The sequence below is a fragment of the Rhinolophus ferrumequinum genome, chromosome 4 (assembly GCF_004115265.2).
Source record: "Rhinolophus ferrumequinum isolate MPI-CBG mRhiFer1 chromosome 4, mRhiFer1_v1.p, whole genome shotgun sequence".
Taxonomy (NCBI): Eukaryota; Metazoa; Chordata; class Mammalia; order Chiroptera; family Rhinolophidae; genus Rhinolophus; species Rhinolophus ferrumequinum.
In genome coordinates, this window is record NC_046287.1 from 72,431,046 (window position 1) to 72,552,962 (window position 121,917).

Here is a 121,917-nt window from a genome sequence, read left to right on the forward strand (position 1 = left end):
CTTAGTGTTAAGAAAATTCAATGGGAAATTGCCTGTAAAGCACTGAGCTCAGCAAACACTTAGTAAGTTTTAGTTATTATTATTCCTAAAATAATATCCCTGTTCATTTCGAGTCAGTTTATTTGTAAACATGTTCATACACGTGACCTTGAAGATTAACACAAAGGTAAAAAATCATGGGCTATTGGAAAATATAGAGTGGCACTCATTATTAAAGTGGATTGAAAATAGGAAAAAGAAAATATTTTTAAAAACTTCTTTTGGTAAATATTACCAAATACTATAAGCCTATTCTGTATATATTTCCTATTTTAATTGTCACCATCTTTATCTACTGAGTTCTCTTGGTTTTCAGGCACCTACTTAACTCTGAATATTTTATTGAATATTTTATGCTGTGCATGTGAAATATATAGTGCATGTATCTAGAACTATTTCTGTCTACTAGTTTTCCCTGTTCCTTAAAAATGAACAGAGGAATGCCTACAGAAAAAAAAAATCCCACTTTCCTCTTAGCTCCTTCGGCTGATATTTCAAGGACTCCTAATTATATAGTCACATAATTAGCATTTTCCCACTTAGTTAAAAAAAATCAAGTAAAGTTGAAAGCTAAAATACATTCATTTTGTAGCAGAAAATTGTTTCTATTGCTCAAAGTTAATTTAAAATAAAATCCAGTCATCCTGAAATATACTGGGGGTGCCAAAAAAATGTATACAATGGACAGTTTGGTACATGTGGTTCAAGCAGTAGTTCGCCATAATCAGAAGTGTCTGGACATTGATGGTAACCACTTTGAGCACCTCTTGTAATTGCAGAAGTCAAACGTGACTTGTATTCATTCATCTTTTGTTATTGGTATATGTTAAGTATTACAATTTTAATACAGTTTTTTCCTTTCTTAAAATATGTATACATTTTTGGCCATTTTATATATATATCTCGTGTTTCCCCCAAAATAAGACCTAGCCGGACAATCAGCTCTAATGCGTCTTTTGGAACAAAAATTAATATAAGACCCGGTCTTATTTTACTATAAGACTGGGTATAATATAATATAATAAAATATCAGGTGTTATATAATACAATATAAGACCGGGACACATAATAATATAATATAATATAATATAATATAATATAATATAATATAATATAATATAATATAATAAATATAATATTAATACCAGGTATAATACCGGGTCTTATATTAATTTTTGCTCCAAAAGACACATTAGAGCTGATTGATTGGCTAGGTCTTATTTTCAGGGAAACAGGGTATATGTTTTTTATATGCTTCAGATCCCGACTCACTCATATTCCCACACAACACCTCTTTTATTTCTTAAGTGTACTATCTTTCTTGAAGAAGTGGGAATAAAGGTTTATTCTTATTGAAAAGCATTGCTCCATCCTGTCATTAGCAGAGTGCCTCGTATCTAGTAAATGAATGTATGAATACATGAATGAATAAACAAAGTATGGCATATCGAGCCTGAAGAGCAAGCATAGTCGTTGCCTGGTTTTTACTTTATTCTTAACACATTTCCTAAACTATGTCTCTGCCTTCCAATATTAAAACTAATGAATACAATTAATCACATACTTGAGAGTTTCCCAGTAAAATCCACGTCCCAACAGCTAAAATCCTTCAGCCTCAATGAGGTGACTTTGCCTTCTGTGATAGTAAATGCTGATAGTAGTTAACATACATTCATCAGATATATTATGTATGTCTCTCACTGACTCTTTCCTCTTACCTTGAGTGGCAATAATTTGCCATGATTGCCGGGGAATTGGGGTGCTCACTGAGGCCCTCATATTCAAAATTATTTAGAATAATGCTACAATACAGTATTTCCTTTGCTGCTGTATCATTTATCTATTGCATACCAAATTAGACCAAAATGCAGTGGCCTAAGAAAACATTTATTATCTCACATAGTTTCTGAGAGTCAGGAATCAGGAGCAGCTTAGCTAAGTCATCCACCATCAGTTCTATTTTGTTCTATTTATTAGCAGTAAGTCATTTAGTCCAGTCCTCACTCAACGAAAGGAGAATTAGCCTCCACTTCTTGAAAGAAATCATATCAAAGAATTTGTGGACATATTGAAACTCACTACGGCTGCATAACTTTTTCAAATTTTGACTCTTTGATTTAATTTCATCTCTGGGACTTTATCCAAGGAAAACAAAATCTGAGGTAAATATGTTATACTAGTGAAAAATTAAAAAACACACCAAAATACCTAGCAGTAGAATAATAGTTTAATGAATTCCAGTACTTCTACAGAATAGAATATTGTGCAATATTTAAAATTATTCTGAAGCCAGTATAGTAACATGAAAAAAAATTGTGATGAAATATTTATGAGAGAACACAAAATTATATGTTGAAAAAATATGCACAAAAAGACCAGATGGGAACATACTAAAACAATGGTTGTGTTAATTGGTGAAATCATAGGTTTTTATTTTTCTCTGTTTCCAAAATTTCTGTTATGTAGCTGCTTCTAAAATTTCTGTTATGAATTGTTCTGTAATGTATAATTATGTTATGATTTTTTATTTTAAAAGAGATAATTGAAGATAATACTGACTTTCTAAATAAAGATTCAGTAGGCATTTGTGGGTTTTTTTTCTTCTATGCTATGTAGCAAAAAATAGACTGTACTCAGATTTGTTAGGGGTTACATTAGTGATGGAGAAGGTAGGGAAGAGATGACACACCCAGAAGTGGTAATTGAGAAGAATTTAATTAAAGGAAACCAACAGGGTATGGTTGAGCAGCCTCGAGAATTAGGTGCTCTCCAAGCTCCACCCTTAAAGAGGCAAAGGGAGAGAGTAGCTGTAGCTCAGAGAAGATGTGATCGTCACTGATGAGTCTGGGGGAGGTGAAACAAACTCCCCCTGGTTATTCTCTGGTCCTCTAGGTCACCTGCTCTCCTTCCATTAATTGAACCAACCAGAATCCAGAGTGTAAGGCAGTCCTTTGATGTAGATCTTAAAAGGTGAGCCTCCTATAACAAAGAAGGGTAAAGAATGGATCTGGAAAAACAAATGGAAATTTTCAACAGAGTGGATTATTTCAAATGTTGTGGGGATGCTCTGCTTTGGTGAGGAGATTCAAGGCTCTTGCAAACAATTTATACCTTTTATACTAAAAAATGGCATCAGCAATGTATGAGGAATACACATTTCAGCATTGAATTGTTCATACAAACATGTCCAGATATCACACTAGTTATGGACATAGCTTTCAAACACAGGCTGCCTGCACTTCAGATCATGGCAATTCAAGCTGAATACTGCATCTGGATGTACATGTCTCGTACCAGGTTTTATGTAAGTATAGACAGTACACAAACCAGGAGGATATTTTTGATGACTACCACACCAGTGAACCTCCTAATAAACTTATCCCAATTCAAATAAAAGATGTAAAAGTGGACTTTTTTTTTTTTTTAACTATACAGTCAACTTCACTAAGGCATGCTCCTCCTGTTTGGTTTGGTTTTTTGCTTACTATGTATCATCCATCATAATACCTCAAACACAGGAAGTCATTAAAATGTGTTGAATGTATGGATGAATGGATATATTAAAGGACTTTCATATGTTGCTTTCCCAGCTTATCTGTTGAGGAAACAAGAAATATCCTCAAGAAATGCCAGAAAATTTAAGTAACTTGCTTAAGATCAAAGAGCTAGAAAGTGGCAGAACTGAAATCCACACCCAAGTTTTTCAGTTGCAACCCTCTGAGGAAGACCAAACTTTAACACTGGTACTTCAGTTATTTCTAAAAATCTAACCCTATATATGACCATGCTCTTGCAATGCAAATGTGATTCAATTTCATCTTCTCTTCAGTGTCCCCGGGATAAATTTAATGTTCTTTTAAATGAGAATGTTTCACTATCTAGTTTGACATAAATGTACTCTTTTTCTATATGAGTGAATATTATGGAAAAATAATCCCACATTCCATTGTTTATTTAAGATGGAAGCTTCTGTACTATTCTTTGGTCTAACAGTGGTTGCCTTGAAGGTGGTACCTCTATTCATATGGATTCTGAACCCTCAAGCACTATATTGAGTTTTGAAAAATAAAACCCATGTTGTCTCAGATATAAAGGTTACCGATATTCCACTACCAACATAGCATTTAATAGCATCAAAGAGACTTAAATATAAGTAAATGGAGAAAAGTTAAAAAAGAAAAAAAGAAATTCACAAGTAAGTATCACTTGAAAATAATTATAGACTCAAAGACTCTGAGATATATGACATAATTCACACTCGATAAATTCTAGCTGATGGAAGAATCCCTGATGATCAAAAATTTTTCTACTATAAATCTGAAGCCAATATGCCTTTTCTGTTAAATGTCATCATTAAATATTTATTTGTTTCATTTTTGGCCTGCTCTTTTTGAAGGCCTGAGAAAACTTTAGTTAGACTTTTTCCCTTTCACAATTATAAATTGCAGCGTGAGCTTGATCTCCAAGTTACATTTAAATTTTTTGACAACACTTGGAACTACTTATGACTATTAAGCATTAAATTTTTGTATAGTTTTTTTCAGGAGAAGCAAGTGTCTTGAGCCAGAGCCAATGTGGGTTTATACAGACCATTGGTCAAGACACATTAATTCCATCTCCTCCCGCATATGCCATACAGAAATCCCAGCATGACTAATCTAGCCTACAGCTAGAGAGAGACAGAGCTGAATATAACCAATTAGTGCTTGGGTGCCCCAGTGAGTATCTGATGAAGCAACAGAACAGGAAGAGTTCTGATGGCCACTGGATGAAGACTAAAGTTATCCAGGAATAAGGCTCTATCTCTAAGCACGGTGGTTGGAAAGCTAAATCCAAGATGTAGCTTTCTGTATACGAATTTGAGTACAGCATGCTGCTTGGTTTCTCCCTGCATACCCTTTGAAAACAATCATTTGTACACCAGCCTCAGGTTGAAGAATCTATAGTGTTACCTCGTATTCCTCTATTTTCACCCAACGGGCTCCTTCCTCTTTAGACTCCTGTCTTCAAAGGAAGAAAGCTTCTACTACTGTGAACCTAAAGGTGTCTTCAATTTTCTATTACCTCTCATTTTTTTGTTTCTGCAAAACAGTACAGATACAATCAGAAAGAGTACTTTTTATTTCTCGCGTTTATAAATCTAAAGAATATTCAGATGAGATAAAACATCTAGTCAGTTCTGTCCAGCGGAACTTTCTGTGATGATAGAAATGTTCTAAGTCTTCACTGTTCAGTACAGTCACCACTAGCCACATGTGGCTCTGAGCACTTGAAATGTGGCTATCGCAACTAAGGAAACCGAATTATTTAATGTAATTTTTTTTTGCAATAAATTGTAATTAAATTTGAATAGCCTCATGTGGCTAGCAGCGACTTATTGGACAGTACATGTCTAGAGAATGTGACCTGAAGGGCAACAAGGAGGATCTTCCATCACTAATTCCTGTGTCCTATTTCTCATGATGCCTCAGTCTCCATGAGCTGAAACTGACTATTTAAGAAATGGAGAATGAAATTAAAGCTACGTTCTAGTCAACGTTCTTGGTGGCAAACAGAATCAATCCTAGTTGATTTACACACCAAAAAATTTTTTGGAGGTATAGAGACCCCCACAGAATCAGTAGGAAATCTGGAGAGTCAAGCTAGAGCTGGCACAGATGAATCTGATCCACGGCCAAGATCTTGCATCAGGACCGTCTGCCCACGATGCCATGGCTGGCCTTGACACCACTGGACACTTGCCACCACATTCAGGATTCTAGTGCCCTTGGCCACTCTCTGCTGGCCATTGACTCCTCAATTCCACACCAGCCACTTCTAATAATCTCTAATGTAACATGTGCAATTGTGTCACCCTGTAAAGATCCTGCCAGTCCATGGAGAAGAACTACCGTGTTTCCTTGAAAATAAGACCTAACCGTAAAGTAAGCCCTAGCATGATTTTTCAGGAGGACATCCCCTGAACATAAGCCTTAATGTGTCTTTTGGAGCATAAGTTAATATAAGACCCGGTCATATTTTTGGGTAAACACGGTATCTGCTTACCTTGTGGGTTCATAGGCACGGCCTTCGCTTCATTTGGGGGCAAAGGAGGGGGTTGGTATAGGGCAAAGCATTCATTTAAATGAAAAAGTTCCACTTTTATTTCTAAAAAGATTAACCTTAGTGTAAAGAAGTGGAAGCAGAATCAGAGTGATTTGCTACATTAGAAAAATGGTCGCTTAATTCTTTTCAATTTTCTGAATATGGTTTTTATTAATTAATCATTAGCCACTGAATTATAACATAAAATTGTACAATTATTTTTAGTTATAAGTATATATAATTTTCCATGAAGTTATAATTCATGATTTATAATTGGTGTGGTAAAACTGATGGTGATGCTATTGAAATCTCTATGAAAAGATGTCAGGAGAGCTGTGCTGTTTGGTGTGCGCCTGCCATCTAGTGACAAGATACATGAATGCTGTCATAGAGATCCTAGAGTGCCTGAATGACAAGATTTGCCAGTTTTTCCCACTTTAGCAAGTTTCCCAATGTTTTGACCCAATTAACCATACATTGCTTAGGCCTTTGAAATTATACTGCATTATATTCCATCCGTCCTAGGTTAATTGCAAACTATAAATCTCTGAGAGCCAAAGAGTATCTTAGCACATTCCCTAAACCACTTTCCCTTTCTAAGACTAATTTTATTTTACATGTGTCCATAAACAACATGTGGTTTAAGTATGCTATTATTCTCCTATAGAGAACATCTTGGTCACTATTATAAAAGTGCAATTAACACTGGACTGATTTCCAAAGGGATTCTGCCCCCCCCCAAAAAAAAACAGAGTAATAAGCTTAGTTTAAGTAAACAATAAAAGAGGATCTATCACTATTTTCACAGCCCACTCTGATAAGGATGAGAGATTTGTAAGTAAAAGAGCAGACCTAGACCTCAGCTTCATTCCTTTCAGTTTTTATAAAATTGAGAAGGCAGCATTTGTCAAGTACCACACCCTGACAGCAAAATCAACACAATTTATCACATATCTGAGATACTAAAATTGACGTTATATTCAAAGAGACAATGTTTCCCTCTGACAACACTTTCAAAAGGAAGGAATAAATACCAGGCAAGTGACCTAATAAGGTTTCTGGTAGGTGATTTGACTGAAAAGATGAGATGAGGTTGGAATAGGCAGCAGGAAGAGAGGACCCTGCTCCCCAGTGACAAGGTGGGTCAGTGGGCCTGGTAGGTGTGCTCTTCTTGATTCATACAATGGAAGGGAGTAAGTGAAAATTTTAATCTGGATATGGAAGTAGAAGGGAAATTTGCAATATTAACCATGATGGCAAGATAGACTTGAAGTTTGGGGACTGAAGAATCTGGGGTACTGGTTCAAAATTGATTTTGGCTAGAGGGAGAAGAACAAGATTGAGAGACTGAGTTTCCTTCATGGGAGCGGGATCTGATAACGGGTTTTGAAATTAATTTGATAAATTAATGAGTAGGTGGAACATCTAAGCGGAGGCCTGCAAGGATGGAATTATGGTTTTTAGGGGTTGGATGGGTCAGGTAAGGGGGCCTTTCTCCTCTTCTAGGATGCTCCCCTTGCCCTCCCCCCTGCCTGGCCATCCCCTTCCTCTTTTTCTCCTTAGTGTTGCTCTCTCCCTCCCTTGCTGTGGCTGACTCTCTTTTTCATAAATGACTGTAGCAGTTTTATCTGCAAAATTATTGCATGAAATTAACAATTTGTTGTAATTATTGAATATCTAAAATTGGTGAGTTGAATCATCTGTACTTTTCTCTAAAGCGTACCATGTTTCCCCGAAAATAAGATCTAGGCAGACCATCAGCTCTAATGCGTCTTTTGGAGCAAAAATTAATATAAGACCCGGTCTTATTTTACTATAAGACCGGGTCTTATATAATAATAAAATAAGACCGGGTCTTATATAATAGTAAAATAAGACCGGGTCTTATGTTAATTTTTGCTCCAAAAAACGCATTACAGCTGATGGTCCGGCTAGGTCTTATTTTCAGGGAAACACGGTAAGTCTCTAGTGAAGTTTTTTCTTAACTGTCTATGACCTTCAAATTGTTTCCCTGTTGATACAGCCCTAAATCATGGGAGGAAAAATCAAAGGCTCTCTATTTCTAAAAATTAAAGTTATCTTTCCACTCTCATCAAAGCCTACTATCTAGAGATTGGCTACTTACCAAAGAGCTCACATATGTGTATACATGTGTTTATGCCTGTCTAATTAGTGACCGCAGAGATAAACCTTATCATCGCGTGGCTTTTGAGAGAGAAGCTTCTTCCTGAGCTTGACTTTTTTGTAAAGATAAGAATGATACCCTTGGAGAACTCAGTAACAGTATTACTCTTAAAATGGTCAAGAATAGATTGCAATTATTTCACAAAGATGTATTATAAATGTGAACAATTAAATAACATTTTAGATAAACAATAAAAATGTAGCCTCCTGCAAAGATGGCATACCTGCATATTCTTCCAAAAGGATAAAAGATGTGGAAACTATGTAGAATTCTATTACATTTTTCACCTCAAGACTCTGTAAGACTGTTAGAAGAAAAGCAGCAGAGTGCATTGTACTATCTACTATCTAAAGAAGCACAATTTGTACTTTCTTTCATTGAAGGAAATTGGATCCCTTTTCATTCCTTAGTGTCTTGAGTGACCTTCAATTACATATTTGCTCATCTCTGTGAGGGTATTTCAGTCTTGGTAGGGACTTTTATTTCTTGTTTTAGTCTCTACTGATTGGGAGCAAAAGGTTGACATCCATGGGAAAAATTAAGATTTCCAGGGAAGTTATCTGTTTATACTAATCTACCCGACAGTGTATCCAATAGAGGACAAAATGTACTACCAAAATAAAGTGATTCAATGGGGCAGAACTTTCCTCATTTCAATTATTTAAAGTCCACAGAAACTTGACTGGCATTTTCTATGCATTTTTAAATGTAAGTGCAAAGAGATTTGGGATGTGTGTGTGACATAGTAACTATTTAGGAGAGAAGATTAGCTTGTTGTTTAATCCAGCCACAGAAAAATAATCGCAAATACATAAGAGCTTAGATTTGACTAAATTTATGCAAATCAGTGCTTTTTTTGAACTTCTACTTTATCTTTTCATTTTTCACATGAATATTGTCATTCAATATGGTGGCTGTGTGGTGTAAATATATACGTATCCATTAATGTTAAGTAAAATCGTGCCCATTATACATAGTAATTATGTATATAATTCAGATACACTACCTTTACTGAGGTGTTTCCGTGCAGAATCAGGTGTGTTCATAATCAGATGGGGGGAGGGGAATCTCAGAAGCATTTGTATTTTTTCCATTTCATCCATCATAAAACCAGGCCTTTGGTGTAACTACCTTTAGGATGCCTTCCAGGATTTTCAGCAACCCCTTCAGATCCAGCTCTGCACTAAGTTTAGCACTGCCACCACACAAGAAAACACTCATGCAAAATGGGCTAAAAAAAGACACGGAAGGGACCGCTCCTCTTTGGAGGGGGCTGTGGGAATGATAACTCTCACAATTAGGAAACACCGTTCAAATTCTCTGAGCAGATAATTTGTGTTTCTAACTCCGGTGGTCTCTGGGTTCACAACCAAAAGTGCGTCTTCCCCACTCCCACGCCAGAAGATCGCTCCGCATTCCCCTTAGGGGCGCATTCCAGCTTCCTCCCCAAAGCCGGGAAGGGAAGAAGCTTCCCCGCCCTAAGCCCACAGTTCTTGCAGGGCGGAAAGGCAGCCTGGCGCTTGCCGCCCTCCGCCTGTGTACCAGGAGCCACAAGTGGAAGCGAGGCTTTTCCAAGCAAGAGGCAGGAAAATCGGCGCCTAGAGACTTTCCGGTGGCGCATTTACCCGGGTGTGCGACTTGCTCCCTACTTGCCTCGGGCAGGTGAGGGGTCCCGGGCAGGTGAGGGGTCCCGTCCGCGTGCGGCAATCTCCGGGGTCTACTCTGTCAACTCCTCTGCCCCGAGGGCCTCTCTGCTCAAAGTGTGTCCGCTCAGGCTCCCTGAGCTGCGGGCGCCGCGGAGGGGTCGCCCTCGCCCCCAACCCGATCCCGAGCGGCGCCGCGGACCTGCCCCGCGACACCGCCTCCTCCGGTTCACCCCGAATCCAGGGCCCAACCGGAAGGCGAAGGGCCAAGGTGGGTGCCTGCACTCCCACCCGGGGCCCCTGAGCTGCCCGGCGGCCAGGGGCGCGGGGTCGGGAACCAGATCGCCCCGAGAGCCCGGGGAGCCGCCGAGCGCGCGGCGGCCGCGCCGGGGGAGGCGGGGGGGGGACGGGGGGGGGGCGGGGGGGCGGGGCGCCGGCTCCCGCCGCCTCCACGCCGTCCTCCTCCTCCCCCTTCCCGTCCCTCCTCTGGCAGCCACAGCCTCCGCCGGGCTGAGGAGTCGGGAGTCCGCGGCGCTGCCTTGGGGCTGCGGGATGGGGACTTAGCGCCACGGCGGCGGCAGTGGCCGCAGCGCAGCCGGCCGCCGCCCCCGGGCCTGTCCCGCCGGGGACGCCGGGCGCGGCCAGCCCACCCCGGAGCCAGTCCCGCGGGCGGCGGCGGCGGCGGAGCTGGGCAGGTGGATGCGGCTGGAAGATGGCGCCCTCGGGCCCGGGCAGCGTCAGGCGGCGGTGCCGACGGGTGCTGTACTGGATCCCGGTGGTGTTCATCAGTCTCCTGCTCGGTTGGTCCTACTACGCCTACGCCATCCAGCTGTGCATCGGTGAGTGTGCCCCGCGCCCGCCCGCACCTGGGCCCACCCGGCGCCCCGGGAGCGCGGGCACCCACCTGCCAGCAGCCTCCCCGCCCGCCCTCGCCCCCTGCGCAGCCCACCCCGACTGTCCCCCACGCGGGGACCCCGGGCGCCCACAGCCGCGCGTCCGCTTCCCACCCCAGGGACCCCCTTGCGCCTGGGCGCTGCCAACCAGCCGCATCTCCGCTGGCACCGCGGCCGGAAGCCTCGGGGCAGCCTCCTTCCACTCGCGCTCCCCTCGCCTTCCCCTCACAACTCTCGGGTTACGGTGTCACCTCCACCCCAACGCACACGCAGCCCAGATGCCCCCTCCGCCTTCCGCTAACCACTGCCACCGCAGCCACACCCCCTACCTGGGCAGGACGGTCCCCGGGAGAACTGAGGTCCCCGCCGCTAGCAGAGTCCCCCGGGGCTGAAGGGTTCCAAGCTGGGCCCAGGATCCGAGCGGCCAGACCCGCGCGGGGGATGGTGTCCTCGGCCTCCGAGGTCAGACCTATCCCTCTCTGGTTGTCCTTAATCCACTTTTTAAAAATTTGCTACAGCACTCAAGGGCAGTTTCTGCTGCCTTTATGGTTTAAGGATTGCCAATTGGACACTTTCTAGTTAAAAGGAGGTGAAGAGGGGGTGAGCTACTAGAAAGTATTTTGGAAGACATATTGCACAGTTTAGATTTTAGAAAAATAGCAGACGAAGAAAAAGAAAAGGTGGCCCTCTGAGGTTTTTTCATCCAGAAAGCCAAATGGCTCAAGTCCAAATTTAGATCCAGATATTGTTGGGTAAGCTCCTGATGAAGGTACTGTCAATGATGAAAATTTAAAAAAAAAAAAAAGTTGATTATGCACAATTCAGGAATACAGTTATGTCCCTTAATGTAAGCAGGTTTGTTTCTACCTTCAGTAGTTTTGTGGAAGCTGATCTGTGTTGTCAGAAAAGGTACCTGCCAGTGACTTGTGAATACTGTTGTCTTTGGTGTTCCAACTAAGGCAATGTCTATGGTTTTGCCGTATGGAGCACTAAGTAGCTAGTCTTAGGTGGGACAGGGGAAAGGTTAAATATTATTGGCCTGTTTTGTTGAACCTTCTCAACTTAAGTCTTTTCAAAGTTCCAAGATTCAGGCAGAATCTTGTGTAACGCCATCTCAGCTCAAAAAGTTGCCCCTTGTGAGAAATAATAGGTGTCAGAATAATACATGAAAATAATTACTGGCATAACTTTTAACAATTGAGAGTAACTTCCCATTTCATGTAGTTTTTAAAGCTGACATTATCCTTTACTGAATTTAGAAACAATGTTTCAGTACAAAAAAAACAGTGAATCTTTGTTTTAAATAGGATTAGGCTGCACTGAAATCAAGACAGTGCATCTAAATATGTGATGATTACAGTCATCTAAAATGTATAGGAAGAAAGTTTTCTGAAACATAATTTTTGTATTAACTGTTAAACTAGTTTGCCTTGCTGAGGTATACTGTATGTGTAACATAACAATTAGAAACATTTGTGGTATTTCATTCCTTCCTAAAAGCAGTGAACAGTTTCAATTAATGTAACTGGTACAAAAGAGGGGAGCACCAGCAGGCCTTGATCACATTAAGCTAAGAAGCTTAGCCTGATACACTGTCTCAGGTCCATCAGGAGGAAGCATGTGAAAGCAGGGAGACCTTTTCCTCCCTTACAGTTACCCCTTCCCCTGGCTAAGGTTCTACATGGGAGGTCTTACTGGATTGAATAGACAGGTGATGGGAGAGGAGCCAACTGGAAAATTGCTGCTGTATCTGGATCATATTTTTATATATACTTTCTGTAAGTTTGATAAATCTAAACTATTTATGAAATCCGCATTACTGTTTCAGTGAGTGAAAAATTGACTCAGAGGAAGAATGCCTCTTTTTAAATCACCTAAGTGACATTGCCTGTTACTGATACCTTACCTACTGAAGTGAAAAGTGAAGTCTCGTATCACTTTTCATCACTGCCTACCTAGTCTATTACCATGCCTGTCACGTTGCAAGCGATCAATCAATAGTCTTGAATAAACCAATAAATGATTCAGAGCAATATCTCTGAGGTTGTCAGAAAGTAGTTTTTATATTTTTATCGCTATAGAAACAAACAGTAAGTAATTGTATGCAAGGTCTAGATCCAAGAGTCTAGAAGACAGAACGAGTTGAAAATGAATTTGATTCTAGAGACTATGGCAGTTTAAGAATGGTAAGCCCTAAAAGCCTAGGTTGGGAAGGAAGTAGATAACTGTATAATTCCTTTATAGGCACTGGGGAAGATGGCGACGAGTGTGACAGACACACAAAACCAGCCTCCTCTCCTTTTCACAAACAAAGCAAATGGGAATGCCAACCTTCCCTACCCACCCACCGCCAACCCCCAGGATGAATCACATCTAGACTGCCCTGCCCTTTGTAGATTCTTTTTCTCTGGAAGTTGCTGTTTATAATCAGATTTTCCATACTTCACCTATAAAACATCAACTAGGGTTGAGACTGGAGAGTGGGGGTCGGGGGCTGGGAACTGAACTAGGTAACAAACAGTAGAACAATCAGGGTGATTTACCCTGGTCCTCCTTCTACATCTGCTGTCAGCTGGGGATGACCCTGAATATAAATTACTCAGTGCCCTTCGCTGAATGAACTGCAATTTAGGAGTAGTGCTTATCCTGGTATCCTTGGAAACCGGAGATAATGATTCTCATTACAGTTAGTTTCTATATTTAACAAAGTGGATGTGTGTGGCTCTCTAGGCACTTTTTCAGTTAGCATAATGTTTGCTTAGTATTTGTATTTTATAAAAATAAACTCATCTCTCTTCTTGGAATATGTGTATATAAAAATTGTGGGATATATATATATATACACACAGAGAGAGAGAGAGAGAGAGAGAGAGAGAGAGAGAGAGAGAGGAAGAGAGAGAGAGGGAGAAGGAGAGAGAGGGAGGGGAGAGAGAGAGAGAGAGAGAGAGAAGTATTTGAGGTAGGTTTCCTTTCTATTCTACCAAAGAGAAGCTAAAATAGGATTGCTAACACTTGTCATTCAGAACACATTTGCCTGGTTTGTTGATTAACCAGGCTGTTTTATTCATATTATTTCCTCACCTCCTTCCTTCCCTCTCCCTACTACTGCTCTCTCAACCCCAGCTTCATTTGTGTTTTATCTATCTTTTGATTCCTTTAATTATTATTTAGCTTGTTTTCCATAAAGTAACACATTCAAAGGGTAAAATTTGTAAGCTGGTACTTTAGGCTGTAGAATCAGAGGGCGTAAAGGTAGCCCGCAGCCTCAGGCATGCTTGGGTCAATGGACGTACTAGACCTGTTTATATGTTTTACAAATCCATTATGGCAGTTAATGCATTAACTTTGCGTGTTGAAGAAGGTAACTGACTTTTTCTCTTTTAAATGCTAACACTAAAACTTGTTTTAACTATTTTTATGTCTTTGTATTTTGTTATAGTTTCAAATTTACCAAAAAGTTTCAAGAGTAGTGCAAGAAACCTCCACATACCCTTGCTTAACAATGCATATTTTCTCTTCTGCTTGATATAGCCTCATGCGTTTTGCACAGTAACCTGCTGTACAGGCTTGTAGCCTAGGAGCAGTAGTCTAGACCATATAGCCTAGGTGAGTGTAGGCTACAGCATCTAGGTGTGTGTAGGTACACTCTTACCATGTTTGCACAATGACAAAGTCACCTAACAGTGCATTTCTCAGAATGTATCCCCTTCATTAAGGGTCACGTGACTACTTAACTGTGCTATTAAGTTAAGAAAAGCAGCCTTAGGCATACTTTAACAAATGTTTGTGGTTGTGTTCAAATAAAACTTTACTTACAAAAATAATTGTCAGGACAGACTTGGCCCTTGAGCAATAGATTGCTGTAGAAGCTCATTAGAATATTGTGGTTTTACTCACAGTTTTGCAGTCCTTATTAATAAACATCTTTCAGAAATGATTGCAGCATCCTATATTCCACAGTGATTATTGAAGATGTTCAAGAATTAAAAGAACTAGTCTACATACTTGGGGATCGATTTGGGAGATACACAATCATGTTTTCCTTCTTTTAAAACAAATAGACATCCTTAAGGATAAAATATATGCAACCTCATACTTGGATACTGTTAAGCGATGATCTAATCTACCATTAATTCAAGGCCATCCAAGCTCAAGGATGGAGACTGAATGGCACTCTCAGTTGCCTTCCATCACGAAATGAATTTGAACCAAACAGAGAAAGCACTGTGCTCTTGGTCTTGGTAAACTATTATTTGAAAACTGATGCAGGACATTAAAGCCTCTTAAAGAAAAAACAGGCAGATGATATTAGGAATATAAATTGCTATCTATATTAAATTAGTTTTAAATGTGAACATATCTTCAAATCGAAAATTCAAATGTGTAAACTACGATACGTTCCAAATTCTTGATCTATACTGCCATTTGACTTTAATATAAATGGTCCATGGGACAGTAGAAGACCGCTTAAGGCTTTCTTGGTCCAATTTAGGGTGTCAGAAAATTATTTTTCGTTTGACACATTGGATAATGCAGCATTACTGTTTGCTATTACATCCTATTAGAGATAACATATAAAACTATTATTATGGTACTTAGTAGGTAGAGGTGCTTAGTACATGTTGAATGAATTGATCTCTTTGGTTTTCTAGTAAGTATTATTCAACCCATTTTTAATATGAAAATATTCCATTGTATAATGTAAATAGATGACAAAATAGGATCCAGCAGTCAAAACTCGATTTAAACTAAGGCTTGTTGTAAAAACGTTTGTTTTCAAATGCTTACTGAGATGTCATTGTGCCATTAAATGAAATACTTGCTCAAGTATTTCCATTAATTCAACGGAAGATGAAGCGATGGTTTCTTACATCAAGATAACAGATTGTCTCTAGAGAAGGTACGTTGCCGCAAGGTTAGAGAGGTTAGCTTCAGAAGGGCTTGAGTAGGGTTCATTTAAAAGCATTTATTGGACCCTTGTTATATGCCAGGCACTTTCACCCACAGAGATAATTTACAGGAGAACTGAATGGAGATCTTTCCATAATGGCCAAGAAAAAATTGCCTCTAGGTTAAAATAACAAACCCTGAAGTCTCCTGTCCAGGTGGAGTATGAGGACAGAGGTTGTTACCCGTCAGAATGCCACTCCCACGGCCCAGTAGGAGGAAAGCAGAAATGGAAAACAAAACACCCACGCCTAGGAGCCTGTGAATTGGTTGCTGGACCAATGTAAACAAATAATCAATAAAGCTGAAAGAGCTGATGGTGAGCACTGCAGTAGTCATGAATTTCTAATCATATTGTAAACCTTACCCCATGTAAATAGCACAGAGTAAGGTTATAACCGGCAGTTATTGCCCTTGCTACGAACTAGGTGGCTGTTTCCACTGTTTCACTTCTTACCTGATGCTGGGGCAACTTTTACTCTGTTCCCTGCTCAGGGCCTGTGACTTGGTGGGTCAAACTGAGCAGAGTGCAGAGAACTTCCTGATACAACCCATTGTATCCACAGGAAGACTGGAGAACCTAGCTTAGAAAATGGGCAGAAGCCAAGAGAAGGTGGACGAAGCGAAGCTGACATTATACAGAAGAAATAGTCATTTGAAGGAGCTGCTGCTCTGGTGACCAGCCATCACTGAGCTGTGAAGCCACCACTGCTCCCTATGGCTTTGTAAAGATGGTTCCAGGTGCAGGTGCATCAGCTACCTGAGCTGGGGTTGTGCCCACCTCCCAGGCAACAGGGTTCAACAAAATCAGGTATTCAGTCTCTTCGGCTTCCATGGTAGAAAGCAGTGAGAGGAAGACCAAAGGAAAAAAAAATACAAATATATTCCAGAGATTACTATGGATGAGTTCTCGACGAAAAGATCCTCACAGATTTTTTTTATTTCGTTTGTTGTTATGTTTCATCTGGACAGAAAACTTGTGGTTTTTCTTAGGAAAATGGGACCATGACTTATATTTTATAATTTATACTGCTGATTTCATGTATTTTGATGGTTCCATCACATCTCTTAGCCTTTTTTTCTCTAGGAAGTGATGAGTTCATGGGTCCCCCGAGACTCCAGCACTGTTTGTGATGACTGTAGAAATACTATCTTTTGCAAAATGATAGATTACAACATAGTATAGACCAGGGGTGTCCAAACTTTTTTCAACGTTTGTCACCAAGGGCCATATGCGGTAAAATACACAAACAGCCGGGCCACTCACTCGAGGTGAAGTACGTATTGCCTCACCTGGTTTATTTAAGTAAACTAAATATATTTTTGGAATTTGCTGCGGGCCAATTAACAATGGATCGTGGGCCGCAGTTGGCCCGCGGGCCGCAGTTTGGACACCCCTGGTAGGGACCCTTAATGTCTTTGTTGGGAAACCAGTTTTCCAAAGATCATTTAGAAATACAGTTTTAATATTATGTGGAATCCTATTATTTTATATGGGCATTTAGATATACCACAAAGAATAATAAAAGTATAACATGATAGAATTAATTTCCATAATAGTCCATTAGAAAATTGTTGAAATTTTTTTCTAATTCTTTTAATAGTAATTTTATTATAATATCGTAATTGTTATCTCAGTCAAATGCTAAAAGTGGAAAGGGGTGGAATTAACAGGGCAGGGGTGGGGTGAGGACAGCCGGGAGGATGTAGTGACCTGATTTCTTAAGAAGCATATGGTACAAATAAAGTAACAGGCTATGAATGCTTGAAATGGTTCCTTTCAATCAAAATTATATCACACTTTGAAACATTTGTGTAGCATTTTTCCTAATTTGACTTTTTAATCTAACGGTGCCTTTGAGATTCAATCATAAATATTAGTGCCTGAAATCCATTTTTTTATTTGGGAGGTACTTTGGAACAAAAATATAGCTGCTAGCACTTCTGTTCACTCTCAAATGCATACTCGATGGAAGATCATTTTAGGTGTGTTGTTGACTACATTTTAAAAATGCACATGAAGGAGACTGTTTATAGATGACTGAATTTTGTTTCTTCTCCATTATTTCTCCCTGGTATCCTGAAATTTCAACTCATGTGCAGTGTAAATTAAGCATTCCTGCTATACGAAAATTAATGTGACCTCATTGTATTTATTCACAAGCATTGCCACCATGAGCAGATGGTCCAGAGGAGTGCAACAAAATCAACACCAAGCAAAAAACCTTTTTCTCTATGTTTTTTTTAAAACCAAATACCCAAAGGACACAATAGTTTCAAGGTAGTTTGTTTATCTTCACAATCATCTCATCATAGAAAAAAAATCCTTATGAAAAGCAGTTCATGTATTTCCAAGAACTTTATAGATTTGATTATAATTCAGTGAAATTTGGCAACCCAGAATGCTTTGTCATGCTAATCTATTTACACAGACACGCACACGCACACACACACAGATAGATAAGATTTCTATTTCTGTGTTTATTGTATTATGTAAAAAGTGAGTTTTAACCATATTTGAAGGCTATGTTTAGAATGAGGTGTTTAAAACTCAGATGGGATTGTGTCCCTGATCCTTGAGGGACCCCAGGGTCATCTTGAAGAGGTAGGTGAATCCAAAGTGTGTCTCTTCACCACATTTGTAGAGATGTCAGAGATGGTGTGACCTGCGACCTAGTCTGTGTGATGCATGTCTAGTTCACAGTGGGAGTACTTCAGTGGGAAAAGTAGCCTGCTCCAAAGCTGCTCTTGTTGAGCTCCAATGAGACGCGCCTGATACCGTTTATGAGAAAGTTAAAGATTTCAATTATGAGCCTCAAACTGAAATTGCAGGGACTAATTTGTGATCAAGTTTCTTACTAGGTGGGCAACAACATGGGACATGTTTTAGGAAGAAAGTCAGGAAGGGCTTTATCTACTTAACTGTGACTAGTGATTATCTCGGGAGGTCAGATGAAGGGAAGAGGTCAGTTTGACTTAATCAAGGTTTTAAACATAGCATATTTTGAATGAAATGCAGCATATTCTAGAACTTTCTAGAACTAGGGCATACTAAAAACTAAGATATACAGAACTCGGGGCAATATGTCAGTTGGAGGGGAGTAGAGAGTAGTGATTCATGATAGGTCCCCATAAACTTGCATTTTACAAATAATTTCAAAATCTAAGAATTGAATGCCTTTCAACCATTTATAATTTATTGAATACTCCTTTAATGTATGCATTCATTCAAAAATATTAATTACTGTTGGAGTTTACATTTTAGTTAGGGGCAGGGAGAATGAATAAGAAACATGAGTAAGTAGCTTATATGATTAGTCAGAGGGTCATATGTTTCGTGACAAAAAGCAAAAAGCAAGACAAGAAGGATTGGAAATGCCAGCAGGAGGTTTAAATTTTAAATGTGGTGGTCAGGGTGGGGGGCACAGTGATCATGAAATTTAAGCAATGACCTGAAGATGCCGGAGGATTTATCCATGCTGGTATCAGGAAGAAGTGCATCTCAGGCATAGAGAACAGTCAGCATAAAAGCCCTGAGGCAGGAGTCTTTCGGCAGTTAGAACAGGAAGAGATCATTATTAGCTGGACTGGAGTGAGCACAGAGAGGGAAAGTAGGCGACAAGGTCAGAGATTGCAGAAAAGGTACAGATTATGTAGGCCATTGTGAAGATTTTGGCTTTACTTGGAGTGAAATGAGGAACGATTGGAGGGCGTTGAGTAGTGTAGTGACATACTGTGACTTATGTTTAAAAAGATCATTCTGGCTGCTGTGTAATCTAGGCTACTTCATCTATTCAGGTGAGAACCGGTAGTGTGTCAAACCATGGGGGAGGAGGGATAATTGAAATGGTAAGAGGTGGTCAGATTCTGGATGTATTTTTAAAGTAAAGAGAACAGAATTTCCTGAGAGACATATGTGAGTTGTGAAAGGAAGGAGTCAAAATAATGCCAATGTTTTGGCCTGACCAAACATTGATGGATGAGAGATCAGCTGAGATGCAGAGGTCGTCAGAAGAACCTAGCTGGAGGGGGCGCGTGGTGACCTTAGATCAGTGATAGGTATGTTGACACTGAACTAGAGATGCTGAGTTAGCAATTTCATTTATGAGTTTGGCATTTGGGTAAGAGTCTGAACTGGAGGAATAAACTTTGGAGTCTTCAGCATATAAATGGCTTTAAAGAGTTAACACTGGATACACTCATTCCACCAAGGGAGTGAATGTAAATTGAGCACAGACAGGGGCAAATATGATCCACGTTGAGAGTTCAGGAGATGAGTAGGAACCGGCAAAGAAGCCTGAGAAGAGGCGACTAGTGGAGTAGAGGGAAACTAAGACAGTATGGTCCTGAAGCCTGGGGAGGAAAGGGTATCAAGGAGGAGGGAGGAATCAGTTATTTATTTTAGCTTTCTATTATTTGGTCGTTCAGATGTTCATAAACAAGTTTGTAATATTCTTATGATTTCAGATTATTTGGGGCTGAATGGTGCTCCACCCATTCACATGTTGAAGCCCTAACCACCAGCACCTCAGAATGTGACTATATTTGGAAATAGACCCTTTTATAAGGTAATTAAGTTAAAATTAGGTCATTAGGATGGACCCGAATCCCTCATGATTAGAGGAAATTTAGATACAGACATGTACAGAGAGAAGACAGTGTAAAGACACAGGGAGAAGATGGCCCTTTACAAGCCAAGGAGAGAGGCCTCCAAGGAAACCAACCCGCTAACATACTGATCTTGGATTTCTGGCTTCCAGAACAGAGAGGAAATATATTTCTGTTGTTTAAGCCACCCAGTCTGTAGTATATTGTTACATCAGCCTGAGCAAACTAATACAGAAATACAGCAATCAAATGCCTTTTTCCTTTCTGGACATTGAAATGCAATCATCTGTAATAAGGATTTAGGTGACAAAATTGATTGTGGAAACCACTGGAAAGTTTAAAAGAATAATTTAGATATGTTAAATATTTGCCCTAATATAAAATAATCAGTAAAAAAAACAAAAAAAGTAAGTGAAATGCATTTTTAGGAAGCACTCAGACTTGACCAGATACTGTACTCCGTTCCAGTAGTTTTCAGGTAACTAAAATCTCCATTTAAGGTGCTGAAATTTTTACCCTAAAGTATAGATTTTAAAAAGAAAGACTTTCTAAAATGTTTCAACTGCCCCTTGCTTGCCCCAGCCCTCTTAAATACAGTATGTTGAACATAATTTAACTTGGGTCAAATTATGTTCAGGCTGTGGATCTGAAACAGATACCTGTATGAATATCCAAGGATATCCAACGCCCCTGAGGTCCTTGGATTTTATACTGACAGTTTCATCTATTTCCTATTGACTGAAAAAGGTCAAAGAAGGCAGAATTTGAACCTCAGACATTCTGGGAATCTGGGAACACTCAAGAATGAGCCACTTCAGTGTAAATGCCTAGCTAGAAGTCTACAGTTGAAATGCCTAGCTACATCTCAACAAAGCTTTGCTTCTCTCCATTTACCCCTTCTGGAGGTTACTATCTTGAAAAGGCTAAAGAGCAAAACCCTTCATTGTAGAAATAACCAGAGGTGAGAAAGAAAACTTTAGCTAACGTGAAATATTACCTTAATTTGTGGTTTGAGAATAGACTCTGGAGCAGGTGATTTTTTTATTTTGTGGTTTACTGTGGTAAAGTATACATACCATAAAAACTTACCATTTACCATTTTAAGTGTACAGTTCAGTGGCATTAAGTGCATTCACATTGTTGTACAACTATCACCACTACCCATACCCAGAACTTTTTCAACTTCCCGGACTGAAACTCTGTATCCATCAAGTGATAATTCTCCACCCTTTCCTTCCCTCAACCCCTGGAAACCACCCTTCTTTCTGCCTCTGAGAATTTGACTATTCTAGGTACTTCACATAAGTTGAATCATATGTTTGTCCTTTTGTGTCTCTTTATTTTACTTAAACATGGTTTCCTGAGGTCCATTCGTCTTGTAGCATCCGACAGAATTTCATTCCTCTTTAAGGATCAGTAGTATCCCATGGTATGTATATACCACACTCTGTTTATCTGTTCATTGGTTGATGAATGTTTGGGTTGTGTCCACCTTTTGGCTGTTGTAAATAATGCTGCTATGAACATTGGCGTGCAAATACCTGTTCAAGTCCGTTTTTAATTCTTTTGGGTATATAACCAGAAGTGGAATAGTTGGATTATATGGTAATTCAATTTAATTTTTGGAGATCTGGCTGGCATACTAGTTTTCTTGGAGGAGGTGATTTTGGTTGAAGTGTGATTCCAAGGAGGCCTCTATACGCCCTTGGAAACATATCCAAATTTGAAGGTCTCCCGAGGGTTCTACGAAGTCCATGTCAATGTCACTGCAGCAGTTTTTAACTACCTGCCCTTTCAGGGAGCAGCAGGAAAGTTGGTGGTCAGGGAATTGAGGATAATCCCACTTTGCACATGCAGCAGCCTGCCTTCCCAGGGAATGTGTGGCTCCTGAGAATGCTCGCCCTCAGGTCTGGCAGAAAAGTAGAGAGCCACTGGCTGGCTGTACGTAGCCCAAAATGCAACACGTTTTTGAGTAACAAGAGCACTAAAGCTAACTGGTAGACAGTTCATCTTTTTAAAGAGCACCATGTGTATGTGGTACCCACACTGGGTAAACGCGAGCTGGTGGGAGAAGTGAGAGAAAATCCCTGTTGCTGTGGATGTATTAGTAAGCTATGGTATTAACCAGGGACTAGATCCTTCTCCACAGCACAAGGACTGAAAATTCATGAATGAATCTCAAGGTATTTGTATCTGCCTGCAGATCTAGGGTAAGTGAAAATGGTTTCAGGAACAGAAAGCCAAGATCAGTGCATTTAATTGGGGGAGAGACCCAGACAGGAAACATGAGATGCAGCTCTCTCTTGGAGCAGAGGAAGAGACTCAGTCCAAATACATATTGATGACTGTCTTATTCAATTGTGTACGCAAGTTATTTTACACTTTTCACTTACATTAATGACTACATGTAGTATATAATGAGGTGGTGTTTGTATAATGTTGCACTATTGCAACATACTGTGTCTTACAGCAGTGGGAGTGAAAATCTTTCATCTGCGGTGTGGGCTACCAGTTTATGATGATATCGAATTTGCTTTGGCTGCAACTGAATGTACACACAATTACTGTCAAGTAGTCTGTGCTAATGCCGTAGGTAAATGCAGTACAGGGCAAGGGGATGATTTGTGGCAAGGAAGAAGGAAAAAACACACTGTAATTCAAGGTGAGATCAAAGAAAGACTGTGCGGGGGAGGTGGTTACACCAGGAATATATGACCGTGAGGTTACAAAAAGAAAACAGTGCTTCTCCGTGACCCACTACTGAAGGGTGAGCCAGTGAATGGCGCGAAACCCGTCCGTGTGTTAATGGATATCGCACCCCAGTGCTATACTGCACTCATTATTGCTGGTGATAACGTTTTAAACCTTTTCATTCATCTCTTCACGTGTGACACTGTAACTTCTATTTTGATGAGCATCATAAACACAAAGGTGGGAATTACAGCTTTATACAGTAGTTTCTCCAGAGTACTACATAAGTGTCAAATGATTTACATGAACCTAAAAATATTGGTTTAATTTTTAATGTGTTAAATGTGCTGTATATAGATAGGTACTCTGGCCATAAAGTACTCAACATGTACCGTGTTTCCCCAAAAGTAAGACTGGGTCTCATATTGAGTTTTGCTCCAAAAGACGCATCAGGGCTTATGTTCAGGGGATGTCATGCTGAAAAATCATGCTAGGGCTTAGTTTCCAGTTAGGTCTTATTTTCAGGGAAACACAGTCACTGCTTACCCTGGGAGGTAGTATTAGGAGATCATCTGTTTCTTTGGAGAAGCAAACAAGAAGCATTCGTTTTCCTATTTAATAAATTGGACAGCTAATATTCAGTAGTGAAAGTACTCTCAGTATTGCCCTCTGTGATATGTCTGAGTACTCCAGAAATAAGAGATTGATCTGATGATGATTAGAAAATACACTACAAAATTTGTTTCCATCTGATCTTACCTATTTTTGAAATGCTGAAATAACCAAAATACAAGTGGGATTTTTCCTCGCTACCAATAAACAAATACAAGAAAGATGCATTGGGCAAGATAATCATTAAGGCCCTTCCAATTCTAAAATTTTGATTCTGCCTAATGAGGGGAATGCTTTCAGGACCTCACATCCCTATTTGACCCTCCCCTGACAGTAGACAACCGTTCTGCGAGGGCCAGGTAGACCTTCACTGAGGGTGTGGAATCCACCACAGCTTGCATGGTTCAGAGCAGTCTTGCCTCTTAGGCCAAACCAAAGACGAGCCCCTGGAATTGGAAAGCCCTGGGGTTGGAGGTGATAAGATCCAAGCATTGTGGAAACTTGATTAGAGTTGTAGCCATGTGTGAAAGAGGGAGGACCCACACATCTCTATCTCACAGGATAAGCAAACTCACCTGCACTGAAATCTGCACAACTTGCTGGCGCTGGGAATCTGTTCTAGTTTAATTTGAGGCGAAGGGATTATAGGATTCCATGAGTAAGCTCTGAAATGAGGACACTAAGAGCGAGGACCAGCCCTGAGATCAGATTTCCTTATTTAACTGCACTGCTGGGTACAGTCAGTGATTCAGGAATTGTCTTTCCCTTTGCCAAGGGGAAAGTGGCAGTGAGTTTATCAGGGAGACAAGGTCTTCATTCCCCTTTCAAAGCGGATGAATTGAAAGACCTACCTATCTCTATTGATTAAGTATAAACGCTCAGTGTGTTCCCAGCCTTCAGTTGGATAAGTTAGATTTTACACTGTTTCTGTACAGCAGAGCTTCTTAGATATTTAGGACAATGCTGAAGAAATGTTGTTGAGAGAGAGAGAAACACTTCTAACTAGGAAGGTTTCAATAACTAAGAATTACAGTCACCGTTCCAGGACAGACGTGTGTTCTGTCTTTCTTCATGGCCAGTTTCTGCAAGTGGGGGGGTGTGCCTCAGGAGTGTGTCTGGGCAGTACCAACTTCAGGAATGCCTTTTCTTTCCCTCCAGTGCTGAGGAGGGAGGTCAGGTAACCCCTTTCCATCTCCTAGTCTTCCTCCCTGTATCACCATCTCACACTTGTCCCAGGAACGTGGAGCTCTATTCCTTCCTCAGTTTTTGAATTGAGAGCTCAAGAAATCTCAGCTCCAAGTACCACCCTGAAATATGAAGAAACCTTTGAATTGTTTGTGTCCAAAGTTTGTAAAATGGTCTATTTCCAGGTTAATTTTGAGTTGGTTGGTGGAGGAGGACATTTTAAACCGTGCTCTCTAGAACATCCCTAATCAAAAGTAACAGGTAGTGGCATGGATATTAAACACAGACAGGCCAGGATGTAAGAGAAACCAAAGAAGGAACAGACAGTGGGAGGCCATGTGGAAACCTGGGAAGGGTTTTGGAGTCACACTTACATTTAGATTTTAGCACCATATGTTATGACTTGAATGATGTTTAAAAAATTGTTTTACCTCTGTGAGACTATCTTCCCACCTTTTAAAATTATGATACTAATACCTAGCTCCCAGATTGTTGTAAGGTTTAAATGAAATAAACATTTTTTAAAAATTAGCACAATCCCCGGCATACAGTAAGCATTCAACAAGTGCTCCCTTCCTTTACTTCATTCTCTGACTCGTACCCCTCACCAGCCCACTGATCCCCTCTCACCTCCATCCAGCCCCCACCTTGCTCAAGCTGTAGTCTTTGTATCAGAGAGTGTTATGGGCTGAATTGTGTCTCCCCAAAATTCATAGGTTGAAATCCTAACCTGCAGGACTTCAAAATGTTACTGTATTTGTAGAGAACGCCTTTAAGGAGGATAATTAAGGTAAAATTTAGTCATTAGGGTGGGCCCTGATCCAATATGGTTGGTGTCCTTATTAGAAGAGGAGATTAGGACACAGACACAGAGGAAAGACCATGTGAAGATACAGGGAGAAGATGGCCACCTATAAGCCAAGGAGAGAGGCCTCAAAAGAAACCAATCCTTCCGACACCTTGATCTTGGCCTTCTAGCATCCAAAACTGTGAGGAAATCACTGTCTGATGTTTAAGCCACTCGGTCTCTGGTACTTTCCGAAGCAGACTGGGGTCCTCACTGAAGACTTGGGGTGGGATAAATGCCTGCTCTCACAGCTCAGCTGGTAGGGGAAGAGAGTAAGGGCAACCTTTTGTCCACTGTGGTGAAAGGGAAATGAACTTGGATGTTGCAAATGCAAAAGGTACTTTTAACACAAAGTAGCGAATTTTTATACTGTTGTTAATTTATAATTTTGTAGTATTGTTTCAGATGCTTTAGGCATTAGAAAGGTCTTCGATGTCTAATATGGAGGCCTAACCACCCAAATAACAAAAGACTCGCATCACCTTTGGGACCACAACCTATTCTAAAGTAAGAGACTTCCTGTATCTTGGCTTATATTGTCTGATTTACTGCAGTTCATTTTTGTTTTGATATCATATTTTGCCATTCTTCAGGAAAAGGTCTCCAGTAATTCCTCAACCATATTCCATGGTGGTTTGATAATTTCTAGCACATAGTTTAGATCAGTATAGTTTGTTACATGTAAATTGTAGGGTAGAGGCAGGGGGAATGCATCAAACCACTGGAAAGTCCTGCTTCTCTGCATATTACACAGCTCCTCCTCTCCTCATATTGAGATTCTGATGCATCTCAGGCCCTACCAGGTCATAGTGGGGTACGGGAGGGTGTGGGGTGGAGAGGAAAGGAGCTCTGGGAGGAGTAGGGAAATAAAATGCAGTTCAAAAATTCACTGGCTTATTGTTTTCTCATTATGTTAATTTGTCCACAGTAATTCACCTGCATTGTTCTGCTTATTCACACTCAAAAGGTCTTCCAGCAAATTTATTCCCATCAACTTGACATTTCACTCTCCGGAAAACTGTATCACTACTACAAGCTAAAAATGCACGGTGTACTTCTTTCTCCAGATTGTTTATAAAACTGTTAACACTAAACTCTGGGGAACTCCTACTCTTAACATTTCACTGTTTAGTGATGTATTTATGCTCCATATTCAACTACCATTTATTGAGGCTCTAATATGTGCCACGTTCTACTCTAGGTGCTTTTACTTACATTACCTGGTCTGATTCTCAAAACAGCCCAGTGAGGTAAATGCTGAGATAAGACTCAGAGAGGCTAAATGACTTGGCCAAGCTAAAACATAAAACAAGGGGCAGAACCAGGATTCAAACCTCGGGGGGGGGGGGGATATGGAAAAGGAACAAATGAAAATAATTACAGATTGTGCTAAGTACTAAGGAGGAAATAGTGTATTATGATAATGGTGGCCGGAGGGGCTCGACAGGAGTGCCTCTGTGAGAAAGTGACATGTAAGTTGCAACCTGAAGAACGATCAAGAGTGAGCCAAAAGTGGAGCCTGGTGAAGAGCTTTTCAGAGAGGATAAAGGCACTAAGGTTTAGTGTGTTCCAGAAACAGAAGGTCAACCTGTTTTCAGCTTAGTGAGCACGAGAACCAGCAATGAGAAGTGAGTGATCTTGGAGAGGCAGGTAGGCTCACGTTAACCGCTGAGGCTTAAGTAAGGAGCTTGGGCTTTATTGTAAATCCAGTGCAAAGCCATGGAAGGCTTTTTAGTGAGGTGACATCATCGATATACATTTTAAATTGATCATGCTTTTCTTATTGCAAAATGCGTTTTTAAAGAACTGTGTGGGGATCCAATGGGAAATGTAGATTGCCTGGCACAGTATTTGTGGTTAAGACTGTTAGAGGGGTATAAATGTCTATTACATTGTTCTGTACCCCTGATATTTTGAAAAAAAAAAAAAAAGAAAGAAAGAGAGACTGTTAGAAATGTCAGGTGTAGCTTTTATGGTAACCGAGAGAGCCCAAATTGGAAAACTGTGTTTGGGGTTCAAGTTCTGTGTTATGAAGCCTTATCCTTACTCTTTGCTCTGAAGCTTCTTATCTGTCCTTGACTAAACAGTTCCTACGAACCCACTGATAAATGTATTTGTAGAATGACTTTTGCCCTAGATTTTTAAGTCAGTAGTTTTTTCGGAATACATGAGAGTGGGACTGATGATAATTTTAGAGCCAGAGGAACCTTCAAGGTAAAGTGCAAATTTTTGTTTAAACAATAAAATCCAAGTACAGATCAGCTGAGTATCATGATCAAGGTCACACATATTGGAAGGATTGGACTAGAGTCCAGGTTGCCTACCACCCAGTTGAATGCAAGTGCAGAGGATCCAGGGAGGGGACATGTCGCATGTTTAAGAAGCAGGAAAGCCCAGATGTCTGAAGCGTCATGCGCAAGACGAGTGTGTGAGGTGAGGTTAGCGAGGAAGCCCCGAACGGCAGTTGTCAAAATTACAATGACACATGACTATTACAAAGGAAAACACAGTCTGATAAAGACTTAAAAATGGAAGCAGATCTGTTGTAAAGGGAATAAAAGTATTTATTGGGAAGAAAAGGATACAATTAGAATTCAACTGGACATATCAATGGGAATAATATATTTTTCTTAGGTCTGTCATTTAAAATGGTCTGGCAGCGACGTCACCAGTATTCCTGGGAATGATTTCTAGTGTACTCTCCTACTGCCAAAGTTCTGATGTTAATACATTAAAAAGCGAATTAGAGCTTCTTAGAAAGTAGCTGAAAGGACAAAGGATTGTGCTCCAAGGAGTTCCACTGGCCCACTGAGTTAATGAATCCACTGTCAATTCCACAAAATCTTTCAAAATGAGCCTAATTGATTCTGTCAGCATAAGTTAAGTAATGGAAATCAGCAGTCACAAAGGTATTGGTGACTTTGTCAGGATGGTCCGCAGTGACTGGAATGTTTGGGATGAAAAACCCATTAGAGTTGGTTGAAGAAAGAGTAGGAAGTTAGAGGGGATAGAGACAGTATATTTAAATGATTGTTAAAATGAGATTTCCTGTGAAAGGGCCAGAAAAACGGGATGACAGCTAGAGACATGAGGTCAAAGGAGAGATTTTGTTAACACGGGAGCTATTCCAATATACTTGTACTACTGCTATTATCTTTGTCTTAACCCTCGGACCTGCTTCTGTGATTAATTGAAAATGTGTTATGAACTGTGTCCTTGTTTTTTTCAGTTAGTTTTAACTTCTAGCTGAGATGATCTCATGAACTTGAAGCTTTTTGAGCACAGGGACAGTCTTACGTACCATTTTATCCTCAGGGTAAGTGAGTCAGTGAATGTTTTTCAATAAATAAAGAGAAACAGGAAAAATACATAGAGCTTGGTTATAAAGTTATCCTTACGATTCATTCCTTAGAACTACATCTTTATTTTTGGCATTCTTCTTTATCAGATTGCATATATGCAGCTGAGATATATCTGTGTCAGACTGAAATTGGAAATAGCGTAGTGGTTTTATATAGAGGAGTTGCTGTGTAGTCACACTGTAGGTGAATTATTCTTCTAAAAGATAGAGTTTGAATTTGAAGGCAAGAAAAAAAATTCAGATTAAGAGAAGAAAGAAAAAGATCACAGCAATATACATTTGCAGTAAAAGTACCAAATTGTTCTAGGAACAATTATGTAAATATTCTTTGCTAATTTAAGGGGGGAAAGTATATTTTTTTAATCTCGTATGAAGGCATATCGTAGTACTGAAGTTTTCCATTTTGGGTGACTAAAATGTTGAACTGGATTTGTTGCCAACTGTTTATTAGGCTTCTTCTTATCAATAAATACATTTTTTGACAAACTCTTAATATATAATTACCAAAGCCAAATTTTAAAACATTAGTTGGTAAAAATATAGAACTGGAATAATCTTTGAGATGATCCCCAGCTTTTAATCAAGACTGAATTTAAATCAAGCTAGACCAAACCAGCTCTAATATTTTTAGAGCTCTTTAGAGACTAGGGTTTGATAGCATCTTTAGCAATTATATGGGTGTATAAATAAAGTTAATTTGGATAGGATTATTTATATAGTCAGGTTTTTAGAGTATGACAAAGGATAGCACATACATAAAAATATGCTGTAGTTAATTTGCTAGATATAATTTCAATTTATAATAAACAACTTGTCTTAAGAACTGATACAAAAGATCAATACTTATCTTCTTAGTAGAAGATTTCCACAATAAAACTAAAATATAGATCAAGTAATGATTAACGTTTTGTGTCAACTTGGCTAGGCTACAGTGGTCAGTTGTTTCATTAAACACCAGTGTAGATGTTACTGTGAAGATATTTGTTTACATGTGATTAACATTTAAATCAATAGTTTGAGTAAAGCATGTTACCTTCCAAATGTTGGTGGGCCTCATACAATCAGTTGAAGGCCTTAATTAAGAGAAAAGATTGAGCTCTCCTAAAAAAGAAGGAATTCTGTCTCTCAAGCCTGTCTTTGGACATCCCAGGACTGCAACATTAACTCCCCTGGCTCTGCCCAACTCTGTCACTGTAGCACAAAAATAGCCATGTATACAAATGGGTGTATTTGTGTGCCAATAAAATTTCATTTATAGAAACAGGTGGCCGGCTGTATTTGGACCAATGTCTATAGTTTACTGACCAACCCCTGGATGAAATGATAGCTTGATAATTCATGCAAAAGATAAAGGGTAGGGGTATGTAGATGATCACCAGATGTACAAATAGTAAATATTGTAGTGTAATCAGTGCTCTTATTCCCAAGAGTAAAATGCAACCTTTTCTTAAACAATTATTTAAGAATAAAAATATTTGTATTTGAAAATGCCATTGTATCCTATGTTTTTTTATGAGAAAGGTGATGTTGAAATTGACAACTCTTTCTTTCGCTAAACTGAAAATTACAAGGTGAATCACTGACCTACCTCTTAGGCAGACATGGTTGAGAGAGCATGAATGCCCTCAGTGTCATAAAGCAAACCTAATATAGACCATATATCTATTAGTAAAATAAATCAATTTGCAAATTTTGATAGTGTTATTTAATCAGTGATAAACCATAGGATTTTTCCAGTATTTATTAAATCATTTGAGAATAGTTATACACAACTTTACTTGCAACAAATATACATATATAACAGACATGGGATTACTGTCCAGAATATATAAAAGGCTCTCATTAAGTAAAAGAACGTAGACTAATGGGAAAGTGGTAATTCACTTAGAAGAGACAGGAAAAACCAATCATCATATTTTTTAAATAATGCAAAATTTCAACAGTAATCAGAGAAATCAATACTAAAACAGTGATTTTTATTTTGGCCTAAGATATTGACAAAGTTAAAGATTTATTTTACATTTATAGGAAATTGGATAGGCTCAGAATCTTTGTGGGAGTGTAATTGATACACCCTTTTTGAATTTCATATTTTACTCTATACATGTTATTGGAATTATTTATCGTAAGCATGCATCCAGACTGCCTGGGTTACTAAATTCAGTTTCTTGTCCCAACTTGTTTTAGCTCTGTGGTCCCTGTACTAATCTACCTGCCATCTTGAAATATTTACAACAGACCCTAAGGGATGGTGGGTTTTCAGGCACTTGCCTGGGCCCCTCATTGGACACAGCAGGGAACCATTAGTCATTGGGCATAAGAATTTGTACTTAAGAGAAATTTGAAGAGTGTGTGCTTTGGACACAACATTTTTTATTTTTTTCTTTTTGGAGCATTAACTAGGTGGTTCCCAGTTTATAAACAGCAATATAAGTCTGTGCAAATGGAATGGACCTGGAGAACACTGCTTTTCTCTGAACTCTGTAGATGGAAGGAAAACTGAGAAACCAATCAATACTACAGCAGTAAGATCCAGGATTTGCACGCTGGACAGGTTGTGTTTTCTGTGTGGGACCCAGGGCTAAAATGCCAGTAGAGGCATGGCTGAACGTAGCCACTAGGCTCCCTCTCCACTCTCTCTGCCACAGTGCTCACCTCTCCTCTAGATACAGAATGTTGGTTTGAAGCGGAGTCAAGTTATTAACCTACTCTCGTGCCTTATGACTCTATCAGAACCCTATGTTTGCTGTAAGCATCATGTAACCTATTTCCTATCTCTTTTTTTCTATTTATTGCTGTAGTGTCCATGGAAAACATTGGAGAACAAGGTAAAATATATTATTGTTTTAGATATAGAGATCTGGAACATAGTTTGCAAAAACAAGTGGAATTAGATTTGGTTGGGATTAATAAAGTATTCTTTGAGAATGTAGAGATAAGATGGGGTTAAAGACATCTCATTCTCTTAGTCCTCAGACTGAATTCTGTCAGATACTTGGCACAGAATTGTACCCTGAAATGGCAGTAATTGTGCCAAAGGTTCTTGTGGCTTCAAGATACGGAAATATCAACAATTTCCTGTTTTCAATTCAGAGTATTATCCCATATCTGTGTCACTTCTATAATTCATAGAATTGTTATATATTAATGTGTATTCCATAATTAATCATTATGACTGTATACAAAATTAATGTTTTATAGTCACATAGTAACTTCAAGAATAAAACACCACACAAAATGTGTTCAGATACATGTCCTGAAAAAAGTATCAGAATGCTTTTCTTAACAGTTGTCCCATGTGATAAATAAGATACTTGAACTTTTATTGGAAGAAATCTTTCTTTGTCCAGATTGTCTGTTTAAATATGTTTTCATTAAAACAGCGGAAGCCACCACATTTGACTAAAGCTAAGAAAGTTAAGCAAACAGCTTCTCAAATAGGAACTGCTTTTGCTATTCTTTGTCCAGGAAGCAAAGTTCTTAAAACCTAAATGTTTTGACATTTGTTTAGTACTATGTCAAATTTGTTTAGTACGTTTATTCAGAGTTGTGGCATAACTCCCTACTTTTACAGTTTAGGGAAAGGTCCCTGTGAGCCATTGGGCCTGTCTACAGATGGGAGTATTCTAACCGTGGGCGTAGATCTAATTATGCATCACTAGGGGTTTTTTTTTAAAACTCTTGGCTTTAGATTTAAAAATGTATTCATTGAGTTGTGCTTATTCCAGTATGACATAAATGAACTTAGTTACAATAAAACTTAATAAATAATAAAAAATCAAAATGAGTATTGTAATTGGTAATTTTGTTATTTTAAGAACAAGCAGATCTTTTGTGAATACCATGATTTTATTATGTATTTGCATATTACAGTGATAATTATGTTTCTCTCACTTTAGTTGTGTGCCTGATTGCTTATCATCTACTTTTTGCAATGTTTGTCTGGTCGTATTGGAAAACTATCTTTACATTACCAATGAATCCTTCAAAAGAAGTAAGTTAAAATACTAGTAAAGTTATCTTAAAGATGGAAGTCAGTAATACTGATATCTGAAGAATGAATTGTGTGTCTTTTTATTAATGTTGTAAACTTACTGAGTGTAGTGATTTTTTTTATATTTTCACTTGATAAATATTATTTTTGTACTGGATGAGTATTATATTTCTAATATTAAATCTGTTACGTGTTCCATTTCTACTTTAGAATTAGACATCAGGATGGATGGTTGGATAGATAGATAGATACATAACAGATAACATACAGACCTGAAGGTAGACATGCTTCTACTATAATTATCATACTAATGGTATATTAGTTGGCTGTTAGACACCAAACAACAACAACAACAACAACAACTGATCCCTTCCTTCTACATTCAGAGTCTGTAGCTAGTCCACAGCCGCCAGTACCCCGGATTCTTCTATTTTGTTGCTCTGACATGTGTAGTCTCCATTCCCCGAGGTAACCTCTTGGCCAAAGATGTCTGCTCTGGTTCCAGCTATCATGTCTACATTTTAGCCTACTGGCCAGAAAAAGCAGTACGAGTGGGAAGGAAGAGTAGAAGTAAATGTTCTTCCCTTTAAGAACACTTGGGAAGTTGCTGATGCCATTTCCACCTACATTTAGAACTTACTTCTATGGCCACTTCTATTTGCACAGAAGGCTGGGAGTGGACTCTTTATTCTTGATGATCCTGTTAACCCTGGTAGAAGAAGGCAAGAGTGTACGTTGGGGGTCAAACAGCAGTGTCAGCCACAGAAGCTTTTAAGTAAAGTGATATGATCAGCTATGCATTTTGAAAAGATCAATCTGGCTATTTGTTTCTGAGTCTTTAATCCTGGTTAAATATTCTTGGATCAAAGGACTGTGTCTGACTCACTTTTATTCTTTGGTATTTAGTCCAGTACATGTTTGTCGAATAGACATAAACTTTGTTCCAGTAATAGCAGTGTAGTTTTAGTAGGCTAACCTTAAATTAAAAAAAAAAAAAAAATTTTGAAAAAGAAAGAGAGTCTAGGCATCACTGAGAACTGTTTCCTGAAATAATCTGTTTGAAATGCAGCCATGGTCAAAAAGGCCAATAAATATGCTGTATAACCTGGGAGGGGATGTTGAAAACAAAACCACAGATATTTGCACAGAATTAATGGTATGCTTAGCCTAGAATGAGTTAGATACAGCCTTTTTTGCTTCTACTATCTACTTGTTTTTCTGTTCCTACCTCTTTTTCTTCCCTCTACCCTATTTATTTCTTTTCTATCATCTCTCTTACCCCCATCCTGGCTTTAGTTGTAGGTTTGAAGGAAAATGCTGACTTCTGTCACAGGTGATGTCACCCACTCCGGTGGCTAACCTGTGACCTCTGTGTTCAAAATTTCCAAACGTTTTTCCAGCTCCGACCTCTCCCGTGAATTTCAGTATCTCCCTGCCAAACATAACTTCTTGATCATTCCACTGACACCTCAAATACAACACATCAAAAACTCACCACCCTCTCCTCCCCCAAACCGTGATTCATCCATTTCGCATACTGTAAATGCGACTGACATTCACTCACCTCACCATTCCAGCCAGAAGGTAGGCAGCCATGCTGAATCCTTCGCTTTCTCATGCCTCCACCGCTGTTCTGCCATGTTTTCACTTCCTACTATTTTTGTATTTCTTCCAACCCCTTCTTTTCTTTCTTCCTTCTTTCCTCCTTCCCTCCCTTTCTTTTTATCATTGACTTAATTCAGGATCTCAGTCGTCTCTTTTGTCTGAGACATTGCAGTCTTCTCCTAAACGGTTTCACAGTTTTCAGTCTTGCCTACATTCCCTTCCCAGAACCCTGCAAAAATTCATCATCCACCCTGAAACTGGAGTGATCCATCTAAACACAAATTTAATACTTTCACTCTACCACTTGTATCTACCCCGTGACTCTACGTATCCCACGGGGTGAAGGCCAGTCTCCCTAGTCTGGCAAAAATGACACTTGTCTGACTTTTTGACTTCCCACTTTATACTCTGGTAGTTCTTAATTATGTGTAGTTTCCCGTATGCACCATGCTATTATTTCTTTTTAGGTTCTTCTCCTTTCTCATCCAAATAATTCTATTTTTATTCATAGTGCCAACTACTTCTTGGTCTCCTTTGCTGGTTCCTTATTATCTCCTAAGCCTCTAAAGTAGGGGTGTCCAAACTTTTTTCAACATTTTTCACCAAGGGCCATATGCAGTAAAATACACAAACAGCCGGCCACTCACTCGAGGTGAAGTACGTATTGCCTCACCTGGTTTATTTAAGTAAACTAAATATATTTTTGGAATTTGCTGCGGGCCAATTAACAATGGATTGCGGACCGCAGTTGGCCCGCAGGCCGCAGTTTGGACACCCCTGCTCTAAAGCATTGGATTATCCTCGAGCTCAGTCTCTGGACCTCTCTCTTATTTGTCTACATTATGACTTTATTGTCTTATTGCTACAGCTTTCAAATTAATATCATTAGCTTGGTCATCTCTTCTAAACTCCAGACATATTTACAGCTACCTAGTTGCCTAATAGGCAACATATATGAAGACAAACGTCTGATTTCCCACCCACTCCCCCAATTCTCCTATTCCTAAAGTTTTCCTGTCTCAATAATGGCCATTTCATTTTTCCAGTTATCCAGGTCAAAAACCTGGGAGTCATCCTTGGCTACTCTTTTTCTCTCAGACCCCGTATTTAATCAATTAGCAAATTCTGTAATCCATACCTTTAGAATACCCAGTGTAAGCTCACGCCCCCTCCACTGCTTCCACCCTGGTCCAAGCCACCATCATCTCTTGCTTGAATATTTGCAGTACCTTTTCAACAGTATTCCTTGCTTTCTTACGTGTCCTCTTCTCTATATTTTCAACATAGTAGCCAGAGAGGTCCTTTCAAAAACAAGACAGATCATATTATTTTTCTCTTCAGAATTTTCCTATGATACCTGAATCCATTCAGAATAAAAACCTAGTTCCCTACTCTAGCCTAAAAGGCTACACATGGTGTGACCCGACACCCCCTCGCTGACCCGCTCTTCTCTTTAATGCAGTGTTGGCTTCCTTGCTGTTCCATCAACATGCTAAGCATGTTTCTGCTTAACACGCTGTGAAACCTGCTGTTTCCCCTTGACCTGGAACACTTTTCTCCTGCGCGACTGAGTCCCTCACATTTTTCCAATCTCTATGTCTCTGTTGAAGTACCACTTTATCTTAGAGGTTTTCTATGACCACTCTGTATAAGATGCAAAGCCCCACCCCAGCCTTACCTTTAACCTGTACCTTGCTGTATTTTCGTCCGTATATCATTCTGTAACACATTCCATATTCATTTTTTCTGCCATCCCTAGAATATGCGCTCTAAAATGGCATGAACTTCATCTGTTTTATTCACTAATCCATTGCCAGTACCTAGAGCAGTGTCTCATCCATAAAAGGTACTCAATAAATATTTGCTAAATGATTGAAAGTAGGAAAGAAGTTATGTGTACAGTTGCAACTTTGTGTTTATAGCTTTGGCAGGAAGTTGAAGTGACTTCTAGTTGCTTCCCATAGTTATGTGTGAGATGATGGGCTAAGAGTGATGAGGGAATTAGGTTGACTGAGGTTTGAGAGAGCAGAAAAGTTTTGAAATAGTTGTTGGATAGAGTGGAAAAATGAAATGATGCAGAACACAGAAGAAATAACACAGTATTAAGGGAGCAGTCGGGATTGATGACTGTGAATTTAGAGTTGTACCAGGCTTTTGGGGATGATTTTTCCACAAAAGATATTTACCGTATTTGATTCATATAACTGTATGAGACAGATACTGTTTATTACCATTTTACAGATGTAGCAATAGGCTGTGAACATTAGCTAATTATCCTAAAGCATTGAGCGCTAGTGTGTGGCACACCAAGTGCTAACATTTAAACCAAAGCCCTTTTGACCATCAATGCAGCACTCTTGTCGCTATACCATGCTCTAGCATGGAGTGTGGACACCAAAATAGGTGGGAGTGACCAGGACACCAACTGGAGCATGGAGGAAAAAATAGCAAAACTTCTATTTTATACATTATTCTTTGAATGTTTCTCTCTTTTTAAAGTTTCATGTATAAGGTACATAATATATTAGCAAATAGAACATATGTAAAGAGATAAGTATGCAAATATTGGCATTGTGGTCTTAAATGATTTTTAACTGATGAGACTACATGATCAAAAGATCTTGGGAGGCCATTGTTATGCAAAAAAGAGCCCTTGCTTGCTGGTTGAGAATGTTAGATTGTTTCATTAATAATATACAAGATCTTGGGCTAATTTTCTAATTGATGAGCAGTCAAAAACGCCTCACTTGTAAAATGAGGGTCCTGGACTTAAAGTGACAATAAAATGCTCACATGTGCTAAACATCTTTTCAAAAATAGGACTTAAAAAGTAGGAGAAGAGATAATATGAGAAAACAATGTTAATCTTGTCTCACACTATTGAGAGAATATAAAATGATCTGGAATACATGAATTAAAATTTACTGTTTTGATAGCAATATTGTTAAATTGATAGTAGTTTTTCAATTTGTAAGATTTTCTCCAGGTATAAAGGAACATAACCATACTAAATTATATTTAGAAAATGGAGACTAAGCAAAAAGAAAAAGGAAAAAAAACATCTCACCACACTAATTCAGACAGTTTACATTCTGAATTTCTTTCTAGTTAATTTTTTTCACATAATAGTCCATCATTGGCTTATTTTCATTTTTAATAACACCATAATATTCTCACTGAAATGTGTAAAAATTTACTCAGTCACATCCCAACTTGGATTTTTAGACTGCTCTCCAATTTTCATATTATAATAATGCTGTTAACATGTTTATACATAGAGCTTTACCCATAGTTTGGATTATTTCCTTAATATAAATTCCCAGAGGTAGAACTACTAGATCAAGAAAATGTAAGTCACTATCCAGGTTGTTTTCCAAAAGGATGGTAGCAATTTACATACAATGCTTCCAGTTTTATCAGACCCTTGTTATTATTAAGAAAACTGTTAACTGTTTCTTGCCAACTTTATAGGCAAGAAAATATTGTTTTCATTTGTGCATTGTAGATACTTTTGACGTTATATGTTTATTTTCGTCCTAAGTAAAAAACAACTAGCAAAAAGGAAATGCAGTTCTGTGAGTTTTCTGTTTGTTGTCAGATTCAGGTTTTTTCTTAATTTGTATATCCTTTTAAAATTATACTTTCCTTTGATCTGAAAACTGTATCGGAGCCCATATCTTGGTTCCTAATACCATTCTCCAGTAAAAAGAAGTAGGACTCCTTAGAGAACATGCTGATTTTAGAATTAGAGCAGGAAATATTCAAGATGAGCCAGGAGCATCTTATGGTGCCACAATGTGAGGAAGTTCAAACAGACTTTTAAAACTGTTTTTGTGATTATCATATTGGAATCTAAACAAATTTTCATTTTTCTCAAATAATTTTTTAATGGGGCCAAATTGGCAGTATAATAAGTAAAATTAATGATTAGTCTTTTGAGTACTAGAGAATTCAGAATTCTCTAGTAATAATCATCCCTAAGTTAAAACTCACTTAGATGTGAAAACATGCTTGATAGATTTGTTTCTATTTTTGTTACTAATAATACCCAATTGAAAAATTCATTCATTGAGCTAAATTTGTTTATTTTGCTATTCTATCTATCTATGTAACTCATATTTGGATAGAACTCTACAGTTTACAAAGCACTTTATATACTCAATTCCTCTTGAGTTTCACAAATATTTGAGGAAGTGAGTATTTTTAGTATTATTCCTTTTTCTAGATGCATAAACTAATAACCTGTGAGGTTACTAGACTTGCCCAGATTTCAAACTCTATTACCTCTCTGAATATATATACAGGGTATACTGTATACCGTTGATATTTTATTAATGCCTTTTTCTGGGAATAGTCGATCGTATGCTATCATTTCTTTGAAAATACTGATTAAAATTTAAATCTGTTCCACAGTTCCATCTCTCTTATGCAGAGAAAGAATTGCTGGAGAGAGAGCCAAGGGGAGAAGCCCATCAGGAAGTTCTTAGGCGAGCAGCCAAAGATCTTCCCATCTATACCAGGACCATGTCTGGAGGTAGACGTCGATAATGAGTGCTTTGGCATGATATCTTGTGGTGACTGTTAAGCATATATATGCTTAAGTATATATATATATATACTTGAAACTGTCACACACTCATTGAAAAATATTGTTATATCTTGGATTGCTACTAAATCTTTACTGCACAATTGCATAGACAGAATAGAAACATGAATAACACTGTGCCACAGAGATCTCAACCAAATCCCCTGTAACTTTACTTCTATTCTGCCTATTTAGTTGTGACTCAGTGAAGATCTTAGAACTGCAGAAATCTTGATTTGTATTTGTTAGCGTTCATTTTTAAAATTTAATTTATGGATCTTCCTGTTCGAATTTAAGGGAATAATATCTATAATGAACATAACTGATAACTTTACATACATTTGAAACAACAATTATACAAATTATGTAAAGCTTAATTTAGGTATCAGTACAATTCATCTTTAAAATTTATGGTAATTTTTTTAAACAAATACAACTCAAATAACAAATCTCTTTTACTTGGGTCAGGTTTTTAACAGCTGTTAATTTGACAGCTGTCTAAATAAACAGTTGTCTTAAAAACTAGCACTCATAGACTTTAGATCTCTGCTGTCCGTTTCAGTAGCCACTACCTATATGGCTGTTGAGCACTTAAAATGTGGCTAGGCCAAATTGAGATGTGCTTTAAGTATAAAATACACAGCTGATTTCAAAGACTTAGTATGAAAAAAAGAATGTAAAATATCTCATTACTATTTTCATATTATTTATGTTTGCTTCTAACTCACTTGAGAATCATAATTGAATCTAACTCAAAGTCTCACGCACAATTTTTTCCTGTTTGTTTCCACTATTTCTCAATGAGCGAGTGGTGATTTTCTGATTTAATATCATGCCACGGGTTCTATCCCACGAAGACAGAGAAGTGCTTATGTATAAGTTTGTGTATATCTGCCTTACATAAACCTTAACAGACATTGAGGAAATTTAAGCCCCTAAAAATAAATTACTGCACGAGTTGCCAAAACTAGTTAATGACAGTGACAGCACCAAATGCCAAACCCTAGTCTCCTCATTTCTAGTGCAGTACTTTTCTAGTATACCACTTGACACACAGAATTAAGAGAGCGGAGGAAGCCTAAGTCATACCAAAACAAATACGAATTTTTATTAGTAATAACTACACTTTGAATTTAACAGTCAGCTGCGTGTGCAGTTCATATAACGTTAAGACTGTCTCTTATTCCTTTCAGGTATTGTACACCTATCTCCTGAGATTAATTGATGATTCCCAATATTTGTGACAGTCTGGAATAGAGTCTGAATTTCCTAATATAATCTTTATTTTTATTTTCAGTGCAAAAATTCTGGATGCCTGCTAAAATCAGTATTAAGTGATTTGGAGGCATTGACTAAATTAAATTGCACAAAATATAATAAATAGATAATAATGCTGGTGTGATTGATCCCCTTCTGGAATATGTAGAATGGAAAGGTAGGCATGATTCAGAAGGGACATTCAGTGGAGCAGCCACAGTGGCACCAAGGCAGGAATGTAAGAGGGTCTTTCTTTCCCTCCCCACCCAGCCACATCCTTCTGTGAACCTTGTGTTCAACCGATAACTTCCTTCTTCCCCCAGGGAAAGTCTGTAGACTGAAGCAACTGAAAGGTTCTGTTGTTGTTCAACTACTTTATACTTTATAGAGTGTGGGTGGTAATATAATTTAGGATTTTACCATTCATTTTAAATCCACAATACTTCCTCCAAACCCTGGAGAAAAATACCAGCTGCCTGGGTTAAACTGACTGCTGTACACAGAGTACAAATTCAACCATATACAGAGTTGGCTGGTGGGGGTAGTGAGGCAGGGGTGTTAAGACTCTTATCTCACTTCTGTTTGTCCTGTGCTTTCTCCTAATCCACCTATCTTCTGCTTTCTTACAGGGCTCTCCAAACTTTATTATATTATTATTTATTTTTATTAATGAGGACTGTTGATGCTCTCTTGCCCTTGATATTTGCCTACAAAAAAATTTTGTAGTTTTTGACTAGGACAATTGTGTTTCCCCGAAAATAAGACCTAGCCGGACAATCAGCTCTAATGCATCTTTTGGAGCAAAAATTAATTTAAGACCTGGTATTATATTACACCAGTCTTATAGTAAAATAAGACCGAGTATTATACTATGTAAATGTATTTTATTTTACATTATATTATATTCTGTATTATATTATACCCAGTCTTATTATACTTATATTAATTTTTGCTCCAAAAGACGCATTAGAGCTGATTGTCCGGCTAAGTCTTATTTTCAGGGAAACACAGAATTAGAGGTGATATAATTAGTTTATCATTGTATGCAGATGTTGATAACATTCTCTTTTCAACATTTACCAAAACAGTTTTATATTATCTAAGTAATATATGAATAAATTCTCAAAAAATTCAAGCAAGACAGTTGAAATAAAATTCCTCTTGACTGTTAGGAGTTTTTAAATGATAATGAGATGGTTCATTTTTAATTACACTGGGATGACTTTAATTGAATGAAATATGGCATACAGAGTGTTTTTTTTTAATTAAAAGACTACATTTCTGTTTCTAAAAGATGATAAAAGCTTATTTCTACATTGTTTTGATTTCCTGTGAGTTACTGCCTACTTTGATTTGAAAGATTTGGGGATCAAATATATAGTGATGGAAGGAGAACTGACTTTGGGTGGTGAACACACAATGTGATATGTGATGGGTCGGCCGGTAAAGGAACGCATATGGTCAGGCAAGTTAAGAAAGTTTTTATTGTTAAGAGACAGGTTTATCAGGCTGAGCAAAAGATGGCTACAGCCCAGGCTGCATGTCTAAAGGAGACTTACAGCCCCAAAGGAAGGCCTGAGGAGGGTTTTATAGCGGCTGTGCTGACAGGGTTGCATTGTTTGAACAGAAAATGTTGACTGCCTGCAAACCAGTAACTGTTTTGTGGCATTTTCTGTTATTGCAAGTTTGGCTCTGTCTGCAGGTGCAGGCCAACAGATATTTTGTTGTTTTCTTGCAGACATGGCTTTATCTGTAAATCAAGGTCTCTGAGACCTAACATTCAGAGACCTAATATTAAGTCAAGGTCTCTAACATTCAGAGACCTAACAATATGTAGATGATTTGAAAGATGTTTTTCCCCAGTGTACTCTAAAGTAGAGATAATCACTCTAATGATATCTAATGAGATATCTGATGAGAATCTAGCACTGCCTACCAAACATCACCAGGAAATGTAACTTTAGTCAGTGCTATCCATTATATTACAGAGCTGCTAATCCCTTGTGGCTACTGAGCACTTAAAATGTGGCTGTAAGTGTAAAATACATAGCTGGTGTCAAAGGCCTGGTATGAAAAAAATATATAAAATATGTTGTTAATATTTTTATATTGATCATATCTTAAAATAATATTTTGGCTATATTAGATAAAATAATTATTAAAATTAATTCCCCCCCCCTTTTCTTTTTCAGTGTAGCTCCTAGAGAATTTAAAAGTTCACATGTGACTCACATTCGATTTCTCTGGCCAACACTGCCCTACACTTGAATACTTTGCATGAGCCAGTGAGACCTTATAGCATCAATGAAACTGCACCTGTGGGACTTTGTCCCTCAGGAGATGAGCAGCAAGGCTGTGCCATTCGTCTCTGCAATTCCTGGAAAGGAGAGTTGGGAGGGGATGATTAAGAACTTTTTTTCAGTATTGAAAACAACTCCATCTAGGCCTTGCTGTCTAAGAAAAAGCTCATGTTATTCTGAGTTTATAGCAAGTGCTTCCTTTTTCAGAGATTATAACATTAGCCAACATAACCTTGGTAATTATTTATTGCAAGTATTTTTTTCCAAATTTTAAATTCATTAGTTTGGTCATACTGATCCTACTGGGCTGCCCACTTAATAACTGCTTTCTTATAATTTTAGTAGCCTGCCTGCATCCTCTAAGATGCCTGTGGACTGAAATAGCCTTTTGAAACCAGTCATCCATAACTGTCTTTGGTTTAAGTATTAGAGAAGAAAGGATCAGGACTTCAATTACGATAATTAAAATGATCTATTGGAAGTACTTCTTCTAATACTCACTTCAAACCTTATATTTCCAACAGAGACAGTGTGAGATTGTTCCCAATTTAAGCAACGTATAGAGTTCATTCACAAATTTCTAAAATGTGGTTATAGCCTCACCTAGTCATCCTGGCAGGGTACAGGAAATAATTGATTTACTTGAGGGAGACATTGTGTTTAGTTCGGTAGAAATGGACATGTTTACACCCATCGTGAGCCTTACTATAACAACTGACAATTGAGGATGCCTTAGAAAAATTTCCCCAAAAGATCCTCTATTCTTGGGAAACCTTTCCAGGGAACTGAGGCTGTAGGCAAGTCATTCCATTTTGGTATTTAAACAGAGTCGAATATCTCAATTTTACCAAATTTAAATTCGGTATGCTTTTTAGAATTTAGATTTGGTTTGATGGTAAAAGCCATTTAAGTGCATGTTCAATTCACTGTTAAATCCAAAGCTAAGTGGAGCTTTCTGTTCCTAGCAATCCGTTATTGTGACAGATGCCAACTTATAAAACCAGACCGCTGCCATCACTGTTCCGTCTGCGATAAGTAAGAAAATTTTTTACTTCCAAAATGTCTACATGCTCGTGGTCTTTTTACTTAATTGGTTTCTTTTCTCACTGTTTTCTAGATTACTTTCTTTTCTCCTTATTCATGCTTCACAGATCTTTATTTAGGAAATATAAGTGGAACAATCACTTCCATTAATACGAGTGTTGCTTAGGGTCACAATCAGTTGTCCCTTCCCCCGCCCCATTCTTGCTGACACGAAGGAAGTGCGTGATATTTAGCAGCTCAGACTTGCCTAGTTCGATTTACTAAGTACTTCTTCTGTGACGCTTTCCCATTTTTATAAAGATAATTCAACTGACTTCATGAAAGTCAGATGTTATCATATACTTAGTATAACCACTTGGCTTAAGGATTGACATTAAAGGAAAAGTTTTATCCAGACTTTCAGTAAATCTGTTCACATTTCACATTTTGTACTTTCTTTAGCATAAAATAGTTCTGTATTAACATATCACATTGTTTTTAGAAAATGAATTATTTGATTTGCATGTTAAAGCAGTGTAGGTTGAATTTAAAGTTCTATTATTGTATCATAACTGGAATTGGTTATAGTGTTTATTTTTAGATGAGGACTTTTGCTTTTATTCAATTTTCAGATAAGTAAATAATTTTGCAGTATTTTACTTGCCACAACTCTTTTGAAATAAAATTCATATTTCTTTTTTTATAATTTAATGTGATTACATTTTTATGAGGTGTTTTGAATTTCGTGTGTGTATGTTTTCTTTTTAGATGTATTTTGAAGATGGATCATCATTGCCCATGGTGAGTATGCCTCTGTACTTAGACAAGTTTTTGTCCCTTACACCTGAAAAAAATGGATTTATCTCTTTAAATCTTTTTATAAATGAAATCTTGCCTTAGCTGATCTAGGAGGTACTTTCAGATTTAATTGCTGGTATTTGCTTATGTAGCTCAAAAGAACCTAAAGGATAATTTCTATGAAATAATTATAAAACCAGTAGCTTAACAACTAAAAGTTAATTTATCATATTTGCTTAGAACAAATGGTGTTCTTTATATGCACATGCAGAAATATAGAGATTCTAAAATAAACTCCAGAAATTATACCAAAATGTACATATAAATCATACATAATACCTCACTGAAGTTCGTAATAATTGATTCATCTAAAGTTTTAACAATTTGTTTTACATAAAACTTGGCATTAAGGAGTAGAATAGCAAATATGCAAATACACACATATGTTTAAACAAGAGTTTCCAGTTAAAATTTACTACTATTTAAAAAAATATATTTCTAAGTCATGAAATTAGGGGAGTTAATAGATGATTATTTATAAAATCTAATTAACTAATGAAGATTGATTTTTTTCTACTATTCCCTATAATTTTTTATCCCAGTGTGGACATACCTTTGTCAATCATACTGAGGTTGCCAGCTAGGTTGGATTTGGATATTAAGCATGATTATTCCACAAGCTTTATCTTCTTTCACAGGTGGCATTTGAGAAAGGTTGACGTGCCCACAAATCTACACTAGGTATAAGTTGAAACCTATACATAGAAGGAATGGTTATCTTAGCTGCAGGAAACAATAGGGGAATGTCAGGTTTACAATATTCTATATCCTTCTCTAAGATACCCCTTCCTTCTCTCCGCCTAGATTTTCTTCTTTAGCAAGTTATGGCTCTTTAACTCCTATGAGAACAATGTTCTTTTCAAACAAAGATCTCAATAAAGATCTCAAAGATCTCCCTTTGTATTAATTTTCATTGTATTCATTCTTTTGCTTTCCTTATTCTTTCATTCATTTTGTTTTCATTCTCAGCAAGTAATTGTCCCCCCATATCTTCCATTATAAATCATCTTAATCCCCCTTAATTCCTCTGTTGACCTTCCAGCTGCAGATGCTGTCAGTGCCCCATCCATATCCCCTTGACCTACCTGTGAGTTCACTGCACCTGCAGTAGATGGTTCCCTTGCCTGTTGACAGCTCCCCACCTGTTTCTTTGCTTCTCTATCTGAGAGTGTTCTTTCCCTGGGGAGGTTTGTTCAGCTCCTAAGCCTGGCAGTTCAGAAGGGCCAGCGTATTAATGCTTCAAGAAGCCACCCTCAACCAGTGAGGGACTCGTTAAGAACACAAGCTTTTTTGGATTTTCTCCCCTCCTTGTTTTGAATAAACTATATATAAGTTCTTTTCTCAGGGTCTGCTTTGGGGGAGCCCATACTAAGACACCCTTCTTTCTGGATAATGGTGTATTCTAGATACAATTTAGCAGAATGGTAAAGAAATCAGGTTACTAGAGTTGACCTGATTTTTCTAACTTAAAGTTATCAGGGATTGTGATGATAAGGAATGGAAAAGTGGAAACAATCAAGATTAATCCCAAACTAGTACACACCTATAAAGCTTGCCATCCATCGCCTTTGCTATACTCACAGGATTACAAAAGTAGAAAATAATAATTTACTATGCTAGCATTCTTTCTAAACCTGCAATTAATTTGGCTTTGTAAGAAACTTACAGCACAATTTGACAATCTTTCAAATTTTGACAGACCTTATCAAATAAGTGAAGGGGAACAGCTCTAAGACTCGAGCGTTTTTAAAAGTGGGTTCAGATTGCATACCTGTATACTTACCTGTCATCACTCTCACCCTTAAGTGGCGATGTGGAAGAAGTTGAATGACCTGACTAATACCTTTCAACTTCTCTGAAATTGTTCCTCTCCAGTGTTGCCTCCCCTGCTGCCGCCACTCTCCCAGCCACCATCTCAGCTCCCGACGCTCCCTTACAGGAAGCAGTAGTCGGGTCAATGTGTGAAGGGTTTGCTTGCGAGGGCCTAATATTCACCTGCTGCCAGATGAATGGAGCAGCCATCTTATTTATTTTGAAATTTCAAATTAAAATTTGAGATAAAGTTTGTAGATTACACACAGTGTGGTTCTAAATTCAAAAGTGAAAAAAGAAAAGGTACCAGTATTATTTCTAGTCCACAATAAAAATAAATATTAATATTAAATTTAAATATTAAATGAATATTATTATATTTACTTACGTGTGAAATACATATCAAACTCTAAAATACCTGGTCTTTATTTACTGACTTTCTCCTGTGTTTCCTGGCTCTGATGTGGCAAATTACATCATGCTCTTAAGTAGAAGTTAAAGTAACCTAAATTAGATGTTAGAAAATCTATGATTAATATCATTTTACTTTCTATAAAAATGCTACTTATCATTTAATATAAAAGCTGCTGCTTGCATTTCGGTAGGAAGAGAAACAGTCTTTCCTACGCCTTCTCATTTTCCCCTCGTCCATAAAAGAGTCATTGTACTCATTCACTTTGTCCAGCCTCACAGTACCCCAGCCTTTGTCTACCCATCCTCCCCTCTTGAAACCAACACTAGTTAGCTAAGGGAATATCCTGTGTCCTTTGAGAAAAAAAAAAAACAAACAAAAAAAACAGCTAGAGTAGGCTTTACGGGACTTTTGCAATATTATTTCTTGACATTATTTCATTCAGATGTCATAAAAGACAATCTCAGTAATTGGTTTGCACTCACCCTGGAATCTCTGACAAATACATTTGTTTTCATACAATGTGCACCCACAATTTTGGGCTTCTTTATGAATTTACTTGTTATATACTATTTAAGTTCTAAAATTATTAAATCTAATACTATTATTCCCTTTGCCTTATTTGACTATTATTTGAGGTAGAAAATACAAATATTTATCTTTCTTTTTCCTCCTAAATTTCCAGTTTATTCATAAAGCAAGTAAATGTTTGCCTTTAAAACTTTTTAAATTTTTAAACTTTTCTATTATGGTAAAAACATATAAATGAGATCTACCCTCTTAACAACATTTTAAGTGTACAAAATAGTATTTGTCGAATCCACAGATATGAAACTCAGGAAAACAGATGGCTGACCGTATGTTTATTGAAAACAATCCAAGTATACATATTAAAAAAAAAATGAAATCTTACCACTTGTGACAACATAGATTGACTTAGATACAGCAGGGGTGTCCAAACTTTTTTCAACGTTTTTCACCAAGGGCCAAATACGGTAAAATACACAAACAGCCGGGCCACTCACTCGAGGTGAAGTACGTATTGCCTCACCTGGTTTATTTAAGTAAACTAAATATATTTTTGGAATTTGCTGCAGGCCAATAAAAAACGGATTGCAGGCCGCAGTTGGCCCGCGGGCCGTAGTTTGGACACCCCTGACCTAGAAGGTATTATGCTAAGTCAGAAAAAGACAAATACCATGATCTCACTCGTATGTGGAATCTGAAGGACAGAATAAATGAACACACAAACAGAAACAAACTCATAGATACAGAGAACAAACTGATGGTTGCCAGATGGGAGGGAGGTTGGGGAGGGCTGGATGAGAAAAGGTGAAGGGGTTAAGAAGTACAAATTGGTAGTTACAGAATAGTCACAGGGATGTAAAGTACAGCATAGGGAATATAGTCAATAATATTGTAATATCTATGTATAGTGGCAGATGGGTACTAGACTAGTAACTTCATAAATTATATAAATGTCTAACCACTATGCTGTACACCTGAGACTAATATAAAATAATATTGAATGTTAACTGTAATTAAAAATAAAATACTAAAAAAAGTAATATAACAAAGAAATATAATTTTCCTCCAGGAAATTGGCAAATAAAGACAAAAGAGGCAGAGACAGAGCTTAGAACTGGCTTATCCAATCAGCAAATCAAGAATTAGAAATAGATTCTCACTGGTTTGCATTAACATAATTTAAACATGATCTGACTGATATTAACTCGAATCATTATGGCCAAGAAGTCCTGAATTCTACTAAATGTATGTGGTGGGGTGATCTAGTATTTTTAAAGAAATTTATTCTCTAAAAGATTCAGAAAGAAAAATAAATAAGAAGAGGAGAAAGGTTACAAGCAAAAAACAAACAAACAAACAAAAAAACAAACGTAAGTGGACCTGTGCAGTTCAAACCTGTGTCGACTGCACAGTTATATAAGTTCATGATTGAGTAAAGCAATATTATATAACATATTTTAAAAATCTTAACACAGAAATTCCTTTTTAGTAAAATTGGTTTTTGATGTTTGTATATGTAAAGAAATCTTATGAATTACAGTGAAGGAAATGCCAATACATATCAAATGATAGGAAACAAAACACTGGGTTAAGGTTGAGCTTATGTATACCTGGGTTGAAAATGTAAAACTAATGGAAATGTTGTTTTTGTTTTGTTAACAGGGTGAACAACTGTGTCGGATTTTCAAATTATAAATTTTTCCTCCTTTTCTTGGCTTATTCTCTGCTGTACTGCCTTTTTATTGCTGCTACAGACTTACAGTATTTTATCAAATTTTGGACAGTAAGTCATTACCTTGGTGAACTATTTTAGTATACAAAAATATATAACATAGATTTTCTTTTGTGAACTATTTCAGTCACTAATTTTATAGAATAGAGCTCATTTAGATATAGTCAGTCCTCATTATTTGCAGATTCTGTATCTGTGAATTCACCAACTTGTTAAAATTTATCTGTCACCCCCCAAATCAGTACTCTCAGAGCTTTCGTGGTCATTTGCAGAACATGCACAGACTGGCTAAAAGTTTGAGTTGCCCCATGTGCACACTCCCAGTTGAGATCAAACAAGGCTACGCTTTGCCTTTTGTTTCAACTCTTTGTACTGTTAAACAAGTGTGCTTTTCAGTCTATTTAATGCCATGTTTTTTTGCATTTCTGTGCTTTTCATTGGTGATTTCACTGTTTAGTACGGTCTTCAAGCATAGTGCTGAAGTACTGTCTGGTGTTTCTGAGCAAAAGAAGACTGTGATGTGCTTTATGGAGAATACATGTGTTAGATAAGCTTCCTGCAGGCATGTTGTAGCGATGTTGGGCACGAGTTCTCTGTTAGTGAATCAACAATACATATTAAATAAGGTGTCTTTAAGCAGAAACACACAGAACACAAGGTTACATATTGATCATTTGACAAAAATGCTGTGACCAGAAGCTCACAGGAACCTAACCCTGTATTTTCCCTAGCAGAAATGGTTCAGTATTCACAAATTCAGTGTTCAGTGGCAACTTTACAGAACACAACCACTGCCAATAACAAGAATGAACTGTATAAGAATTTATTTTTAGTATTTAAAAATAGAAGTGTTTTCTTGATGTGTAAAAAGATTATTTTTTAAACTATTATGTCTATTTAATGTCCCAAATTTTTATTAAGCATGGCTTGATTAGGCTTTAGATAGCTTTTTAGATAGCTCATTTTTTTCTGCACTATTTATTTTAAACGCGAGCAAAACAAATTGAGTATTTTAAATATCCAAAGATACTCCTATGAATACCAAATGATAGTAAAAAACAGTTACTATCTGCTAGGATTGCTTTATTATTTTCATACAATTATTCATTACTATGGTAAGACTTTCTGAATTGCTAGATCGTTTATGTGAGATTTGAACCACATTCAAAACTAAAGATTTATTGAATGCCTACCCTGTGCCAGGTACATTGTAAGCACTAGGAATACACAGGTACATGGATATGCTCCTAGCATTCACGTGTACTTCCGTTGTCCAGCTTGAAGAATGATCCCTAATGAATGTCTGAGAGGATGGCACCCCACTGTTCCTCATTCCTGTGGATGGTTTTAGTTCCAATCAGAAATATGTTTGTAAAGGAATGACCAGAGTTTTCACTGTGAGGACTCTGCTGTCAAAAGCTATCAGTGAAATCTTGTGACCTGTGTCAATCTGATAGGTATGACAGGGTACTGAAACAGTATGCTCGTCTATCAGAAGGGGAAGCCTCTTAACCACTCTGGTCCTTCCTTAAGTGTCCATAGCCCTAAGCCTGCATTCTAGAGCAAGTCCAGGTCTCTTCGGACAATACATATAATGAGAGTCAAACTAGTTTTGCTTTTAGTTGGCCTATTTTATCTCATGGATATTGTAAGATTTATTTTAGACAGATGTTATGCTCCAGCGTTGATCTTTTTTGTGTTGCTATTATTTAAAATAGCTTGAATCATTATTGTGGATGTGTTGTTTTATGTGTTCTTGTACTTGTGCTGGTGTTTGTAGTAATGTAAAACATCAATAAGTATAGTAGCTAAATTGTGCCAATTAACATTTATTTTCTGGCATTGTAATAAAACTATTTAAATATTTATAAATCTGTATTATGTTAAAACATATTCAGGTAGTAACTTCAGAAGTATATTTTATACTTTCTTTAATCTTGCTTTCTACTGGTATAGTTTACACACATACTACCATACTGCCATAATTTTTCTATCATTTGGTTATGCAAAACAAAATAAATATCCCAAATTTAAATATTTTTTCCATATATATTCATACTCCAGTAAACATATATTTTAATATGATGCTATATGTTTTTTCTCAAAGTTTTTACATAAAGCCATGTACCTTTCTCCATATCTAAATTTAAGAAACATTTTAAGCAAAAAAAGAAATCTTAGTAGGGGAATACTTAATCCCTTTGACAAAACATGTTATTTTTTTCCTTTCTTTATAGAATGGTCTACCTGATACTCAAGCCAAGTTCCATATTATGTTTTTATTCTTTGCTGCAGCTATGTTTTCTGTCAGCTTGTCTTCTCTGTTTGGCTATCATTGTTGGCTAGTCAGCAAAAATAAATCTACATTAGGTGAGTATCCAATTGTTGTAGTTAACAGAACTTTAAATACATAAATAGTTACTCATCAAAAATTGCCATATTATTAAATGACAATCTGTCCTGAAGTGGTAAAAAGCATTCTTATTTCCCATGTTGTTTTGTGGTATGTGACTTAGACATAAATAAATTCACTCATTCCATATATTTATTGACTGTCCATTGTATGTGAAGCATTTTGTATATTCAGTGGTGATTAAAGGACAAAACAGCCTAGTGAGGGGCACAGAAAATCAGGGATCAAATGTAACAGTAATTACAAAACACAATTTAAAAGAGCTTTAACAGAAACAAACAGGATGCTGAGGTATGAATCAAAGGCTGGAGATGGTAGAAGGGAACTTACTTAGATAGAGTGATCAGGGAATAGCTCACCAAAATAAAACATATTTAACCTAAGATGTCAGTCATAGAAAGAGCCAGAACATCTCAGGCAGATGATCTTACATATAGAAAACCTTAAAGAATCCACAATAAAAGCAATTAGAGCTAATAAATAACATCTACAAAGTTTCGTGACACAAGATCAATATGCAAAAAATCAGTTGTATTTCTATTCACCAGCAAGGAACCCTCCAAGAAGAAAATTAAGAAAACAATTCCAATTACAAAAGTATCCAGAATAGTAAAATACCTAACAATAAATTTAACCAAGGCAGAGCAACACTAGTATAGTGAAGCTATAAAACATTGCTGAAAGACATTAAAGAAGAACTGAGTAAATGGTGAGACTTCCCATGTTCATGGATTAAAAACTTAATATTGTTAAGATAGCAATACTAATACCCAAAGTGATTTTTAGATTCAATACAACTCCTATTATAATTTCAATGGCCTTGTTTTGCAGAAATAGATAAGCTGATCCTCAAATTCATATGGAATTCCAAGGGCCCCAAATAGCAAAAACAATATCCATTAAAAAAATTTTTTTAATTCTTACTCTTTTCAAAACTTACTACAAATCTATAGTGATCAAAACAGTGTCGTACTGGCATAAGAATAAAGATATGGACCAATTGAGAGTCCAGAACTAAACTTAAACATCTTTGGCCATTTTATTTTCGATAAGAGTACTAAGACCATTCAACGGGGAAAGAATAGCATCTTTAACAAGTGGTATTGGGACAACTGGATATATACATGTAAAAGAATGAGATTGAACTCCTACCTCATATAATATACAAAAATGAACTCAAAATGGTTCAATGACCTAAATGGAAGAGCTAAAATTATAACAGTCTTAGAAGAAAACATAAGGATAAATCTTCAGGATCTCAGAAAAGGCAATTAATTCTTAGATACAACACCAAAAGCATGAGCAACAAAAGACAATAAATTGGGCACTATCAAAATTTAAAAATTTGTGTGTCAAAGGACATTATCGAAAAAGTAAAAAGATAGCCTACAGAATGAGAGTAATATTTGTAAATCACATACCTGATAAGGGCCTAGTATCCATATATATAAGTAACTCTTACAACTCAACGACAAAAAGACAAACAGTCCAATTTAAAACTTGGCAAAGGATTTGACTAGACATTTAAATAAACATTTCTCTAAAGAAAATATACAAATGGCCAACAAGCACATAAAAACATGCTCAATAGCATTGTCATTAGGGAAATACAAATCAAAACCATGGTGAGGTACCACTTCATACCCACTAGGATGGCTGTAAAAAAAAAAAGCAAAAAACAGAAAACAAATGTTGAGGATGTGGAGAAATTGAAACCTTCACACATTGCTGGTGGGAATATAAAATGGTGCAGCCACTGTGAAAACAGTTTGGCAGTTCTTCAAAAAGTTAAATATAGAATTCCCATATGACCCAGCAATTCTGCTCTTAAGTACGTACCCAAAAGAATTGAAAGCAGTAACTCAACAGATGTACATCAACGTTCACAGCAGTACTATTCTTAATAGTCAAAAGTTGAAAACAACCCAAATGCCCATCAAAGGATGAACGGATAGAGAAAATGTGGTATATCTATACAATAGAATATTATTTAGCCATAAAAAGGAATGAAGTAACGAAACATGTTATATCATGTGACTGTTTAATGAGTTTATAGGGTTTCTTTGGGGGTCATGAAAATATTTTGGAACTTGATATAGGTGGTAGTTGCACAAAATTGTGAATGTGCTAAATGCCACTGAATTGTTCATTTTAAAGTGGCTAATTTTGTGTTCTGTGAATTTCACCTCATATTTTTAAAAAACCCTATAAGAGCTAGAAATGTTTGAGACACTATCCACATGGCTGGAGCACAGAAAGCTAAAGAACAAAAAATACACCATGAAGTTTAACAAGTAAGCGGGACTCACTCTGTTAAGTAGAGTCTTCTAGACTAAAGTTAAGAGTTTGGGAATATAACCAGAACTTATAAATCCTTATGCTCTCAAAGGATACTTCAAACTGTGAGATTCCATTATTGTCAGTGAAGATTAATAATAGTATATAGTCAGTGAATGTTAATTTTTAATATTCAGCTAAAATCTTATTACAGCAGATACTATTAGGGTGAAAATTGGTATAATAAAGGAATTTCTAAATAAAGTGTCTTATTTCAAATTATATGTTGGACAATTAAATTATAATTCATCAAAAATAAATGAAGTGTTTCTAGAAACTTTTAAATTCTAGAACTTCTAGATTGCACATGTAATACTCTGGACAATATGGTCCTCTAATTATAAATATGTTTTATATAAAGTTATGTAACCTAGGGTGACAAATGCTGAGGATCTTGCAAATTGCCACATTTTTCATAGTACCTTTAATGGACTAGTTAGAGTTGTTTGTTTTTGTTTTTATAATGGACAAAACTCATTATACTTCTATGTTTATTCATATTCCACATATAAAATTTTAGATTTTTGCATCTCAGCATGGTGTAAGAGGAAAATGCAGCATTCTGAAGGAACTTCCATTCTGACATGTATTTGTTGGGTGATGTTGGGCACGTCCCACAGCCTCTCTGAACCTCGGCTTCCTCACGCAGAGTGGGCATAACATACAGTGTGCGGGGCTGCAGCACTGCATCCTGGTTTGGACACACCAGCTGTAAAGTCCATTTATTGGTTAGCTTGGAAAAAGTATGATTGATGAGATAAAATTTTAATGAAATTGGAAAATGGGACTTATTGACTGTAAAAAGCAGGTTGTAGAATGTATGTATAGTCTCATTGTGGTTAAAAAACTATATAGATTTGTATATATCTATATCCATCATCCATCAATCCATCCACCCATCTATCAAAAGCTAGAAGATGTAAAGTTTTTGCCTGTTTATAGTTTCTAACTTTTTACAATGCACATGTGCTGCTATTATAATTAAAAAGCTACTTAAAAATTAAAATAAATGTAATTGTATTTTATGATTATTTTAAAACAAAATAAACAATCTATATTGCAGAGCTGTTGGTAGGCACATAAGTACTCACAGGGGGCTAGCCACTGATTTTCAAGTTCCTTTGTTTAATTCAATCACTGCTAAATATAGGGGTTACTAGCTGATACATACTTTACTCATGTGATTGCTCTATTATCTTTTATAGAGGCATTTAGAAGTCCAGTATTTCGACACGGAACAGATAAGAATGGATTCAGCTTGGGTTTCAGTAAAAACATGCGACAAGTTTTTGGTGATGAGAAGAAGTACTGGTTGCTACCCATTTTTTCAAGGTACTTTGTTGTGAAAATTTTCAGGTTTTAAAGGAATGAAAGTAATCCAATAAAAGAACTCTATAATTCTGCATAGGAACTCCTCTTTTTAAAAGTATGATTTTACGACTCATGATTACATCAATGTGGAAATCCATTATCTCATCTCCCTAAACATATTGTATTGAAACCAGTGTGTGAGTCACATGTTTTGTCCATAGTATAATTATGTCCTGCTCGCAGACATCAGCACTCTAACAGAGTGTCACTCTGTTGTCTTTTTTAATCGCTCAATTGTACGTTTTGATTTTAATTATAGTCTAGGTGATGGCTGCTCCTTTCCAACTTGCCTTGTTAACCAGGATCCTGAACAACCATCTACTCCTGCAGGACTGAATTCAACATCTAAAAAGTAATTCCATTTTTTTCCTTCTGTTTTACTTTCGAATAACATATTTTATCCTCATGTATCCTTTGGTTATATGTTTCTTTGAAAAAAAAATTTCAAGAACGTAAGATAATTTACTGCAATGGTTCCCACTTAGAATGAGGAAAGAAGGAAAGTATAACTGGGGATGGGTCCATAGGGAGCTTCAATTATACTTGTAGAATTCCGTTATTAATCTGGGTGATAGGTAAACAGGTGTTAATTCACTATACATTTTGGTTGATTGAAATATATTATGGTTTCTTAAAATGTAGTGCTTCAAAGAAAAAATATATATGAGTCCATGTTAGCTCTCCTCGTGATCAGATGAGCAAACAATGTCAGCTTTCCCTTTGACTCTCTAGGTCCTTCCTCTCTGTGGTAACTGTTACAGAGATGAGAAAACTTCCCTAGATAAGGCCTTTGGGGATCAGATGGAGCCCCGAGACACCCACTTGACAGTTCCATTAGTAGTGTGCACCATATTCTTGGTGCTCTATAAAGACCTCTAAGCATTATCTGAATCATTTCCTTGGAAAGAGAAGGGAGGGTTCTTAGAAATTTATGGTCTAGAGACTTTTGCCCCTGCTTTAAGTTTGTTTCTTTCCTGCCTATCAAGAATTTGAGGAAGACGAGAAATTTGCTACTAACTGGCAAAAGGCAAACCTACTTAAACTTTTAAAATGCTATACATATATGAATGTTCAAGTTTGAAACACTAATCTTTTTATCTTTAAAACACAGTTATTTGAACATGACCACACTTTTACTTTTGAGTGAAAGCCAATAGCAAAAACATAACCATAATAGCATTCTTGCTAAATGTTAGGGAGTTTCTTATTTGCCAGAAAGACATGTATACAGCACCTCTGGCTACATTCCTTCCATCTAGTGCGTATGTCTTATTGATCACAGTACTATCTTCCCCTGTGGGTCCTGGCGTGACCCCAGAATGTTTCTCAAGGCAGTGACACCCTGGCAGCCATTTCAAATTGTTTTAAATTGTCAGAAATGAAACTTATTTGCCACCCCATCCCAGAGTGAGCGATGTACAGACCAGACTCTTATCAATTGATGAGCAAGCCATTTGATGTGTTTCACAGGGATATTCAAAGGCACCAGAGTCTTACTGGGTCATGCCCTGTGAGTTTTGGCTTGAAAATTCCACAGAGCTAAATGTTAATGGTTTTTCTTACACCTTGGTGCAGAAAAATCTAGTTTTAATAAGTTATTTAGAACATGTTTTCAAGCTTATATGAAATTTAAGTTTTCAAGTAATGTTTTTGTACCTTTGTTTCAATGTTTTTTTGTAGTTTAAGACTATTTGGGATTTAGAGATAGTATCTCTCCTAAGTGTACCATGGGCATTGAGAGAAATCCTAGTTCTGGCACTGTTACCGAGCAAGGTGATCTTGAAAAGGTCAAGAAACCAGGCTTCTCCTGTTAAGATTGGATTTTGACAGCTAAAGTCTCTTCTACAGAATTTTATAATTTCCCCTGATTAGGGCATGTAAAATTTCTATGGTTTATGCTGGTGTCGCCTCTGTGCTCCAGAGTTTTATATCTGATTGTCTGCTCAACATTCCCACTCAAATGTCTAAAAGTCATCTGCAACTGAACAGATACAAAGCAGAACTCTTGATTCCATCCATCTACACCCTCATGCCCACTCTAAACCTGATATTCTCCATTCTTCCATATACATATCAGTATCCATGACCTCCATTCCCCCAGGTGCTCAGACCAGAAACTTTGAAGTCATCCTAGATTCCTCTCTTTCAGTTACCTTGTATTTACTCCATTTGCAAATTTTGAGATGTGTCCTCAAAATATATCTGTATCATTTCTCACATAAATTGTTTTAATTCCTCCTAACTAACCTTCCTGATTCCATTTTTGCCCTACTCCAGTTTCTTCTCAATTAAAATGTCACAGTGATCCTTTTAAAACATAAATCAGGTTTTGTCACTCTTCTGCTCAAAACCATACATTGATTTCCCATCTTAGAATAAAGACTAATGAGTGTCCTAGCCTTGGCCTATCTAATCTTGCCCCCAACACCTCTCTGATGTCATCCCTTATCATTTTCCCATCACTCATAATCCTCGGACACACAGGTCTTGCTGTTTCTCAGATATGCCAAGCATGTCCCATATTTAGTGCCTTTGTACTTGCTAATTCCTATTCCTAAGTGTTCTTCCTCCAGAATTCTGAATGGTCTGTGCCTTCTTTTCATTCACTTTCTATTTAGGTGTAACTTCACAATAGAGGACATCTTTGAAAACCCTTTGTAAGATAGTAACCTGTTTCTCCAATTCCCCATACATTTTTTTTGGTCATAGCTTGTATTATCACCTGACTTACTATATATTTCTCTCTTTATGATTATTCTTCCTCAATTACCATGAAACTTCCATGAGATCAAAGACTTTATTCATTGATGTAATAGGTACTCAACGAATATCGTTGAATAAATGGATCCTTGCCAGTTGTTTTAAATTAATCCTATTAGCAGTAATCAATCTATAAGGAGTCCCCAAACCAGGACCTAATTAGTATGTTGGAATATGGTCTCTTTCCTGAAGAATAATAAGAATTAGAGTAAAAGAGATTTTTTTTTTCATATGAATGGGAGACAAGCTTTTTTTTTAAAAAAAAGATTTACCTTCAACATTTTAATAAGGGTATGTTAAAGCTGCACAAAATTGAAATATTCTCAAATTTTAGCTATGAGGTAATTACTAAGGAGCAAAAGTATGTCCTTTAAAAATATAATATAGAAAACTGAAATATGTTAAATTATTCTTGGAAGAATTTTAAGTAGTTTTTTTTTCTTTTGAACATTGTTATAATTACTATTTCAGGGTATTCTAAAATAATAGTTTCTATGCCAATAATTTGTTCTAAGTGAAATGTTATTTTAATTTATGTGTATTTTTTCATACCATCCAATATGTTGATTGATATGTGGCATGTCTACTTAAATTTTAAAACTTAAATTCTTCATTTAAGACTCTTCATTTCCTCAAATTAAGCGTCAGGTTTGTAAGATTTGATAGTGTCAGATGTTTTCAACATTCCTGCATGATAATACTCAAATTTGTTGTTTTGGTCTTATCAAAGAAGATAGAGACTTCTTGGTTCAAGACCAGTTAGGGCACTTTAGAAACACTAGTTTTTCCTCAAACTTGAAAAAGTCAATCACCTTTATATATTTTTTCCATATCTACTTACAAAAATTAGTATTTTTTCTTTAATGTATTTATTCAAATTGGCACTGACATTTGTTTTTAAACCAAACTTTGAATCACTGTCATAAATGAGGAGCTAGTATAATTTGTTGTAAATAGAATATAACTTTAAAAAATAAAATTGATAATAAAATACTATTAGGTTCTAACTAGATTCCCTCACCTGCTAAAGTGTAAAGCTGAGGCCTACTCTATATATTAAAAATGGAAATTTGCCAGAGTTAAAAATTGTCATCTTATTGTAATCAGAGGAATGAAAAGAACTGAAAAGAGAACACTTTTCTTATTGTGAGTCAGTATGATTTAATTGTTCCTGTATCCCCCAAATTCTCTTGGGTAACTCCTACAATATCTTGCACTGCGGGTGGTTTGCGTTCCATACTTTGAGAAACACTTACCTTAATGCTGTCAAGGGTTAATCTGATGATTGTGATAATTATTATTATTCAGTCCTGAAAACCATCAATTTCCTGCAAAGCCATTGAGAGAGTCCCAGAGCCACCTTCTTACTGATTCTCAATCTTGGACAGAGAGCAGCACAAACCTGGGCAAAGGCAAAGCTGGTAAGAGTGTGCTTGTTTGGCTTTTCTGATATATTTTATTTTTGAAAGGTGAAAGTAGTGAAAAAATTTTATTATATTACCTATAGGATTTTTCTTGCTTTGGAGTCAGACTCCCAGTGTAAATTGAGAATTATTTTCAGGAACATCTATTTGTGAAGTAGTTGGTCTGTTAGCTGTAGAAAATCATTTTGTGAAAGATAAATCTACATTACATTTTTTTCCAGTTTAAAGAACCAATCTTTATTACTGCATATTAAATGATAGAAATAAACTCAACATACTATTTGTTTTTAAATGGAAAAATGTGATCAATTTAGACAAAAGGTTGAAAAAATATCTGCTGAAAAAGATCTTAAATTATGCAGTTCTTTTACTCTAAGATTTCTGTCCAATTTCAAAAGGTCGAAGTGATTGCATAATTACCTAACTTTAGCTACCTGTTATTTCTCCATATTTCTCATTATTGTTATCGATTTTAATCTTTTGATTACCTCTTTATTGGCAAAGAACAAGCAAGGCTTTGAAGTCAGACAGACCTAATTTCAAATCCCAACTTAGGCACCTAATCAGTGTGTGATATTTAAGTTACCTAATCTCTTTTAGACTTTGCTTCCTTATCTTTAAGATACTTATTTCTCGGGGTTAGGAAGGATTAAACAAGACAATGTGATCATATATGTAGGTGTGAGTACATATGTGTTGTGTCCCTAAAAATGAGTACAAAACCATACATCCACGATCAAGACACTGTTAGCCAGAAAATTACAAGGCCGACTAATTGAATTCTTCAAAATTTTCTTCATTTCTAGTCTTTTCTTCAAACTCTCTCCTAGTGCTGCATAACTTTGACTCATGGCACTTTAAAGTATTTACTGGTTTATTTGAAACCTCTTTGGGATTTAGTAGTGGTGAAAAAAAATTGCTAGTCCTAAGTAAATATTCTAAGGTCAATATTTAATATATAATCAGTCATCCTAAAATACAGGCTTGCTAACCCCATCCTTTGAATATTCATAATTTGGTCTCTCTTCACCTTCAAACCTACCATTCCATTTTGCAATATATGGGAAGGACTAGGAATTACCTAAACAAAAATTGATGACACTTATTTGCCTTTTGAATCCATCAGTTTCCTTAGAGGCAAAGAAGTGATGTATAGTTGGCGGTCAGTTTTTGGGGGTGGAGAGACAAAGAGCTCTTTCTTTCAGAAGGGATTTGTGTCTCATAGTCCTACATTAACATGGAAAGGATTTCTTGGTTTTTATGTGCTGTTATTTGGCATGTTAGATTAATTTTTCTGTTACTTTGCTAGATGAGTAAGAAACTAAAGTTAAAAGGATGATGTAAAAGAAGGAAGAGAAACACGAGAAATATGAGATCAGAAAGGGCTCAAAGATTTAGTTTGACTAGAATGAGGTAGGTCAATGAAGAATTAGGAAATAATTTAAGGTGATATGAGAAGTGCGAGTGTGTGTGTGTGTGTCTATATGACCATATTATAAACACTCATACTAGAAACAAGGCATCTTTGGAAGTATACTGGGGAGGGGGGGGATTCACGGATGAATAAACAGATCTTCAAAAGCAACCAAAAACTGCTAATTTATGTTCTTTCTTGAAGGTATGAGCAATCCTGCATTAAGCATGGAGAATGACGCTTAACTCTTCAAACAAAATAAATTTGTACTTTATGAAAGTAAGATAAGTTTTTTCTTTATTCCGTTTTATATTTTTAACACTTTTCCAGTTCTTTTAGGGTACATAGTTTCCATAAATATTGTTTATTTTTGAGTGATTCATATTAAAAGATGTCTTAATTGACCCTTGGGATTGTATTACTCATACTGGAGACCTCTGGACATGGAAGCTCGTGTTTAGGTTAATATGATAATAGAAATAAGTTGATGAACAAAATTTGTTTCTATAGTAATGCATTAAATGGCAAGAATTGATCCTAAAGTATTGAACTTTACATGACAATTATCTTGTCATTTCATAGGATTGTGCAATTTTTTATTTTTATTTTTTTCTGTCTTTCTGGATATACAGTGGTCATGTCCTTGACCATCCATTAGCAGAATTTCACTGGATCTAAGTACAAGATAATTATATCTTATTAGTGTAAACTGGTCATCCCTATTTTTGGTCCTAGTAGGACCCCATAGTATGAGCCATCCTTAAAATAATAGGTCTTCCAAATAATTTTCTTTAAACCTCGATTTTCTTAAACCTGTAGTTCCAAATCAGTTTAATACATAATCTATTTATAAGCCTACAGTCAATAAAAAGCTACAATAAAGAGTCCCTTTGGAACAAAGCCATAAACATCTAAACAAAATAAACAACTACACATACCATTATAATAAACACAATATAATGACTTAAACATGAACATTATCAATACAACTGTGTATTTACAAAACCACAATCTAGAGCCCTGAAGTCTAAGGGAAGCAAGAGAGTAGTATCGAAAACAAAGTCATCTGTGTCAAAGTACTTCATGGATATCTGAGTTTCCTTTTTTTTTTTAATTGTGTGTTTGTTTTTAACCCATTTGAATCCTCAAAATCTTTTCTTAATCTGTTTTTTAAAATTTGTTTCATTTTCATTTTGGTGAGTAGCTCTTTAAAAGCTGCAAAATACTGATCTGGCAAGTTGCTAGTTGACTCTTGGTTTTGGGTGACTGTAGATAATGGTATAGTCACCATCATGGTAACCATAGTTAGATTAATCCTAACTATGGTTAGGGGAGTGAAAATGTAATCTTAATTTGATTAAATATCAAGGAGACATTAAATTTATGGAAATCTTAAAATATAACTATAAATACACAAATATGAATCACTATAGTACCACTAATAAAATATATATTTTATAGAACACAGTTCTGTAAAGCATATAGTTTCACAGAGTTTTTGGAGTATTTTGAATTATTAGTTATAATTACCATTGTTTTTGAGGTCACGTGTTACATAGTCATACCCTGTCATGTAGACATCCCAGTATTTTGACACAAGACCTGTGTTGCGTTTGATTCATCGTTATTCTCAACATTGCACACAGTACCAGATGCATAACGGGTTCTTAATAAATATTTTATAAATAAGTGATAAAATAACATCATTAAAATTAAAAATCTCACAGAAACTTGATTTTATTACATTTGAATATGACATTAGTGGTCATAATAACCAAATGCCAGCATGAATCATCTGCATTGACATAAAAAAATGGTTTTCTGTTGTAGTATTTTTCATTCTATTGACATAACCAGTGACAGTAAAATATTTCTTTAAAAAATTGAGTTTTCCTAAGGTACCTAATATCCCAAATAGTTTTTAAAATAGTTTTTTCTGCTTTACATCTCAGACTTGCATTTCATTCATGTTGAACAATATTACCTGATATTTATATGCTTAATTATATTACTAAATGTTACCCTCATATTCTTTTTGAACTACATTAGTAAATGATCTGTGGCCTTTTAATAAAATATTTCAGAATATTTCCCAAATAGTTATAATGTGCCTAGAGCCAAATTAGTGCTAAATTTAGCCTATCGAACCTTCTCTCTTATAGAATATAAACAAAAAATGCTGTTTTTATGCACATGAAATTTCAAAATTATTTAAGTCCTCCTTTGAACTCAGTTGTCACTCCTAAATGCCTACCAGCCTCAGACAAATGCAGAATAACCTAGAACCCTGTCACTCAGTTTGGGACCCCAAACCAGTACCATTATCTTCACCTGAGAGAGGTTAATAGAAATGCAGGATTTTGGACCTCACCCTAGACTGACTGAATTAAAATCTGAATCTTCTGAATTTTAACAGTATCCCCATAGTCTTGTATATATGCACATCATAGTTTGAGAAGCATTGTTGTCGAGGTCTATATTCAAGAACTCATCTCCTGAGATAACTAGTACAGAAGACATTTAATTTTGAATAGGGATGTTATTGAAACAAACAATGAGTTGTTTGTTGAATGAAAGAGTTGGTTAGTTTTTTTGTTGTTGTTGTTGTTTATAGCTAACAGAATCGTTTCATGTTTTCTGTTTCATTTCAAGGTTTCAATGCTGTATATGGATGGAAAAGGCTTCTCACAGGAAGGCACCATTGGCCAGTGGTTCCATTTACCTTTGGCTGGATATGCAGAATATGAATTGATTAGTTCTCTGCAAGCCGTTGCTTAAAATATCACATTTTTATTCAATATACAGACTGTTTCAACTAATACAAATTCCTGTGAAAGATTAAAATTATGGTTTATGATAACGGTGAAAATACCTTCTATCATAAAAACTTGAAATAAATTCATGGGCCAGTTTTCACCCAAATATTTGGGTAGCACAATTTATCACATAAAATGCCCATTACTCATCTAACTTTCTAATCAAAACTATAAGACTAAGATATTGAGATTTAAAATATTTCAAATCACATTATAATGATAAGCCTTATTTGTAAAACCTATTAGTTACCTATGAGGTGGAGGTAGCAAATCAGTCGTCTTTTCTCTCTGATGTGAATCCAGCCTCAAACTGAGTGAACTTAGTAACTGTGAATCCATTACAAATTGAAGATCACCATCCATTTTTTGCTAGACTTTAATCTAATTCTAGCTTTGTTCCCTGCTGGAAAAGAAGAATGATCATTGAAGCTTGAGCTCACTGGTAAGCGATTGGTTAGAAAATTTTTCAGAATGAATACATTTCTATGACATTGAAATATATTTTTCATCTTTTAATCTTTTTAAATTGGGGAAAAATCTATTAACACCAATAATGAAGATTGGTTTATGATATTCTTTGCCAGGTTGGCTTTAAAAAAAATTTTTTTTTCGTTTTTTTCTTTGAACATGGCAAAAATACTGAATTTCTGTTAAGAATTCTGTTGGGTCAATACATTAATCTTTCATTTATATCTGTTATTTCTGTGTCCTCTCATCAAAAGTATGAGTTAAACTATATAGTTCTTCAAACACCTAAGATTAAATTATGCAAATCAAACAAAAAAATCATATACTTTTGGAAATTTAGTTCAATGTAACTAAATGGCATGCTGTTTGGAAATTGAGTTTCAGATTAAGTGGCGTGTTTGTCGATGCCAAAATGTTAGGCTTCAGTAAATGTACTAAGAAGCTCTTGTGCCTTGTATGCACTATTTTAAAAAATATTTTATTTTACTCTTTTTTAATTTGATGGAGTAAGTTTTGTAAATGTTAGTAATTAGAATAAGCTGTGTACATTTTTTTGGTACTGATTTTCAGAATTTAAAAAGCAGATTTCCTTTTAAGGCTACAAAGCTAAGGAACTGGTATTTAATCAGAGAGAAAATGGTATTAAACTTTTCAAATTGTGCATTAGACAAAAATTCAACACAAAATAAGACTAGAAGGCCAGAGGATAATGGAGTAATAGATCCTTGCAATTACTTATACTTGCTGAAAATATAAAGTTTTATATTAAATGAGTTAATAGAACCAATGTCAGCCCACTCCATTTTATAGATCATTTGAGTGCAATTATTTCAACAATAATAGGATGGCAGTCTTTTTCGGACTTTTTATTTAAAGCTAAAGATTTTGATCTGACAATCTGCTTCAAGAAATTTCAGAAGATACATTATTTTATCTTAAAGCATTTTTTGGGTCATTTTTCATTACCTGAAGTGCCGGGTTGGAACCTGTAGCTCCTGCTAGATAGAAGTCTTAAGGGCAACAGAATCACGTGATGTAGTAAGAAGAATATGCACCAGATATTTTTCAAAGCACAGTACTATAGCTGTTTTTATGAAACAGGATTGTTAGCTATTCCCTCTTGTCAACTAGAAGGTAGGGGGGAAAAAGAGAGATTTTTATTCTTTAACTTGCTAAAGTACTGTTAACCTTTCCCCCCTGTAGGTCTTTCATGTAATTATTCAAATGCGTAAGTCAGTACACATTAGAATCAGACTTGAAAACATTTTTAAAAATAAATTTTATTCTTTAAGTTATAATGGTTCCCTTTTTGTTTCATATGGTGAATATTCTTTAAAGGGTATTTTGTTTACTTTTGTTTTTAATTCTAGGGGGTTATAATTTTTAGAGATGGTGGCGTCTCTCTTTACATATACAGTATTTTACTTGCGTGAATAAAGCATCAAATAGATCTGCATTTTGTACATATTTATAAAATGTACCTTAAAACATTTTACTTTAAAAATTTAATTGCTTAACTCAAACTTGAAGACATATTTTACTTCAACTGTCCCAATAGTCCACTGAATTGGTAATTTTGATTTTTCCTGTTTTCAGAGATTCTACCATATCGGTTATCAATATTTAAGAATTTTTTAATTTAAAATATTATATAGATGCTTCATATACATTTGTTAACTATTTGCCTTTGTTCAGTGAAAGAGGGTTTGTTTTTTTCAAAGGTAAAGTGCAAATAAATACAGTGAGATATTCAAGGAAGTGCTTATCTACGAACTCCCGTTATACCATAATAAAGTCTGGTTGATCACCTTTATTAGTTGTCTATATGAAGTTGCCTTTGCACATACAATCTAAATTGCTTTACAGATACACTTTTCCTAATAGTCTACCAGAGCTGCTACCGGCAAAATTCATGTCTACAACCTGGTCATAAATCTTTTGAGAAGAGGTGGATGACAGGAAGAGGTAATTACTCATTAGTAAGTGATTCTGAGTACAATTGGAAATAGACTATAAAACTCAAGTAGTACCTTGTAATCAAAGACAAGTATAAGAAATATGTCATATGTTTGACAAAACTACCTTCATTAGGGAAATCAAATATAAAGGATTCATAAACCATGGTCATAAAAATTAAGCTAGTAATGATGTGATTCATGCTGAAGAAAACCTGTGAAAAAGGTGTTACTCCATTATGTCATAAACTAGCAAATTTTCCCTATTTTGAAATACATGTAAACTTGCTGGGCTGATGCTGGTTATACAGCCTACTTTAGTATCCACATCACATTATCAGATATTTGCTTCTAAAAGTGATAGTTCTAATACTGTTATAAATTTTAAAAACCCACATATACACCAACCACATAAATGGTAAATGTAGCAAACCCACTTACACTATAAACCATAATGAAGGTATCCTCTTGTACAATCATCCCACCTACCCCACAGACTACAAATTCTATTCTGCTAAGTTTGTTCAGACACATATTTGGACAATGGATTTCCACAAATAACACGTTTCTAGGTAAGATCCTTCTGCAGAAAACTAAGTAAAAAACTACTTGGCTTAAACCCAAGTCTTTTAGCAGCCTACACTCCTTTTCCACATAATTAGCCAATTGAGAAGATATTCCTTTTTACGTGTGGAAGCCAACCGCATTACTCATACATAGATACCACTCGAATTTTTAGACCTCACGTTGGTAAAAATTCATAGTTCTAACTTGCATTGAAATTTTAGCATTTCGATCATGTCACTTATTAAAAGCATTAAGCACATGCCAACATTAAAGTCTGATTTTAAAATTGAGCAATCTGTCCCCCCCACTAGATCTCCTTTAAAATTACTGAAGAATCTTGTTACAGAACACAGGAAATTGTTATATTTTAAAATGGTCCAATTGTGCACTTTCCTTTTCTCTGCCATGTTATTCTTTTAGAGATTTGTTATCAAGTTGACATCAATGAAGGGATGAATTCAAGTAGGCTTATTTCAAAGGAACTGTGGATCAAAAACTATGAAGTATCTTCCAGCGTTAACAGGAGGCTCTGAAATGGGGTATCTTTTTAATCCTCAAAAGAGGATGTAAGTAAAGAGGATGCTCTATCATAATGCAGTTGAGATTCCTAAGAGCTCAATCTGACCCTTTGTTATACCAGTAAAAAGTTCAAATATGATAATCTGGGCAATGTCAATAGCCTTTAAATCACTTGCAGCCCTTTCTCACTCTAGGCAAGTTACAGCAAAAACAAAACTGGTGACGATGCCCAAACATAGATCTTTGGTGTTCATTGCCAGTGTTCAGCTGGAGAGGGGCAATATGTTATTACTCATCTTTTGAGATGACTTATTTATGAGTACCAATTAAACCCAAAGGGGCCTCTGGATAGGAGACTTGAAGCTCTGGTTTATGCTACATAATGGAGTTCATTGCTCCTAAGGGACAGTACTACTTTTTGATTTATGTTGCACCTTCCAGGGAAGGTTTAACAGTGTAAGGGGCGCAATTCTGACATGAATACTGTTTGTTCACTACAGGTACTTAATCAAATTGAGAGAAAAACAATGCTCCAAAGTAGAATTCTGTTGATGCTGAATTAAAAAACCATGGAAAGCTTCAGTTCTTGTTTTTTATTCAACTATGAAGACTATTGTCAGTTTAGATTTCATCTTTTCCTGTCAGTATTATAGTCCTCTAAAACCTATTAGAAGAATCTATCTGAGCTAATCATCTGTTGTGTGAAAGCTGAATATTAAACAAAGAAACCATAAGTATATACTAATCTTAGTGTAACATACAAACATGTTTTAAAGTTCTTTAAAAACTATACTTAGGTAAGTACGTGACACGAATGAATCCCTGAACAGCTATAAATCAATGGAAAGTCTGTATATATAAAGTATGGTTTTGTTTCCTTTCTACATGATCTTTGGAGTAATGTAAGACATGAGATAACAATGAACAATGTTGAAGAAAACAAAGGTGTATGACACAATTGAAGAGTCCCTGCCAAACCAAAACACCTTTCGTTTTCACAAATTTTAAATTTGACCAACTGAACCTTTTTCTGATCCATGCGTATTTTTACCCCTATCAGTTGTATACCTTAGTAGCGTCCACTTCAGATTTTAGTGACTTGCTGGCTTCTCAAATTCTTTGAAAATGTTCTCACCTGTAGTTATTCCAGAGATTATTAATAGAAACAAATTCTTCAGTCACTTCACTTAGCATTAATTTCTTAACAGCTAGAGAGTACTGACTCATTAAGAGCCAAAGAAAAATACTCAAAATCATTTGTCTTGTTTTATAATTATGTGATTTTATGCCTAATGTCCTCACTCTTTGAGGAACTGTTCTCATCAAAGTCTTAAGTTTATTTTTCTCTAGACACATTTCTTTGGGCTACTGCATTCAAAAAATATGATGTAACACCATCAGTAAATGGCTTTGCTGGCTAACAAATGGGCCACTTGTAACTGTACTTTGATTACAGCCACATTTTCACTTTTTATTTTTGTGTAGTAATTATGCTGTGGTGAGCTATTCTATTTTAAAATTTCTAATTCTCCTGACTGTTGCTTTCCCGTAAGTTGGGAATATTGTGAGGAGTCCTTAGTCAACATATAGTGTATATTTTTAGCACAGTTATAGTATCATTGCATGATAAACAATCTTGTACCATATAATTTGGTATGATAATCCGTATCAAATCCTCTTCAATGTGCCTTAAAAGAAAACCATTCAAAGTGTACTTTTTTTTGACACAATGGGTATAAATTGGTAACAGAAAGCATAAAAAAATATAATGGTACAGAGACAGTAGTCCAAATAGGCAGTTTCTGTAGCAGCTACTCAATTTCCCCACTGTAAGTGCAAAAACAGTCACAGACAGTACATAAATAATGAGTGTGGCTGCATTCCAGCAAAACTTTATTTATGAACACTAAAATCTGAATTTCATATAATCACATGTCAGGAAATATTATTTTCCCCAACCATTTTAAAACTGTAAAAACCATTCTCATCTTACTGGCCATTCAAAAATAGGCAGCAGGCTGGTTTTGGCCTGCAGGCCATAGTGTGCTGACCCATGCTCTAGTAGATTTAACAGAATATGGCGAGGCCAGATTTAATGGCTCAGGAACACTAAAAATTTATCAGCCAAATATCTCTTATCCAAAAGCTAGACTTAACAAAGGTCATAGTGTCCCTCTTATAGACGTTATAAAATACTGTATTACTTTTTAGAGACAGAAACCAAAATTGATACAAACTATGCAATCTAATAGGCAGTCCTTATATAATTCCTCCCCCCCACCCCCAGGTGAAGATCAAAATAAAAAGAAACCAATGAGATACCTGCTATATTGTGTCAGCTTTAAAAAGAAGCCACAGTAAGTTCTATCAAATGCATTCATGGAAAGGAGACAGAAATTAATTCTTAATGTCTAGCTGAGGTATTGATAATGAATCTGTTGAAATGCAGAAGGCTCAAATTGATTTCTCAATTAAGGGACTAATAATTGGCCATGGTTAATGAAGTTACTGAGTTCTGTTCATCTGCTCCCAAAAAAACAATATTCCCCAAATAAATATTTCCAAAACAAAATTACCAGTCATCAACATATATAAGAAAACATTTCTGAAGCCTTTATTTACAAAAGCTTTAAAAACAAATAATACCCTCTGTTTTGCAAATAATGTTTTGTTTAAAAAGGACCACCCATTTACAGCATTGTAATATCATGAATAAAGAATGTACAAGGAAAACAAACCAATGTGGCTAATATTTGGAGATTTGCTAATATTACTGATTGAAGTGTAGATAACACACATCATAAATTGTAGTCCATCACTTCAGGGTAGAGTTATTCATTATCAAAATGTCCTACACATGCTCTGGTCTTTGTCACATATTCTGCATGGCTAAATATTTCACAGTATCTTTTGTCTATATATATAAAATAGATTGCAAAGATATACACAAAAAAATAAACAAGCATTACACTCCTCAGGTAATTTTATGAGCTATATATATTAGCTATATATATATATATATATATATAGCTAATATACATATACATATTTTTGTATTTTGTTGTTCTGCACCAAATCTCTCCATTATTTATCTTTGTAACAACTATGAAAGCACAATTTTTTGTCTTCTAATTTAATTTGGTACAAATATACCTAGACTTGTTATCTTTGGACTTTAATGAAATTGATTTGTGGAATCAACAAATCAAGAGCATCATAAGTATGGCTATAAAATTTTTTAAAAATTAAAAATAAGGGTAAACAGAGATGGAATAAAAAGAAGCAGATTAAGGGAAGTGTGCTATCATAAAACAACTGAAGCTTCAACATCCTGGATACCAGTTTCCTGGCAGACCATAACATCCAATCACAAAGGATTATTCCTGAAGGGTGTAAAGCTGGTTTGAAAAATTCTTCAATCACAGAGCAGCCTACACATGCCAATTAGAAACTGACAGACACTAGATGTGCTTAGGAGATTAAACACTACGTACAGAAACAGCAGTTACTAAGCTCCTCAGTAGTTGTCTTTTTTTTTTTTTTGTAGTCTTGCTGAATCAACCATTTGCACAATGCATGTGTTATATTCCGTGGGTCAATAACAAGTAAATACTGTATAAAGTTGGCAGATGGTCATTTTTCCAGCTAAGAGCAAGAAAAACCAAAATTTCTGGTAAGACAGAGGATTTGAGTCAGAATCACTCTGTAAAGTGCAAAATTGATGGTCCACAATTTCAAATAGCTAAAAGTCCTGCAGAATGGAAGGGAGACATGAAACGGAAATAAATTACAGTCAGTGCTAGTTAATTTAGGAAAGGGAAAACAAACCAAGCTCAAGTAGGTAGAGTTTGTATGATGTAACTTCCCCACTCTGTCACACACGCCTGCCAACAAGTATGGTAAGTTAAGGCCAAATTTTACCTGAATGCTTTTCTATTTAAAATCTGAGATAGGAACGGTTATACTTAGTACTGAAAGGTAGAAAACAAAAAGGGCTATGAAAGAAAAATAAAGTACTGTCTATTGTTCAAGGAATTCAACCAGAGATAAAACCTATATACAAGCATGTGTGTAGCTCAAATAAAATAAAAATAAAAGGACTATTTCATGTCATGACTGCTTGTTGGCTTCCTCTTCATATGCATTCCCTGTGCCATTCTGTACATAGGATGAACCAGAACCAAGGCCATACAAATGACCACAATATTTGGCATCATCAATATGATCTTCAAAGAACATCTAAAAAGGAATTTTGGAAAAAAAAAAAAAAAGATAATTATAACCAAAAGGTACCACTGGTAATTTACATTTCAGCAACGTAAGTACTGACGGTTCATTAACTATAATGGCAGCTCTTTTCTATGGTGCTCCTTTGAGGCCACACATTTAAATTCAATGAATAAAACTGAGGTTCTCAAGTAGAGCTCAAAAGAAACCAAAGGAAAAAGACTACAAAAAAAATGTATAAATACATGTCTTTCCTATTAACAAACTTAGACCAATTTATGAGAATTTGTAATCATGAAAAAAAGTGGCACACATTTTTACTCCATAAATGGAATATTCAATGGTAGAATGAATGAAAATAGCTGATGAAGGGGGTGGGGGTGACATTTAGGTTTATAAGGAGACTTGAGTCTCTGTGTACGGCTAAATTGGCTAAAAACAATCAAACCCTAAACATGTTCTAGACAGTAAAATCTGAGCATTCACACTAGGTTACTTCCTTGAAGAAGCCAAGAAAAATAAAGATAACAAATTAGTAGCAGAAAATCCACCATTAATTGAACCGTTAAGCCATTTTTAAAATGCAAAGCTGAAAATCCAAAAGGTTATTTTAATTTTCTAATGTAGCACTGGAAAGTAGTACAAAACACAGTATTTACTTTCATGGACAGTCCAAATCACTTCTGAATCAATACCATTTGGTAAAATAGCTATTAGGCTTTCTATTATTAATACACTTCTACAAAAACTTTCAATTGCCAGAAGAGTTCTCAGTCAATGCTTTATTGTCTATGAGGATATACTCAAAAGAAATTTCCAGTCAATATTTTGCAAAAAGGAAAATGTTTTTGTAAGCAAAAAAGTCCATTGTTTTTTGCACAATCAACTTTTTTCATTGAGTTCGTCTACAGTGAGGCATACTTGTGCATGTCACTTAAACCAAGACGACCCGGGTTCAGTGGACTTTGTTCTTCCTTCCTTTCCTGACTTCTTTATGTTTGAGGAATTTATTTCTGCCTTTTACACTTAAGGAGGGTCTGCCCAATATGATTTTGATTCAACTACTATTTCAGATTTATTTAACCCCTTTAGAATTCAAACACTTCTTGGTAAGACTCAATCTACTAAATAACCCACGTCCTACTGTATAAATCCTTCAAGTACTAAAGAATGGCATGAGCAAATGACATTTTTACTCGCAGTTTAATGCCTTAGATAAGATATGCCAGGGAAACAATATAGAGATGGATTCCTGACCTGGCAGAAGCAGCACTGATGTGGTCTACAGAAAGAACTGTTTTCTTCCACTAATGATGTGTGTCACCTTGGATAAAAGTTACTAGCCTCTGGCCTGTTTTCTCACTTAAGAAATAATATGGTTAGAGCAACATGATTTCTAAGGTAGTTTAAATTTTTCAATTTTTTAGTTTACAAAGAACTTATTTTTTTTCACTTCTTTCTGATGACTTCTTTTTCAAGATGCCTTATTTTTTACTACTTTCATTCAAGTGTTAACTATGACTTATATGGTACCTTTAATTATATATTCACTTGATAACCACTTATTGCCCCAAAATTTTGCCGTAAGATTTTAATATTCTCAACCTAACAACCAACTGAGAAAAAGGCACTGATGTCTTCATACTTCTCTCATTTTGAAAAAGGCCATTCCTGTAAGCAATGAATCAGATCCTGCCTGATGTTGTGGTCCTATCCGTTCCAGCTCTAACTGTTCAGCAACTTCCTGTAAACCACCCTAGAAGACAGAAAAATTGCCTGTCAAAAGAGAAACACTGCAATGCCTGAATTCACAAATTACATAACTTAGATAATGACCAAAATATAAATGAACTTCAGAATGTATAGATGGATCTTATTACGACTGGAAAAAAACAGAGAATGTGAATTACTAATGTATTTGTTCAATGTGTGTGAAGTTTATAATTTTATTATAAAAATGACTGCAGGTACTTACTTTCAAATTTTCTTAAGCTTCCCAGCAATCTATCTCCAAATAGTTTCATATAAATAATTCGTAGAAAACAAAGCTATTATGGCCAATCAAATCACTAAAGGTTTAACCATGGGTTTGTTAGTTAAAAAGAGTATGTTGTTTTAAGAATACAACTCTTTAGAAGGATCTGCTAAATATCTGTCTATGTTATTATAATATTGCTAGAATTGAAAAAGAGTAATGATGAGAGTGAAAGAGAAAGAAAAAGAGAGAGAAGGAAAGAGGAAGGGAAAGGAGAATAATGGAAGGAGAGAAAGGAAAGAAAGATGAGGAACAAGGACAAAACAAAGAAATTCCTCTCTAAATTGTTAAGACCTCTACAAGCAACTAGCCCTTAACTATATCACAACTTGAAATAGTGCTTTGCATAGCAGCTGCTTCTGCGGTAAAACAGCCTGAGGATTAGGTATCATTAGCAGCTGCTTAGAGCAGCAACAGAATAGGGTCAACCAGTTTGGTGGACTATAGGTCAAGCACCTTTGTCACGAACCTAATTTTAACATAGCAGGTCACTAGGTATATTCAGAATATGTGGTATATTTAGAAATTTTCCAATAATGTGCACATCAGGAATAGTTTGGTTCTGTGTCCAAAACGGTCACTGTACACACGTCAATTTTTAAAAGCATTTCCAAAGCCACATTAAAACGTTTAGCTCTTGGATTCTCAGCATTAATACTTTCAGGGCGTGGACAGAATTTCTAGAGTTAACAAGGATATCTTACTGCAGCAAGTTCACTTGAGCCACAGCTAGAAGTCTCTCAAACTGCACAGAATTCTGCGGCTCTTGGGTGCTACAAAATGAAGTAATCTTTCTTAAAAACTTCCCTTGTTATATGCTATATCCTGTAATGAGGCAAGAAGACTTTGGCCAAAAGATTGCTTCTCTTACGATTTTCAGTTCATCGGTCAAAGCAAAGTTTCCTATTCAATTCCTAAATTATTTCTGTGTAAAATTTACCATCTCCTGAAAGTATAACTTTACTTGCACTTCTAAAACCCTGGTGAGGAAAAAACTTGATCAACCTTGACGTAGGTTCTATGAAGCAACCACTTTACCGAATTTTTTTTTGGTCAGTTACAGCTTAAATACAAATACAACTAAAAAATCCACTATAGTCTTTAGGAGTCTGGGCCACCAGAGGTGAATTCATTCTCAAACTGAAGAAGCACTTTTCCTTATTAAAGAAACTTTCATTTTGAAAGAATGTTCAAAAGTAAAAAATTATTCCACCCAGTAAGCAGTGTCAGAATGTAAGCTACTGTCTAGATAGGGCCTACATATTTACTATAGCACTTACTACTAAGTTGACATCTTTAGGCCAGGAAAAAAAAAAATCCTTTTAAATATGTAATTTAATCCCTGGAACATGACCCTATGACAACACCCAACAAAATAATCTGTAGCCAAGTAAGCGGAGGGAGGAACTTTCGCCGCACTACTGATGACAGCTGCACATGGCCGGCCACCCTGGATTGCATGGCATCCACCATCTTGCAAGGACAGAGTATGTGCATGGTGCATGAGAACCTCAGTTTCTGTGCTGGTTTATGATTTCCAATCTGGTAAGTGATGACAAAAATCTGATCCTTGGTTTGAATTTTTGAAAACTTATTCTGCCAATACACACTAAAGCTTTGGAAAAGAATTTCCTATAAAGCTTCACTATGGAAAAAAACAATCAAACGACTAGTAATATAAGTACATTTAATATAAAACGCAAAAATATGGTTTAAAATCAACATCCTAGCCTAGGATCCTATATATCAGTCACTGGATCTGAGTAGTGTGATTACAGATAAAGCCACTCGAAGCCTTACTTTGAGATTTTTGCAGCTCTTCATGAGGTACTTCACATCATAAATGACAGGAAAAAACAATCGGAGGATCTCAAAGAAATCAAGTTCTTCTTCAGGCAAGTTAGAGTTGGTCAGGATTTTGATTAAGTAGCCAAAGTCATAACCACTACAAAAGGGTTAAAAGAATACAGAAGAACTATAAATACCAAAGAGACGAAAAACTTTTTTTGATACAAATTTTAAGCGAGTCACACTGTAGGCAATAAAGGTTATCAACCAAAAATACAAAAAAAAAAGGAATATAGAAAATAAACATGCTCATAATTATGATGGAAAAATCATCTTACACACAGTGGTAAGACTGTCACATCATCATTCAGGTGTCAATATGCAGATCGCTACCACCATCCCAAGCCTGTAGTCACTAAACTACTATTTTGCTTGAATAGATCCTTGAATAGATCCTTGAATAGAGAACTCTTTAAGACGACTATCAAACTGCCCACAGTAGATGTCTCAAACAACTTAAATAACTATGGAAATGGAGAAATAAAGATGAATGGAAAGTTGGCCAAACATGTCAAAAGGCAGCAAGTGAACTGGCATTCAGAAGGCAAAAATAATGCAAATCTTTCCATCTTTAACAAAGAAGTCATATACTTAAAAAAATCCAAAGAGTTAGTTCCCTAAATTATTTTCACTTCCCTTAAGTGAGTTTATTAATAAGTACGTTCTTCCCCCCAAATTAATTCTGTTCCTATCTCATCACAGATCCCCAAGAGATACTAATGGAAATGTTTCATATGAAAGAAGTGAAGGTAGCAAAGGCTGAGAACTACTCTCTAGAGCCTAAAACACAAACTCCCACAATCTCAACACCAGAGCTCCTATGCCTATGGTTTGGCTTTTCCCACAGTTTTATAGTTCTCTGCATTCCTGTGCCACAATTACCTACCCTTTTTCCTGTCTACCTTTTCCTATAAAGACCTCTTACAGATAGATGCCTTCCCTGAAAAGCCCAGCTAGCACAAATTTCTTACACATGTTGTTTTCTTGCACTATCCTTTACAATGCATGTATTGTTTTCTCCACTAGTTTAAAGGGCAGGAATCACATTTTTAAAATATCTTTTAAAAATATCTTTATTGCACACAGTTGGAACTCAACTAATATTTGATGAGACATGTTATTAATAACTTTTAAGGGGATACAAAATAAAATTTTTTAATATTCAGAATTTTACTTTTAATCTAAAAAAGAAAAGAAAAAGCTTTACCATTGAAGACCACTGAGAAATATCAAAGTATGAGCAATAAACAGCAGAAACCTTTACACTTCTGGTAGCTGGCAAGGAAGTAATTCTGCTCTCTATCCAAAATATAAGTCAAGACGTTTGCTTGTTACTAGTAAAAGATTATATTAAAGTTTAGGATTTATAAATACATTAGTCTTTACTAGAAATAATTAATTATAATATGAAGAAAATATTTACTGACATTTCATAGAATAAAATCTTAACATATCTTGACATTCAAATATATCAGTCTCATTGAGACTCTAAACTCTTAGATGACATAAACCCTTCCTGTTTTTGTTCATCTTAATATCCACAGTATTTGCTCAGAGTATTTTTTGAATGAAAAACATGTCATATGCAGTAAATTTCATGTTCTTTTGTATCCTTATGACTAAGTAAAAAAAGTGAAAAAAGAACTCAGAATTAACATTCCTCACATGAACAGACTTAAGTTTTGTCTCCTGAGGTACAGGCTCAGGTGGAGAATAGAAAGAAAAGATAACAGGTAAGAATTAGTATGTTCACCACCTCCAACTCAAAAATTACTGCTTCACACCGCTCCAAAGTTTACAATATGAACAGTCCTTCACTATAATCATTCTACAGTCCAGAGCTGGAAGTTGTAAAGCCGGCTGGAGACTTATTTTTTTTTAAATGTGTGAAATGGACCAAGTATAAGAACATTAACGCTTGCATAATATAAAGCTTTTTAAAAAGAGAACAGAAGGCCATCATTCCCCAGGCAACTTTTAGTCACTGGCTGCCAGTTTAATTTATTTACTTAGATAGGAACTCTTTCTCTTACCCGGAAGTCTATTTTTACAAAATGAAACTAATTTCCTTTCTAGAAATTCTCTTCAACAATCTAGCTTTATTTTATAATAACAAAGAACTAAAGACTACCACTTACTGAGAATTTACTGTGTGTAAAGCACCTTACTAGAGGGTTTAAGTGTTATTACTGATCATTAAAACAATTCTGCCAGATTTTTTTTTTTAAGTAATGCCTTCTTGATCACTTTATTTAAAAATATTAAACTCTACCACACACTGACCCCTAGCATTCTTTGCTGTTCTTTTTCCTCCATAGAACTTAGTATCTAACAAACCACAATATAAACATCATCATTTAAAAAACTGTGTGCCTACTCCTACCAGAATGTAAACTCCAGGAGGACAAGGATTTTCATCTCTTTTGTTCACAGCTTAATTCCTAGAATTTTATCAGTGTTTGGCATATGGTAGATAGTATTTTTTAAATGAAGGAATAATTTTGGGCTCGGAAATGTTAAATAACCCTAGGTAACACAGATTCCAAATGACACTGCTAGATTTAAAGCAATGTTTATTTTTCCACCTATACCCTTTCCACTACACAATACGGTCTCTCTCATGGGCTAAAATAGACCCCATATTACTCATCTTTAAGTAGACCAACATTAGTCTCTAAGAGTTAGGAGACTGCTATAAGCAGCCAATTAATTTTTTGTAGAGCTGAGCCTGAAAGTGCTGAAACAGTGACCCAAGCCAAGTGGAAAGCAGCTAGGAAATAGTAACATGCTGTTTTCAATGTAAGTCTTTTTACCTATGAAATGATAACCACTTGACCCCTTCACAAAGGACCACTCCTGATGTCATAAGAAGTTCTGCAAAGTACTGGGTCTCAATTCCTTCCTCCTCATGTTTTTTAAACTGGATACCAGACGTTGTTAGTAGCTCTATAGAGTCCTGGGCATACATGTCCTCCCTGGCAGGAGAAGAAGAAAGACAACATTCAAAAACCCCACACTTCAAACAAGCGGTTTTTCTCGACTTACATCTACAACTACAACAGTGCCAGAAACAAGAAAGAGGATTCACTCGGATCTAGTTGTTCCAATGTTTCACATATATGGAAAGAAAACACAATTTAAATGTAAAGGTCATTATTTCAGAAACGTGTTCATATATTAAATAACCATTCAAAACAGTCTAATGGTGAGATTTTAATCTTGACTGTCAACTCTATTTCATTAGCCTTTCACAAGTTAATAAATTTAACTAGGTTTGAAATAAAAAAAGGGTCTTCTCACCAGGGACTACTGCCACAAAGTAACAGGTTCTTTTCAGTCTCAGCAGCCATTTCAACACTGCCAGATGGAGCTGCAGCCACAGGGGTGAGGACCTACCTACCATGCTGTCTGCAGCACCACAAAGGAGACAAGGTGGAAAACACCTGAGTTAAACTGCAGTCCATATTGAAGAAAAAGGAGATGCCTCTTCTCACTAATAAGCCTTTCAAATGGCTCCAATAAGCAGTAAGCTGTTTGAAATAAAGGAGTCTGCTATAACAGCAATAATTTCTTCTACCAATCTTAATCCTAGAAGATTAATTTCCAAAAATCAAGCCAGGAAATCTAAATATAAGCCAATCTTTCAAGATTCTACTTAAGCCAAAAAAGAAATCCACCTCTAATTTCAAAGCACACATAGGTATCCAAAATATTAAATTAAATAAGTGATCAAAATGAAGGTATGTTTCTAAAAACAAATGAAAAGTATTTTGTGCACTGCCTATTAGATTTTTTTTTATTTACTTTTTAAATTGTAAGAATTCTCGTTCCCACCCACTCAGCAAAAGAATATCCTATTAAAAGCTTTAGCAAAACTAATTAAACCAAAAGGAACATCACACTTGGGCCAAAATGCATTCTCATGGTCTATTTTTTGGAAATCAATTTGCCTCCAAATGTCTCTGAAAAATAAGAAAACTAGCCACTGAAATACTTAAAAACGGGAAAACCGCAACCATCACTGTTAAAGTCAAAATTTCCCCTGGAAACCCTTAAGGAAGGATACCTGAATAAACCCAACACAAGTTTTTTCATTAAGCAGGTATTATTAGCCTTATTAAACTAAAAATATGTACCTTAAACAACTAGAATCTCACTCATCACGCCCCGATAAGCACACTGGGTGGCATGCGTCAGCAAATACAACCAACCAAAGGAATAATAGATTCTTTCTCCAGGCTGCCATTATTCTGGCCCATATGCTCCCTTTACTTTTAGCTTATTGTTTCTCTCTTAATCAGAACGTAAGCTTCAACAGGGCAATGATTTTTGTCTCTTTTGTTTAATGCTGTATCACCAGATCAAAAACCATGTGAAGTGGAAGAGCGATTATTGCATTATTTAAGTTAGTATTTTCCAAACGTGCCCAATGATAACAATCACCTGGAGAGCTTACCAAAAAGATGGATTCCTAGGTACTATACCCAGAGCTAACAAATCCCAATCCCCAGGAGACTTGGATGAATACTTCTGGTGTTTTATGATCAAGTAAGTTGTAAACAAAAATATGTGTATGATTATTTTTTTGCATAGTTCTCATAGCTCAATTCAGATAAGTTAATGTGCTGTCATCTAAATTTCACTGGATATTTTATCATTTGGAACCAATTCCATGTTTTACAATACCCACGTCATTAGAAAGACAAAGCTGGAACCCCATCCAAGTAAGCTAAAGAGTACATTATGAAATCCAACAGAGGAAAACAATCAGGACAAATACAATGCAATTATGAACTATACTACTACACCGCCGACAACATTACCCTCTCAAGAAAAGCGCTGCTTTTCTTTAGGTCTTATATACTATGCTACATACCACATTATTCTACAGAGAAAGGGTGATTGCTATATTGGCAGTACCATGAATGTCCCACATCATTTACTATTTTTCAAATCAGATGCTACGTTATATCACACAAGTACTTGCTGTCTAATAGAAGGACACTGTAAAACTGTAACATACTGACAATGTGTTAAACATTTCCCCAACTTACAGTCAGTTTAGTTTGTAAACAATCTTCCCTCACTCAAAACACTCTAAACTTCCCTAAGCTATCAAGACTACTCTTACCAAAGACAGAGAAAGACTACAAGTAAGGAAACTGGGTTTCAACCCAGGGCTTGAGTTAGAATTCAGATTCTGGAAAACAATCTGCCAGATTCTGAACAAAACACCAGTTTCAAGGGTGTTATTACTTCTTCTGCATGTAATTTTTGTAAGAGGTTCTGTGGGCTGACCTGGGAATATGGCCATTACATAAAATCGTTTTGAAAGGAAAATGCACCTAGTTTCCAAGAAACGTCTCAACTACCTTTGACGTGTAATCCACTCATAAACTGGGATATGAATATAAACACAAATCTCTTTACAAGAAGGGTAACTACTACAACAAAGATGTACATGTTTCAAATTGTACATCAAGTTTGAAAGTAAGACAAATGTGATAAGGTTATTTTTTCTATCAAGAAGTATTTTAAATACCCAAAGTTTTCCAAATTTCAATAAAAGGGCATACTTTCACATAACATCTCTAAAATTCTAGGTACTTGAATTTAAAGGTCTTCTTTATTCAAAGTTTTTTGTCCAATAATAAAAAGTAAAAATACCTAACCTTTGAAATTTTAGGTTTTAAGTTTTTACAGGATAATTATGCGAAATTCATTTAGAATTTCATTCACCATACTCAAGGGAAATCAATTCCTAAAATTAAACTAAAAAAAAAAGTTTGGGTTATATTTATTTCCCACTTACGTCAAATTAAATTTAAAATTAAACTGCCAAGTTGAAGTTCCTGGAGGGTATTCTCCTTGCTCATTCATAAATGTCAGTCCTAGCTGAATTATCTTTAACAAGTCCACATTACACCGCAATAGTTGGTACTGATAGTCAGCATTGCTCCTGAATTCTCCAATAGGTCTTGCAACCACACCTGGAAACTCGGTGTCCTGTAAAATAGTTTTAAAACTCATTATTTATTAAAAACCACAAACCACAAAATCCTAGAATAATTAATTTTGGTAGTACAAGTCAAAGAATCCTGTTGTTATCTACATATTACAAAGTACCTTTTATTCCATTACAAAGTACCTTTAACTAGTAAGTGCATTACTTTTTGGAACCATAAAATAAAACTCTACAAACTTAATGAACTTTTCTTACTTTAAATATTACATCAGTAAAAATTACTATGTATAAGATACAAATGATAAATGCAATCAAGGACTCTATGCCCAAGAAAGAGGGAAAATAATAAATTCATGTTTCTCCAGGAGCATGTGAAACTATGCTATTCTAACGTTAAAAGCAACAAAGAACTAGTTTAAAAGAATGGAAAGGCGTCATACTTTCTAATGACTTTCTCAGGCAAAGTTTATCTGAACACCAAAACCCTCCTAATTTCTTGGACTTAAACAGCATTCTCTCTATACTCCAGAGAAAGCATGCTGTCAAAAACTGTATGCTGCCCACTCATTCCTGTAGAATGCTATCATGTCTCTAATGTTGTCACTCCTTATTATCTAAGAAATAACTGATCACTATCAACTTCTTTTGGATTAAAAAAAAAATTCAATTCTAACTATGAGTAAGTACAGATTTATTAAATAGAACATTATCTATGTACACTTAAATATTCGTATTTCAACCAATCAACCTTCCCCTTCCCACAGAGCATATTTATTTATATTAAAAATACTGGGAAAAGGATACATCAGGAAGCTAAGAACAAAATCTAAATACCAAGTTATCATAAAGAGTAAAAAAATGGAAACTTCTCTAAATTCAGTCCAACTCAACGACTTTATTGGATGCTAATATGTTATGCTAGATGTCAGAAGGACAAAGGATGATTAAGATACTAACCCTTTGCTTCACAAAGCTGATTATCTAGAAAATGGTAGAGTGGCTATAACAGATGTATGAGATACAGTAGTAAAGAAGCAAAATAATTAACTGAGTAGACAGTCCAGGCAGATTGAATAGTATATGCAAAAGCAGTGTGTTCATGAAACTCCACTGATAACTAAAATAAATTAAAAAACCAAACAAAAAACTGCAGATCAACAATGTTTCACTGGGAAGCTGATTTTTTTTTATTTGAGAAAGACATCCAAGAGTTCCCTAGCTTACAGGAGCTCATCTGGTACTATCAGTTAGGCCTTAGTGTTGCTAGGTGCTGACCTGGCACTCATAGCTAGGTCCTAATGTTCTTCTGTCCAATATAAACAATTTCACACTTCAACACCAGACAAGGCCACTCTATTACCATAACTAAAATAACAAAAACATAACTGTTGCTTCTTTATAGCTTTAGCTTCACTCTCATCTTCTCTCAATGTAGTTAAGACTTAAGATACCCTATCATATAATTACCCAGCTTTATGACACTATCCAATCCAGAGCAAAGTCTGGCTTCCTTCATCCCTCCCTAAAACCACCTGACACAAAAGTCCTTTTTAACACAGTCTTATTCAAATGCCCCCAGATCCTCCAAAGGTATGCGTTTTCCCTCACGCAGTGAGTAAATCAACCCAACTTGTCACATTACAGGTGTGATCCAGGTGGTCTTTGGTTGGAGGATACTGACAATTTTCATAATAAAATCCATGGGAAAAAAAAAATCAACCAGAAGGGCCGAATTCAAGACTTTAAAAATCCTTCTTCCCCTTTTATAAGAAGTATTTTAAGGATATTTGATCACAGGCATACCATAGCAACGTAATTGTATTTTCGGATAACTTGACGTATTTTCTTCATCTCTTCATCCAGGTTGCAAGCCCAAACTTCACAAATTCTTTGGCTATGATCTACAGTTGCTGCTGGCATAGTGAGGGCACAAGAAGTCTAGCTGCCAAGCATCAAAATATTATATTTGATTGAAGATTTGTTTCATAAAATACTTTATCCTTTATTTGTGTACCTGTCATAATAAAAACCAAAATAAAACCCAGCTGTATCAGAAAATGAAATTATGGAATAATTGAGTTGACAGAAACCTAAAAGATTATTTATTCAAAGTCTTTGATTCATAAGAAAATCAAAGTTTGGGAAGTGACCTTTCTAAAGTCACACATCTAATCAGTAGGAAAAAAAGGACCACAACACAAGTTTCCTGGTTCTAATACCAATGTTACGTAAAAATAGTATTTTTTATGTATACATACTAATCATTTCTTAAAACTTTCCAATAATTACAGACTGCTGTGACTTCAACTGACTCTCTGAATAAAACTTTGTAAAGACATCCATTTCCAGACAAAATATGAAAGGTGAAATACTGATATACATGTGAGACTATCAGATGCTACTAGGACAGAGATAATGTCTGCTTTTATTCCTCATTAACAAAACATTCAAAATCTGTTTTGATTACAAAATCTCCTTTACTGGCATTTATTCAAGCCAGATTGGAGGGGACAAAAGTAAACCAACAAAAAGCTGTAACAGATAGCCACAGAGACTGAATGTTCATAACTGCAGGAGAGAGAAAGGAGAAAATAGTGTGTCCATATTTCAAACTGTTTCTAATTTCCTAAAACTCAAGAGCATTTTCCCTGGTTACCAAACATAAATCTCAACTCTCTGGCCCATAAATACTGGTCGCATAGTATATGATGATAAGAGTACAGACCAACATTTTGATTCTTGAGCAAGGAAATTCTTCAAACAAGGAGTTTGAAAAAATTTTAACAAAGGTAAAAGAGGGAATTACACTACTCCCCCTTCTAAACGCTGCAGTAACAAATGTAACCGAGTGCTCTAAGAGCCAGGGGAGTTCCCTTTTATAACCCTGTCCACTACGCTAAACACACACACACACACATTGGAAAGAAACACACACACACACACACTTTGGAAAGACCCTATTGTTTAACATTGCTTTACTTCATCTCTCTCTACCACGGTTCCAGAAGCTCCGATGAGGCACCAGAAACCTTCTCATTACTGTAGGTAAAGTCTCCGTACTGCAGGCTCCCAAAGAAACGAGAGAGGACAGTATAGAAGCATTCAAGTCAGTTAACTCCCTTCCCTGGCACAGAGCCAGCGCGAAGGTGCTGATAAGGATTCATTGGGGCCAGACTGATTCCCAAGCACTGGTGCGCGAAGGAATACGTGGAGCTAGCTGTGCATGAAGGCCACCGCCCTCCACCCCCAATTTCCATCCCACAATATCGAAGCTCCAGGTACAAAGCCTTTACGTCATCACTCCGCGCCAACTCCTTGACATACCCCAGCCCCAGTTACCCTCCCCCGCCTCGGCCCGCCGTCCAACTCAGTCCTTCGCCAGCCAAGCTCCAGCTGGCGCCATCGCGCACCCTCTCAGGTTCATCGTCCCCACCCCCTTTTTACTTCCCCAAACCGCCCCTCCCCCCGCAGGTCTGCGGCAGACGCAAGATCTACTTGTGTCACTGAGCTCGCGCTCCTCCTCCTCCTCCTCGCCATAGAGACAGCACCCAGCGGCGGTGGCGGTGGCGGTAGCGGCGGCGGCGGCGGCGGCAGCGGATGCCCCATAGACACCGCTCGCCCGGCAAGGGGGAAAGGGGAGCCGGAGCTGCTCCGCACCGTGCTGCGCCGTCGCTTCTCGTAACGTCCTGGCGGGGGCGCTAGATGATGACGCGACACGCAGAGGGGGCGGGGCACGCAGGTGACGGAGGCTGGGGTGGTTAAAGCTCTGGGCTGTGAAGCTGCCTGACTGGCTGGTTTGGCGTCAGGGCCGCCAAGGTAGGGCTGCCTGTTCCGGGCGGCAAGTTTCCTCTCTCCAGTTACCTGTAGTCATAGCATACCCCCCAAAACCCGAGGACCCCCAGCCGGGCTTGCTTAGAGAAGACGCGGCCGCCCAGCACTGGAGCCCCGGCCTCCGGCGCCTTGGTCTTCTGTCGCTGGAGAACCACCGGGCTGAGTAGCTGGGAGAAGCAGGCCAGAACAGTCTAGGGCCTCGGGCCCGGGGACCCGTGGAGGATGAGCTGGCTCTTCCCGCTGACCAAGAGCGCCTCCTCCTCCGCAGCTGGCTCCCCCGGTGGCCTCACCAGCCTCCAACAGCAGAAGCAGCGCCTGATCGAGTCCCTCCGGAACTCACACTCCAGGTGACTGGTCGCTGCCTCTCGGACAGGAGGAAAAAGTAGGGCAGGAGGGCGGGCTGGTCCTAATCACACTCACAGTTTCTCAGGCCGACTCTCCAGCAGCTGCCTCATTTTGATCCACCTCCCTTCGTACTAGGTCTCACATTTGCTCTGCCATCTCAGACCTATGTTCAGGATTTTTCCTCTGGACCCTCCAGGTCCCTCCCTCTTGCTCCAACACTGCTCAGCTCTTCTAATTTTGACTTGTTCATTCCTCCTGACACATCGCTGCTGACTAATCTCTTTTATGGTTTACATCCAACATTCCTTTCCAGGTTCTTCCTCACTAATCTTTCCTTTCGCCTGCTGATTGCCGCTTTAGCCAAATTGTTAAAATAATCTATTTGGCTAAAAAGAATTGTGACGAATAATATCCACGTTTCACAAAGAGTGGAAAATTTTTGGGAAAAAAAAACTGCAACAGCAAAGGAGAGGGAAGCCAAAGTTTTTATCAGCGAGTTCTCTGGGAGAAACATACTCAATCCTCTTAAGTCTCTAATTTAAGATTCACGCTGTTCCAACAACGTCCTTGTATCTGGCAACTACCACTCTGTACATTCCTCACTGTTTCCACACTCAGGAGTTGTCTTATATTCATCCTGACTGCTCTGTTGTCTTTTATGAGTTTTTCATTTTCTTCGTGGTCAGATTAGAAATATTTTGCAATTCAAGTGATTTCAGTTGTTTTTATTGTAATCTGGTATGGCTGCCGCCTTTTATATTGCACATATCTGTGGCCTCTAATGGTTTTCAAAAATTAGAACTGCCTCTTTATATTATATGAATTATGCAAGTATATGTACTTAATAGTGTCATAACATGTATTTTAATGTAAAGATGTTAACGTCGCTCAACTATAACCCTTTTTAAAATAAACTATTCATACATTTTAAAAATATATATCCTGAGTTAATAAAATCGACTAAGTATTGAACTATTAGGAGCCATTTTATCTGTTACATTAATATTTTCCCAAGCAAGTAAGTTATAGTATAGAATAGTTTTAAATTAGATAGTTAAAAGAAAAATTCATTGCAAAATCAATTTCGCTAAAATAAGGCCTATTGCTGTCTAAACTTCGGCTGTTTCTTGGTTTTTTTAGCCTCAGTTGTTCTGCTTGTTCAGAACTTTCAAAAGATGAAAATTTGTGGTATTTAACAGGAAGGAGTGGTATACTCTTTGATCTAATGGTGGCTTTCTATTTGGAAAATTGAGTTCATAGAGTTCTTAGAAGTCTTCTAAACAGTGTTCCGCACTAACCTGTAAGAGCTACTCTCACAAGAGATGCTTCATTTTTAACAAACATAACAAAAGTTTGTCCTCTTAAAAAGTGTCACCTTAGAAGACTATCTACTAAACTAATACTACTATTGCCAAAATACTTCTTAGAACCACACCTTTGGAATTAATTGTTTTTAAGCCTTTAGTATATTGTGTTAAATATTGTCACTGCTGGCAAATTTTTGTTCTTTGAGGTTGGAGTGGAATTTTTGAAATATTTCAAGTCCTTTGCTGCTAAGGCTGGTAAATAGGAGAAGTGATCAATTTGGAATGTATTATGTATTTTTTTTTGACTTCCCAAATAAGATTCTAAAACAGGAATTGCTAATCTAAGGAGTTCTGGAATTGGTAAGAGCATCAGCTCTTGAGTCAAATGCAGAAAGGATCATTTGCAGAAAGGAACTGCTCTTGAGTCAAATGCAGAAAGGATCACTTTTATTTCTTGAGCCAGAAATTTTGGACATATAATTGATCATGTGACATTATCTACATATTTTGTAATGTTATAAACATCTAATTTTAAGGACTCTTTCTTCCTTTAAGTTCTTTTATGAAAATAGTTGAACTTTTATTTTATTGAAATGTTACACATTTATAAACTAAACTTGGAATTCTGGAGATAATTAAGTAAGTAGGTCATATACCTCCAGTTTTCAGGGAATGGTACTATTCCAGAAAAAATGATATCCACCTATTTTGTTAAATCTGCCCTTTTAACTCATGACATACATTTTAAAGCTAGCTGGTAAAAATAATCTGTGCAGTATACAATTTATATTTAAAGAATTTTGTATAGAAGGACACTGTGTGCTTATTCTGAAGGTACACTCTAAAAGTTGAAAGAATGTTTTGAATGGTATTTTATTTTCATGAATATTACAAAAACTTTCTAAATTATGAATATCAATATCCTGTTTATGCAGCCCACCTCCCTCAGTTATCATATCTATCCCTGCTCCAAAGGTAAGGTCAACAGCTCTTTTCTGCCAGTGAAAGTATCTCATTTTTTTTTTGCCTGCCCTCAAGAACCTTTTCCCACCCCATTCTCTCTCATCTATTTTCCAAGTCTTATCTTTCAATTCCTTATAATGAAAAAAATTCCACTTTGGGAAAGAGCTTGTTTAATTCCCTTTCTCTACTAAATGTAAACTCCTTTTTTTGTTACCTTAAAAAATTTTTCCTCATCTCCCTCAGGACTCTTCTAAAGGTTAGCTAAATTTTATGTGTATTTCCTCATCTAAGTCTTACTGGAGAGGCAGGGCAAATAGGAAACTGTCATATGACCAAAAAAAAAAAAAAAAAAAAAGTGTTTAACCAAAGCACGTTTGCTGTAAAATGGAAATTGAAAGTTATATAGATTAGGCTCTAGTAATATATTCTGCTTTCTGAATAACAGTCATCATACTATGTAATTTACCACCTAAAACTCCTGACTTTCTGGGCAGGAGTAGAACTTAATTCTGTTTCTACTACTTCCTAAAGAAGCTCACTCGAAGGGAGCTTCCCATTCATATCCATTTCCCCTGACTTCTTGAAGAACACTTGTTTTTATCTGGGTTCTGGGCCTGCAAGACCACATACTTATTCAATGGAGGCTATGCTCTTTCAACCGCAGAAGGTAAATGATTGTTTATGCCAGTGATGGTGGTTTCATGCCCTGTGTGTGTTACTTTGAAAGCAGGACTCTTAACCTTGGTCAGTGGGAGTTGAAGGAGAAGTCGAAGTCTGCTGCGGAGCTGCTCAATATGTTTTCTCAATAATACAGATGTCTAAAAGATGTTTCTCTTATGTTTTGGATATTGTTGTCATGTTGGGACATCTGGAACTGCTTGGATCAGGAAGGAATACAAGCTGACTGTATTGACTGTGGAAGAGTAGAAAGATGGAATGCCTGTGCTAATATTGTGATGCTGAATTAACCAATTCTGGGACCTTCCTGTCTCTGGGCTTCTTGCAGTGTAAGCTTAATAAACCATCGCTCGCTTCGGCAGCACATGTAATAAACCGTCACTTTTTTATTAGGTTGGTGCAAAAGTAATTGCGGTTTTTGCAATTAACCTTTTAAACTGCAATTACTTTTGCACCAACCTAATAGCTATTTTCAACCTGGAAATATCCCAGGTGACACTAATCCCAATATTTAAAGATTCTTCAGAAGTGAAGCTGTTAAGTATTTCCCTGCATTGCCCCTGCAATCAAGAAATATCAAAAACTAATAGTCTTTAACAGTTACCATCCTAACTGTCCTGGTTTCTTCTCTCACAATATCTAAAGTTAATTAGCTTATTTTTATTACTATTTTATTTCCTTAGTTGGAAAACCACAACCTGGAGCTATGTTGTAAATGGTACTTATTATCTGTAATTAACTATGTAAATTCAAAGTTATACAAATAATCCTTTATTACCTTTTACTTAGGGAGATTAGCTCTCTCAAGTAAAGGATTTCTGCATTCATTTTAATAATCAAGTACATGGTAATTCTGGTGCTAATTTTATTTTATATTCAATAAGAAAATCTAATTTGTGAGTTAAAGTTTATCAGAATTGCTTTTGTTTATTTACTCTGGTATAACTAATAGTCTTAATGAAAGAAGCCCTGAACCAGAAGTCAGGCGATGCTGACGTATATCATTAACTAGCAGTGAACCTTGGATGTTCACATAACCTTAGGTCTGCTGAGATGGGAAGATTGACTACCTGAATTCTTAATGCCCTGCCCGGCTGTGAAAGTCCGTAGGTTCCTCAGGTTCCTTGATAAAAGACAAAATGAATTTGAGCAACATAAGTAGAAGTAAGCAAAAATACTGACGTTGGGAAAAGCAGCCTGACTTAAGTGAATGAAAGCTTTGTAATTAGACTGTCATGGATTTCAATTCTGGCTCTAATAAATAGTACTATAATAGCAACATGACCTCTTAGTAAGTTACAAAGCTTCTCTGAGCCTTCCAGTTCCCATCTGTAAAATCAGGAATTGTGATTCCTATTGTGTAGAATTGTTGATATTTAAGTAATACATGAAGATAAATAATTTATTAGCGTATCTGGCACATAGAAAGCATATTACAAAATACATTCCTTTTTCCACTGCGTAGAGTCTGTGTGCCTGGAGCCTTTGTTTTTTAGCGCTAACTTACTGTTTGCAAATCTCTCACAAGCCTGTTTACACCTCCTTTGTCTCTGGCAGGACTACTTCTAACTTTCCATTCAGAAAGCAAGTCCATTCCGAAGAGTTAGTTTATTCACAAATGAAATGTGCCTATTTTGAAGGATTTTAGGGATGATACATATAAAGAAACTAGAATATTATCTGGCACACAGTAGGTACTCTGTAAATGACAGTTATTTTGTATCTTAAAAATAATAGTGCCAATCTCCATAGTCTTTTATTTTGAGATTTTTCTTTTGTTGCCAGTCCCTGGATACCGTTGTTCTTTCTGATTACGCAAACCTTTAGCCTTATAACTTCCTTGGAGAGTTATATTATATAAGACCGGGTCTTATATTAATTTTTGCTCCAAAAGACGCGTTAGAGCTGATGGTCCAGCCAGGTCTTATTTTCGGGGAAACACAGTAGTAGCTTCCTTAGGCACTGCTACCTCAGAGGTACCTCACTGTGTTTGTTGTTCCAGGTGCAGATAGTACTGCTGGTTCCTGGTTTGAACAGGCAGGGAAAAGAGGACAGTGCTTTAGTCTATGTGCTGTTACCCATGTCTCCCCATTTATTACCCTGAGAAATGCTCCTGCTCTGCCCCCACACTAGGTTTGCATCTACTTGGTTCAAGGGCTTGGAGGGCCTTCAAACTGCTCCTCCTATGCATTGGTCTTACATTCTGGATTGTCATAGTTCATTTATTTACTATCTTTTTCTTTCCTTTTTCCTTAAATCTAATGCCATCATTTTTATCTTTCAGGGATTCCTCAGAATTTCTTGTCTACTTACGGTACTATTTGCCTTCTTGCACAGCTCTAGATTTGCTTTTTTAAAAGTCTTATCCTGATATTTCCTGGAGGTTTAGATGAGAAGGGGAAGTTATCTATTCTCCTACAATCTTTAACTACCTGTGAATCGTTTATTTGCAAAGTTCACCAAAAGCAGTCGTTGAGTTACCCAACACTGTGGGAAATGCATGATATCGGGATCTTGAATTGGCCTTTTTTAGTTACTTGACTTTCTCTTCATGCCATGTACCCCTTCAAAGCAAAGACCATATTATATTCATCTCTACTTCCATTTCCTTGCAAGAAGCTAGCTACATGGTAGAGCTATTCAGTTGAACCAAGTCCTATTTAATGAAATCTAAGCTTACACAACATATAAAGTAGGAGATAAATGATTGTTCTACAAAAGGAATCTTTTAACCTTAACTAGTGCCTCTTTTGCATTTCAAGGTCTATTTGTTTATACTTTTAGGGACTATCAAAGAAATGAGGATTCCAGTTAATCCTACATTCTGGCTAACAAAGTTATCTGTTTCAGCTCTCTTTAGTTCCAAACAGATTCTGAGCCACGGACGTAAAAACCATAGTAATTCACTTCTTTCAGAGAACCTAGAAAATAAAATTATTATTGGCAGGTCATTTAAATTTTCTTTTGTGGTGTGATTACAGTATTACTTTAAAATGTGTGTGTGTATTTATATCCAAAGTAGTACTGCCTGTCAGCATAAAGATTTGACTGTAAGAATGTTTATCAGAGCATGGTTTACAGTAGTAAAAATTGGAAACAGTCTAAATATCTGAAAGTAGAAAATGGGTTGAACAATATACTAGAATATTATGCTGCCATTAAAAAAAAATCTCATGAAATAACATTTTCTGATTTAGAAAGATAGTCACAATAAATTACTGAATGGGAAAAGAGCAAGTTACAAAATTGTATATGCAGTATAATTATATTTTTGTTTTAAATAAAACTGAATGTAGAAAGATTACAAGGTGTCAACAAACGTCCAAACCTGTAGAGAACTTTTATAAGAGTTTATTTGAACCAAACTGATAACATATGCCAGGTAGCAAAATCTCAAATGTTCCAGAGAATATCAGTTTTGCAGTTTTCTTTTATGCATTTGAAATTAAGGAGGGAATATGAGAAAGATTACATGAAATTGGGAGGAAGCAATGCAAGATAGGATTACATGGTAAAGATTATATGCTCTTTTGAGGGGTCTGAAAGGGGGCATTTCAAAGGTGTGTTAACCTACATCCACAGAAGCAAGGGTCAGGGCTTGCTTAAGGCAAAGATAAGCCTTTTAGTAAAGAAGCTGATGACTGGGGTGTGACTATCCACCATGGCCTGCTCAGTTATGAATTTATGATCAGGTCACCCTAAGAGGTTCCTTTCCATAGAACCCCGTTTTTGATCCACGAAGGTTATACACCAATATATTGGCAGTAGTTAATTTTGGGGATATGAGATTCTGAGTTATTTTTGTATTCTTGAGCATAATCTCTATTAATCTGACAACTCCTTTAGGTAGATAGTTAATTTGTAACATCCCATTTCCCATTTGAGAGAGAAGGCTTAGACTGGTTAAATAACTTGCCCATGATCACACAGAAATGGTAGAGCCCAGGAAGCCTAGCTTAAGAGGTATGCTCTTAATCTCTAAGATGATCCACGTGGCTTTGAACTGGTAGATGCTTTTTTGACTAGTATTCCCTTGAAGCAATGACACATTAGGGTCCTAAGATAACATAGAGAAATAAAAAATTTAAAAACTTTGATGGCATGGTGTTCAAACAACTGAGGAGGCTGTCAGTACCCTAGTTCAAACTTGATCCCCAAAGAGAAACTGTCATGAAAATTGTGTAAGTCCTAATATCAAATATCTTATTGAGTCTTCTAGCTGTTTCTTCTCCTCAGTCATAACCCCATTCCGTGGATGTCAGAAGAGAAAGCTTATCAACGTGTGCGATTTTTCCATAACTATCCCAATACTTTTGAACCTTTCAAGATACCCAAAATTTACATATTCTAGAGGCTAGGTTTTTATCAGAAGGCCAAAAAATTTAATAGTCCAAAAAAGGAGGAAAATAAGAGGGTTTCTAAAGCTATTCCTTGAAGCAACCCCCCAAAAAAACAAAAAGTAAATTATTATATAAATGCTAGATCTTTCAAAGGTATTCATGCTTGAAAAAGTTTATGTCCATTTGAATGTTAAGCTTCCTTTTAACCATAACTCATTTATACTATTTAAAATTTTCCCTTTGGAAACATTATAAATGTTAGTTAGGATTCCAAGTGAGCCTCCCTCCAGATTTGGTTGGTAAATTACAATTGTAATAATGTATACCTGCAGTTAACAATGAAATAAAATTCTGAATGTAGAATGTTCAAGTATAAGAGACTTGGCAATTATATCCATCTGCTAGTAACAAATTCTCCCAAAATAGTATTAAACAAGATAAAATTTTGTTTTTCTCTACATAAAAAGAAATTCAGTTTAACAATTGCATGGTCATCAAGGACCCAAGCTACTTCCTTCTTTCTGCTTAGCTTTCCCTAGTGCTTGCTTTCATTTCTCAGTGTCATTCGTGGTCCCATAAAGCTTTTAGGAGTCCAGTTATCAGGTCCCGGTAAGAAGGACAAATGGACTCATATCAGTTTTTTTGTTCCTCTTTATATGCCTTTCTGGAAATTCCACCTCACAACTTCCCTATATCATATTGGCTGGAACTTAAGTCCATGGCAACAGCTAGCTGCAAGAAAGACTAGAACATTGAAACTCAGAATAAAACCAGGCTTCTCTTACTTAGGAAGAGGAGTATTTGTTTTTAGAAATACTCTCCATCATAAGACTGTAGGAGACATCTCATCCAGACTTTTAAGTTTAAGCTGTTAAGACCCAAACTGCCCCAACGGTCTACACAGCTGGGTAGTGGCAGAGTGAGAGTCAGCCCAGATGTCTTGCTGACCTGTATTAACTAGTGGGCTCACAATTGCTTCTACTGATGATGAGTTAGACAAAGTGATAGACAGTCAATCGAGCATTAGTATAAGTTATTCTTTGCTTCTTTACCTCAGCATCTGCTCCACACACACACACACACACACACACACACACACACACACGGGTATCTCAGGATATTGTTGTGCCTTATTTGATAAACCTTTCTATGATCATTTTCCCCTAAAGATACAAATTATATTGGCTGTCTAGATTCTGTGATTGAAAGTAGTTTTAGTGGGCTCTAAAAACATTTAACTGTTTTTTTTAAACATTAACTGGTTTTATAATTTTGGGTAAATTTTTTTTTTCTCAAATTTTCTCCTACAGTATAGCTGAAATACAGAAAGATGTGGAATACAGGTTGCCTTTCACCGTAAACAACTTGACAATTAACATCAATATGTGAGTAGAATTGTATCCTATTTTTTCATGTAATAGGCCTTAAAAAATACTATATTTTTCTTAGTTATTATCAGAAGTAAACTGTTTAAAGTGAACTTATTTTGAGTAGTCCCTATATAATTTATCAGTTACACAATTTTGTGAAATAAAAATTTTATAAAGCCATGATTGTAATGTGTATTGTGTAAGAAACTGTAAAAGAAAATACAATAAAAAGATGTAATAATAATCATTGGTACTGTAATCAATTTCACTGATTTGCACTAAAGTCTTAGCTGGAGGTAGGCTGAAAGAGTAAGAATGATAATGACAAAGGGATCATGTATGGAAAACCATTAGAGATATATATTCACCTTTACATCAGAAAGAAGTTAAAGTATTCTATTTTTCGGAAACAGATATACTACATCAACCAGAAAGTTCAAGGCTGAATTTCATCTGATTATTTTTAAAGAAAAAAAATACAGTCATGAGGTTATTAAGTTATAAAGAGGAAACGAAACGTTGGACAAAGTGATTGCTCAAGTACCCATTCAACCTTACGTGCAATTATTAGTCTTTAATATGAAAGAATTAAGTTATTACCTCAGATTGCATTAGGTGGCTGCGGCTGCAAGAGCTAGTATTTGGACCAGGTCAAATGGTATCTAACCTGAAGACAGGAACGAACCATGGCTTATTCATATCCTCACCGCCTAGCAGAGTGACTGCACATGGAAGGCGTTATTATATCTTAGTTGAATGAGTGAATTGAAGCATGAGTACATAACAGTGCCAAGCATTATGCTATGTTATCTTGGTACGTATATAGGAACTTTTTGAATCCTCATACTAGCCTTGCAAATTTGGGCAAATTATAGACACGTGAAGAGCATAGTCAGGATACAAACCCAGATTGGTGGGGCTCTGAAGGCCATTCATTGCCTTTTTTGCCAAACTAGTTTAACATCTTCAGCTATATAAATGAAGTAGTTTTATCTCTCTTCAAATGCCCTGGGTAGAGATAAGTAGGAGAAACCAACAAGGACCCCGTTTTCTTCTTGACTTTGCTGGCAACAAATAGTTCTCTGAGCCAGTGGGAACAGAGAGGTAATTTAAAGGGACATAATCTTCTGAGTATTAGAGGAGATTTGGAAAACATTTCCATAGCTAGTAAAATCCCGTTTTTTTGAATTTGTAATAGTTCAAAAAAGGTTAAGATTTTCACTTTGTGTGTATGTGTGTGTGTGTGTGTGTATGTGTGTATGTGTGTATGTGTGTGTATGTGTTGAGAATTTACTGTTCTTTATTTGAAACCATGTGATTGACCTCAAAGTTGGGAGAGATGTGTTAATTGGGACATTTAGAAAAGAGCCATATAGAACTAAGCATTATGATAGCTACAGTGTTTCAATTCTAATACTTTCCATTTTATCTACTTACTCTTCCAAATTCAATTGATAGTGAAATAATTCCTGGCAGCATTTTAAAAGGAGGAAAACCACAAGAAAATTATGTGGCCAGACCTGTGGTCTAATAAATAGCCAGACTGAGTTAATATGGCTCACCTGCTATAAATGCCTGATCTAATTTTTAGCTGAGATTTTGTATAGCTTGATATACTGTGTTTGAAAGCAATTAATTGGCATGGTGTGAAGAATATTCTGTAATTTACGGTATCCATAGCCCACGTTAAAAGGTTTTACTGTATGGGAATTTCTTTATAATCTTGTTGCCACAGTGCATCTTTTTTATATTTTCAATCAACTCAGCAAGCATAATAGAACACTTATTAACTGAATAATCCAAATGGAAGTATGAAAATTTAATTTGCTTGTAACTTTCTTTTAGGATTATGACAAAAAAATGTAACATTTGTTGACTTTGTTTTTCATCTGTTCTGCCTTTACCAGATTGCTTCCTCCACAATTTCCTCAGGAAAAACCAGTGATCAGTGTTTATCCACCAATACTACATCATTTAATGGATAAACAAGGAGTGTATGTTACCTCTCCATTAGTAAACAATGTATGTTTATGGTATATTTATTTCAGAGTAATATAACTTGTCTATTAAATATTTTAGAAATCTAAAATGCTTTTAAAAATCTCATTTTGGAATCAGTAATTTTCAAAAAAATCTCACTGTGTACAATAGATAGTATGGATTTAAAGGTTGTTTTTTAGTGGTGAGGACCTGTTGATGTTAGAACTTTGGTTCACAGTAATTCTTCCACAGTTGTTAGGAGAGATAAAATTCAAATATGCCTCAAAAAGTTCTCTGGATATGTACATGATTGATTAACATGAAGGACCATAACTTAATGTACTCTCAGTATTTACCATCAAACTTTCACATTATTATAAATAGTGAAGTGTAGAAATATTTCAGCTCCATTATTGATTAAACATTTTTTACCTGACTTATGGTATTGATTCTATTAGAAAATGTAAGTTTTACGCAGATTGCTAGCTAATTGTTCATTTGACACAATATCCTTTGCATTTCATTTAATTTTGACTTGCAGAGTGGCTTTCATGTTAAGATTTATAGTGAAGTTATCCTAATGAGACTTTATAATCTTTTTCTGAAAGTGATTTTGATCATCGTGTATTACTGTTATTTTCAGTTTACAATGCACTCAGATCTAGGAAAAATTATTCAGAGTTTATTGGATGAATTTTGGAAGAATCCTCCAGTTTTAGCTCCTACTTCAACAGCATTTTCATAGTAAGTATAACAAAAATGTTTGGATATTTATTTTCATTTATTTTAATCAAAGGAATCAAAATATAGTTTAAAAATTCAAATGATGTTAAAAGGCCGTGTTCTGCTTTCCACAGCCTTACCTTCACAAAAATACATTCATACTTCAGAGGCAACTGTTTTCTTCTTTTAGCTGCTTCTCTAATATTTATCTTCATCTTTCTAAATAATATATACAGACTGCTATCTCTTGATCCTTTCATTTTTAGGTGTTATCTATTGACCTCCTATTATGATTGATGAGGATTTTAGTTATCTTTCACAAACTTTCCTTTCGCCTCATCTTCTCAGTGAAATTATATCATGATTTTTACTTAAATTCATGTTTGGCGTTTTCATTCCTTTGATCCAAAAAATTCCCTGTTGCTGAGCCAAGTACTTTATCATGATTACATCGCAGTATGGTATAACTTTATGCTTTTTTTCTGGAGTTAATCATTACTTCCATTTCCCATTGGTTTTGTTTTCTTAGATCTTTTTTAGTTTCCTAATGGTTTCTTGGAGGGCCTTCAGTCTTTCACACCTTTCTGAGGGTATATCTAGCTTTCACCTGTGGTGAGTCCCAAAGTCACTCCCATGTTTTAGATTTTATTTATTTATTATTTTTTATTAAAGCAGCATTCCACTTCCAGGAGCTAAAATCTGTTCTGGTTATTAAGGCTTCTTAGCAAGTTACCCATAAAATTATGGCTTAAAACAATGAATACATGTATTTTGCTCCCTAATCTTTAATTCAGGAAGGGGTCTGCTCTGCTCATCATCCTGGGCTCTCATAATAGGCCTTACCTGGGATGGCAGCTAGAATACCTAGATGTGGCCTCTATGTGGCCTGAGTTTCCTCACAACATAATGGCTGGATTCCTATGGTAAACATCTTGAGAGAGAGCTATGAGAAAGTCGTAATGACTTAGCTACTGAAGGCATTCCCTTCTGCTATATTTGATTTGTTGAGGCAATTGCAAAGTCTTGATTGATTCAAGGGGAAGAAAATAGGCTTTTCCTCTTGATAGTGGAGTGGCAAGGTTCTAGAAGAGCATATAGGACCAGAAATATTGCTGCGGATATTTTTGAAAAATAGAAAATGCCACAACATGCTTTTGAGACATTTTTTTTAAAATCTGCAAAATATGCCCTCACGCTTAATAATTGGTACAGTTCAGATTCTAAGTTGAAGTGGTTTTCCCCTCAGAATGTTGACGGTGTTCCTCTATTTTCTATGTATAGGCTGTTGTTGCCAAAATGTCCAGTGCTATTTTAATTTCTGATCTTTGTAACTTTTTTTATCTTTGATATTCTCAAACTGCATGATGATGCCACTTCTTGTTGCTCTTTTTATTTCCTCTTCCCAGAATATTTCTTGGCTTTTTTGCCCACTCCTTCTACTTAATTTCCAAGAATTTTTTTCTTTTTTAAAAGTCAAGTGGCATCTTTGACAATGCCTGGACATCCGCTTAGCTAGATTGTCCAGTTTATTAGGAACATCAACCCCAGTCCTGATGTTTGTCTCCTGTGTCTGTGTCCTGGAGTCATGAGCCTCACTGATATTCCTAAAAACTGTATTTCTTCTGTCAGGATAGGATTAGATGTATGTTCACCTTATTTGTAAATATAAACCAATAAATGTACTTGTTCCCGTTTCAAATAAGTTCTGTGATACAGTGCACATTATTAAAAAGCAAGTTGGATGCATCTCTTAGATTATTTTATAGGTTGTACCTGCTACTGAAGTCAAAATAAAGCAAATTGGTTCAGAATTATTAAAACTAAGGATAGTACAAATATTCTCTCATGTTCATCATATTGTTTCTAAGTAATTTGTTGTATCTACCTATATACCACTAATATACCTTTAGTTAAAAGTAAAGTTTTAAGATAAAGATGAAAGATACTTTGAAATAAACAAGCTTATTAGAAAACTTTTTTTAATTTAATTTCTCAATCAATCATTTATTCACTTGGCTTAAAATTCAAGAAGTATAAGGGAAAAGTCTCCCTGCCACTTCTTTTCCCCTTGCAACTTAGTTTTCCTTCTCATTGGTATCCAGAATTGTTCATTTGGGTGTGTATGTATAGGATTCATACAAACATGTATAGAATTCAAAATATAGTATGGAGGTTCCTCAAAAATTTTAAATAGAACTACCATATGATTCAACAATTCCACTTCTGGGTATTTATCCAAAGAAAAGAAAAACACTAACTTGCAAAGATATATGCACCCTTATGTTCAGTGCAGCATTATTTATAAGATAAGTAAACAACCTAAGTGTACATCAGTGGATGAATATATAAAGAAAATGTGCTGTGTATATACGATGGAATATTAATCAGCCGTAAAACAAGAAGAAAATCTTGCCATTTGTGACAACAAGGGTGATGGACCTTGAGGCCATTATGTTAAGTGTAATAAGTCAGACAGAAAGACAAATACTGTGTGATCTCACTTATATGTAGAATTAAAAAAACAAAAAACAAACCATGCTCATAGATACGGAGAGATTGGTGGTTGTCAAAGGCTGGGGTTGGGGGATAGGTGAAATGGGTAAAAGGGGTCAAAGGGTACAAACTTCCAGTTAAAAATAAGTAAGTCAAGGGATGTAATGGTGAGTATAGTTACTAGTGTACTGCATATTTGAAAGTTGCTGAGAAAATAGATCTTAAACATTCTCATCACAAGAAAAAATACTTGTATTTATGGTGACAGATGTTAACTAGACTTATTGTGATTATTTCTCAATATATACAAATATCAAATATCACCTTGTATACCTGAAACTAATATGTTGTATGTCAATTTTACATCAAAAAAAAGAAAATATTATCTCACACTGAGCACTTTTTCTCTTAGATAAGTTCAGAGAGAAAACCAGACTAAAATAATTAGGATAATTCAGGCTTGAACACAGATAAGAATTATCTAAATACCAATATTTGAATTAATACAGTAAGTTTATATGGGTCAGTCATTCTTGTATAAAGGACAAAAAGACTTATGTTTGTTTTACATGAATACTAAATGCTACATATTCCACTCTGTAATCATCATTAAATAAGAAATATATTTGATCTTGGACCAGGTTCCTGGCACAAAGCTACTAAGACCCTGGTAAGTGATAGGAACCATATTTGTTATTCATAACACCGGAGTTGATGCTAATGAGGTGACTTAGGCTTGGATCCCATGTAGTCTCAGGATGGGGTTGGTCATCAGAAAGACCAAGTGACAGAGGGTTGGAACTTTCAGCACCACCCACTGACTTTAGGGAAGAGGGGGAATGCAGAATAAGCTCTACAAAAACTCTTGAACATGGAGATTTGACAAGCTTACCTGTTGGTGAACACATCCACATGGTAGGAGGGTGGAGCACCCCAGTCCACAGAGAAAGAAGTTCCAGCACAGGACTCTCCCAGATCTTGCCCTTATGTACCTGTTCATCTGACTGTTCCTCTATATCCTTTATAATAACCTGATAAGCATAAGCAAATGTTTCTCTGAGTTTTGTGAGCCACTCTAGAAAAATATATAATTGAACCTGAGGCGACGTTGTGGGAATCTCTGACTTATAGCCAGTTGGTCAGAAGAATAGATTATTTTTTCTATTAAGTTGTACAAGTTGTTTATATATTTTGGGTATTAATCCCTTGTCAGATACATGATTTGCAAATATTTTCTCCCATCCAGTAGGTTACCTTTTCATTTGTTCGTTTCCTTTGCTCTGCAGAAGCTTTTTAGTTTGATGAAGTCCCACTTGTTAATTTTTGCTTGTGTTGCCTTTGCTTTTGCTGTCAGATAAAAAAAATCATTGCCAAGACAAGTGTCAAGGAGATTACTACCTATGTTTTCTTTTAAGAGTTTTACAGTTTCAGGTCTTATGTTCAAGTCTTCAATCTATTTTGAGTTAAGTTTTGTGTCTGGTGTAAGATAGTGGTCCAGCTTTCATTCCTTATTTCCTTCTCAGGTAATTTGTGGTTGTATAGAAACAACAGATTTCTGTATATTCTGTATCCTTCAACATCACTGAATTTGTTGATTAGATCTAACTGCTTTTGGTGGAGTCTTTGGTATTTTCTATATATAATCTTGTCATCTACAAATAGAGACAGTTTTACTTCTCCCTTTCCAATTCTCATGCCTTTTATTTCATTTCATACCTGATTCCTCTGGCAAGGACTTGCACATTGAATCGGAGTGAGCACCTTGTCTTGCTCCTGATCTTAGGAAAAGCTTTCCATCTTTTATCATTAAGATAGTGGCTATGGGCTTATCATATACAGCCTTTTTTATGTTGAGGTATATTCCTTCTATACCTAATTTGTTAAGAATTTTTTATCATGAATGGATGTTGAATTTTGTCAAGTGCTTTTTCTGTGTTTATTGAGATGATTATACGATTGTTTTTTCTTTCATTCTGTTAATCTGATATATTACATTGATTGATGTTCATATGTTGAAACATACTTCCATCCTAAGGATAAATCCCACTTGATCATGGTGAATGGTCCTTTTAATGTGCTGCTGAATTTGGTTTGCTTGTACTTTATTGAGAATTTTTGCATCTGTGTTTATCAGGGATATTGGTCTGTAGTTATCTGGTAGTGTCCTTTTCTGGTTTTGGTATTAGGTGATGCTGGCCTCATATAATGAGTTTGGACGTGTTCCCTCCTCGTCGAGTTTTCGGAAGGGTTTGAGAAGGATTGGCATTAATTCTTCTTTAGATATTTGGTAAAATTCAGTAGTGAAGCCATATGGTCCTGGACATAACTTCATTGAGAGATTTTTGATTACTGATTCAATCTCCTTACTTGTAATCGGTCTATTTAAGCTTTCTATTTCTTCCTGATTTAGTCTTGGTAGTTTATATGTTTCTACGAATTTTTCCATTTCTTCTTGGTGGCCTCAGTGTGTTGACATGGAATTGTTTATTTGTATCCTCTATGATTCTCTGTGTTTCTGTGGTATCATTTGTAATGTCTTCTTTTTCATTTATAATTTTGTTGATTTGGGTTCTGTCTTGTTTTCTTGGTGAGTCTACCAAGAGGTGTGTCAATTTTGTTTATATTTTCAAAGAACCCACTCTTAGTTTCATTGATCTTTTCTATTGTCTTTTTAGTCCTATTTCATTTATTTCCCCTCTGATCTTTTTATTTCCTTCCTTTTACTAACTTTGGACTTTGTCTTTTTCTAGTTTCTTAAGGTGTAATGTTAGGTTGTTTATTAGAAATTTTTCTTGTTTGATGTAGGTATCTATCTCTATGAACTTCCTTTCAGGACTGCTCTTGCTGCATCCATAGGTTTGTTATGTTGTATTTTTATTTTCATTTGTCTCAAGGTATTTTTTGATTTCTCTTTTGATATATTTTTTATTGACCTATTTGTTGTTCAGTAGTATGTTGTTTAATCTCCACATAGTTGTGAAATTTCCAATTTTTCTTCTTGTCATTGATTTCTAGATTCATACCATTTTGGTTAGAAGAGATGCTTGGTATGATTTCAGTCTTAAATTTATTAAGACTTGTTTTGTGGTCTAACTTATGATCTCCTGGAGACCATTCCATGAATACAATTTTAGCACTTGGGAAGAATGTGTATTCTGTCACTTTTGGATGGAATGCTCTTTATATATCTGTTAATACTATCTAGTATAACATGTCATTTAAGGCCCATGTTTCCCTATTGATTTTCTTTCTGGATGATCTATTCATTGATATAAGTGGGGTATTAAAGCCCATTATTCTTAGTGTATTGCTAATTCTTCCTTTAGGTCTGTTAATATTTCCTTGCTATATTTAGATGTTCCTATGTTGGGTGCACAAATATTTACAAATATATGTCCTTGTTGGATTGACCTTTTTATCATTATGTAATGGCCTTTTTTATCTCTTACTACAGTCTTTGTTATAAAGTTTATTTTGTCTGATATAAGTATAGCTATATTTTCTCTGATTTCATTTGCATGGAATATCTTTTCCTGTCTCTTCACTTGCATTCCATGTATGTCCTTCCGTCTGAAGTGAATCTCATGTAGACAGTATATGGATAGATGGTTCTTCTTATTTTTTTTATCCATTCAACCACTCTGTATCTTTTGATTAAAAATTTAGTCCATTTGCATTTAAAGTAATTCTTGATTGGTATGTACATATTGCCATTTTGTTAATTGTTTTCTGGCTGTTTTGTGGTTCCTCTCTGTTTCCTTTTTTTCTCTTCCTTTGTGGTTTGATGTTTTTTAGTGGTATACTGGAGTCCTTTGTCTTTTGTGTTATCTACAGTACATTTTTGCTCTGAATTACGATGAGGCTTACATTTAACAACATATATTTGCAAGTTTATTTTATGCTGATAGTAACTTAAATTTGAATGCATTCTAAAGCTCTATATTTTAACTCTATCCTTTCTCCCCCCCATGTGTTATATTTTTGATGACACATTTTATATGTTTTTATCTTGTGTATCCTTTAACTAGTTATTGTAGTTATAGTTGTTTCTACTACTTTTGTCTTTTAACCTTCATTCTAGCTTTATAAGTGATAACCATGAGCTTTACTATATATTTACCTTTACAGTGAGATTTATGCTTGCATATATCTTTCTATGACTAATTAATGCCCTTTTCAGCTTAAGGTTTCTTTAACCATTTTTTGTAAGGTCATTTTAGTGGTGATGAACTCTTTTCAGTTTTTGCTTATCTGGAAAGGTCTTTATCTCTCCATAAGTTTGCCTGGTAGAGTATTCTTGGAAGTTTTTTTTTTTTTTCCTTTTAGTACTTTAAATATGTCTTGCAACCCCCGTCTGGCCTGCAAAGTTTCTGCTGAAAAATCTCTTGGTAGTCTTATGGGGGTTCTCTTATACAAAACAAGTTGTTTTTGTCTTGCTGCTTTTCAGATCCTTCACTTTTCTTTTACTTTTGAATCTTTTAATGTGTCTTGCTGTGGATCTCTTTGGGTTCATCTTATTTGTAACTCTCTGGGCTGTCTGGATTTTCCTGTCTGTTTCCTTCCTCAGGTAAGGGAAGTTTTCAGCTATTATCTTTTCAAATAAGTTTTTGCCTCTTTCTATCTCTGTACTCCTTTTAGGACTTTTATAATTTTGCTTCTATTATAAAATAGTTACTTCAACTACCCAGTCTTAGAGTTCACTGATCCTTCCTTCTGCTTCACCTAGTCAGCTTTTGAATCTCTCTAATTTATTTTCCAGTTAAATTACCGTATTCTTCAGTTGTGTGACTTCTGTTTGGTACTTTCTTATATTTTCTATTCCTTTGGTAAAGTTTTCCTCCATTCTTGTGTTCTCCATTCTTCTGAGTTCAGTGAGTAACTTCATAACCATGACTTTGAACTGTTTATCAGGTGAATTACTTATCCAAATATAGTGGAAGCTACTGAGCAACTATCACGTAACTACATTTTCTGTATTAAATGTTATTCTCCATTCCCTTAATGAAGGTACTGATTGATGCCAGTGGAATGCTCAAAACATAAATATGGCCTCTGTTCTCTTCTACTGACAAGTTGAATTGTATGTTTTCTAAAACATTTTTCACGAAAACCAAAATTTTCTTTTTGGGGGTTAATGTTTTATCAATTTATGTAATATTAATTCAGTTACATAATTATAAGTGACACCTGCCATAAATAGATTACATTTATAACATACGACCATTGTTATTTAGAACAATTTAGGAATAACTTTACAAATTTACCTCTAAATGTTAATCTAATATTTCTCTCTCTCTTTCTTTAGCCTATACAGTACCCCAGGTGGGATTCCTCCTTATGCTTCTCAGGGTTTTCCATTTCTTCCTCCGTATCCCTCCCAAGAAGCTAACAGGGCTATCAGCTCTTTATCTGTTGCGGACACTGTTTCTTCTACAACGACAAGTTATACAACCACCAAACCCGCTGCTCCTTCATTTGGCATCCTTTCAAATTTGCCGTTACCTGTTCCCACAACAGACACTTCAGCACCGGTTGGTATCTTCAGTTATCTGTATTTTGTACCCTTGAAGCATTCATTCATTTAACAAACACTTATATGTCTCCTTGTGGCAGCCACTAAGTTAGGCACAAAAGATAAAAAGATTAAATCACATCTTCAACTCAAGTAACAAACTCAGAGAGGTGACCACCCTATAACCAAATAATTGTAAATAAGGAACTTCAATAGAGTAAAAGAAATAGTTTGGAGTTATGGTGAAGACACAGCTGAGGGAATGGTCAATGCTGTCAGGGACCAAGGTGGAACTAGAACGGGATGCCTTTGGAAAAAATGTGATCCTGTTTTTTTCACCACTTTATCCTTAGTGCTTCAAACCATAGGGGCTCAGTTAAATGAGGCAGAAGAATGAATGAGTGAATTTATGCCTGAGGTCAGATTTTGATAGATGCTAATGAATTTGCCAGGATAAAGCATTCTGTGGAAGAGGCAACAGCATCGACAAAGGGGTGGAGGCATAAACCGGATGGCACATTTGTGAAACTGCCTATAAAAGATCTGTCTGGTTTTCATAGGATTTAGGCACAAGCACAAGAAGTGCTTATGCAGGAGAAAGATTGTGGAGGGTCTGCTACAGCATGCTAAGGGCTTCAAGTGTCCCTTGGTTTTAAAATTGTACATTCCTTAATTAAGCTGGTAACTGTTGCCCTGTGGGATATTACTGAGGCATAGATTAATATTTGTGCATAAAACATATAAAGGGATTTAAAAACCTTCATTTTAATCCTTAGTATCACCTATAGTAATACTCAACAAAACTCATTGTATCCAACTTTAGTAATTTTAATGTTTGTAATAATTTAGAATATAGACCCAAGTGGACTTTTTTTTTCCAAAATTTTTCACTATTGCATTAATGAGTATTATGAGCAAACTACAATTAATAGTATAAACAAAATTACAAGAGACCTTTTCATGGATCTTCAATTTTAAAAAGTCATCTGTATTCAAATGATGGATACTCTTCCTTATCTGCCCTACTGTCACGTTGAACTTAATTATGTAACTATTCAGACGTTTGCCAACTTAATGTTTTTCTATACTATTCTTTCACTTGAGATAAATGTATTTATATCAATGAAATCCACACAGATAATTCTCCACACTTGTCACAGATACACTTAAGAGATTTGTCCTATAGTTATGTACTTGCTCAAGAGAGCTAAGGTATTCACAGGTATTCACATGATCCCCACAAAAAAAAAAAAAAAAGAGAGAGAAAAAGAAGGAAGGGAGGAAGGGAGGGAGGGAGAGAGAGAGAGAGAAAGAAGAAAGAAACCCTTGATGTATAAAGGTACACTGGAAAAAAAAAAAATAGAGTCAAGAAGGAGTGGTGAGTAAGGACAGTATAAATTACGAAGATAAAGTTGTGATAATGAAAACAGTTATGGGATATAGTACATTAAAAATTACTTTTATAAGAAAAAAGGAGCAAAAAGATGGCTGAAATTTCATACCATTCAAACTCTTTTAGATAAGCCAAAATGGTTTTGGTTACAAGATGCCAGATGTCCTGATGCATTCCCAGAACTCTCAGAACTAAGGTAAAAAACTTGGAGAATAATGTTGGTACTCATTGTCTGTTTATTGTAATTACAAACCAGATCATCATTTTCACATCCATATTAAACAAAATATTCTTTAAATCTTCTACTACTCCGAAATTGTGGTTGTCTTGTGGGGAAGTTTATAAATCTAATTAGTTTTATGTCATGTGGATTCTATTTATTGAGTGACTAGTATTTATCCAGGGATTCTTGTAGATGCTGGGAATGATATAATAATTACCAGGATAACAATGTTCTTTCTGTTGTGTGGCTTATAGTCTTGTGAAAATTATTTCTGAACACAATATCTCTGGAGATTTCAAAATACATGGTGGACGATTTTAGACTTTGTCATTGTTCCTTTAGTAGATAGAAGTTTGTACATAGAGAAATAGGTTAAAGTTTTCACAAAGTAATATAGCAAGGTGTTTTTACAGAGCCAAATTGTATTCAAATTTATAGGAAATATGTTTGTAATATCAAGTTTAAGGTACCATTTTTTGTAGAACACTGTTCTTTTTAGGTGCTCCTTGAAAAAAAACAAACATGTTTTGTGGCCACTCAACTTGTGCATTGCATCCTTTATACCCGATTGAAAGTTTCCAATACTCGTAAAGCTGTTATTACTAAGCCTACTGAATGTAATTTAAAAACATTTTCAGTTTTTTTTGTCTTTAGAATATATGCCACCATGATATACAACCAAAAAAATTCTCGTGAGAAACCTTATAGTTAATAAAATAAAAATTTAGCTTTATTTGACCCAATGTTTTACAGTCATTTTTAGGAAATAGTGATTTATTATTTTCTTCTAATAATAATTAATGTCTTTACAATATATCACATACATGTTAAGAGTTTATATGCATTGCAATGCTTGCAACAACCTCATGGCATTGGTTGTATTATTTATTTCCATGTTGTAAAGGATTCTCTTTTTTTCCTTCCTTTCTTTAAAAAAAAATTACTATGAAAATATCAAAAATGCAAAAAGGTGAACTTCTTTGTCTTGCTTCATATACCCTTCCAGCTTTTTTTCGGAAAGTATGGGTATGGGTCAGGATTATTTTAAACCAAATCCCACATATTACATCATTTCATCCCTAAGTTCTTCACTAAATTTCTCCATCAGGTAAGGACTTTTTCTTTACCATAACCCCAATCCACATCATCATACCTAACAAAATTAATGCTAAAATTCTCTAATATTATCTCATTTCCCCAAGGTCTTAATGTTTTTGTTGGTAGTTTATGTGAATCAGGATTCAAAACAAGGTCTCACTATTGCATTTGAAAACTGTATCTCTGATGTTTCTTTTGTGCACCATTTCCCCCCAAATTTATTAACATATATGTATATATACACATATACGTATTCCTAAACACATTTATACACACATACATATATACATAACACAACACATATATAATACATGTAAATTATGCACATGTATTATTACATATTTATTGAAGAAATAAGTTATTTATCCTAAAGAATTTCCCATATTCTGTTTTTGCCTGATTGCATTCTGTGGTACCATTGAAGATATCCTCTGTTTCCCATATTTCCTTCTACTGTTGGCTACATCTAGAGTTTTAATGAGATTTAGGTTCAACTTTCTCAAATCATTGCCTTGTACACCTTAAACTTACCCAATGTTATATATCAATTATATCTCAATATTGAAAAATATTTAGGTTTAAATCTTTTGGCAATACTTACATTACAATTAGGGCAAACTTCCTGTTATAATCACATAAGGCAGCAATGGTGTCCTAGTTTTAGTGACATTAAGATTGAAACATGTTGAAATACCTGAAATCATTTATTTCATTAAGGATTGCAAATGTGATTTCCTACTGCCAGAATTCTATGATGAACTTTTCCTAAATGAACTATTTAGTTTTATTGAAATATACTTTATACAGAAAAGGCAAGATAAGTGCTTGATTTTTTTTTCTCTTTATTTATCAATTTTCAGAATCATGAGTTGATGCACAGGCAATCTCCAAAAGGTTCTGTTTGTATTTTGTAGTTGTTTTTGTATTAAGAATGCAAACATTTTAAAAATATAGGTATCTGATTGGTTCAGTCCATTGCAGTCATTATTCTTTTTGATGCTTAAACAGTCCCATCTATAGTCAATAAGAAACTCTTCGAATTGACCTCTATGTCGTTTCTGTCCAAACAAAGATACCATGGATTTATCATAAACATTTCTTTCCCCTTTCTCTGAAAGCTGTTGTTTTTCTAAATAACGATTCCATTATCATTATTATTATTATTATTACTACTACTACTACTACTATTATTATTGAATGTAGGATAAGATATTGTTTATTTGGAGGTTTTTTGTTTGTTTTTTACACTTCTTTTGTTGTTAGTCTATATCACACCAGATAAAATAGCCAAATACTATTTTTAAAATCTCTTCAAATAATACTTTTCTGAGTGATAATGTAACTTTAAAAAAAAAAGGTTCATTTATTCCATTTGCTTTGAATTTTAGAAACTGCTTTTTTCTTTAATTTTATTTTTCAATCATATAATACTTTTATGTGGATCTGTAATCAAAACTAAAAGATATGTTCAGGAAGGTTTAGCTTCCATCCCTATTCTATCCATCCAGTTGTCTTTTTCATCTTATGAATATTGATTTTGCTTTTGATTTAGCCTCCTGTGCTTATACGCATACACATATACTCATGCATATCTTTTATTATGACAGCCACATACCTATTAGCTAAGTAGGCACAGAGGTTAAAATTGGGAAGTTGTGGTGGCTGTTCGTGAACCCTCGTCTTCATAGTCCTACAGTGATTTGACTCTACATTCAGACTACTTTGTTCCATTGTAGTTGATGTTTCATTTGCTTTTAAGTTTATACTTTGGCTTCTTGTATGTATACATATAAAAATAGTTACTTCAAAAATTATTTAGAACCCTATCAGTTGACTAAAACTGAAAAATCATGAATACTTACAATGGACAAAAACTAGATTACTGATATTCATTAACATATTTTTTTCTGTTGTGTTTCTAGTGTGTCACAACTGACAGATATGAATGAACAAGAGGAGCTATTACTAGAAACAGTTTCTTACATTGCCTCAACTGAAACAAATTATTACTGACAAAGATGACTTAGTAAAAAGCATTGAGGAGCTGGCAAGTATGTCTTCCCTTACTTCTTACATTTCCTACAAAAAATGTGATCTTTACCTAGAAATAAACCAGAAATTTATCTTACAGGAAAAAATCTCCTTTGGAGCCCAGCTTGGAAGCCAAAAGGCAAACTGTTTTAGATAAGGTGAGTTATCATTTTGAAGAAATCCATATAATTTAAAAATAGAATAAAACACCATTTTAATTTTCTCTTCTAGTATGAATTACTTACTCAAATGAAATCTACTTTTGAAAAGAAGATGCAAAGGCAGCATGAACTTAGTGAGGTAAGATTATGTAGTTCTTTTCCTTTACCTTAGAATTTTTAATCTTAATGTGCATGAGCCACATTCTTACTTTCATTATTCGTATCAGAAAGCATTTATTAGGTGTCTGACTTTATAAGGCATGATACCTTTAAATGCAGATGAACAGCTCTCAGTTATTAAGGCATTATAAGTCATTTGTGCTCATGCAAGAGCATATTTAGTTTCAAAACAAATATTAAAAGTTCCATATATAACTTTTCTGGGAAAGTTATTGTAAAGCCAGTTTAACTCTTGCAATAAAATCTAACAACACAAAACTTTAACATTTATAGTAACTTGTAAGCTTATGTATAGATACCTTAAATGAAAAGTGAGCAATTGAAAAACATATAAAAAATATAAAGTATAATTCACCACAAATAATAGATTTTATGCTAGAAATCTAGTTATATAAAAAAAATCAAAAGCATTTTATAAAAGTCAACTCATATTTTGAAAGAAATAAATCTTTAAAAATGAAAGAGAATAGAAGATATAATCTTTATATTTCATATCAGTAACCAGCATCATAATTAACAATATTCTATTTCCTTTAAATCAGGAATTCTGAAAGGTAAAGCCAATGTGATAAAACATAAGGTAGAAATAAAACAACAACAGGATAAAAATGGTAAAAGAGAATATAAATTTATAATGATTTCAGATATGTTCATCCTTTAGAATAAAAGAAATGAGAATAATAGTTAACATTGAGCAATTATGTGTTTTACATTACACTAGGCTGTTTATATATGTTGCCCATTATTTTCTCAAAATCCTCTGAGGTATGTCTTACTATTTTTCTGTTTTATAGATGAGCAAACTGAGGCACACGAATATTAAATAAGTATTATCAGAGTCAGGAGTCAAATGTAAGCAGTCCTCTCACCCTCTTAACTAGAAAATCTAAGAATCAACTGAACTACTCTTAGATGCACATAAGAGCATAGTAAATGCTGAAGAAACTTCACAATAATCAACATCATTCTTTATACAAACTCTTACTAAATTAAGATAGAAATCAGTTCCTTAATTTGATGAAAAAATAAGCTAGAAACTAACAGCAAACAGCACACTTAATGACTAAACATTTCCAGATCCCATTAATGTTAGGAATAAGAGAGTGATGCCCTAGTATCACTGCTATTTAACATTGCTTGGGAGGTTCTGGCCACTGTAACAAGACAGGAAAAAGAAAAGGTGTAATGTAAAATAAAAGATGAAACAGTTGTTAATAAAAAACAAACAAACAAGCAAAAATCCTAGCAAATTGAGAAAGTTATCCCCTAGATTGCAACAACTGCCAGTGCAAAATGAAGTAGAGAAAAAAAAACTCAACAATAGCAACAAAAAAAATGAAAAATACTTAGACAGGGGGGTGGGGGGGGGGGGGGGGGGGGGGGGGGGAATGGGGGGGGAGGGGGGGGGGGGGGGGGAAGTGAACCACGAATAAGTAGAAACTTTACTGAATGACAAAAGAAGACCTGAGTAAATGGAGCAACATAGAATAGTCATGGGCTGAAAGATATAGTATTACAATTTCATTCTTCCCAAAATAACTTAAAATTTTAATATATTTCCAATCAAAATCCCAAGAGTATTTTTTTTTAATTTTGACAGATTTATGCTAAAGTTCTTTCGAAAGACTAAATGGGTAAAAGTAGTCAGAAGAGCTTGAACAAAAAGAAACAATGAAGATGACCTCCCTTTCCCAGTAACAAAATATACTGTAAAAACATTATTTAAACAATAATTTTTAGGAAGAGAAAAATAATTCTATGGAACAGACCATGCAGTTCAGAAACACTCGTTTATGTGAGTAATTAGTTAGAAAAAACTGAGGATTTAAATAAATTACATAATTGGCAGTCCATTTAGAAAAAAAAGATGTTATATCATACCACACGCAGAAAGATTTAAATAGAAACCATAAAGTTATGAAAGGCAACTGTCTCCTAGGATTGTTTTTTCTTTTTTTAAGATTATGGTGGGAAAATCCATTCTAAGCATGATACGATAGAAGTGTAAAAAAAATTGATATATTTCAAAGCTACATGTAAATTTAAAACTTGTATGTCCTGAAAATCATAAAATCAAAAGTGAAGAACAGGGAACAAATATATGTAGCATATATGACAAATATTAATAATGCCAGTGGTTCATAAAGAGCCCTTACAAATAGGCAAAGGAAAGAACAGGAAATCCACAAAAGGAGAAATATGAACATCCAATAAATATTTGGATGCAACAGTTATTCTGTTTCCCTGGACCATTTATATAAGAATTGCTCGAAGTGATTCTTGAAATCCTTAAAAACAACCTTGATTCCTAGACTCTTCTCTAGATGTGCTCACTCAGAATCTCTGCAGGTAATGGATCTTCTATACTCTGAAGTCTGGAAACGACTTCACTAGACTATCGGTGCCATGAGTGCAGGATCCTCTTCTGTTTTGTTTTCCCACCGTACTCATACCCAGAACTTGGTCTAGTGGTTGGCACATAGTAGATACTCAATAAATATTTAATGACTAAGTAAATGGAAACATTTGAAAAGATGCTCAACCTAATAATAATAATAATACTAAAAAAAGAGCAGAATTACATCATCTGTGTGAGCCAAACTTGTAAAAATAGATAACCATCGTTGGCAAGGGTGATAAGAAAATGGTGCGTTCCTATACTTCTGTGTGTGATGTATGACAGTGAGATACCATCTAACACCCACTAGGATGACTATTATTAAAAACAGCTTTAGTTTCTACGTTTAGTTCTTTGATCCATTTTGAGTTAATTTTTGTATGTGAGGTAAGATAAGGGTTCAGCTTTATTCTGCATGTGGCTATCCAGTTTTTCCATCACTGGTTGTGGAAGACTGTTCTTTCCCCCTTTGAATAGTCTTGGCACACATTTTGAAAATATTTGACCATATATGTGAAGGTATATTTCTAAGCTCACTATTCCTTTTATCTATATGTCTCTTCTTATTGCCAGTACCACACTGTTTTGATTACTGTAGCTATGTAGTAAGTTTTGAAATCCGTATGAAACCTCCAATTTTGTTTCTTCTTTTTCAAGATTGTTTTGGCTATTTGGGGTCTCTTGAGATTACATATGAATTTTAAGATGGGTTTTTCTATTTCTGCAAAAAAAGCCATGGAGATTTTGATAGGGATTTAATTAACTCTGTAGATCATTTTTGGTAGTTTTCTTAACAATATTAAGTCTTTCAATCTATGAACATGGGATGTCTTTCCCCTTATTTATGTCTTCAATTTCTTGCATTGTTTTGTTGTTTTCAGTGTACAAGTCTTTCACCTCTTTGGTTAAATTTAGTCCTGTCACTTTTGTCATATTCTGTTTGTTAGAATCAAGTCCTTAGATATAGCCCACACTCAAGGGGAGAGATTACACAAAAGCAGGAATACCAGGCAGTAGAGGGTGCCTACCACAATGATCTGATTCCTGAATCCCCAGGAGAGGACAATGATTTGCTCAGTTGCTCTCATGTAATAGTTTGTAGCCAATGGATTGCTTTCTTTTGTGTTAGGTATCCACCCCTATTTCCAAAAGCTGAGGACCTGGGTGGTAGCAGATTTCCTCAAAAAAAGGCTATGTAAGGCATAGTATGAATTGCTTCTCCCTACCTCTGCCTCATTTTCTTTCTCTCCAAGGAGTTTTTCTGAGGATTATAAACTAATACAGTACTTGATTTTCTTTTTCAGAGCTGTAGTGCGAGTGCCCTACAGGCAAGATTGAAAGTAGCTGCACATGAAGCTGAGGAAGAATCTGATAATATTGCTGAAGATTTCTTAGAGGGAAAAACTGAAATAGATGATTTTCTCAGTAGCTTCATGGAAAAGAGAACAGTATGTAAATACTCTTCCGTTGAGTACAAGTGATAGCTATTATCAAGTTAAGTATATTCATGAGTAAAAAAATGCTAACACATTACTGAACTGGAGTTCCTCACAGACCATGAGAGGAAACTGAAGAGCCTCTATGCGAGTGATAGCAACATGCTACTATCACTTTAAACCTGCTTGTTGTGAGTACACAAGCAGGTAAATCAAATACCAGTTCTGTTTCAGAAATTAATGTATCATTCTTTAGTAAAGTTAGTAAATCAGAGTAAGTCTAGTCTTAATGGTTATAATACACTCCTGAATAACCTGTTTCACAAGTTATTTTAAAAGAGACTAGTGTATAGTATGAAATTTTGTTTTATATTAAGACATTCTGGAATAGTTTGTTATGATATTTCTATTTAAAGAAAAATAAAACATCTGCTTAGTAGTTTCCCCTTTGATAGAGTCCTAAATATTTAATTTCTCTGAAACATCATGTTTTAAATATAACTTTTTGTTACCAAACTTTGTAAAACATATGTGCTACATATATATATATGCATAACCTGTTAAGGAAGGTGAGATTGATTTCATTATCCCCATTTTCCACAGGAGAAAAAACTTCAACTTTCCTTGAAGTTCAGGCATATGAACTAGTAGGGCATTGAGTTTTCATCTGTTGTTCTTTGGGACTATATAACTGTACCTTCAAGCTTTTGTTAAGCTTCCTGGTTAACAATGGTAGAATTTATTTTCATATTTTAAAAACACAGATATTTGATATTACATAATCAGAACTGATGTAAAGGATCAGAGTTATTTTTACATTTTGGAAGTTTACAGGTAAAGGTTGTCTTCCAAACAAAGTTAAATTTTTTTTTTTTGATTATTAAATTCTGAACTGCCTTGAACATTCAAAACTTCAATAGCGTCAACAGATTAAAAGAATCTTATTTAGAATTCTGTCATAATGTAGGAAGTAGTGGTCAAATTGTTGGAGAAGTGACTGGTATTTTAAATTATCTCCTAGATTTGCCACTGTAGAAGAGCCAAGGAAGAGAAACTTCAGCAGGTGATAACAGCGCACAGCCAGTTTCCTGCTCCACTGTAGGTAAATTGTACTCCAAAAGGATTCAGTCTTAAGGCTAGTGCATTGCTATTCTTTCACTGAAGTGTGCTTACCAGTGCCTGCCCAGCTGCTTTAAGCGCTGTCATCACAGCTGTTGTGATGTATCACACAGCATAGCTTGCGTTATATATTAAGCATAATGTATGTAATACATAAGCATATAGCCAATAGAAATCTGGATATTTTCTCAGTATGATGTTGGCTTAAATGTTCTTGTGAACATTTGATAACTGCTTATGTATTGTTGTAAACTATAATTAGTCCTTTCTCTTAGCTGGTGTGTGGAGTATACCATACCACTTAGTTGACATTTTCCTCAGTAGTCTCCTTTGTCATTTCTTCCTTTAAGATGAACTCCCAGTCTGTCTCTTTTCCGTCTCACACCCGAATTATTCCAATAATTTTTTGGCCGGTCAGTACCCTGACTTAAGGGTTTCTCCTTCCTGCACATCACTGCCAGAATAATGTCTCTAAAATACCACCCTGGGATACAATTTCCCTGTTCTAGAACCCATAGTGAGCCCCTAGCAATGACAGTATCAATGTCAAATTTCTCTCTCTGGTTTTCAGCCTTCTATAATCTGACACACTGCATTTGAGATCATCCACTTTAATTTTCCATTTTTCCCTTGTGTTGTCTCACATTGTCATACTTTTTTTTTCTACACCATGTCTTTGTTCATGCTTTTATCTGATCTTAAGACACCCTTTTCCTCTCCATCTGTCAGGTTCAGGGAATGATTTGGTTGCAAGAAATGCTTCCCAGCCCCAGTTTATGTGACAGCCGTGTTACTGGATGATGCTGGGATACATTATAGAGCCAAATACAAGCCGGTACAGCTCAGTCACCTGAGCAAAAACAGGACTGGAGGCCATAATAACCAAAGCAGCTCCTCTTTCTCATACCCTTTCCAAAGCTGATTGTTTCTCATTTCTGCATCTCTGTTCTTTTCTGTCTCTCGCTCTCAAGTGCTTTCTCACTTGCTCTTCAGAGAGCCTTTCTTTGCTACCCTTGCACGTACTTCAATCATTGCTGCTCACAGGCCTGATCATACGACAGTTCACAAGCAGCCAGTGGACACTGATAAGGGTGTCACTACAAATCTTTGAAAAAGAGACTGGCCCGGGATGGGTGGTGTCCATCCTGACCTCAGCAGTTTGGCCTGGAGATTGGTGTCATGTGGTCCTCTGCCCACTCGACTGGGCTGAAGGAGTGGACTTTGAGAGAGGGGTACGGGAGTTTCCATGAAAGGGGGAGCCGCTCCAGGGAGAGAAATGACAGGCAATGCTCATCTCCCTTTCATCTACCCTTTCTCTCAGTCTAGTTGTCCTTCACTTAGTGCCATCATTGAATTGTTTTATATCTTGGTTTTTAATATCAAGTGTGCATTTCTCACAGCTTGAGAAGAAAGTGAGCACTGAATAATTGCTTATTTATATGAACATGCTAGAATCCTTTCCCTATTTTTCCTCCGTGGTCAAGTTATCTTTATAGGCAAATCTTAATGGGAAGAGAATGTAAAGCTTTGAAAATTTATCATCTTAAATCAAATCTTAGGTTTTTTAAATTTTCTTTTCTTTCCAGATTTTCCTGAAGACAAGAACTGCCAAGAGAGGAATGGGACACAAAACTAAGCACATTTATACTTATGATTTGCATATTGGCATTTCATCACAGTAGCTGAATTTATAGATACACTATATAGATTGTGTACAGAACTGAGACTGATTTTGTACAGATTAGAATGATTGCTATGATCTTGGCTTTGAGAAATTTTTCTGTACTATTTGCACTAAAAATGTTTATTTATTATTGATAAATTCTATCATATTTAAGTTCTGCTATTCCTCTCTTATTGATTAAATACCTATGCATGTAATTTTAGCTAGTTTTAATATTTTATAAAATTACTTCATTTAAATTAGTATTTTTAATTTGAAACTGCCTCATTTCTTTATCAAGAATGGTTTCGTTTAGATTTTTCCTCAACCTTTTTGAAAATTACTGTTTTCAACTATAGAAAGACTCTTATTCTCCTGTTTCTTTCTGGATGATCAAATTTTTAAAAACATTTGTTTTAAATATCCTAGTGTCAGGAAACACCAAACCTGCCAATGTGCCATCTCAAGAAGTAACTTTTAATATGTACAATAAATCAAAAGAATAAACCAGCTGCTCTTATATATTGTTGTTTTGTTTTTTAAATGAAAGGTGCATTTAAGAAGCAATACAGGTATATAAATATTTTACCTATTAGAAAAAAATTGCCTTTCACTTAAACTAGGGCAACATAAACATTCATGCTAATTTTTTTATGTATCTTATGGTTGGAGAAGGATTTGCTCTCTAAATTACTAATGTTAAGACAATCTTGTTAATAAATAGTAAATCGAGACATAAAAAATGTCGACAGAATTTCTGACCTATACCGTGAGTTAATTTTTCATAAGAGAAAAAGCTTATAGTAATAAAATTAATATTTGATTATTAGGAAGTTGAGTGTTTAATTTTCTCTTTAACTTGTACTATGTTCAGCAGTTTGCTTTTTTTCCATGTTGCAGAATACATTTTATGGATAGCTGTAAAAGTTAATCAAAGAGAAAATCTTGATCTCGATACCTGAGGCTTGGTAAGGCAGTATCTAAATCACAAAACAACCTAATGTATATTTTTGTTTAAACTTCTTTGCAATATGATTGTCATTCTAAATACCAGCTTAGAGTATAGTTTTGCCTTTTCGTCATTCTTCTGTTCACTTATGTTTTTTGCAATAGAGCTTTAGGAAAAAGAAAATTATTTTCCTAGACTTGAAATACAGTACTTAATACTTAGTCTATGTTTATGGAAGGGTAAGTATCCACATGGACTATGAAGATGTAGTTTGAATAAAGAAATTATTCTTTATTAATCACCTGTCTTCCTGGCCCTGTGCTAAGGGCATGCTGTTTAATCTTCAAAATGACCAGACGAGGAAGGTATTATTATTCCAGATTTACACATAACTGAGGTAAGTGTTTCAAATTTGTGGCAGAGTCTTCTGGATATTCAGAAACCTTTCCATACTGCACTGGCCAGCAGAGCTTCAGTTCTCTCAGCAATCACTGCAGTGGAGAACATAATAGTCCCAGTCTTTTGAAAATAATCGGGCAGGTTTCTTAGAAACCACGCAGAGCCCAGAACAAGACACCAGGAGACCACAGCCATTCTAAAATGATATTAATTCATTTGATTTAATTTTATTAAGCACCCACTAAGAAGAGGCATTGTGGAAATGCTATACAACTGTAAGTCAAACATGGTTTAAGTGTTTAGGTTCTTACCTTACTCCACTAAAAAAAAAAAAATCATAATAAATTTCTTCTACATAACCCAAAAATAATTCATCTCAATGTGTTTTTAAACTTGAACTGTCCCAGTTTCCTTCTATACCAGTTAACATAGCTTGGTTTCTCCTTCCAAAATTAATTTATTAGATAACTTCCTTACAATTCAGTCATTAAAAAGAGGAGTTTGATCATCATTATATGCAGTGAACAGACAAAATAGTTTAGATACAGGTTATGTAAGTCATCCAGGATGGGAAAAAAAATCTATTTGAATGTCTGTGAATTTTTTCTTCTGTTATTGCAACAGAAATTAACTGACATTTTTTTTGACATTTTATGGCTATATTATTTTCTTCTTAAAATTGGCCATATTGGAGAAGCAGTGCCAGAGGAGGGGAAAAAGGCCTGCTAAAGCAGAGATTTTTTTATTGTACTTTAATGCATAATAAAAGACTAAATAGAAATTAGAATGGTAGAGTTTAGGAGTTATTAGATTAAGATTGTCGTGGGGGATTGTCATGGGGTAGAAATGTAAAGGTTATCGCAAAATAGAAGAATTTTCTAAATAAATGAGATACATACTAAAGATATGTTTAAAAGGTGGAGTATATTTTAGGAATAAACTGAAATTTATATTGGAATAAAGGTAAGTATGATCATAATTTATACGCTTAAAGGACAGCTCGATTCATTTTGGGGAAAGAAACTGTATTCTTAAAGAATAAAAACATGAAGGGTTTCCCTTCTCTTCACCTTCCTTTATTTTAAAAACGTTCCTTTGTTGATTGCTGAATCATGATCAAAATTCTTACATACTTCATGTTAAATTTTCCGGAATGTCACTAAATAATAAGTCACTTGAGCTCTAAATATTACTAGTTAGGAAGTAATCTGCCTTGAGTCAGTTTTACATTTGTTTATTCCCTATGCTTTAAACCAACAGCCTGAAATAAAACACTTCCTGATTGATATTTGATTTAAAACAAATATGTGCTGTTAGAGACTTTAGTCTTATTGAATTGGCCATGTTCTTTCAAGGCCCTGTGAAAGCACACTAAAGTTTAATAAGCAATAAATATTACCTTTTACATAAATTTCAGTGTTAGGTTAACTTTTAATAAGTAGTCTAAATGAACATGTGTACATTATGTCAGGTAAGATGTTTGGGGAAGCTGATAAAAGTTTGTGTCTGAGATGAAAAATACCACATTAAACAATTAAAATTTAAAATAGCAAATATACTATTTTCAAAATGCATAGTTCTGTTAGGTATATTTACTGTGTCATTTTTTAAAATTGTGTTATTTATTTATTTTTTTTTTTTTGTAGATGTACGCTGCCAAATGGAATAAATTAAAGTCGTGTCTTCAGTATTAGGCAAAGAAGTTTCTAAGAGTTGGTAACTACAAGAATGGCATGAAGTGAGGGATGCTATAAAAATGCAAAAGCCGTTACAACTATATCCTAAGTATTTATCATTAACAAGGTATTCCCTATAATATATTGCGGAAAAAAATAAACATTCCTTGTACTTAATTTGGAACTGCACAGAAGATAGAGGATGCTCAAATTCTGTATTCTAAAAGGATTACACTTGCTTTACATTAACGGAGTACTATTATGTTACAATTCTCTAACATATTAAAGTTTTTCCATTTTTAAGTATGGTTAACATAATTACAATTATACTGTATTATTTCATTTATATATACTGCTACACTCCCTCCAAATCTTTCATACTAAAAATTTCATCAATGTAGCTTTCTTGCCCTTTTTTCCTTTTTTTTAAACAGTTTTGTTGAGATATAATTGACATACATCACTGTGTAAGTTTAAGGTAAACAGCATAATGGTTTGACTTCCATGTATTGTGAAATGAGTACTACAGTAAGTTTAGTTAGTGTCTGTCATCTTATAGATCAATAAAAACAGGGAAAAAAACATAGTTTGCCATGTGTTGAGAATTCTTAGGATTTATCCTGTTAACTTTCATATACATCACATAACAGTGTTAACTATAGTTATGTTGCTGTACATTACATCCCTAGTACTTACCTTATAACTGGAAGTTTGTACTTTTTGACCACCTTTTTCTAGCTTGCCCTTCTCCCATTTCCCACCTCTGCTAATCACAAATCTGATTTCTTTTTCTATAAATTTGGGTTTGTTTGTCTTTTTCTTTAGATTCTACATATAAGTGAGATCATACAGTATTTGTCTTTCTCTATCTGACTTATTTCACTTAGCATAATGCCCAAAAGGTCCATCCATGTTACAAATGGCAGAATTTCCTCATTTTTTATGTCTGAATAATATTTCGTGTGTGTGTGTGTGTGTGTGTGTGTTCATCTGTCAATGGACACTTACATTGTTTTCATGTCTTCCATAACTGTAAATAATGGTATGAATATGGGGTACAGATACATTTTTGAATTAGTGTGTTTGTTTCCTTTGGATATATTCCCAGAAGTGGAATTGCTGAATCATATGGTAGTCCTAATTTTAATTTTTGAGCTATTTTTCATAAGAATGTGGGCCTTTTCTGTATCTTTTTGGAAAACGTCTCTTCAGGTCTTTTGACCATTTTTTAAATTAGATTATTTCTTTTTTTTGCTATTGAATAGTACAATTTTTTCTATATACTCTATTAAGGATATTAACCTTATAAGTTATTCCCATTCTGTAGGTTGTCTTTTTGCTTTGTTGTCTTTTGCTATGCAGAAGCTTTTCAGTTTAATGTAGTCCCACTGGTTTATTTTTGCTTTTGTTGTCATATCCAAAAAAATCATTGCCAAGACTCATGTGAAGGATCTTTTTTCCTATATTTTCACGTCAGTATCATACTGTTTTGATTATTATAGCTTTATAGTAAAGCTTAAAGTCAGGAAGTGTGATGCCTCCTGCTTTGTTTCTCTTTCTCCGGAATGCTTTGGCTATTCTGAGTCTCTTGTGGTTCCACATAAATTTTAGATTTCGACTTCTGAAAGAAGAAAAAAACAAATGCCATTGGGATCTTGATATGTATTGCATTGAATCTATAGATGTCTTTTGGTAGTATTGATATTTAACAATATTATTTCTTCTGTTAACACAGGATACCTTTCCATTTATTTATGTCTTCAATTTTTTTCGTCAATGTATTATAGTTTTCAGAGTAGAGATCTTTCATATCCTTGGTTGAGTTTATTGCTGTGTATTTATTTCTTTTTTAGATAATTCATTGTTAGTGTATAACAGTACTACTGATTTTTGTATGTTAAATTATATATCCTGCATCTTGACTGAAATTTTTTTAGCTGTAACAGTTTTTTGGTTGAGTCTTAAGGGTTTTCTCTATATAAAATTATGTCATCTACAAATAGAGACAATTTTACTTCTTCCTTTCCAAATCTGGTGCCTTTTATTTCTTTTACCTGCCTGAATGATCTGTGAAGAATTCTAGTACTAAATCGAATACGAGTGGTAAGAATGGGCACCCTTGTTTTCTTCTGATCTTAGAGGAAAAGCTTTCACCCTTTCACCATTGATAAGCTCTGGGCTTATCATATATAGCCTTTATATGTTGAAGTATGTCCCTCTATACCTAATTTGTTAAGAGTTTTTACCGTGAGCGGATATTGAATTTTTTCAAATGCTTTTTCTGCATCTTTGAGAAGATATTTTTTCTTTCATTTATGAATATGATTCA

General features: G+C 35.6%; 3 protein-coding genes across 4 annotated transcripts; 2 read left to right on the forward strand and 1 right to left on the reverse strand.

Annotated features, from left to right (window-relative positions):
- Positions 1–10,418: 10,418 nt before the first annotated feature.
- ZDHHC2 (zinc finger DHHC-type palmitoyltransferase 2) lies at positions 10,419–69,783 on the forward strand. The gene is made up of 14 exons (XM_033104452.1): positions 10,419–10,520; positions 10,622–10,790; positions 31,897–31,923; positions 32,995–33,089; positions 39,108–39,228; positions 43,802–43,871; positions 44,628–44,660; positions 49,132–49,252; positions 51,439–51,571; positions 55,157–55,283; positions 55,582–55,674; positions 59,391–59,503; positions 61,125–61,199; positions 63,573–69,783. Exons 2-13 carry the CDS (start codon positions 10,664–10,666, stop codon positions 61,163–61,165), a joined length of 1,101 nt encoding a protein of 366 aa, XP_032960343.1. The 5' UTR covers positions 10,419–10,520; positions 10,622–10,663; the 3' UTR covers positions 61,166–61,199; positions 63,573–69,783.
- On the reverse strand, positions 69,116–85,045 carry CNOT7 (CCR4-NOT transcription complex subunit 7). 2 transcript variants are annotated; one of them, XM_033104453.1, is made up of 7 exons: positions 84,816–85,045; positions 83,124–83,334; positions 81,168–81,361; positions 78,169–78,330; positions 75,308–75,452; positions 73,118–73,228; positions 69,836–71,484 (listed from the first exon to the last, which is right to left on the reverse strand). In XM_033104453.1, the coding sequence occupies exons 2-7, from the start codon at positions 83,238–83,240 to the stop codon at positions 71,356–71,358; spliced, it is 858 nt and encodes a 285-aa protein (XP_032960344.1). In that variant the 5' UTR covers positions 83,241–83,334; positions 84,816–85,045; the 3' UTR covers positions 69,836–71,355. The 2 variants fall into 2 exon arrangements, with proteins under 2 accessions (XP_032960345.1, XP_032960344.1); XM_033104454.1 differs by lacking the exon at positions 78,169–78,330 and having other exon boundaries at positions 69,116–71,484; positions 84,816–85,000.
- A 47-nt stretch (positions 85,046–85,092) lies between these two features.
- On the forward strand, positions 85,093–117,086 carry VPS37A (VPS37A subunit of ESCRT-I). Its single transcript, XM_033104451.1, is given in 15 exon segments — positions 85,093–85,498; positions 94,095–94,169; positions 96,062–96,176; positions 96,778–96,878; positions 104,656–104,881; positions 106,382–106,415; positions 106,418–106,451; positions 109,499–109,547; positions 109,549–109,627; positions 109,708–109,716; positions 109,719–109,765; positions 109,839–109,907; positions 113,651–113,794; positions 114,804–114,884; positions 116,488–117,086. Coding segments are annotated over 14 exon segments (1,188 nt in total). The 5' UTR covers positions 85,093–85,373; the 3' UTR covers positions 116,488–117,086.
- Positions 117,087–121,917: the final 4,831 nt, after the last annotated feature.

Coding starts and splice junctions, on each gene's coding strand:
- CNOT7 (XM_033104453.1), bottom strand. CDS start 83,240: ATGCCAGCAGCAACTGTAGATCATAGCCAAAGAATTTGTGAAGTTTGG. Junction 78,331..81,167: donor AATTTTAAATTTAATTTGAC/GTAAGTGGGAAA, acceptor TTCTCCTGCCAG/GGAGGACATGTATGCCCAGG. Junction 75,453..78,168: donor AAGTGGTTATCATTTCATAG/GTAAAAAGACTT, acceptor ACCCTTTTGTAG/TGGTTATGACTTTGGCTACT.
- ZDHHC2 (XM_033104452.1), top strand. CDS start 10,664: ATGGCGCCCTCGGGCCCGGGCAGCGTCAGGCGGCGGTGCCGACGGGTG. Junction 39,229..43,801: donor TACCAGGACCATGTCTGGAG/GTAGACGTCGAT, acceptor TTCTGTTCCTAG/CAATCCGTTATTGTGACAGA. Junction 43,872..44,627: donor CACTGTTCCGTCTGCGATAA/GTAAGAAAATTT, acceptor TTTTCTTTTTAG/ATGTATTTTGAAGATGGATC.